At 35.8% G+C, this 126,782-nt stretch overlaps 2 protein-coding genes across 3 annotated transcripts; both read left to right on the top strand.

The window, feature by feature from the left end:
• The first annotated feature begins 15,835 nt into the window (after positions 1-15,835).
• On the top strand, positions 15,836-94,151 carry LOC134665885 (homeotic protein proboscipedia). Its single transcript, XM_063522920.1, has 4 exons — positions 15,836-16,209; positions 27,715-28,372; positions 43,635-43,873; positions 90,608-94,151. The coding sequence occupies exons 2-4, from the start codon at positions 27,817-27,819 to the stop codon at positions 91,034-91,036; spliced, it is 1,224 nt and encodes a 407-aa protein (XP_063378990.1). The 5' UTR covers positions 15,836-16,209; positions 27,715-27,816; the 3' UTR covers positions 91,037-94,151.
• Positions 21,591-117,014, top strand: LOC134666093 (defensin-like). Of its 2 annotated transcripts, XM_063523251.1 has the most exons (3): positions 21,591-21,596; positions 116,320-116,395; positions 116,731-117,014. In XM_063523251.1, exons 2-3 carry the CDS (start codon positions 116,320-116,322, stop codon positions 116,907-116,909), a joined length of 255 nt encoding a protein of 84 aa, XP_063379321.1. In that variant the 5' UTR covers positions 21,591-21,596; the 3' UTR covers positions 116,910-117,014. The 2 variants fall into 2 exon arrangements, with proteins under 2 accessions (XP_063379321.1, XP_063379316.1); XM_063523246.1 differs by lacking the exon at positions 21,591-21,596 and having other exon boundaries at positions 116,283-116,395.
• The last annotated feature ends 9,768 nt before the right edge of the window (positions 117,015-126,782 follow it).

Genomic DNA, 126,782 nt, shown 5'->3' with positions numbered 1-126,782 from the left:
GCTTTGGGCCGTGGACAAATTCGAGCTGTTTTTAATAACATTGCAACCTGAATTTGTGAATTAAAAAAACATTTCGCAAAATAGCGTGTAAAATGTATGCTCCTTCATCATTTTCCAGTGCCTACTAATTTTGGATCATATATGTACCTAAATCTAGAGTCGGAATAAGCTTATAGTGCGACATAAAATAGAAAAAAATTAAATAAAACGGAACTACAAAAATTCCATACTAAATTCTTGCCATGTTTATGCATTTTACGTCAAAAATGTGACAGTTACGTAGTAATTAGCGCCCAGTTAGCGCCCTCAATAATTTTCTACAATTTCTTGTCGGACTATAACTCTGCACAGACTGAGCAGTGACAGAGGGTAAAAGTGTCATCATAAAAGTCAAATTCATGTGAAAATATGGCATTTGTAGAAGAAAATATGACACCTGCCACTATGGAAGGTAGAGGCACGGAAAACAATATCCATGTATCGAAAAGTGTTCATCAAAAAACCTTAAAATAGGTGGCGCCACAATACCTAGAGTTTTTTTTCTCTTTATTTTTAGAGCTTGTCACCGAGGTAAACATGTCGCTTCATAAAAAACCACAAATTAATATATTCTTACAACTAACTTATTCTACATACTAAAGCCTTTCGTACAAGCTGCAATAGCGTCAGAGTTTTGATAAAAAAATTCAAATCATTGACAGCGCACTTCACTCCGTCAATAACGCCTACGTCCTTAGCTACTCTAGCGCTACTCTGGAGAGATATGGAGCTGTTATAAGTGACAGCTGGACACTTATGCAAATATTCTCCCATAAAAGAGTTTTCTCCTTACCTCTACCCTCCATAACTTCCACCTTCGTCACATCAAAAGTTCAAAGCCTGTGCAGAGTTAGTTTAGACGGACTCTAATAGTCTGTGTTGGTTTACTAAAATTTCTTTATTAGCTAATATCCCTGTCATGAAACCCACGAATCACAAGTAATAAAAACAGTCGAAACCAAGGAACATCAAAAATAATAAAGGCTTCATTAACCCTCACTGTTTGAGCTAAAATTTAGACAAAGCGGGTGAGAGGGATAAAAAGGGGTAAAAATGCCCGGCCAATTAATTAGGGACAATTAGCCCTTCCTGCTGCAACAAAAGGTGGAAAAACTCTTGCCATTAATTAAAGGGGCGCTTTGTGCCAAGAGGTGGAGTCTGTTGGAATGATTTATCTTATATTGACTATAAATATGTCCAAGTTTTGATTTTAAAAGAAAGTTTCCTTGATTCACGGAGGAGCACACACATTTTAAAAATATGAATTGATTTGATATTAGTCGCAGGACCTATCACTCCCTTTTATAAATCACTGCGTACGAGGATTTTTTTTAATGATAGACCCTCTCGCACATTTTTTTTGTGGACTTGCTTTGTCTGCGTTGTTTTGTGTCATAATAGTATGTATTGTATTGTAATTATATGTATGTATTGAACCGAACAGTGGGTTTATGTAATTTATTTGAGAAACTTAAATTAAGATTCAAATCTGATTTCGCATGCATCCAATGTTACGATATAAGACATCGACATGCTGCGAAGTTATTTCAGTTATTTGAGCCTTGATGATAGGTATATTAGGTGCTATGCTGAATATTAGATTTTGCTTTTTATTAATATGTTAATCAATCATTTGGCAATGGGGATTGTTTAAAAATAAAGTAGGTTTCTGCGTAGGTAAGTACTAGATAGTTATGTACTAAATTATACCTGATGTAAAATAAATTTATAGAACAGGTATGATAAAATCTGCTGAAATCTGCAATCGATTTAATGTAGATATTTTTAAGACGTTATATGTACTTACTCTCTGAGCAAATCCGTCGCGCTTCTTTATTGGTGCGAGCACGAGACAATATGTCAATATCAAATCAATGACTCCGAATTCTCTGCATCCCTGAGATATTTTATAACGATGACAAAAATAATTCGAAATTTCATCGATAAAACAATACGTTAATATTAACGTCAATTTTAATATACCCATAACAATAAAACCTCATATGTACGTTAATGGACGTAGTCGTAACATAATCGAAAACAGTTAAAGTTGCTAATGCGGTTGGAATAGTTTGGCAATCTAAGAGGGTGCAGTAATGTGCCGATGCCTAATAGCATTTTATTTCATGAAATCAATTAAATATGTGGGATCATTTAGATATTTGTGTGTGTGTAGAAGCTCTCGGTACATTTTTGACTTCGGAAAACGGTCCATATCATTGACACGGCAACGCTGACACTTATCTATCTACAAAATTATACTCATACGTCGCCGGCAGCTTTAAATATTACCATATTCATACAATTTGCTATTATACTAGTTCTACATTTATATAACTTACTTACTGCTGTGGCGCAATGACCCGAAGTGGATTTTGGCCTCCGACACCAAAGACCGCCATGCTACTCTGTGCAAAGCCGTTTCTGTCCAGTCCAATCCTTACATTAATACCGATTAATAAAAATAATAAATAACATTTAGAAATCAAGAGATTAAGGATTAAATATCTACAATCGAGTAATTAAAACCTTTATCGACCAATCAATCAGTAATAAACATGATATTCTTGTTAAATAATCTTCTCATTACTTATTTAGTGTCATTATGCAAAAGGGATTATTATTTATATTTGGAAAAGGGATTATTATTGAAAATAATTTAGTCTGTAGAAATATGTCTAAGTTGCACTGATCAAGGTTATCATTATGTAAATAGACATTAAGTACCTAAGTACATACAATACAAAATTATCGCATGAGATAAATATGGAACCAGTGACGGAACCCTAAAAACGAAAGAAACTTAAAACTGTAAAGTTAAACTTAAGTAGGTAAATTGCTAAAAAAATTGATTTAAAAACCAGGGCTCGTAACCGGTATTTTTTTAAACCCCGAAATAACCCAATATTTTGAATTATTTTGTGCTCTGTATGTAGGACTGAACCATGTATTTAGGTAACAACATCGTATTATAAGATAGTTCCATTAAAAATGAAATAATAAACCAAAGAACGAAAAAGAACACAATAATACCGCTATTTTTGTATGGAGCAAATACCGGTTTCCGACCCCTGTTAAAAACTAATTAATAAGTAGTAAATAAAGTAGGAAAGTAAAATATTTAAATTAATTAAAAATAAAAACCTAATTAATTAAAATAAAACTCAGCTATATGAAGGCTATTTATCTATATAAATATTTATTATAAGCCGCAAATGTAATTATGTCCTTAAGACCTCCCTTTATCTTGAATAGGACAAGGATCGAACTAATTTTTATTGCTTAATGCTACCTGATCTCACATTCCTGAGCTCGAGTTCTGATGATGGGATCCATAAGGAATCGAGGGAACTCCTCAAATATTAAAGGCATACGTATAGATTTTTTTGTATTTTCATCATAAAATCAAGCATTTACATTAAAAACTGTCGCATTTGATGAAGTGGAACTGCTGATGATGACCAGAACAGAACTCTATAATGACGCATGGTACACGTTTGGTGATTACGAATTTCGATTTTGACTTGGACTGGGACCCGGACTCGGACTTATACCCGGATCCGGTTCGGACCCGGATCCGGTTTGGACCCGGACCTGGATTCGGACCCGGATTCGGACTCGGACTCGGAACCGGACTCGGACCCGGACTCGGACCCGGTCTCGGACCCGGACACGGACCCGGACTCGGACCCGGACTCGGACACGGACCCGGACTCGGACCCGGACTCGGACCCGGACTCGGACCCGGACCTTGATCCAGAAAACCACTATGATACCTTAACTAAATAAACAACTATGATTACCTACCATAAAATTAATGTAGGTATAAAGTACGATGATGCCAATCTTACTAGCCCCTCCCGCTTAAACCCCCGTACACCGCACGGCATGCGCCATTAAGTGGGTTAGGTTAGGTTTGAACTGCGATCCTCACAGAACCGAACAAGGATTAGGTTAGGTTAGAACTGCGAGCCTTACAGAAACGAAATGCTACTTGAAAAGTGGGTTTGATTAGGTTCGAACTGCGATCCGCACAGAACCGAACTGCTATCTGAGGAGTTGGTTAGGTTAGAACTACGACCCTCATGGCTCCTCTTCACGATGGGCCAACGCCGGCCACTCCAAGGGACGCATTTATGCGTTAGAGGGAGCAAGTGATATTGCTATCTCATTCTACCGCATGGCTGCGTCCCTTGGAGTGGCCGGCGTTGGCCCATCCTGTAGAGGAGCCATTATACAGAAGCGAAATGCTAGTAGAAAAGTGGGTGGTTTTACCTCCTTTTCTACATAGTGTACCATCTACAGTAATCTTTCATCGGCCCCCATGTAAGTCGGTTTTTTTTTTCTTAAAAATTATATTGTGTATTTATGTTACCAGCAATGTGTATAATGCAGTCATTGTATAGAATACCTACCTAAGGTATACCTGGGGGTAATAAGGCCTACCTAACTTCAAATCGCTTTAAATCATTATTTTCACTAAATACAGGTTTATTTAATTTAGTAATGTAGCTAATTGTAAATTTAGACCATCATTATGTATTTAAGAGTATAATTCTTGTCGGTGGAGTAAATTTCATGTTTGACGGTCCTCTGCCTTCTGTATGACAGCCTGATACGACACGACGTTGATTTTTTCCTTTATTTCCTTTATTTGATTCATGTAAGTACTTACGCTCTCCTTGGTCCTCCCTTCTTTCTCTTTGCTTCAACTTTCCCTTCTATGATGTTTTTGATAAATTCGTCGCGTCGCATCAGGTGCCCAAGCATCTTTTGGCTTTTATTATCCATAGTTCTTAAGTGTTGAATTCATTTATTAAAGTTCAATAGAAAATTCGCAACCATAAGTGTATTTTAGTGAAGGTAACTAATACGTATGTACTTAACCAATAAATGATTTTGTGATTTTTACGTATTTCGCTAAGGTATGTTCATTGTGTTCGAGTGTCATTATGTACCTACTTGTTCCGTGTTTTTATTCGCCTACAACTCATGAAACAGGTAGTACAATTCGGGACTTACTAGAATGACATACTTTGTACAGTTGCAATAAAATTTACTAATCTGTACGATCTTTTTATACCTGAGTAGGTTCTTTAGTTATAGTTTGTCTCTTGAGGTCAATTACTCAGTTAGTTAGCTACCGGAGGGCCTACCGCAATAATCAAAATTTCGCGGTAGGCCCTCAAGTACTTACATAGTTAGGTATTGTATAAAATACCCGATTATATAGATTGCCGGTGACATTGATTATCAATGTTTGGAGAATTAAAAGTATTGTCAAGTAATATAATTATCTATGGAAAATGGATTAATAACTGATAGACACGAATATAGTTTTATTAGAAGTAAATATGCGTGCTTAATGATAAAAGTGACAATAATTTATTGATAGGAATACCTTATTATTGACGATAATAATAACCGTGAGGATTAAACATGTGTATACACGCGTACATATGTATTAAGGAAAATATAGGAATTGTTAAGTAATAAACAAAGATAACCCATTCATCTAAAATATAACTTTGAACAATCTATCCAATTGAGGGGGGATTTAAATCTTCTCGGGGCAGAGGTGTACGGTTGGAGCCGGTAAAGGTTTATTTGACGTTCATAAGCGCATTGTAATATGCCTACTTGAATAAACTATTTTTTATCTTTATCTTTATCTTTATCTATTACCGACGAGTCCGACCTTACCCATATACTTAGGTATGGTAGGAATAATCGACAGACAATTATGAAACTTCCCATGCAAATTATTTTGCTAACAAATCTTTATTCTAAGCGTTTTATAAATTAATTTATGTAGCTCATCTAGTAACACCATTTTTAGGGTTTCGCACCCAAAGGGTAAAAACGGGACCCTATTACTAAGACTCTACTGTCAATCTGTCCGTCTGTCTGTCTATCTGTCTATCACCAGGCTGAATCTCATGAACCGCGATAGCTAGACAGATGATGTATTTCTGTTGCCGCTATAACAACAATAACAATACTAAATAAAAACCGGGCAAGTGCGAGTCGGACTCGCGCACGAAGGGTTCCGTACCATAAAACAAAAAAAAAACGGAAAAAAATGCAAAAAGAAAACGGTCACCCATCCAAGTACTGACCACGCCCGGCGTTGCTTAACTTTGGTAAAAAATCACGTTTGCTATATGGGAGCCCCACTTAAATCTTTATTTTATTCTATTTTTAGTATTTGTTGTTATAGCGGCAACAGAAATACATCATCTGTGAAAATTTCGACTGTCTAGCTATCACGGTTCGTGAGATACAGCCTGGTGACAGACAGACGGACAGACAGACGGACGGACGGACGGACGGACAACGAAGTCTTAGTAATAGGGTCCCGTTTTACCCCTTGGGTACGGAACCCTAAAAAGTACGGAAACCTCGGTGGGTGAGTCCGCCTTGTACTTGTCCGGTTTTTTATAACAGTGGCACTCAAAAACTGACAAAAAATGCCAACATGATGTGCCTCGTAACGACGTGCTTAAGCTAATTTTATTGCCACGGGAAGATTAAGTGAATAGGCCGCTTTACTAGCTAGTTCTTAATAGTTAATAAAAAAGTCAAAAATGTGTTTAGGGGTTCCATGGCCAATATGGCAATGACGAACCATTAAGGCCCATTTACATGGTGCGAGTTTCTCGCACGTTTTGGGGCGAGAAATCGTATGACATTATCGTATGCAATAATCGTCAGGCGATTATCGAATAAAAATGTTTACACTCATGCGAGAAATAAAAACTCGCCTACGATTATGTCATGCGATACTCGAATGGCGATTATCGCCAGGCGAAATAGTTTACACGGGGAGCTGCGTTCTAGGGAGATATTTGCATACGATTTCTCGACTCGTCTAAACTGGTTCTCGTATGACATTTTTTCACGTACGTGCGAGTATCGCACGAATCGGTGCGAACCGATTTTCGTACGAGTTTTACCTGTCAACTTACGTGATTAGTTACTAATCTTTTCACTATACTGTCAATATTCTTAGTAAATATTTCTTGTTTCTCTCATTATTTTGAATTTTAATATATTTTAAGTTGCATTTACGAGTATTTTAATATTGGCTCTTGGCTGAAGTAACGTGACGTTGCTTTTAAGAAAAAATAATTTGCCGGGAAACGACAACATTACTCTGAGGGGTGAATACATAATTACATAATGTAGTTCATACAAAAGAACTTTTACCTACTCCATAGTAGGTTGTCATAAATTTCAAAGAGTCATAATTCGTCAATGTTTTCTATGGAACAAGCAGATTTGTTTTCCGCGATTTCGGGGTTGGCTCCACACTCCACAGTAAAAGCTGTTCAGTATGACCTACATAATTCACCCCCCAGAGTACATTGGTCAAACATCACAAAATACACTAGGTATGAAAAGAAAAATATTGTTGTGCGTTTTGGCTATTAATAAAACATTTTAAATGTCCCAAAAACGCGTAAAATTGGGACACCAACAAATATGAACTCGAAAATCTCGAAATGCGATTCTCGCATTAAAATTTTGTTTACACGGAGACATCCAATCAGCAAAGGCGAGGCGATTATCGCTCCTTCTAGTACCATATCGTATGTTTAGTTTACATGATACTATATTTTTTCTCGTGCTACGATAATCGAGCGTTCGAGGCGAGAAAATCGCACCATGTAAATGGGCCTTTATGCACCAGGAAATTAACTTAAAAACTGAATATGTAGGTATAATAGTGATATTAATACATTTTTAAAAGGTATAAGTATGTTTTGTGAACCAGGGATGGTGCGGATGCAGATTTTTTGACATCTGCGGATGCGGATGCGGATATTTAAAGCCTCACATCCGCGGATGCGGATGCGGATGTCAAGATTTGTTACTTGAAAAACGTCAAATATTACATTTTTAGCATTTTTTATTTAAAAAAAAACTAAACGTTTAGTATTTGAGCGAGAATATAGGTGCGTTTTATTTAATAAACAGTAACTTGGCCGACTTTTCGGGATCTAGGCGATTTCGTTATATATAATGACGAAATTACCTAGTACTTACGCCGCCGGCGCCGCCACTAACACGTTCCTGTTACCGACTTGGTCGACATCCGCATCATGCGGATGCTCCGCATCGATTTTATGCGGATGCGGATGCAGATGCGGATGTTGAAAATAATTCGGCTGTTCCGCGGATGCGAATATCCGCAAAATCCCTGTTGTGAACCATTGTTGAGCACTTGATACAATCATGTGATGAACAAATATAAACGAGAAAGTGGTGTTGTTAAAACCACCACCATATATTGAAAAAATGAAAAAAAAAACTTCTAACTTTCATATCATGTATAGTAGGTACTAGCGACCCGCCCCGGCTTCGCACGGGTTACACGAAACCTTAACAAATTATAGATAAAGATAAGAGATAAAAAATAGTTTATTCAAGTAGGCATAGGCATATATACCTAGTTAAACCTTCCTCAAGAATTACTTTTGATAGGTGAAAACCGCATGAAAATCCGTTTTTGAGTTTATCGCGAACATACATACACACAGATAGATGCGGCGGGGGACTTTATTTTTTAAGGTGTAGCGATTTGATGATGATGAATAATGATAATGACTATCTAAGTACATAAATAATAATAATAAGCGCCGTGAAGATAATGTTTCTTCGGTGATTGCTTCTTTTTAACCGACTTCCAAATCTCAAAGAAGGAGGTTATCAATTCGGTTGTATGTTTTTTTTATTTTTATTTTTTTTATATTTTTTTATGTTTGTTACTCCATATCTCCGTCATTACTAGACCGATTTTGAAAATTCGTTTTTTGATTGAATGTATATGCATACAGATTGGTCCCGTTTTTATCAAAACCCAGTTCTGATGATGGGATCCATGAGGAATCGAGGGAACTCCTCAAATCTTAAAGGCATACATACAGTGATTTTTGGGTTTTTATTAACAAATCAAGCATATACATCCAAAAAAGTGACATTTGATGAAGTGGAACTGCTGATGATGTTCAGAACGGAACTCTTCAACGACGCATAGTTCACGGTTGGCGATTTGTCCTCTACGTTACGTTTGTTAAGCAAGTTAAGTTTTTAAGCCACATTTTTGTCAAGCTCGAGTTCTGATGATGGGATCCATGAGGAATCAAGGGAACTCCTCAAATCTTAAAGGCATGCGTATAGAGATTTTTGCATTTACATCAGAAAATCAAGTATTTTCATTAAAAACTGTTGCATTTGATGAAGTGGAACTGCTGATGATGATCAGAACAGAACTCTTCAACGACGCATAGTTCACATTTGTCGATTTTTCCTTTTCGTTATGTTTGTTAAACAAGTTAAGTTTTTAAGCCACATTTTTGTCAAGCTCGAGTTCTGATGATGGGATCCATAAGGAATCGAGGGAACTCCTTAAATATTAAAGGCATGCGTATAAAGATTTTTGTATTTACATCAGAAAATCAAGCATTTTCATTGAAAACTGTCGCATTTGATGAAGTGGAACTGCTGATGATGATCAGAATAGAACTCTTCAACGACGCATAGTTTACGTTTGGCGATTTTTCCTCTTCGTTGTGTTCGTTAAGCAAGTTAAGTTTTTAAGCCACATTTTTGTCAAGCTCGAGTTCTGATGATGGGATCCATAAGGAATCGAGGGAACTCCTCAAATATTAATGGCATACGTATAGATTTTTTTGTATTTTTATCATAAAAACAAGCATTTACATTAAAAACTGTCGCATTTGATGAAGTGGAACTGCTGATGATGACCAGAACAGAACTCTTCAACGACGCATGGTACACGTTTGGTGATTACGAATTTCGGTTTTGACTTGGACTGGGACCCGGACTCGGGCTCATACCCGGATCCGGTTCGGACCCGGACCCGGACCCGGACCTAGAGTCGGATCCGGATTTGAACCCGTACTCGGATCCGGACTCGGACCCGGACTCGGATCCGGACTCGGACCCGGACTCGGAGCCGGACTCGGACCCGGACTCGGATCCGGACTCGGACCCGGTCTCGGACCCGGACACGGACCCGGACTCGGACCCGGACTCAGACCCGGACTCGGACCCGGACTCGGACCCGGACCTTGACCCGGAAAACCACTATGATACCTTAACTAAATAAACCACTATGATTACCTATCTTAAAATGTAGGTATAAAGTATGATGATGCCAATCTTACTAGCCCTTCCCGCTTAAACCCCCGTACACCGCACCGCATGCGCCATTAAGTGGGTTAGGTTAGGTTTGAACTGCGATCCTCACAGAACCGAACTGCTATCTGAGAAGTGGGTTAGGTTAGGCTAGAACTACGACCCTTATGGCTCCTCTACACGATGGGCCAACGCCGGCCACTCCAAGGGACGCATTTATGCGTTAGAGGGAGCAAGTGATATTGCTATCTCATTCTACCGCATGGCTAACGCATAAATGCGTCCCTTGGAGTGGCCGGCGTTGGCCCATCGTTTAGAGGAGCCATTAGACATTCTCTCAAGTATGGAACTCAAAATTTAGGATTTTTATGTATCCTAATAACAGTGTTATGTATTGTTACAGTTATGTAACACTATTTAGTTTTAAATAATTGTTCCATGAATAACTAGACATAAGATTAATTTGCAATGCCCTACCAGGGTGCCATGTGTTCTAAAAATTTTAATTGTATCAACTTTATTATGTACTATGGTCCGCAATAAAGGATTCTATTCTATTCTATTCAAAAACGGTTATTTGATTAGCGCAACAGCTGATGTATATAACGTTTTGTATCGTAAACTCGCTTCCTCGTTATAATTTCCACATTTCTAGTTTATGATATGCGGTAGGAATACTCAATAATAATAATTATCGCTACTCTCGCTTTTGTTATTATAGTGCCATTCCGTCACCCCCGCTTCCATACATACATACAAACGTTTAACAGCTCTATTAAGTATAACTTATGTTTTATTGCCGTTTTTATTGATCGTTAACTCTCTGTTTGGTAACGTTTCTACGAAACTAAGTTATAACTTAAGGTTTAAGAGTGTTATTGTGGATTATAGTCCGTTTTTATTTGGGTGTATAATAAATATGCTGTTTTCTAAATGTTAAACTATGACCCTATTAAGAGTAACGCCTACGCATACAGAAAATACCGCATGCGATGAATACTCCATAAAACTTACGGCATCTAAGACTTCCAGTCCAGCAATTTAAGTTCGGCTCATTTTTAGGACAGTTGTAACTTTAAAAAAGGCCATTTAACTTTCCTATTTTGTTACAAGTCAAACAATTTTAGGTTAGTTTACACAAATTGAGTGTATAATTTTATGTTTTAGGTTTTCTCTATTGACACCTGATAGATCATCTATGTAACAAAGTGATAACAAGAAACTACTATCAGAATAGGCCTCCTGTTCAGTATAATAGTATAGCGTAGCGACACGCAAACTAAGTAACCGTAGCACTGCGTAGGACGGCGTAGCAGCTACGCCGTAACTGGTAATTATACACTACGGATTCTCATGTATGATTACTTATACATATATGATTACTTACTTATACATATATGTGGGTCTATGATAACTTGATAAGTATAGTGTACCTCTATATGTAATCAAGTATAAAAATATAGAATATACATGTAATTGTTATACCCTCCGATGAAAACCAATTGAAAATTGTTATCTTTAACACATTCAACACCAAGAACCCGACTGTCGGGTACACTGTTCGTAGCGACTACGCGCTACATACGGCGAAACCGTGGCTACGCGCTACGAGCGTAACCCGTAGCACTTAGTGGTAATGAATGTGTTAATGTTGTGGACTTTAGCCCACCTAACGGCCCGATTCGACCATTAAGATACTAATTTGTAATTAGGTTTTTTGAAATATGTTACATTTTTAATTTAAAACAGAAACAGGTAAAAGAAAATGTAATTTCACCAAAGCATATGTCACGCCTGAATTTCAGAGCACAAATGTTGACTCGGGCATGTACTCTTTAACCGAATGGCAGCGTCGCGTAAACGGGACATTAATAAACGTTAGCGTAATCCGGCTTAATTACAGCACAACGATATGTCAAATGGATACATAATCATAACAATGGCGCTACGCACACAATTAGAGGTCGGCCGTGTGGCGCGTTCGACAAATACAGGTGCGGCTCTTTTTCGGCCCGATTAGAACTTCAAGATACGTCAGTTAGTAGTAAAAAAGTACTACTTGAACTGATTAATTTAGTCAAAAGCTAATTCAAAATAAATACACATTATATAAATTAGATTAAAATATAGTAATAATAATGTCAATGATGTAACTATGAGAAAACCTCTCACTTAGCTAATAATCTATTATAATGTAGATTAGGTTAAGTTAGTCCTTAAAAAAATTGTAAATTTTATTTATAATAAACAGTTTAAATTTTAAATTTTTTTTTTTAGTTAATAGATCTGGAAACGATATGGATTAGATATATTATGTCAGTGTCAAATATGACGTATCTTCAAAAAAACGTCACTTTTGACACTGACATATCTAATCTAAATCGTACCTAGACGTAATATTTGACGTATCTTAAAGTTCGAATCGAGCAGTTTGAACTTTGACTCGGGATAATGAATGCGTTCGTGCTCTTGATATCATTTTGTTTCTTTCTAACCGCGAATATTACGAAATAAATGAATTAATATTATGGGAGAATCTCACACGAATCGAGCTAGCCCACAATAAGCTCAATAAATAACGATTGTTGATTGATTGTTAACCTTTTCGACGTCGTGTCAAACACAAAAGCTGTCACTCGGACGCCACGTCACCGAATTGTCAAAACTGAAATTGAACATTATGCATATGCACGCACGCAGGTCTATGTTAGTCTGTGGGCTGTGACCGATTAATCGGTCTTTGGCGTTGAACCTGCGGTGCGGATGTATCGGTCATTGGCGTCCAAAAGGTTAAAAAGAACATTTATTTATCGTTAAATTTGATGTGGCTCCAAAATGTTTGTGACGTTTTATACTTTAAAGTCCTTTTGGGAAATATTTGTCCCAACAGGATATTTGTAAACTAGACATAATATTATGTATATGAACGTTAAATTGACAGATAAATTACCTGTTATATTTTTTTCAAATTCTCGTAAACATCATACATATTTAAATTTTGTCCAAACTTTACCCCGCATGTAGTTTGCAGTATACCAAATGAGAGCAATTTCTTTAGATTTCATTCAATGTATAGAAGAATGTCACAAAAAGCTATAATAAACCTGAAAAGTCTCAGCGTATTCCGCCGAATGCGCTTCATCCATCTTACACTGTGTGTTTGAGTGCAGCGCGGGTGTGTGCGTGCTGTAATAGAGCGATGACGTGATTTCCTGCGCTGAGTTATTGCTACTGTACCGGCGCTAAATGCTGAGCGGCGCTGTGATCTTGTCGTGGCGTCATTTGTTCATTAATATTCCCTCATAGAGTCGGACCAAGAAAAGCCTGCAGCGGATTTGATAGCCCACGTAGTGCAAGTGTTATTTATACGTCATAATTTCATAGAAGTTTGACGTTTAAAATAACACTTGCACTGCTGGGTGCACATGAGTATATTTTTTAAATAGTTAGTAAAATATATAATCAAGCTATGATGAAAATAAAGGAAGGAGAGGAGGGGTCTTACCCAGCAGTAAGACATAAAATTTGCTATTATAAATGTGTCAATTCGTAATTGTCGTCAGTTGAAAATGTATGTAGTACCATCGAATATCTACTAAATGAAAAACCCACATTTTATACCTAATTCGTATTGGCGTGATCATCAAATATTTTATATGTATTGATTGTTCGTAACGTATAACATAACCTGATTCATATTAAATTAGGTATCTGATAAGATTATTTTTATTTGCTAAATTACCCAGCCATTAGCAGATATCTGTTTGTGTCATAATTATCTTTAAAAGGCCTTTAATCAAATTGCTACAAGATAACATATGCATAAATCGTTACTAAAAAAGGAAAAAATGATATTTTTTTTAGTATGGGAAATTAATATCCACATATTACAGAGTTAATTTTATGTATCAGCCGTAAAAGTGCCTGGCGACTTTTCATTCGTAATTTCACCATGCACTTTCGCAGCTCACTGTAATGTATATGAACGTACCTCCTTAGTTTATAATTTATAATTATAGAAACCCACCAAGAATAATTTTACTCAATACGAAGTTTTTAAAATTATAAATATCGAGCGCTGTATGATAAAGAGTATAGAAACCTCCTGCGATTGCGCAAATTTAGATTGCAGGCATTCAGGACCAAATTATGGTATTAAAACGATTTCCAGCTTGCTGGGAATTCATTATTCGAATTTTTTTTATTTGATTGGCCTAATAGGTTAAGATCGCGTTATATACTTAGCCACTTATGTCATTTTTTCATGATACAGCATTAAATGGACTAATAATTAATTTTTTTCAACTGATACCTAGTCAATATTGCTATCATATATGTAGTTTTAATCAATGTTTGATTGGTGTATTAGTAATCACTTTAATGTTATTATCATTATTGTTTTTATCAGTTAATTAATATTTAGGTAAGGTATCAGGCGGACATAAGTTCTTATCTTAATCGCTTTAGCTTTGCGTTAGCTGTGTGTGTATTGTACGAGTAAGCATTTATATACAAATAGACGCAAACAATTGACGCATGACCTCGGTTCGGATTGGATATGTAAGGCAGTTACCTAAATATTAGACTTTAGGGTTTTTAGGGTAATATATGTAGTAACGAGGATCTTAGCTTTGCCATTTTCACTTAGTGCTAGTGAGCTTTTACTGGGTTTTTAACCTTTGGCGTATTTCACCAAATCAATGTAAATACTCATGTGACACTGAGGAACTTTTACGGTGGATCCAACCCCGAAATATATTAATAAATAAATTGGTAAATATATACATTTTCACCAAATAAATCTCTAATGTAGTGTCTATAAGACAGCGAGCTACCTCTAAAATATATTCGCCTCTCGGAGTATGGCTAGGGGGTAAAAATCCCCGCTGTTGTACACAGATTGTGATTTTTGTGTTAATCATCAGCCTCTCATGTTCAAAGACATCGGGACCCTAAATACATAGTACATGAGAAGATCGAAACATCATTCACATGCATCATTGGCATGCATACTAAATAGAAAATTTGTTCTACAGTTTCTACAGTATATGATTAGGTACAGTGTGCTCGTTTCCTTTTATGTATAACATTCTTGTACATAAAAGCTAGTTGTTTAAAATAAAATTCACAAGTCTTTTTTAGGAATATTCATAGCCGCTTCATATGTAGTAAACATTGTCCTAAAAATATCGCTTAAGAATCAAAATCCAAGCGGTTCAAAGCGGTTACCAAAACTTAGTATGACATATTGTAGGTATTGAGGTAGGTATAATAAATACATATCTTATATGCGCATACAGAAACTTGACAGCCTTCTTTGTCATTATTTACTTGCTTGAATTTTTAGTCGCTATTGGCGACATGCTTCGAGCCCGTCAGGGGTCCTTCCTCAGGCTCATAGACAATTTAAAATATGTCTCACGAAAGTTTAATATCGATTATTATTTACTTGCTTAGGTACTTACTTACTTTAAATGCAATCGCTCAGATTGTAATGTTTTTATATTTTAAACCATCTCCCTTGCTGCTGATTCCATTGCGTTGCCATAACATACGCAAACTGTAAAACACTGCATATTAACGAATATATATTTATAAAAACAATGAAAGCTTTGGTAAACAGACGTCACGGCAAAGTCACTCCGCTCATCCCACGAGGGGATGGGGCAGGCAACAACTCATAAAATTAAGCGATTTGGATGTGAGTTAGTCTAACTGCGAGGATCGCCGCGTTAACAGCTCGCTCGTTGTCTCTCTCACACCCACACGCGTCCGTATTCTCGTATACACCCACACAGGCGACTAAACGCTTGGTTCGTTCAGTACCACGGCAGAGTCGGCCCGTTCCGCGCAGACTTGACATCATTAAAGTGACTCTATTGTTCCGTTCCCGCCGAAATGCGTTGACATTACAATTCGGAAGTGCGAACATTCTTTGTTCAAAATTTGTTTTTTCTTTTAATTTGTGCTAGTGTTGTGACTTCGAACATTGGATGTGGATTCACTGTAAGTGGATTATCTAAACTGTAATTATCTAAACTGTAGATTTGTTTATTATGATTTTATAAATTGTGACGTTGTCATATTAATTGGATTTAATAGCAATACAATTAATGCAATAATGTTTTATTGACGTAGTTTTTAAAGAGTTTGGAACTTTCTATGGCTCATTAGATATTCATTAATTCTATTAGAATTTAATATCATGAGTTAAAGATCACTTGACGGATTCGTCTATAAATATTTATTGCTTAAATATAAATTAGGTTTGGTATATACTAATCTGCGCTACGGTTTTGCCCGCAAGATAGGCTTATGTATGTACACAACTATGTATGTGTTAGACTTGATTGAATATTATTGATTGATTGACTTATTGATGCCTAGTTTTATCTTATTGTTTCTTGTGCATCTATCAAATCTACTATATTGAAGAGTAATTTTGATCTATTACTGGGGTAGTCAATCATATGAAATAATATTCATATTGCCATAAAATCAGGTAACTTTAGTCCACAACTTACATCTATGGTTCAAGTTCAAGTTCCAGTAAAATATAATTATATTTCTCAAATTATAATGAGTACCGTAAAACGGGGTGAGTAGGTTTCGCGGGAAGAGTTGGGGTATGAATGAGGAGAGAAGGTTTGAGACGGGGGTGAGAAGGGATTTTAAGGCTTCTGCTACAAAAATAATGTATTCCAATTTAAAATGGCGCTATAGTAATAAGCATAATAAAAAAAATCGATCCAACAATCTTCCAAAATCACCTTTGTATGAAAAACCCTCTCACCCCAAATACGAGGCACTACGGGGTGAGGTGGGTTTTCCTCTTTATCGTCAAAGTTATGAAATGGAACTACCCAATATAAAATACAAACTAAAATACAAAAGTCCGAACCACTTATTATATACACCATTCAGTTTTCACATGTAAAAATAAAATTTTATCGAGGTTTGAAAGTCAAATTTCACCCAACTCACCCCATTTTACGGTATCTAATATAGAAAAAGCATTAGAATCCTTAAGCAACAAAATAAATTTAACGATTAAGTACAAATCAAAAGGCTGGTTTTGTACTATTAGTTATTATGTGGTTTCAATCAACGTTAAAAACTGGACCATAGTTGTATTGTAGGACTATAGTTACCTGATTTTACGGTACGTATTACGGAATTAAAAGTGTAACAAACATACAGATACAGGTACCTATTCTCTATAACATATAGTTGTTTGTATACATGGTTGAACACTTTACAAGTAATTAAAAAGAGGCTATTAAAGTTTCTTGACAGTTTAAATTATTTATTCGCATTCAAATTAAAGATTATTGTGTCTTTTTGCATGTTTTAATCAATTAAGTAAGTGAATTAACAATTGAACATCAAGTACCTACCTATATGTAGATTCAAAAGTAGTTACTCATGTATAAAAGACCCAGCTTTAATTATTTTTATAGGCAGGTACCTAAGGTAGGTATTAGGCTTGCTTAAGTTCAAGTCTTATTATAAGCCTAACAATCCAACTTTTTACAAGCTTCTATTTATCTTACTCCGTTAGTGTGTTAGTGTGGGTCAAATCTTGGAAGCTAAATTTAACCCACTTCCCGATTTCCGATATTCCGATTGAGCTGAAATTTTGCATATAGTATATGTACCTACCTAAATCGGATCACAATGCAATATCATGATGACATGGAGCTTATCTGATGATGGAGACAGGAGGTGGCCATGGGAACTTTGTCTGGCGAAAGAAGAGTACAGTCAGAGATAAAAGTGTGTCCCAAAAATGAAATTTTTGCCAGAATATATAGGAATATGTAAGTGGGTATAGGTACTAATAAGGTGATAAGTTCCCAAAAAAGATAATTTTAATAAGAGATAAGTACCTAACAAATTTGTAAGGCGGTAGGTAATATTTGGTATTAACATGGTAGTGATACTAGTGATGGTAGCAATGATTTACATTTTGCTCATCTTAGTCATCTCGTCGGCGATGGCGGGATAACTTGGACTCCTTCTTGAGAGGCTGGCCAGATATTGCACTAAATAGAGACGAGTGGAGAAAGAGGGGGGAGGCCTTTGCCCAGCAGTGGGACACAGTGGGCTCTGAATAATAATAATAATCATCTTAATACTTGGGCAATACTGAAAGTTCCTATAATGAGCCACTAGCCACTTAATGATGAAGTAATGACGCAGTGAGAGAAGGAAGGTTTATTATTTGAAAATCTAACTCTTAAACAATTTTTTGAGGTATAATTTATTTGAGTGTGATTTGTAATTTAGGAATGCTGGCAGTTTGAAAATTGTATGGGCCCGATTCGGATTTTGAAATAGACATCTATTAGATATCTTTTAGACATCACCAAGATACGATAACGATATGTTTAAGATCTAACCTGTTAAATTTGACATTTGCACGATTCTGGAGGTACTCTTGAACGATTCCCACAGGATATGAATTAGAGATCCAATTCACATCTAATATATATCTTACTCTATCTAACATAAAAGTGACATTGATTGTAGTACTACGTGTCGTCTTTGTGAATATCTTGAAGTTCGAATACGGCAGTTGTCGAGAATTGTTTACGATTTTAACTCGATAAATTTTTCGTCCTACAATTTTATACCTACGACTTTCAAAGTGATGTCAATCCCCAACAGTTAGGTACATATTAGACTTCGAATATTATCTTTTTATGAAGCCCAGGACCTAAATTTTGGATTTCGATCGTTCGATTTTGTCGAAATCGATGAAATGCTAATTTTTGAAATAGGTGTATATAGAAATTGGGAATCTAGTGGTATTGACCACTCGTTTTATATTCTATTAGTAGAATTTAAATGCCTAGTAGTGAGAATATTATTGAACGAAATACAAGAAATCGAGTTCTCGCGCCACTGTTTGTAGTAGCTTTTATAAATTTAGTTGCTTTTATAATTATCATAATTATTGTTACGGTTGATAATCGAGAAGGGTTTTGTAACGACTCTCCAAACTATATACCGATACCGTCCGGCGGAGGGCCCCAGTACTATTATGTATCAGTACCTACATTACTTACAATAATTGGCATTGTCGACGACTGTGGAAGGTTCCTATCGCTTACCTATTGGCCAAATTATGATGATTGATTTTTGTATTTTTCTTAATAATTTAGGTACGTGTGTTATTATTACCTATTGCTTTTAATTCCTACACTAAGACGCATTTTGCAATTATAGTTTGCATTCCGAATCGCCATTTAACAAAGTTGTTTGATAAAATGTAACTTTTGAACGAAATTTACAATTCACATTTGGCTATGTCTCATTTCCAAGCCGTTGTTGGTCATAAATGATTTTAATGGCTTTTTAAATTGTTTTATCAACTAGGTATTTGTTAAAAATTGATTATGATTAGATTACATTGTCTTTAATGAATAAGTTGAGTTTTAATGTAGGTTAATCACATACCACATCATACATTTAGAGTCTGACCAGCGAGTCGTGTCACAAAAAAAACGCGGGAATTTCAATAAAAACCGCACCTGGCAATAAAATTACTATGAAATTAAATGACAGCTTGAAACTGACAGCTTATGTGATAGGAAAAAAGTTGCCATATAAAGAATTTTAAAAAAGAGCTTGTGACACGACTCGCTCAGACCCTAACAGGAAATCCTAAGATATCATCCATATAAACTGATTTGGCTACGCCATCTCGAATACAAACTTACTACCGTATTCGAACTTCAAGATATTCACAAAAGACGACACGTACTAGATCCATTCTAGATACGTTATAGTTTAGATATCAGCTAGTTCTCTTTTGCCGCGCAATTCGGGCAACCAATGTCACTTTTACGTTAGATAGAGTAAGATATCTATTAGATGTGAATTTGATCTCTAAGTCATATCCTGTGGAAATCGTTCAAGAGTATCTCCAGAATCGCGCAAATGTCAAATTTAACAGGTTAAGATCTTAAACATATCGTTATTGTATCTTGGTGATGTCTATAAGATATCTAATAGATGTCTATTTCAAAATCCGAATCGGACCCTTAATCGATAGCGATAGCCACGTACAAAGTCGCGGAAGTCCTGTACGACGTGTGTGGGCCCTTTGATATCAACCGGTCGGGTTTTATTCATCAGTAAACTAATTAAATAGGACCTGAAGCCCTATTGCCACGGAATAGAGTGTCACATACCGCGTTAAAATAATACTGACAGCATGTGGACGGTGGTTATGATTTAATTTAAATGGAGAACGGAAGTGGTCGGCTTGTTCGCAAATCCAATATGGCGGGTAACGTTTGACAAGCCGCGTTTGATGCCCCTTAATTGTTACATTTCCGCACGCTTTTTTGAAGTTGTCTTTGATTTTAATTATTTTTTATGAGGTAACAAAACGTTTATTTGGTCATTTTCTATATACATAATTGTTATATACAGAAAACGTAGGTTCGGGCGTCTCGGTGGAATAACAAGCCAAAGACTAAATACATAAAACTAGATAAATAAATAAATAAAGACTAAATAAATAAATATGACATATTTATTGTTGGCAATAAATATGTCAGTTTTAATTTATCTCTAAATTTTAAATAATTGCTTGAACACTTAATTTGAAATGATCGACACTTAAATGCATTTTTTGCAAGCCAGCTATTTCTTGTTGGCGTCATTAGACGCCCTAAATAATAAACCACGTTTTAATTATTAACGTTAAAGTAAACATTGTCTGATTTTAACACTTCGTCTGCTATGAATCGGCAGCACTTTCCGCAAAATCAAATGGATAGTCAATGATTTTATTTAGAGATTCAACTAATAATCCTTACAGTGCTTGTAACTACGCCTAAGATATTGTCAGAAATGTTGATGTCAATCAGTTTTATAATACATACGAATAAGTAATGACAAAAAACAATTTAATTTAGAGAATAAATACACAGGCTTTACCATATTATTTCCTGTGTAACAATCAATAAAACAATCTAGGATCATTTCAACCGGATCAAAAAATAAGTCAAATTAGCTTCGGTTTAACAGATAAGTTTGTGGCCGACTCACAGAATTCACTCGCTTATTATAGTTACATACATGTAATTTGGACCCGGGTATGTCCTTAAACTACGTCCAGGACCCGGGTATGTTCTTAAACCAGGGCAGCAGCGTCCCTCAAATTCGGTGTACTCGACTGCGATCGCCAACCCGCCTGCCAAGCGTGGCGATTATGGCATTCACCCCCCATAAAAGGGGGAGGCCTATGGTCAGCAGTGGACGTCTTATGGCTGAGATGATGATGATGATGATGACATGTAATTTTATTTAACATTGGATATTTTTTACATGTTGCAGCGAAAGTGTTAGCTATGTAAATGTGCCACATTAAAGTGATTGTCGTAATTGTCTGGACGATCGATTGTCTCGGCGACAGTATGTCTGCCGTGCAAGCGGTACCTAATAGTCATCTTTTTTTAATTACTTCTCTAACGTCGGTGTTATTCAGCTGCCATTGCCCATTACGCTATCTATTATTGAAAACGAAACGGAACTATTTTTCGGCTTCGAAGAATTAGCTGAGGTTACTACCGGGATATATACGCTGAGAAAGAGATAAAAATCATGCCATATTTAAATTACTTCCAAAATCAAGTTATGAATTATCTTATGTAATAATGATAAAGAAGGACAATAAAATTTGGAAAAAGTACTACCTATCGGTCCGAACGAGGTGTTAATTCCCCTAATGATGCACGTATTTTTAAAAAACAAATCCTTGTCCCTAAAGACCTGATTAGATTGCAATTAATATTTCGGATAAGGTGGCAATGACAAAAATGTTTGGTACTACTACAATCGGCAACAGAAATCAGCTTTACAGCGCTTTACGCTCAATCGATCATTTAAGGCCTGTGCACACCGGCTTGTGTGTGCGTGACGTGCACGTGCGCGTGCGCTAAAATGTTGGAGCCGCAAACGCACACGTCACGCAAGCAATGTGCCGTCTCTCATAAGAATCTGTATACTACAACGCCGCACGCGCACGTACACGTCACGCACACGCATCCGGTGTGCACAGGCCTTTAAAATAATTATCTTGTTTACGTTTTGAAGCAATCTTGCTGGTAACTGTACTTCTACAGTTGTATAAGAGAAAGATTACAATTAATTTAAATCGTGATCACGACTGATCAGATTTCCGGATGACCACACTACTTACTTAATCCAATTTAAATAAATAGCACCATTAATTATGAAATAACAATAATAACTAGGTGAGTCCTCTCAGTGGGGAGTCGAAGAAAAATCGACGGTAAAGAAGATCGATTCGACTGTCGATTAACTTTCTACTAATCGATCAATTTATCAATTGAAATAATTACACAATGTTTTGTTTCGTGCTACTATTTGGGTCCTTTATTGAGGTTAATAATATAGCCGGCTTTAGTAATAATTTAAGTTTTTGTTAGGTTTTGAGGTATTTATAATCTTTTTTCTTGTTTTTCGGACATCATTTTGATGAACACAAACATATGACTCAAACAAAGTTTGAAATCTTAATCCTGTCTCTAATAATCAGACATCGTAACTTTTACAGCATTTTTGGTAGGTACAGCGGAGTGGTGTTAACGGAATCGCCGGAATCGGTATAAACAATTTCAACCCTCATGATTAATTAGCATTAATTACGTTAATATTAACCTTAATTTACCATTTCAGTTAGAATTATCTATACCAATTCCGTTAACACGTTACCACTCCACTGCACCAAAAATGCTGTAAAAGTTACGATGTCTGCTAATAATTGTTAAGAACACTTGACATTGTCAAATTATATTAATATCGATAGTGAAAGGCATCTTATAGGCATCTTATAAACTGTCTTTACACACACATACACACACACACACACACACACACACATTTGATTACAATTACTCGAGGCGTCAAACCGTAAAAGCAGAGTTAGTCAACTTTGACATTAATAAAATATTATGATATGATTACATTTAGCTTCCGTGTGCCTATTACAGTATTTGTTCTGGCTATTGCTGGCCATTACAAAGGGTATCGATTTACCGTGAGAACGCCACCACGCGACACTAACTGACGCCTTTCTTTAATATTTCATATCTTGTACTCTGTAAATAACTGAATAGGGATAATTGTCATTAGAATACACTGTTTATAATTTAATTTTAGATTTTAATCATAGAACATATTCTATACCTACTCCTGTTGTTATACATATATGTACGTATAACAACGGGAATAATCAAAGATCGCAAGACAAGTACTTGCATTTATATACGTTGTGTGGACTCGATCAGTGAAGTTGCTCTGTGCTAAGGTCCGAGTCACACCGATAAAACCAGCGACTATTCCGAGGCTCGAATTAGCTGCAGCAATCAGAGGCACTTGAAGTTATATAGTACCTAAGTTGCTTGACTTGCTTGCATGCGTGTGGCCATTTTTCTACTACTCGTAAAATGATTACCTACTGATTAGGTAGGTAGTACTTATAATAGTTATAATGATTCATGTAGGTTCATTTACGAGCAAATTTTCGATTCTATTTTCTATGTCATGTAACCATGTAGCAGTAGCAATATCTAAAATGCGCGTTCCGAAACTGATAGGTACTCGTATTATGGAACCGGGATTGTATTTAGTTTATAAAATTCGAATGAAAGACTTGTCATATTTACCGTTTTTAGCGCACTCCCGCAACACAATTGATGCCACTCTCCGACTAAACTTTTCCATTTCAAAATTACACAAATGCCATACAAAAGTATTAAGGATCAGCGGCTGAAAGTATGAACGTGGGTACAAAATATAAACACAGCCTGCGTCGTTTGATGGTATTACTCGCACATTCGAGGTTATTAATAGAATAAACACTCGTACAGATAAAAGTCCGCAAACCCCTGCCGATCGATATACTTGTCGACGTGTGTAGATGTAATTGTATGCGTATAGATCGACACGTTCGGTGATACAACATGTTTCTGCCATGAGCTTTGTTTCAATTTAGTGTAGTTAGGGTTGGCGCTAAAAAAAGTGCACTTTTTTAGCGAAAGGTTCGATCAAGTTATATTACCCACCACCACCCTACTACTAAACCTACTAAATAGGCTTACTGCATGCTAAAACATTAACCTGGGTTACATTTAATATTTTAGTAGCAATGCTATTGCAATTAGAAGGCATTTACGAATAAAGACATGTAATTTTCATACGCTATCCCATTTAAAGTTAAGTGACTTTATAACCATCAATCGGCAGTCGTTGGCAGTTAAGGCGATATGATTCGACTCATCAACGAATCTGAGGGGGTGAGGTGCGCGGCAAACCGTGAAGCCCCGCCCGCGCGTCCCAACCCGCTCGACGAGCTCGTGAGCGCGCGCTGTGCGCGGCGGCGATAGCAAACGGGTCACAGTATAAGGATCTTATGATGGCAGTATTTTAACCATACCGTGCAAGGGTCACGTTTTTATAGTTTTTATTGTATATGTATGTATTTTTTTCATTACGTGTTTCTGATCATTATATTTAGAATTATTATTTTTACAGAGCCATGTGCACTTATTATTTAGTGATCGGTAACAACGTTTTAATTTAATGGCAGCGTAGTAGAATTCAAGTACCGAAAGGAAATAACCATTTATAAGGTGACGGTCAATTAAGGTAAGGTATTGTTCATATAAAGGTAAGGTATAGGTAGGTAGGTAGGTAGGTAGGTAGGTAGGTAGGTAAGGTAGGTAGGTAGGTAGGTAGGTAGGTAGGTAGGTTGGTAAGGTAGGTAGGTAGGTAGGTAAGGTAGGTAGGTAGGTAGGTAGGTAGATAGGAAGGTAAGGTAGGTAGGTAGGTAGGTAGGTAGGTAAGGTAGGTAGGTAGGTAGGTAGGTAAGGTAAGGTAAGGTATAGGTAGGTAGGTAGGTAGGTAGGTAAGGTAGGTAGGTAGGTAGGTAAGGTAGGTAGGTAGGTAGGTAGGTAGGTAGGTAGGTAGGTAGGTAGGTAGGTAGGTAGGTAGGTAGGTAGGTAGGTAGGTAGGTAGGTAGGTAGGTAGGTAGGTAGGTAGGTAGGTAGGTAGGTAGGTAGGTAAGGTAGGTAAGGTAGGTAGGTAGGTAGGTAGGTAGGTAGGTAGGTAAGGTAGGTAAGGTAGGTAAGGTAGGTAGGTAGGTAGGTAGGTAGATAGGTAGGTAGGTAAGGTAGGTAGGTAGGTAGGTAAAGTATAGGTAGGTAGGTAGGTAGGTAAGGTAGGTAGGTAGGTAGGTAAGGTAGGTAGGTAGGTAGGTAGGTAGGTAGGTAGGTAGGTAGGTAGGTAGGTAAGGTAGGTAGGTAGGTAGGTAGAACCTTAATCAATCGGGGTGAGAGATAAGCATTTTACTCTTAAATACGACAACCTGGTAAGAAAACGCAAACATAATCGAAGAGTTTGTATACTACATTGTAAAACACCGGTTGAGTAGAGAGTAATTTTTTTTATATGACAAATAGTATTCGGTTTTTGAGTATCGAGGCATACCTAAATAAAGAACACTATTCAATAAATTTCAGCAAATCGCTTGAATACATCCCGAAAAACAATACATTAAAGAAAAATTTTATATTTATATAAATTTATGATTATGATGATGAAATTGCACGCTTGACGGGCCTGGCACGTTGCATGCGATCCAAAGCCGGGCGCCTTCGGCACCCTCATACTAAAAGCGTAACACTATACATCCCCATACTGTGTCAATCCAAATAAATAATTTCTGATTTTCAAAGGAGTCAAAGAGCACGAAGGAATATAATCATTTTGCAGATCTGACGTAGGTATATCAGTAAAAGTGAAATACTGTAAATATATCATACTTACATACTCACAATTATATTATCTAGGAATATAATATTATTTACCTACATTGAAATTGGTTGCTGATCTAGTGAAAATACTGAAATATTTTAACTGTTGATGTAGTAAAGCTAGGCGCTTTCAAACACCTCGTAAAGTATTAGATGCTTCTGTTATCAGAAAGTGTGTTTTTATAGCACTTAGTGACTTTTTCTTACGTTTCATATGCTTTGTTTCCCATTGTTTGTAAATGGTAAAATCACGTGACCGCGCGGAACACACTGACACAGGTCCGTCCTCTACAAGCGCTGCCGCGCGACTGAAGAGGGCGTAAGTGCGTTCGCGAGTGATGGCTCTTGCGGATTTAGTAGGTATTGAAACATAGAAATTATTTTAATGATGTTACCGAGACAAAGTGATCCAAAACATCTAGATTATCTTATTACCTATACATTTATGTAAAAAACAAGTCAAAAAAGTTTGTATTGTAGCTCTGGTTTTGATTTATTGTTAAAAAAAGGCGTAACTTTGGAATTTTTTTCTATCGAGCAAAGTTTATCTAATCATGTTTTTGAGATCCAAAACGTATCTGCCAGATCCTTAAGTATAAGATATATTTTTTTCACAATTTTAAAACATTGTTTCTTATATTTCTAATGGATTCAAAAAACTGGTTCGCTTAGCTCCTACGGAAAAACCACGCCTTAATAGCTATCAACAGTCCTCAAGTACCAACCGCATCCAATTTAAAAACCACGATCAATTTAACGAGCCATAACTACAAATATCTCAAATTATAACACATTAACGATAACTGACACTGCCTCATTGCCGCATCGATATCAAAACCTCACATAAACAACGTCAAACCAACTGAGGGCGCAACCCTAATATCTCTTTGCAATAAAAATCAATCAGCATTCACCGATGAGACTCACACCAATTGAAAAAAACCTTTATTCTATAACCAACCGAGTAATTTATGGGGTAAGGTTCAAATTACTTTGTTGATCGTGACTGTGTGAGTAAGTACAGTTAAGTCGACAAGATGAGTTGCTATTGGCACAAGATACAGCACGATTTTATTGTAGCGTTCAGGCGCGATTGTACTTTTCATTGTTTCTTTACCGATTTGAATAAATGCTTTACGTTTAGGGGTGGCGTACGTATTTTTCATTTTAATAATTGATAATTAGGGATTTTGAAGAGTATTTATGTGACGTTTTATATTAAATACTATATTATATAATATTTGTGTTAGATTTAATTTAGTTTTTATTTAATTGTAAGTTATTTTATAAGGTTAGATTTAGATGCGTTAAAATGTTTTTTTTTTGTGTAACAATTTTTTTGACATTAATAAAATTAAATACTTATAATTAGGTACGTTTAAGTACTGGTAGAAAATATTCCACCATGTAATTAATGTAATTTAAAGCAATATCTTTAAATATATTACTTCGCAAAAATGCTGTAGGTTGGAATAAATATATAAAAAACAATATATAGAGCATGTGTTTAGTCAGCTATACAAAAACGATGCCACTTACGAACGATCCGATTAATAGCCAACAAAACTGTTTAGATTACCGCTCTGTTTATTTGTTCACCGCGCAATTAGCGCTTAAGTGTATCTAAATCAATCTCTCAATACCGCATGTGTTGCAGGAAACATCAAACAGCATCAAACGCCGCACAGCCATTAAACCGATCCGATCATAAAAACAAACATGACACACTATTTCCGGACCTGAATAGAAAGGGACATCCATGAGCGAAGACACCGAGAAAGAAAGAGATATGCAAACCGTCGCCTACAACACACCCAACGTTATTGAGCAAGCCGACAGCAGACTCATAGAAGCTCACAATTTCTGCGATGCAGATTATCTAGATAGCGAAAGAATTGAAGTAGATGATGATAAAGAACTAGTTATAGCTGATGAATCTCGGGAAGACCAAATAGATGATAATAATCAGAATATAGATGTAGGAACAGAAGAGAAAGTACAAGATTTCGAGCTATCATGGCATCCGCACGTGTACGGGAAACCGCCAAAAAAGCCTACACCTCATTCGATAGAATATATATTAGGGTTAAATCAGAAGTCAACCGTGAGTCAATTGATGAGCGTGAAGAGGTTCGAGGTGAAGAAACACTTGTACAAGAGTGCGCAGGTTCAGACGGAGCGAGTGATGAGTGTGCACAAGAATAAGCTTCAGGAGCAGCTGCTGCAGAGAGTGAGAACTAGTGAGTGTGAGTTCGTGAAGGAGGAGCCACTGAACCTCTCCGTGCCCAAGAAAGAGTGGGAAGAAGAGAAAAAAGGTGAGTTCACTTCAATGACAGTTTAGCAGGTACTGCGCTACCGTGGTCCTTGGAATGTGTTTAGTATACTTTCTCGTATTTTCACTCTCGTATAAAATCAAATAATTAAATAATTCTTTGAAAATTCGGTAAAAATATTTTATGATGAATTAACAGTAGTAAAATAAATAAATAAATAAAATAAATAAATATTGGGGACATCTTTACACAGATCAACCTAGCCTAGTACCTGCGAAAGTGTCCTTTGTGCCTTTTTTGCTATAATTTTTGCCTAATTATATTTTTGACTTGTTAAGTTCATCTTGAGTTGAATCTTTTGTGGACTTAACTTGTTGTGTTCCTTACACACATATTACATAGGTAATAGGTAAAACTTGAATATTGCAATTAATAATAAGTGATAACACATATCTTCAGATAAGATATTATTAGTAAACAGAAAATTAATTGCATACCTAAATATTAAGTAATAAATCGAAAAGAATTGGTAAGTTACGCACACGAAAAACTAGTGTTCTCTAATTACGTGTAAGTAAATATACAAATTCAAACAGTACTTAAACTAGACTATTAAAAAACACACGGGGGCGTCAAAGCCGCCGTTAGTTACATACCTACTTTCATAGCTGGGTACCGCGAAAGCTAAATTGAATAAATAGAGATCCAATATCCATCGTCGCCTATCGTTTATCTGCGCTGAATTAGCCCCGAGAGCCACTCTAACCACAATTAACCTTTCAAGAAACACTACGCTGTACTTAATCAATCAGTATTAATGCGCCTGATATACCGACATTCTAATTTTATATCATCATCTCCCATGCGTACCCTAAGACCTATTAGACGGGCGTATTCGATAAATCTGTAGTACATTGGACCAAAAGGTTCTGAAGTACTGCATCTATATCGTTACATTTTAATAGAGCTTATACTTTGTTTCCTATTTGCAGTCGAGAAACTGAACTAGCATAGTATTTTGCTCCTTATTACTTGCTAATTGGGCGTTGAAGGTGTTTCTTATGTAGTATATCAGACCGAGCAAGCAATAATTTGAACGTAGAACGTCCAAGCAATAAGCTATTGGTCGATGCAGCTGTGGCGGCCGCGTCAGGGTTGCCAACTTATTTTTAGAAGTAAATTTGTACGGATTAATGGCAGTTGAGATGTTAATATGGGTTTATTGTCGCAATCGAAAATGGAACGTTTATTACCTGTCTTTTTTGTTGTTTTGCCCTGCGTGTTTTATTGGTAGGGTTCAGTGAGGTTCAATTCATCTATGTATGAGCAGGCGTATGATGATCGGGTTAGCTACGTGATACGACATTGTAGATATAGCTCAAACTAGGTATCCTACTCCATTTTCTGCGATCCCGTACAACCTCTTCAACTCTTTATCACGTTATGAATTAGAAATTAATTATGTTCTTAGTTCACTATTTTAAGAAGCATGTCATTAATACCTAATAAGTAGGTACCTAGTTTCAATTAGGGACATTTTTACAAGCTTTTATTTAACTTGCCCTGTTAGCAAGTTAGTGTGGGTCAAATATTGGAAGATAAAATGGACTCACTTCCCAATTTCCGATGGAGCTGAAATTTGGCATACATAGGTAAGTAAATCCGATGACAATGTTATATTATGATGAAATGCAGCAATCTGATGATGGAGACAGGAGGTGGTTATGGGAACTCTGTGATAAAACAACGCAAAATAAGTGTGCTTGGGGTTAGAATTATCTCGATGAGCCAAAAACTTATTGTATGTGAGATGCAAAATTAAGTTGAAGTGCCAGCGGATTTCCAAAACATTGTTCTGATTAAAAAGAACGTAATGTATTCGCACTCAACCGATTTTATAGCCTTTGTTAATTTTTGATGAAGTACTTAATTTAAGTAACTATATGGAATGCTGAGATTAATAGTTTCGTATTTAATACAGTCGCCGGGAGATTGGTTTTAATGGTCGAGACAGTAAATTAAAAAATAAAGTAACCTTGGAGTTCCTTTACTTACACCGTCTTTAATATTTACGGGTTAAAGTAAAAGTAGGTTGGTAAACTTCGTCATAGAGACTTTTACACAAATAATCAGAGTTGCTAATTTTGAAAATAATTTCGCACGAATATGCAAAAGCGGTAGAGAGGCAGATTACGATTTTATACTAGTTTAATCAAATTTAGATTTTTCGATGTTGGCGGTAAGCACTCGCATATTTGAGCGACAGAGAGGCAGAAAACGATTTCCGATTTTTTTTATGTTGGCAGTGGGTAAGCGCTCCATTTCGCCTATATAACTTAATAAAATCGCAAATATAATAAAAAAAAAAATACAATTTGTTCTACCGCCGAAATAATAATTAAGAATGATTTACTTTGTTTTAATTTGCAACATAATTTTGTTATATTTACCACTTAGTACCTACCTATATTAGTAGGGTTAATAGGATATCCTATAGGGTGTCTTTTTTATACAAATCGGCCTAGTCCCACAGTAAGCTCAATAAGTCTTGTGTTGTGGGTACTAGACGACGATATATATAATATACCTACACATATATACAAATACTAATATGCGTAGAAAACATCCATAACTCAGGAACACACATAATGTTTCTGTTGAACACACAAATAAATGCCCTTACCAGGATTCGAACCCGGGACCTCCTGCTTCGTAGGCAGGGTCATTACCGATTAGGCTAGGACTCACGTCCTTATTACCAACATCATCAGCAATGCAGGTTTTTGTGCGCATCGTAGTGTTTCGACCGCGGCCGATCCTCTTAGCTCTTAGCTTCATATCTCTTTGGCAAACGTTCAATTTCATATTGTAACTTGACGAAAACATAATTAGGTACTATATAGGCAGGAATGGATAGCTACGCGTATGCCTATCATTTTCAGAGTCATTAGTAAGTATTTTTTTGCAAAGAACTCTTTTGTACTTCTACCAATTGCTTTAGGTCCGAGTTTTGTTTGTAACTTGAAACACCGTGTTAAACCTGATGTTTTTTTAGCTAAGTCCCTATTAAGTTTTAAGACCCGAGAGTCTTGACATCCATGATAATTTGAAAAGTAAGTTAAATCAAAATCAGATGTAAAGAAAACACAAAATAATTATTAAAAATATGAAATAATAAAATGTTTGTATCATTCTTTTTGATTATAACTCTGAGTCACTGAATGATTATAATATTTATAAATACACAATTATTTGTGTCAACCCTATCTTTGGCCTATCGGGCTGCGTCGCCTGCGTCCGCGTGTCATCTGTCCAATCGTTTCATTTACCGCAATATTTAAACATGCCTTAGTTAAATATATCCTCACTAGAAATATGTATAACTCATAACACATGAAAAAATACAGCATTCTTAAATATCTCAAATGTCAAATTGTGTTGCTTCACTCCGTTGGCGAAAGCCGAAGGGTGGAAGTATCGGTGTCTCGTATTAAAAGCCCATTGGGAATTCTGCTGCATGCATAAGCTGAGCCTTCCATTCTATTTGTTTGTATAGGTACTTTTCATTATACCTATCATAATAAACATAAAGATCACGTATATAATTTCGATGCAGATATTGCCTAAATATCCCAATTATACTATCGGAAAAGATAAAGTAAATAAATATCATAAATACTAGTAATGGTACACAAGGCGCTCGTAGGTACAGCGAGCTGCAAAATTGCATGGACAATTATGTGACCATGCAATTTTGCGGCTGGATGTTACATTTGAGCAAGAAAAAAATTGTATTATTTCCCTATGCCTTTTTTATTTCTACGACTATAGTTCGTTTTTTTAGCATTAGAAATAAATTCTTGATGTGTCTTTTAATTGAAAAACACATTTTAAAAAGAAGTTACGGCAAATATGTAACAATTATGAATCTAATACGATCATTTATATTCTTCTGCTTTCATAAGTAATCGTTATTGATTTTTAAAAAGCGTTTTTCAATTAAAAGACATGTTAAGATCGCTTACCTTCTTGCAAGTTCTTTCTAATGCCAAAAAAACGAACTATACCTAAGTAGGAGTTAGATATTAACTATCGGCGCGATTCGAGAAATGAATTAGAGATTCACTAGATATGAAATACATAGTAAAGATATTTGACGTTCCACGGCAAAAGGTACCATTGCCCCGGCTGAATATTGGAGCGGCGTAAATAATAGCGTAAGCGCCAGCCGCCATAAGGTACCTTTTGCCGTGGAACGTCACATTATCTTGACTATTTCATAACTAGTGAATCTCTAATTCATTTCCCGAATCGCGCCGTATGTTAGCAATGCAAATTATCTATCCATTTGCAAGTTTAGCTAGATTAGAGATGTCAAATATGCCGCCATTTTGTTTTTGTAGGCAGTTAGTGTTGCCAGTCGATAAATACAGGATAATAGCGCTATTACGGCCTGTTCTTGTTGGATGCAAATTGCATAGCTAATGTGCGAGCGGCGATTTATTGCGCAGTTACTGATCTTTGAAGATCCAGACTTTAAAATACATTCATTACGCGTAGTCTACCGATTGAGACCGGGTAGACTGTCGTTTACTGCTGTTTCAGCTGCTAATCTTTGATTTATTTGCAAATAGGCGAGACTCACGCTTTTCATGGCTTAGGAACAAATTTACTGAGGAGCAATTAAGTGAGGAGCTTAAATTAAGAAATCTTGTATTAAACTGCCTGTCTTAAAATATCTATAATCTATAGACTTTGGTATTTGATTTTTTTTACACAATTTTATAGTATTTGAATTATATTATAAATCGGTGAGAAATCAGTCTATTTTGTTTAGATAAAGGTACCTACCTACGGATATAATATTAAGATAAGACAAGACAGTCGCCACACCCAGCCAGCGACATGCCTGCTCCGGACCGGACTAGCCGGCATACCAGGGGGCGAAATTTTGTGGGGAGTTATTATTTTATTTTATTTAGTTATTTATTATACAAGAAGTTACAACTTTTATGTTAAAGACAATGCTCCACAAAACTACAATTTGTTTTACTGTGTGGAGTCTCACTATACCTACTATATCTACTATACTATAGTTAATTAAATTAATATATTATAATAGGTTTACATTCAGAGTTAAAATAGGTACGTATATCATGAATACACTGTAGGGTAACACATCCCCTATAGAGTATTCAGGAGATACCTTTTTAGACTATTTTTAAATGTAATTTTTTTGGGCTCTTGTAACTACTATGTCCAAGTGACACGCTCTGGGATAGAGTAGGAAATATGTAATAGTTATTGATGCGAACTCTTTTTACAAGTAATACAAAATTTCACTCTTCATGCATGGTATCTTCCCGACTTTTCTTTTGTTACTTTAATATAATAGGGCCATTATTACAACGAGGTATTTATCTAAGCACTTGGAGTGCTTCAAAAACACGGAACAATAAAATGGCCAGACAGCAGTTCTCGCTAAACACTAATTATAACCGCGCCCCATAGTCTCCCGGGAGCACCTTTAATCTCGGCCGGGGTTGCCAGGGCAATAAATCCTTGCGTAAGCGCATCTGCGGCTGATGGACTCCTTTGAGCGACTGTTATTCATTTAATTTGACATACTACCACAGATTAAATAATAGTACCTACTAGGTACAGAAGACTCACTCTCTAACAAAACGCGTCTGTTACGATCAGGACAGATATGGCCGCTAGGTGGCGACAGCGCCACGCGCGGCTTATGGCTAGCCACCAAAATTGGTGTGGCACGGTTGTACCTACTTGTAGCTCTCTGTTGCAAAGCGACGAAATCGCGGAGTGAGCCACGCCTGATACTACCTATATAAATAAAATATGAGCTTTTAATTTATTTGAGGATATACGGCGCGATTCGGGAAATGAATTAGAGATTCACTAGATATGAAATAGTAAAGATATGTGACGTTTCACAGAAAAAGGTACCTTATGGCAGCTGGCGCTTACGCTATTATTAACGCCACTTCAATATTCAGCCGGGGCAATGGTACCTTTTGTCGTGGAACGTCACATATCTTTACTATTTCATATCTAGTGGATCTGTAATTCATTTTCCGAATCGAGCCGTAAGCCGTCAGTCGAAAAAGGCGCGAAATTCTAATTTTCTATGCGACGATAACCCTTAACGCCTACATTTTTTAAATTAGCCGCTCTTTTCTACTGACAGAAATGGCCTCACAGAGTATTGTTGATGAACTGGAAAACCTTCCTATAGATCAGGCAAAGGTTTGTATTCATATCTCCATGGAAATTATAATTTCCAGGTCAGTTTGGTGGTTTACTTTCTGTCGGTCTTCTTTCCGGTACCTATTCATTGGACATTCATTGGACATTTTCGTGGTATGCGTTAAAATAAATTTACTTATGTTCTTTATTTTAATTACTTTCAACTTTGATTTGATTTTTACACTTAAAAATGGTTAAGTAGTTATATATCGGAGCAAGCTAACTCTGCACCCACTTTGACGTGATAAAGCGTGAGAATGCTGTAATAAACGTCATATTTGACATAGGTAGTTATAAATGTTCACAGTTTGCTTGATCAGACTAATTCCATTGATTTCCATTTCGTACCCCCAAAATCCAACATTTTTTTGTGAAAATAGGTCAATTATTTAACATTTATTTTATTAACTATTAAATGTAGGTACATATCGATTGAGCGCCTGTAAAATAACTTTGCGCACATTAAACCAGCCTACAATAGTGCTTGTTGTTTAGTCTAAAAACTTTTTACAAAGGGGTGTTCCATTAATTACGTCACACGTTTAGGGGGTGGGAGGGGGTCAAGAATGTGACATATTGTGACATGGGGGAGGGGGGAGACACAAACTTTGTGACGTCACTTTAACTTCATCAGTAACCGAAAATTTATTTAAATTATTTTATTCGCTGTACATTTAAATAACAAGTTTTTAAAACGATAATCGTTTTTATTCGTTTAATTTTCTTTCCTAAGCAGTTTTGGATTATAAAATTACTAATATTTATATCGTCAAAAATATTTTGATAAAATATTAATAATACTTAGGTACTTACTTAATTCGATTTGGCGATTTCGTAGAAAAAATGTGACGTCACACTAGGGGGGAGGGGTTTGCCAAATGTGACCAAGTGTGACAAGGAGGAGGGGAGGGGTCAAAAAACCTAGAAATTCGTGTGACGTAATTAATGGATGACCCCAAAGGCATAAGCATAATTCTAGTCGTTAATATGTTACCTCCCCCCTATTAAAATTTTATAGCTGCAATTATGAGCGATCCAAACTACTAATTCATAGAGCGATTCATATTTGCGAGTAACGCTAGTTAAGAGCGTGATAAATAACGCGCGTGCGCATCGTAAAGTGGCTTTGATGTCGCGGCCGGGGCTGCGGTCGACATTGCTTTATTTCTTATTTTTATTTTATTTTATTATTAAATCATATTCATGTGCAACGGAAGTGCTTTGCCGCTAAGATTTGAATTCAATCTACAGGGAAAATAAGGAAATTTTCATCGATGTAGGAAAGTTCAAACGCTTAATATAATTTTCCATTGTAAAACTTAGTAAAGCAATTTTAAGTAAGTAATTAATATTGTTTTTTATTTTCATATTATAGGTGGTGTTAATTGACAAATATACAACTGATGATTTATTGATCAATGATGATTTGCAATTTTCTTCAGCCGTGATTTCTATCTAAAGCACGCACAAAATTAAATATATGTATGTATATTTTATGCGCGTGGCGTGTTTTATTAGCGCTTTTCTTTATATATTTCTAACTTTAGTAACTTAATATTCATATTTTGAGGTTAATTAAGTTACCTTTACTCGTATCTATTTTAAGCTAAAAATTAAAAGTTACAAGCACTTCTTAATTTCGTAACAAATAGCCCGTAGCCAAACCGCACATTTCGAACCGCAAATAAAACTCGACGCTATTGTGCTAAAGTGTCTAAACAAACAGACCGACGGAAGATGTAAATCTCTATATAGACGACCGACGAGGCCCAGCTGCTGAGGTTTGGCAGGAAGCGAATACCTTGGTGGATAAACATGAGTATGAGACTTCGTGACGGGAAAATTTGTCTGCAGTAGATTTTTTTAAGCTTCTAGCAGCTTTACATATTAAATTTGTGTATTGTAGGTTGTGAATGGAAACTAAGTTAAAACTAAGTTATTAAATACTTGCATCTTTCTTTCATCATGTCATGACACTAAGATTGTTTTGAAATTAAGAAGGGCTTTTAATAATTAAAAAAATTCGGATTGATATAAATCAGAGACGTCGAGATAGTTTTTTCATGAAAGCAGTTTTTTTTCCATATTGCCGTTAGTTTTTTCTGTTATTCTGAATACCACTGAATATACATACCTATTAAATTATAACATAAATACACTCTTAATTCAATTTCCGTATAATTAACAGGGAAATCTTTTAACGCGACTTCACTCGTCATTTTTATAAATAACGTTTTTTGAAGCCTTATTGAGCTTACTGTGTGACCAGGTCAATCTGTGTAAAATTGTCCTATAATATTTATTTATTTTTATTATCAATTAAAATCCGCAGAAAAAGCTGAACCGGATAAATGCTAAGAAAAACTTATCACATTACCAAAGCCGGGGTAAAAAGGAACTGCCGGATCGAACTTTAAGATACGTCAATTAATAGATCTGGAAACGATATGGATTAGATGTGTCAGTGTCAAAAGTAACGTATTTGTTTGAAGAAATGTCACATTTGACACTGACATATCTAATCCATATCGTTTCTAGATCTATTAGTTGATGTATCTTAAAGTTAGAATCGAGCCGGAAGTCTTTAATAAATGGTACCCCTATGAGTCAGATTTGCACGTGCAATTATTATCATCGTCGCAGGTGAATATTTATAGTTTTTGGCCAGCTCCATGGCACTGGTGGGCTCACGTGTAATGTGTTGTAATGGATATCTTGTTGGAGTAGCGTCAGCGGGTTGCGACGGAGTTACAAGCGGAGCGATAGCGGTTGAGAAATACATTGTCAAAAAATGTATATGTTGAAACTTGTAACGATAATAACAACCTTGAAGTAGGTATATGAATTTATATTAATATGAATTAAGGAGAAATGTAATTTTATTTCAGTTAAGTGTGACAGAGTAGATTAGTATACAAAAATATAGGTATGATTATATTAATTTATTTATATTTTTGTGGATTACCAGTTAATCATACCACTCAGTTTGAAATTTATGTAGTTGCGTATCAAGAAAAATAGGTAATAGCTTGGAAATAAGCTGCTGGAAGATACGAATAATCAAGAAATGAGCTTAGTTATTCGATCTACTTCAAACAAATGTTTATTTGTCCAGCTTTGCTTCCCGTTCCGTAGCCCGTCGACTGTCAATGTCTGCATAACGATTAGAATGAACATAAAATTATCCGAAAAACCATGGAAAATAACTTAAATAACTCAATAACATACAGCGTAAAAACACCAATGTTAACATCCCCGTATAGTGCAGCTGTTGAAGTGTTGATATAAAAGTTAGAACAACTATTTTACCGCACCCGGCCGCTTTATTTCGAAGAGTGTTATAATGTATCTCTGTTTCTCAGGAACTAGGAGTTGTATATCATCTGTGGCCGTACTATGTCCTCTACCTGAGGGCCTACCGCGAACCACGTTCGACGTGTTGCCTCCCTCTCACACTTAGGTACGAATTTACAAGTGTGACAGAGAAACAACACGTCGAACGAGTTGGCCACGCGTTGAGCTTTTCTCACGTCCGCGCCCGCGTATGCGCGGTGGACAATTAGACACTTACAGCATTCGCGTTTTGATGACCGCAGCGTTCCCAGAACTATTGGCGCTTCGTCGTTTAGGTACAAGTAATAGAGATAAGTGTTCACTTTATTCTCTCACGTAGGTTAGTAATTAAATACTTGTTAAACTGTTTACCGGGTAGTTTAGATGGTTGCAATGTTATGTTGCTGATGAGGGTCTGTTGAGTACTTGTAGGCTATAATATTTAATAATAGCTTTTCTTATTGTTAGATATTAAAACTAAAGGTTCTTCTCGATTACTGTCAATACTATGAATATTTTGACTATCAATCTTGCACAGGAACGTTCTTTTATATGAGTGAATTGCAAAAAAAAAACTTATTAATTAAGCGCAGTTAAGAAACTATTAGTCTTAACTTAATTGATTCAATTGTGTTACGAAATATAACTATGTACTTATGTAAATTGTATTGTATGTAAGTGTACTTAATTCGTACACATAATAAGTCTATAGCATACGCTAACACAATTTCATGCATCTAATTTAAATAGAAATGGCTTAACTGTGGTAACACAATGGAATCAACTATGTTTAGACTAATTACAGGTGCTTAACTATGTAAATTTATTTTTGGAATTCACTCATATACCTACCTAATTAAGTTGTTATAAACAATGTTTGACGACTCCAACTTGACGCATTTATGTTTGACTCTATTATTGAATGGTGAAGACTGACTCTAGCCATTAAGTTAGCCTTTACTACTCATATTCTGATGGTCAATAAAAATGCATTGATATCTTCTAACGTTTTAATTCCGATGGGTCCAATAAATGATGTTTTATTCGTCACTTAAGCACACCCGGCGCCTATAACTGGGCCTTTTAACGTTCATTAGCTGAACGCTACCAATAATTACCTAAATCAGGATAACCTATAAACAAGCGAACGTCATTACTGGGGCAATTAACCAACTCGCCACTAAATCAAACAGAGACAGCTTGCGAGGGATAGGCGGAGGCGGGAACGGTCCATCAGCTTGATTTGCGGTTTATGGGCCCGATTCGGATTTTTAAATAGACATCTATTAGATATCTTTTAGATATCACCAAGATACGATAAAGATATGTTTAAGATCTAACCTGTCAAATTTGACTTTGCGCGATTCTGGAGATACTCTTCAACGATTTTCACAGGATATGACTTAGATATCTAATTCACATCAAATAGATATATCTTACTCTCTCTAACGTAAAAGTGACATTGGTTGCATATCTAAACTTTAACTTATCTAGAATGGATCTAGTTCGTGTCGTCTCTTGTGAATATCTTGAAGTTCGAATACGGCAGTATGGTTGAAGCAAGCTATTTATTTTATGTGGGCAACAGACTTGTATAGAGATAAAAGTAATGTCATATTAGATAGTTAAAATACATCACTATAGTGGACTTTGTTAATAATAGTATTTACTTCACTTTTCTCTACTATTCCATGGTTTTCATGTTATTTGATTGTCTTTGTTAAGTAAAACCTGTTAAAGCTAGCATTTTTTAATTCTGTTAAATTATATGTCATATTTCCTGTTATTTGCTTACCAACAACGAAAGAGTAACAAGTACCATATTTATCAAAGTTTTGTAAGCCTCGTCATCCTGTAAGTCTAGGTGTATACGAACTTTTAAGATTTAAAAATTGTCAACAGAGTTTTCTTTGCAAGTTTAGTCGCAAGAGCATCATCTCCCCGCTACCGCTCGTTACTCGCGGGTGTATAAATCAAACGGACGGACGGGTCTAATGCCGTATTGTAAATTCATCAAATGTTTACTGCGCCGCCATTCCCGGGGAATAGCCAGCCTGTCCTTTACAGTTTAGCGTTTGTCTTTACTTCGGTATTATTGAGAATCTTAATTAGGATAGTTTAAGTTGTGGAGCAGGTGCGGTAACTTTCAAAAGAGATTGTCGTTAAGCTTTGACGACAATCTCTTTTGACGTTTGACGACACTACAGTGTGGCCACTTTTTAATTTCTAATATTTTTTGCCAGGCTTACACTTATCCGTATTGACCTAACTACACTGTAGTTACTACAGTGTACCACCTAACTGCGCAGACTGCATTCTAACCAGTCCATTGATGCCTATATACATATTACTTCGATGTTTTTTAAAGTATATTTTAGAGAGTTTCTTCACATTGCAATTGCCAATTTGTAAAATAGTAAAAGCAGATATTGAACTTCAATTAAGCTTATGACACTCGGCGCGATTCGGAAAGTGGATTAGAGATTAACTAGATACGATATAGTAAAGATATGTGACGTCCCACGGATAAAGGTACGACCTTATGGCGGTTGGTGCTTACGATTATTAACGCGCCAGCGCCAGCCGCCATAAGGTACCTTTTGTCGTGGAACGTCACATAACTTTACTATTTCATATCTAGTACATCTCTTATTCATTTCCCGAATCGAGCCGATTGTCTCAAATATTTGATCGATTTCTGTTGGTTGTGTTTAATGCAATAATAACCTTTCTATTAACCATATAACAATTCTATGGCAATTAGACGTTTTTAAACCGGCAATTTACCGTTAACATTACTATAGGGCCTCCGTATAATCCCAACAAAACCATTCCTTTGTGAGTTTAGTTGCAATCCAAACACTCCTGAGCCCGAGCGAGCGTGCCGAGCTGCCAAGCACTCGAGCACGCGGCCAAGTATTTTAATTGGCGACAAGCAAACTGAATTAACGACCGGAGACGGCGTGGCTGACTGATGGCCCGATTGGGGGAAGGTATCATTCATTTTTAAATGGCTCCCTGTTCAATGTTACCTATAGACTCGCGATAAAAACTCGCAAAGTCAGATGAGAATTTGCGGAAAGTTACTTTAAAATATCGCCTAGTTTTAAGGTGATAATAAAGGATTTATTGAATCATGGAATTAGGGCCCGGTTCGGATTTTGAAATAGACATCCATTAGATATCTCTTAGACATCACCAAGATACGATAACGATATGTTTAAGATCTAACCTGTCAAATTTGACATTTGCGCGATTCTGGAGATACTCTTTACTGTCGGCGCGATTCGGAAAGTGAATTAGAGATTAACTAGATACGATATAGTAAAGATATGTGATGTTCCACGGATAAAGGTACCTTATGGCGGTTGGCGCTTACGATTATTAACGACGCTCCAATAATATTGCGGCGCTATGCGACGTAAGCGCCAGCCGCCATAAGGTACCTTTTGTCGTGGAACGTCACATAACTTTACTATTTCATATCTAGTGAATCTCTGATTAATTTCCCGAATCGCGGCGCCAAACGCCATAAGGTACCTTTTGCCGTGGAACGTCACATATCTTTACTATTTCATATCTAGTGTACTCTAGTGTAGTTACTATTTCATTTCCCGAATCGAGCCGTTAGAGAGATCCAATTCACATCTAATAGATATCTTACTTTATCTAACGTAAAAGTGACATTGGTTGCCCGAGTTGCGCTGCAAAAGAGAACTAGTCGATATCTAAACTATAACGTATCTAGAATGGATCTAGTACGTGTCGTCTCTTGTGAATATCTTGAAGTTCGAATACGGCAGTTGGCCGCTTTCATTTACTGCATATCTACGTTGGATTTAAGTCTTGAATAAACCGACAGGTATATCGTGAATACAAACTGTGTAGGTACCTAGTATATGTATTTAAAATGAACGATTTACTCCCTTATTCATCAAACTTTACAAACCTCAATTACATAGTTAATCTATGTTTAATCCCATTCTTACAAATACAATGACAAAATGACAAAATTAAAATGACAGATCTAGACAAAAGATTCATAGTTAATTGAGGCTTCTTGAGAGTTTATGAATTATGAATAACGCAATTAGAGAATTACATTTATATACCTAGCGAGTCCTCTATTTACCTAACCTTAGAGCTTTACTACCAACATGTACATTATTAGGAAAAAAAAAGTAATTGATAGCAATAATAAATTAGAAAATTCCAAATGTAGCCCTCTAAATGTTTACCTACTTACTTCTTTAATTCATGTGTACAGGGTGGAAAGATAAGTCGGGCCCTGGAGGGAAACTACCTTAAATCCTTAAGCTGGCTCATTTTACTTAAAGGAAACATTCCTTTATTATTAAAAAAAAACAAAACTGCATTCAAAGATTTTATCTTTTTTTCTTCAATTTCGCTTGTCTAAAAAAATCTTGAGTACTAAATATTAGATTTTATGGATATTTTGTACGACAGACGAGTGTAAGACCAAATGTTTCTTGGAGAAATGTTAACATTAACTGTATCGACTAGTACAATAAAATTGCGAGTTTTTAATTTTTGGAATTTTTAGTCGGTTCGAGTCCCGGGCGAGGCAAGCGAGTTTTAGAAAATCTTTGAATGCAGTTTTCTTTCTTTTTAAAAATAAAGGAATGTCTCCTTTAAGTAAAATGAGCCAGGTTAAGGATTTAAGGTAGTTTCCCTCCAGGGCCCGACTTATCTTTCCACACTGTATAATAATTAACTTATTGGGTTTATTAGAGTTACTCGTGGTTTAGTATAGCTATCACGCCTCACTCGTGTCACCTTCCCGGCAATAATCTGCTCAATATTATATTCGATCTGCGGTGCAAATACACTTGTCATATCTGAATTTAGCTTGGCTTACATAGTATTACCAAGTATACTATAATAATATTCAATGCTTTATCTAATAATGCTAGTTTTATTACGTGTGATCTAAATATAGGTAATATACCGGGTGTGGCCTGTAACATGAGCAAATAATTAAAACATAGATTGTACTCCTCAAACGGTGACACTTTTGTTCTACAACTTTTAAAAATTATGAATTATTTAGAATCCCTATTTTTCATACAAAATAAATATTATCTTTAATGGACGCCATCGCTACGCCATATCATTGTGATTGACGTTGCTTGTCATGCCTTAAACAAAACAAAATTCGCAATACATTGCGTCTTAGAATAAACTTTAAAGTGTATTAAAAATCAAACCACAAGTTATTTTTAAAAGTCGCTGAAGAAAAGTTGTTCAGTATGAGGAGTACAGCCTACAGTTTAATTTTTTGCTTATATTACAGGCCACACCCGGTATATATGTAGTTTGTCACAATGTTACGCCAATAACTTGTGATACTTATACGTATATACATATTTAATCGCGCTTGCGAACGCAAATGTTTATTAGAATTTAATGTGAAGTCAAAATACCACTAAAATAAACCGACTATAGTAGACCCAAACCAAACGGGCGACCGGGGTCATATCTCTCACCCTACCTTGGACCACGCGAGCGTGAATGAGAAGTTTTACGACCCCGGTCGTCAGTTTGGTTTGCGTCTACTATAACAGAGAGACACACATATAAGAGGTTATTAGAATATCTAGAACGTTCAACCTGACTGGCTAAGATACTAATGTACTTAGGGTGATAACAGTGACCGTGTGCTTATACGTAACTCTTTTTTCAGATCCCTCCAAGCTTATCAAGCGTAAAAAATCAACGGAAGATGTCCGTTCCCCCCTGGGAGGAGAGGGCTCGCTCACCAGCGAAGAGGGCGAGGACGGCGGCGCGCGCCGCAAGAAGGCCCGGACCACCTTCACTGGGAGGCAGATCTTTGAGCTGGAGAAGCTGTTCGAGGTCAAGAAGTACCTGTCTTCTGGAGAGAGGGCTGACATGGCGAAGCTGCTTAACGTTACCGAGACTCAGGTAAGTCAGTTATTTTTACCATAGTACCCAACCCGACAAATCAAGACAGATCGTCTTGGCGTCGCGTCGAAGGATAAGGAGAGCCGACCCCACCTAATGTGGGATAAGGCAAAAGAAAAGAAGAAGAGCCAAAAAGATGTTTAGGTATCGCAGAACATCGGTCTCAATTGTTCTTTGCCGTGACTTGTAGCAGTCTTCCGCAGTCTACTTAATATCGATTTAGTTCTTTGATTCAACTTGTAAAAAGATTATCTAATTCGTTTTTAGGGTTCCGTACCCAAAGGGTAAAACGGGACCCTATTGCTAAGACTTCGCTGTCCGTCCGTCCGTCTGTCCGTCTGTCTGTCACCAGGCTGTATCTCACGAACCGTGATAGCTAGACAGTTGAAATTTTCACAGATGATGTATTTCTGTTGCCGCTATAACAACAAATACTAAAAACAGAATAAAATAAAGATTTAGGTGGGGCTCCCATACAGCAAACGTGATTTTTGACCAAAGTTAAGCAACGTCGGGCGTGGTCAGTACTTGGATGGGTGACCGTTTTCTTTTTGCATTTTATTCCGTTTTTTTTTTGCTTTATGGTACGGAACCCTTCGTGCGCGAGTCCGACTCGCACTTGCCCGGTTTTTTAAGTGTACTTACATTACCTACTTTTCTTGATTCTAATGTATAAGTACCTAATGCCAAAATGTGATTAGATAAATGCCACAAAATGTGAAAACACTATAAAACTCTCAAAACGATTGTAGTTCAAAAAATTGCTGTCCAAATATCTACGCTACCTACAATAATTACAGTTTCAACACGTTATATTACACATCGTTAATTCAACGCCTATAAATAAACTAAACTCATTTTCTTAAAATCTACAAAATCTTAAGTATCCTTACATCAACACTTTACTTTCATTAGTCCGCAGCCATATGTCACTTGACAAACCTTTTTCGATCATTAAAATTCTAACCGAGAAAGACGTAAGGATTGTCGGAAACAGACTAAACATTTGACTTTTTCAAATCGTATTACTGATCACTCAGGCACACAATTAGTCAATTTGTCCATAAACTTTAGCCAACTTATTTGTAAATACATCTCAAGCTATAATGGACTCTAATCGAATGCATTTAGAGGGTTGATACTGTCGATAAAAGAAGTGCACTGCCATTGATAGTGTGAAGCCATTGCAGTTGTAAATGTAAACAAATGACAGCTTGCGTCGTTGCGGTTCGGGGAAAATCTACTAAATTAAACGGTTCGAAGTACACGCGCCGTGCGCGGGCGCAAGCGAAGAGAGAACGAAGATCTAAGCTCGGTGTTATGTAAATTCATTCTAATGATTTAAAAATAAAGCAAATTAACGCATTTCTATTTTAATTACAGCGACAATATGAGCTCGCACGATATGAGGATATTTTATTCAGACTTAAATGTAACTTAAGTAATGTAATTGAAACCCAATCTCAGTTAAAGATCCTACACAATAGGTAATTCTTGGTAGTTATATGTATTTGTATTGTTTTATAATTTAACGAAACGAAATGAATTCGATTTTTCGTCAATTGAATTGTCATATTTACAGCTCTTTTAATTATAATTTGTTTTTAATTATGTATTGTATTGTTTTAAATTGCATAACCTTAGGTACTTAACACCTTGGACCACGCCATTAAACGTTTCGAGATAATTATAGTGTCGCGCGAGGGGGGAGTCCCCCGCGACGTGACTAGACACATATGGCGGCACTAATTAAAACTAGCGGCGGCGTAATGAGCGACGCGTGTCGTGACGGCCCCGTGTCGGTGCTGGAAAGTGACGCTTTGACTTTTGAAAGTTAAACGAAATAGGTGCGACAATTTTTTACATAATTGTATACATCAGTTTTTTATTTAGATTTTATTTTATTTCTACTCAGAATCGTATAATGGGAGAACTGTCCCAAAATTTCCATATCTTATCATCATTTAAATTTTATTTAAAATGTTCATGGAAAAGAAATAAACTTGTGACCCTTTTTTGTCAAAAGAGCTTAATATTCTGAGCAAAAATAACATAAAAAAACACTAAATAAAAAAAGTATGGAGTACAATTATAAATAATATGGCCCGCCCAGGTATATGAACTACAAGGACTGAAGCTGTTTTCTGCTAAAAATACTCGAGTCAGTTTCACAGTTAACGCTAATATTAATTTAACTATTTGTGTGAATTTTCAATAAACCTTAGCGGTTCACGCTTTCACTCGCATATCAGCTAAGCTATTCATAGCGAATATCGGCAAACTCTCAAGTCAAATCCCAAATAAACAATAAACGTGTCGTCATCCCCCACGTGTCGGAGACGTCAATTATCCGAGAGGCACGCACAAACAGCACTAACGACTACTGGCAAAAAGCGGGCGGCAAAAAACGGAGTGCGCCCACGTGGTGGTAGCTAGCGCTAATTGATATTGATAATAGGCGTTTAAAGGTTATTGTCGTTTCCAAGTTTTACCGACTACAGCTTGGCAAAAAATAGTAGAAATTAAAAAGTGGCAACACTGTAGTGTCGTCCCTTTCAAACCAATTCATATAAGAAAACGGGATGACACTACAGTATTGCCACTTTTTTGCCAAACTCCTGATTGATATAAGTACTCCTTAAAATACATTACTTTAACTTATAAATAAGGTATGTATCTATGTTTACTTTAAAGATAGAATTCAGGTATTGGTAGTTAGTGAGCCTAGCGAAAAATTATTATGCTATAATGCACTGTAAGTATGTACCTACCTACTCAATTAAATATAGCCTAGAGTCTTCCACAGACAAAAAACGCACGTACCTAGTTGTAAGTAGAATATTACGTGAAGTAAGTATATTTAATGGAACATTAACTTAACTTGTGTCAAGCTTAACCTAACGACTAGCCATAATCGATAGTTGTCAAACATAAAGCTATTCTAGTCACTTTTATTCCCGCTAGATTAGAAAAAAAGCCCCCGACTCCCAAATAGATCTTCCCTGAACCTTTATTTCTCGAATCTGATCATTAACGCTTGTTTTGAACCATCGCTTTACTACCTACCGAGAAATCTTCATTTCTGATATGAAAAGAAACATTTCAAAATATAACATTTACAGAATTCGACCTTATTACGATGGCTTTACTTATATATTCTAACCTCGCCTGAAGTTCGAGTTAATTCAGTTTTGTTTTAGAAATAAATGTTATTCCAATACCCAGTCCTAATTGATCCACTTCTTTGCTTTCAACTATTATAACCCCATCAGCCTCAAACCAAGTGTGATCCTTGTGGTCTACGAGATAAGGTTGAAATTTGATTATTTGTCTAATCAATTGAACCGTCCGGAGGGATTAGACTATACAGGCGGTTTAAAATTGAAATTAATTCAGATTTCCATCATTTGAATAATTCATCTGTCCCAGAGTTGCTGTTAGGTTAGTTGTGTGAGCCGTTTTGTTATATGTATAATCTATATAGCTCTTTATTATTATTATAAGTTATTAATATTCGTACACGATCTCTTACTTATTTACGAGACGTGTTACGTGTTCTATGAAATCCATCATTTCATAAAATTATAAGAAAAACTGCCGCTTATACTTAGGTCCTATTGAAAGTTCATATAATTTTAAAAGCTGTAGTAGATATGTAACATTTTCTTGTAGAATTCCTTATCTTAACTCTTTCTGACCATGCATACATATTTTCTTTACGATAGTATCATGTTAAAAGGTATACGTCCCATTTTTCCTCAGACACTTTTTGTATGAAAATTTAGTATATGTATGGCCGGTTGTGTTTTTTGACGTATATTATGTGTAGATCTAGGACTTTTTTACTTAAGTTATTTGAATATACCTAAGGTTGTCTGAATCTGTGAAATGCGACCTTTTTGTAAATTATGATTATTGACCATATAGCTGCTATTTTATTTTGGAGTGTCGCTGTTGAAAGACTTCCATCTCTATTAAGTATACAGCTTATTTCCAAAACGATGGAAACAACCCCGTTTTATAGTAGGTGCATACAAGGATTTCAATACTTATCAACTACATTTTTTATAATAATTAAGTCACACAGTAAAAAACAATTTTAGGGACCAAAAATATTATTTGGAAATAAGCACAAATATATGTAACTGTTTGTTCTCAGTTCCACACATTATTGAACACGCTGTATTCGTCCATTCTCACCATATGTCATTTGTTAAGTGTGTTTTTGTCTCCCGCGGCCGAGCATTTAAAGGCAAAGAGTATAAAAAAGAAGAACATCATCATCAGTGTCAGTATATCTTAGTTATCTCTAGTAGATAACAAAAATAAAAAAAGTTTCAAATTATTATTATTTTATTAAATATTTCAATTTCGGATAATTATTCAAAATATTAGTAAAGCCACTATGGAACTTTTCAAACGCTGGAGGCCTAAATCATAAACCTAACCCCATTTGATAAGAAGAAATTACTATCTGAATAGGCCTCCCAGTTTTGCAACTTTGTTAACATTTTCATATAAGTATTTCTACTCTTTGGCCCACGCTCGTTTAAGCGTTTTTACACATCTGTGTTTGTGTAGTGCTCCTGACACTTTTTACTCGGAAATTAGGGGACTGTTTATTTGTATCCCAAATTGTTAATTTGGTAATAGAGCTGGAATGGTTCCAAGTTTTTTTTATCTTTAGATAGAGTGTAATCTCAATTATGACTGATGATTTAGTCTTTTGATCCAATAGTGTTATTATAAGTATATCATACTGATGTTTCTTCCGCATAGAAGGGACTAGTTATTTCCCTGTAGCAAAAAATATATTTTGTAGATTATTGTTTTTTTACTTTTAATGTATGAATTTGCTTATTTATCACAAATCAATATAAAATTCAGTTAGGTTAGTTCACCTAAAATATCTAAATAAGAATTAGTTATTCTTGATCAATGCCATACCGACGGCGGCGGCAAACAATACTGAAGCAGCGTCGCTTGCGCAGGATTAAGGCCAAAACCTGCGTAATTGCGTATACACCCTTGAGACTTGAAAGTGAACGGATAAGAATGAGGAAAAAAAATGAATATAATATCGCTACCGCTTAAATTCATGTCTATACTGCTTTGTGCTACGTGGTTAAAAACCGGGCAAGTGCGAGTCGGACTCGCGCACGAAAGGTACCATAATGCAAAAAAAAAAACAAAAATAAAGCAAAAAAAAAAACGGTCACCCATCCAAGTACTGACCACTCCCGACGTTGCTTAACTTTGGTCAAAAATCACGTTTGTTGTATGGGAGCCCAATTTAAATCTTTATTTTATTCTGTTTTTAGTATTTGTTGTTATAGCGGCAACAGAAATACATCATCTGTGAAAATTTCAACTGTCTAGCTATCACGGTTCGTGAGAGACAGCCTGGTGACAGACGGACGGACGGACAGCGAAGTCTTAGTAATAGGGTCCCGTTTTACCCTTTGGGTACGGAACCCTAAAAATGTTGGCTGTTCTTAAAAGTTAAGGTTAGGTCAGATAAGCGATACAAATTTGTTTATGCCAATACCTCGTTTGCTATCTAAAACGAGGCACATACTTATACTTAGGATAAAATAAACAATATTATTTTATGTTTACGAATGTAACTAATTAAAATTAAAAATGTGACTGTTTACGATGTTACTAGCGGAAGCAGTTATAAAGTTGACCCAAAAATTTTTTATTAAGCTATGAGCTTCATCACATATGTTCCTTGAGTAATTCTAAGCATTTCAAGCCTGGGAGCCAATAAGAAATGTGTGTCTACTCGGATTTGTAATGGATTCAAACTTTCAACCCCTTTTTAACCCTGTTAGGGGATGAATTTTACAAAACGCTGAAATTACTTTTCCTGTCTTTTAATAATATCCCCAAATACAAAGATTCAAGTCCCGCGTTCGAAAATTTTTTTGATATCCATACAAACTTTCAACTCCTTTTTCACCACCTTAGGGGATGAATTTTCAAAAACGCTGAAATTAGTTTTCTTGTATTTTAATAATATATCGTTTTACGAAGTTTCAAATTCCTAGCTTAAAATAAAACTTGAACCCCATACAAACTTTCATCCCCTTTTTAACCCCCTTAGGGGTTGAATTTCTCAAAATCGCTTCTTATCTCTTGTACACTTTATAAATGTAATCTAGTGTGCAAATTTCAACTTTCTATCTTTTGTAGTTTCGGCTCCGCGTAGCAAAAATCTCCAACCAAATTTTTCACCTTTTTACGTTTTTCTTGTAAAATTACTATGAAATTGAAAAAACAAATATCAGCAATGAATTCTACGTCTTTGGTTTATACGAAAATGATACCAAACTTGCCCTAGTACCCACCAGGATCAGAGTAGATTTTTTTTAAAGATGACGGATGGCGGCCGTCTTTGTACCCCACCCTCCCCCCCACTTCACGCTAGAAATGCTTAGAATTACTCAAATATCAGATGTGATGAAGCTCATAGCTTAATAAAATTTTTTTGGGTCATGTATGGCAGCGTTACATAACTGACTCCAGTATACTGATCTGTCAGTGCCAAAAGTGATGTTTATGGTTGAAGAAATGTCACTTATGACACTAACAGATCAGTATCATATTGAAAACAGATCAAATAGCTAAACTCGAATAGGCCTGTAATTGATAAAAGTATTTTCGCATGACAGAGTACAAACCTTTATCCCAAGCAGCGGCTCATAAAACGTACCACGAAGCAATTTGTATTTAAATCTACATAAATCAATAACAAGACCCACGTAATAACAACCCTAGATTCACGTGGTAGAATTTATATTCAAATAAAGCCCAGCGACATGGAATCATAAATGACTGAATGAGCACCATCCAAGGTTGCCAGGTTACAGAAATCCACCCGAGAATACCATAGTTACTTTTTGAACCTCGCATCTTATTCCATTATTACATTGCAATAACAGCCCTTCTTCTAAAAACATAACGTTCAAATATGAAGTTCACTCAGAAGGGAGGTTTGTTGTTGAGAAAATAAGCCTACGATATATGAGTATGGTTTTATTACGTTCTGAAATAAACGCTCATTGAAATTTTAACTTTAGGGGCTGGCAATAAGAAGCAGGGTTTAGAAATTGAGAGTTGCAATAAGTTGGTTTTGTTGATATTGCAGAGCGGAATGTAATAGATATGTGTGTTGTTATTGGATGGATCGCTTATTGGAAGAGATTTCTGAGTATAATTTTATAGTACTACGCGATGTGAAGGGTGAATTTTATTAAAAGGTTACTAATTAAGAACTGTAATTTAAGACGCACTGAATTGTGGGGAATAAGGTATGTATGTATTTCAAAACAAAACTAGAGTCGGAACAAGCGAAATGTGAATAATTTCATCATAAATGTTACATGACATTCCCATATTTAGCTTAGACAGAGTCTAGTCTTACATACGCTGGTGTTTTTGTGCTGGTGTCTTATATACGCTGGTATATACTGTAGTTACTTGCGTGTGGGTAGTAAAGGCCCAAAGCAATAAGCAATTTCGGCGGTGAGATTCCTTGGTCATATAAGTAGATAAATAAATCTTAACGTTTATATGTCCCCTATAACCTGTTTATGAACCTATATTTAAACTATAGGTACCTACATTTGGATGTTTTAGAATGCCAGACTCAAGCTGCAATATTTTAAAAATATTAGTTAATTTTCACTATCTGTATCCCTTCCTATTACACGTTCATTAAAAAAAGATCAGCCCACCAGGGCGTGTAAAAATACTCGTCCCTCGGAGCACTCGGTTGGGCCTAATTTAGGGTTATGTTGTTACGCTTTCAAATATTGTGAGTAGGGGTTAATATGTCACGAGTGGGAAAATTATATGTACCTAATCTTAGCTGAGCCTATTTAAGCTGTGATCACAACTTATTCCATCTTTTAGTTGTGTAAATTAAATAATGATATTTTCTTTGAAGGGGTTTCTTTAGGGCTACTTTATCTGAGTAGGTATCTATCAGTACTCGTATCTGCACAATCTTTTATATCGCTATCGACAAAAATGTTAGGGTAGCAGATAGCAGCATTATTGACTTTTTACCTTGAAAAATTTAAGAAAAAATGTTACCTTGGAGGATTTAAGGTTCATATTTTCATTGCTATATCGATAATTAGAAATACATACAAACTTACTTAAAACGCTATGCTGATAGAAATCTAAAATATATGTTATAAGTAAATAGTATCAAAAATAATTTATTTCATAGGAAAGAGACAGTAGAAAAACAAATAAATAACTTATGAACTAAATACATCTATAAATAATACTAAATTAAAACTAACAACCCTAAATATATCTAAAATAAAATAAGGAATATAAAAACTACTCAAAGAGGCCTCCCCGCGCTACCCCCGGCGCAAAGGTGCCCATCACACTCGCTGCGTTACCGCGTTGAATTGCGATGGACAGCCTTTGCACCAGGAAAAACCCGGAGCGCGGGTCAAGGCCCCTTTCTTGCATGCGGCGACCTACTTCCCTAAGGAAGGTTTTTGCTTCAGCACACCAACACCCGGACGTCTCTACGGCTACTGGTACAAATAGTATTAATTTTGCGGGGTAGTCCCACATCTTTCATTGTCGTTGCCAACGCGCGCGCTCGGGGCACGCACGCACATCAAATGCGCCCCATCATTAAAATCATTAGTCGACCCGCTATATCTATTCAATTATTCAGTTTTATTCAACGCAATATGGATAAAATTACTTCAGCTTGTCGTATGTGGACCAATGCGTTATTGCGTTATCCGAATAATACCTAATTCTATTTCGGTCAGTAGTCGAACATCATAAAAATTAAAAATCATATAGGGCACTTAAATGAAAAATTTTGTTATGTATACTCTTATAGGGAGTATACATAGGTAGATTGAAGATGCAAGATACGAAAAGGACTGTCGAATTAAAATCTAGATCTTTAATTTTAAGCTCTATAAAAACCAACAATTTAAAAAAAAATCTGAAAAGGTTGACTTCCATTGACAAAATGCGAGCTAACGAGCCGGAAGCGGGGCTATTAACCAAACATATTAATTTGAATTATCTTCCGCCGGCGGGCGGCTCTGAAAGAACGACGCTCGAAATGGCGGCGAGCTTTCATTTTCAGTGAGGGTTCTGTAGTCTGTAGTTTTAATAAAAAATCGTTCAAACATTAAACTAGTTGTTTTAGTATTGAATAGGTACCATAATTTGTATCGTTATGAGTTAAAAAGAATAACTTGAATGCCTCTAGCCAGTAGCGCCTTATAGGTCACATGGACTCTACTGATATAAAAATGCAATTAAATGTTATTGTTACGAGTATGAAATATTTTAGGTACCTACCTACTAACTTTTTTTAGCACACGTCATCGTCATCACCAATCACGAAAAAAAGCATTTATCATTCCGAATATTTAATTATATAATTATGCTGGGATTTCTTACAGATTAATTAATAGATAATTACGAGTATTCTCTTTGAAGAAGCGCTGGTGGCCTAGCGGTGAGAGCGTGCGACTTGCAATCTGGAGGTCGCGGGTTCAAACCCCGGCTCGTACAATGAGTTTTTCGGAACTTAAGTACGAAATATCATTTGATATTTACCAGTCGCTTTTCGGTGAAGGAAAACATCGTGAGGAAACCGGACTAATCCCAATAAGGCCTAGTTTACCCTCTGGGTTGGAAGGTCAGATGGCAGTCGCTTTCGTAAAAATTTGTGCCTACGTTAAATCATGGGATTAGTTGTCAAGCGGACCCCAGGCTCTCATGAGCTGTGGCGAAATGCCGGGATGACGCGAGGAAGAAGAAGAAGAAGAATTACGAGTATTCTCTTTATTTATTTTTCGTCTAAAGGTGGGTTGTTGTTTTTTATGACGAGTGTAAAAATAGACTCGCCAAAAAGCTAACCTAAGTACTCTATTATCTGCTTCCACTTTCACTAGGTCCCGAGTCCAGACTCTATTAGCAAACCACGGATTACTAACAAAATGGAACCCTGAAACCGCGGCTTAGCGTTTTGTCCGAGCGACTCATAAATTAGTTTTGATTTAGCTGTATTATTCCAGCGCTGTGTTTATTGTTCCAATGCTTCATTCCTCTTCTTTCCTTGCACAAGGGAAAATAGAGCTTTTGAGTTTTGGGGCTTGAGCTGTTTTAAACACTATTACCAAGTCCGATAGCTGTAAGTTAAAAGCAACCCTCATCGCTATTAAGGTAGTTTTCTTAATACAGTGCCACCCGTTGTATAACTCTCGCATTCTTGTATCGTTCTTTAATTTGTTTTATCAAAACTCACTTTGTTGGTTTATATTTAAGGTATAGTTTTTAACTTTTTTGAAGTATACTTAAGAGGTTGGATTATTTGTAGTGCCTACTAAAGAATTCCACATATATTAAGAGAGTTTAATTTTATTACTTATAAAATGTTTTTCTACGCCTATTTGAACTATTTGGAGAGATAAATGGGAAGTTAGAGATAAAAGAGGTATAATTATAACATTAGTATTAGTGTTTTGTGTTTTTGGGCTTTTTTGTCTGCCGGTGGGCCGGTAGTCGGCTTGTAGTTATTAGATGTTGAGAACATTAATTAGAAGCCATTTTAAAGTATAAATAAGTTAATAAATTATTATGTTGTCGAGATCTAAAGAACTTCCATCTAGATAATGGAGTTGTTTCATTTATTTCTCACAACAATGGCGTTTACAGGACATTCATTAAACTATAAATAATTTAGCAGTACATACATGGACCCCACTAGGGTAACGTGTCAAAAAATAATAATATAATACTTATTCATAACTACGCTATACGGTAATAAAAATTTATAGCACACTAATCTGTTTTGCAAGTACCTACCTACAGGTAAACAAGAAAAAAATCCCCCATTTGTCACCATTCCATTTGGTTATTAATTCAAAGTAAAGCTGGTGCGTTTCAAGGCGTCTCGCAAATCATCGCGCCGCTCAGGCGTGTCTTATCACATTAAGCGATCCCTCTGCTGACATTTAAAAATGCTATTAAAAACCGGGCTCGGCCACAGTGTACATTATAGCAGTAAATTGACGCTCAATTTTATAATTAAGAATGGAGAAGTAAGTTACTCCAGGTCGTCTTGTAACGGAATTAGATTTAGGCGACCGATAGCTTCTGAAAATAAATTTCACAATATTTTTAATCAAAAGCTAAAACACGTCACAAAAAAAATACACGGATAAGAATATTTTACAGGCTCAAGATAAATCAATTAAAAATATTTTATCTTCCGCAAAGAATCGCGAGAATAAATACATTTTTATATTTTTCATAGAACTTAAACAATTATGTACCTGCATATTAAGCCTACATTTGTGATCGATCCATTTAAAATAACCATTAAATGCGTATATTAATATACCTACCTACCTTAACACTAGACTAGTCTTGCTGATCTTATCTGGTGAGCCTTTCACTCTTTTCAGCTGTTTTCTACTGCAACTTATCTGCTTTGTGAGCTCTCAATCGCTTACCCGGCGTTTATATCGTTTCCAATATAACTCACTGTCATTGTCGTCGAACGGAGTCGACAAAGCGGAATGATACCTAAATTTAAACGATTGCAATTTCTACATTTAATAATATTATTTTTTTACTTAAACGAGTTTTGCGATGACTTTAAAGCTGTGGTCGTTTATAATGTTCCTATTATCAATGTTTATTAATATTTATTATCTACTAGCGACCCGCCCCAGGTTCGCACGTGTTACACAAAACCTTAACAAATTATACACCTGGTTCTTTCTCAAGAATCACTCTATTGATGGGTGTATGCTTAGTCTTAGTTTTAACATGTAAATTTTCTCATGTAAGTGAATCTTGTAATTCTTTATGAGAAATAAAGTTCTTTAAACCTAAACCTAAAACCGCGTGAAAATCCGTTCAGTAATTTTTGAGTTTATCGCGAACATACGCACATACAGACAGACGCGGCGGAGACTTCACTTCATAAAATGTAGTGATAACTAGGTACCTATGTTATCATAATTGGACAATGAAGTTATAGTAACCTCGAATTTTAATTCACAAATAATTAAGTAAATATAAAACATTAAATTAGCTTACAAATAATAATACAAACTATCTCTAAACTAAATAAACTTAAAATAAAAAGCCTATAAATAAAAAACGTCCCCCAAGTCACTGCCGATGGGCAGTGTGCCCAGAAAGCTGGCCGCATTGCCACGTTGTATGGCAATACTTATGCGTTGAGCAAAATACTGGCCAGCCCTCTGGTCTCCTGCGGCATCTATAAGGCGCTCCGCTAAGGCCCTGTATATACGGCGCGCGCTTGGCCCCCAAGGCCCCAGCGTTTCGACCCCAAACGCCTCAAAAATATAACTACTGTATATAGTACCTAGTACCTACCTACTTTATAAGTTTTTGACTTCTGAAATATATAAATTTACTTCCAACAATTTTAAAGCATTTTGATTTAACAATTATAATACGGCCCTTACGCGTTTTTAACCTCCGTTTTTAAGGTGCACTTCGACATTTCCCCTCTTGTCCCGGCGTTTGCCCCGCAGCGCGGCCCTGCACTAGGGGACATTCACAGACGATCAAATAAAATCACCATCGCTTCGCTTCTGCAAATATATATCTGCGAGCGCTTTACTTGTTTGTTATGCTTATTGCATGGACATAAAGTTTAGTATGTAATGGCAATCATTTGTTATAATGTTAACGTCTGTGGTAAGAGCACTTAAGTTGAGTAGTGACGGGAAATGTCGGCAAGAGCAAATTCACTGATTTAATGCTTGAATCAAAATGTTAAGGACAGCAAATGTCTTAGAATTTTGTAAAATACAACCAACCGATTTTTTCGAAAAATATATATAAATGTGACTCAGATGTTTTACCGTAGAAATAAGAAGTATTTGAGCATTGAAAACAAACGAAACTTCTTGTTCACGTAGGACTTTCCTCAAACGGTTTCTCTTGTCTCCAATAAAATGAAAGTCCCTTGTCTTTAAAACATCACCCACCAATTTATTAATAAAAATAACTCTAATGAGCCGATATACAAAAACCAAATGTTATCGACATCGCCCGCCCCTACATTAAAACCCTTCACTTCGAAATCTCATAAACCATATTCAGTGAGACAAAACATGCCTCTTTCGTGTGTCAGAAAAAGATGGCAGCAAAACAGGATGATGGACGCTTTTACGGACGGAATGGGTTAAATCGGTCCTTAATAAGCGGCCGTAAAGCAAGAATAAACCTGTCACTTTGAGAGGTTATTGTTTATGGCACTGTTTATGCTGAATGCTAAGCGATGGTTTAAGCTAGCTTCACATTCCTCGGGGAATCATAACAAAAACGTGGTTGTTTCATTAATTTCATTATGACTTTGCTTTAATGGCTCCTCTATACGATGGGCCAACGCCGGCCACTCCAAGGGACGCGGCCATGCGGTAGAATGAGATAGCAATATCACTTGCTCCCTCTAACGCATAAATGCGTACCTTGGAGTAGCCGGCGTTGGCCCATCGTGTAGAGGAGCCATAAAACCATGAGACTGGCTGAAAATGAATACGTAGACATATAGATGGTCAAGCAAATTTTGTCAGTAGAAAAAAGCGGCAAATTTAAAAAATGTAGGCGCGTAGGGTTATCGTCCCATAGAAAATTTGAATTTCGCGCCTTTTTCTACTGACAAGATTTGCTTGACCAAGTATAGATTTTAATTCAAGTTGTAAGGTTAAGCGTTAAGCCTAACTTGGATTTCTTTCCTCTTACTGGTATTTTAAACCGACGATGACAGCTTAATTAATTTATTACTGTACATCTTTGTTATTTTTATGTATAGACAATAGAAATATCATATCATTAACAAACTTATTTCTTATTGTTGTTTTAGTATATCAGCTCAAAGAAATATCTAATAATCACTGATGTCAAATGTTGAAAATATCAAAAACAGTTTCAATAAACATATTTCTGACATCTTTTACGCAAATTCCAACTTCCCTCAATAGACTGATTAACTGTCTAACAAGGTTAATAATTTACTCTGATGCTCTAACAAATAAAGCCATACAATTATTCAAAATATCTTTCAGCCTCCGCAATCAAACAATTATCAGACCTTTACGACTTGGCAATAAGAATTAAAATCGAAAAGCAAATTAGCTATAACAGCTCAATTAATTTCGAATCCGTCTGCGAGTTTCTTTATCTCTTTCACCATCTATCGAATCCTTGCGATTGAGAGGGATGGAAGATGGCCTCGTAAGCTTAATGAGGTATCCGGGCATCCTCTTTGTGTTTTGATGGGGATAAAAAATGTTTTATTCCCTCGAATGTTGAAAGGCATCCGTAAGGTAGCCGGATCGAGTATAAACTTTCAAACATGATATTTTTTTAGTGTGGCCTTTTAATATTCTAGATTAAGACAAAGCTAACTCTGCATAGAATTTCCAGCGTCAAAGTGTGAGATTTATATACAAATTATGAAGTTAATGGTAATCTCACACTGTCAATTTCCAGACAGTTAAATTCGGTGCAGGGTTAGACTAAGACGGACTCTTTAATGTTTGGTTTGAATAATTTTACTGTCTCTAACTGGTTTCACTAAACTCTAATTAAGGATTAACTGAACTTATCAGATTATCACTGCTAAAACATTTATAATATCTGCTTTTCAACAGTTTTCGTTTAAAGTGAATTATTTTGAAAGGTTTTTCCTGGCCTAGGATGAAACCCAGTAAATTCTCATCTAAACCACCTACTTCTTCGTCTTAGACCCACTTGCACCATCCCACTAACCCGGGGTTAAGCGGTTAAACCGTTAACCCAGTGTCAAATTGTACTGGTAACCATGATAACTCTAGGTTTAACCGGTTAACCCAGGGTTAGTGGAATGGTGCAAATGGGCCTTAGCCATTTAAGTAATTTAAACCAGTCGCTTTTACTTATCTTAGTTCCCGTTTAATATTATATTAACGATCGCAAAGCTACAAACCTTCCCCAAATAAAGCAAAGACAGCGTATTTGATAAAATACCTTACGCCAATACTTTACCATAATACTTAGATCTCTGTACGACGTGTGGCTGCTAACATTTCAAGGGTACGCTTAAATTGGTCGTGTATTTCAGCAACAGTTTATACGATAGCGGCCCATTTCGCGCCAATTATACTCTTGTGTCAAATACACCCGGTAGTAATTTTAAGAAAAATATAAAATCAACTTTGATCTTAAACAGATAAGGTTCAAAGTATTTTGGCAATTTATGGGATAAAATGGAAATGATGTACACTTGTACAGCGACGATGACGACATGTCGATGGAAAATGGATTTTAAGTGAAATGTGGAAGGTTCATATTATTTCAGAGACGAGATCAAAGTGTAGTTCATGTCGTTTGTATGACGTACGCCGCAATAATACGACGATGTACGAAAATGGATATTAAGGGGAAGACAGAGTTGGGTATATAAATAGAGTAATTAACTATAAACAAATATCTACCAGTTTCAACAGAACAGAATATTAAATCAGTAGATATGACATTAATATTCTCTAAAAGGACCAGATTTTTGCATGTGGATAAGAGTCTGCATCATACCTAAATAATTGGTTTACCCGGCAGCAAAGGGGGGCAGCAGCGTCCCTCAAATTCGGTGTACTCGACTGCGATCGCCTGCCAAGCGTGGCGATTATGGCATTCACCCCCCATCATGCAGAGCACAATAAAACCACGGCCCCGAGGTTCCGGCGACCCCCGGTGCTCTGGCTATGGTAAGGTCGCGGGAGGACGCTGGATACGGGTCGCTTCCAACCGGTACGAATGGAGGTTCAAGGGGAAGGCCTATGTTCAGCAGTGGACGTCTTATGGCTGAGATGATGATGATGATAAAATTAACATCAAGATAAGTGACTACGTTAAAGAATATCTTCCCCTTAACCACGTACTAGGCCGTCAAACATTTATCGCCACGTTATGGGCTGAGCAATTTCCTCGCAAATCGTCCGCGACATTCCGGCCGTTATTGCACCGCAGTAAGGTCCACATTGCCCACTCAAGTTTGCTGCACTTTGAAGCCGGTTCGGATGACGATTCACGGGGGTATTTTCGGTTGTGAATCAGTGACAGATCTTATTGATCTCGAGAGGTTATAGCACTCATAGCGATAATGCAGGGTTGAGAGGAATTAGCGCTTGAAAGCTTCTGGTTTGATTATGATTATAATTGCATGCAATATTGGATTCAACATTCTGTACACATTATGATTAATCGGGGTCGGAATCTAGAATTTAGACAGAGTAAGCAGTTTTTAAGACCGAATGATAATCGAACCAAAAACTAATTTAATAATTTGAATGGTTTCATACTCAGTTTTATGAGAAATTTAAAGGAATGACATACATATCAGTGGCGGCGTGTCCATAAAAGCAGATTCCCACCGGCTTGCCTGTTTTTGGACGTTTGAGCAGAGTTGTAAAGGAAATATGATGTAAGCCAAATTAGCCCCGGCTTGCCTATGAATATTTTTGACGCGCCGCCACTGGTACATATAAGAAAGGTTTAAAACCAATTTAAAACTATAACCATATACTAAAATTCACATTTTATATATTTATTAATAAAACATAATATTTTACATGTCAATTCGACTGTGATGTAATCGAATGTAACTCACATCTGGGCCTGCGTCACCTCAGGTCAACCACAATGAGACGGGTTAATCAGTCGACCTGTAGCATAGTGTGTTTAAAGTATCAGTGCGCGAACTTGAGTGCGAGATTTCAATTAATAATAAGAAAAAAAAGTTGCAATTTCCTCAGGCTAGTAAAAAAAGTACAAAAGAATATTACTAATACAGGGGTTAATAAGGTCATTCAATGGCCTTGTGAATATGAAGAACGAATAAGGTCATATTATTTAAAATAATTAGTTCGCTAGCTTTGTTGATTCATGAAAAAAAAAGTATCTATGATGTAATTGATGTACCTAACTTAGTTCAGTCAGTCAATAGTTTTTAATTATTACATCATTTTTTTAGATTTCCTCGTCATATGAATAAAAAGTCGAACCTACACATTAAAACGCGGAAGTATAACTGTATTGATTTATGCCCGTATCTCTGGCCTACTGCGTTAATTGCGCGCTTACGACGCCGCGATTGATCTGCATGGGCGTCCGGTGCGCAGGAGTCGATGTGTGTCTGTCTGTCATAACGATTAACGGACTCATTCATATCTATAACAATCTATTATAATCAATATAAATATTACAAGAAAAATAAGATTGCGAAAAATCTTGTGCTATCTTTCAATAGGGTATTTTCCTACTAGTCAAATCAGTTACTTTTTTAGAACTGTCAAAACGATGTGCTAATATGGAATTTGTATGAAACCTGAAACATTACATCGTGACGTCACGGTCAACTCACCTACTTTATATATTTCTATCCGATTTATTAAATAGAACTTGTGTTTTTAAATAACTGCTAACTATGTTATTTTTCTAATAATTATCTGGTGCTATTATTTCATGCATGGTGTAAAATAATTTATTTTAAATACAGGATAATACCCTATTCCGGGTTACCTATAATAAAATTAAATAACATTTTAATCGAGCTGCTATAACATAGAAAGGCACCTTAGCTTTGCACTTAGTCAAGAATGTACAGTTTATTACTGCTTTTAATCGATGTATAATAATAAAAATGTATAGTTCAGAGGAAAAATAATGTTTTGATGTCACTGGAAGAATTAGAGGAAAGAAATAGTTTGTGTTGACAAAATGTTATAGATAGGATTGTTAAACCTATGTTTAACCGGAGTTTATTGTAAACCAAGCTAATGATATATTGACTCTAAATAAAATTCTCTATAACTCATTAATAAGCGTTATGTTTTAAATACAAAAACGCGGACCATCTAAGACGAATGACATTAATCTCGAATTCCACAATCTTCAAACAGAACAGAAGCGACTAATGCGGTCATCGAACGAAACGTCGAGAAGAATCGAAAGAAAGAGGAAGTTAACGCATAGGTACTATTCACTTTTGAATATATAGGTATACATATTATTTTAATGCCAAAAAAACGAAGCATAATACTCTATCCTACTCGTACCTACACATTATACTCAAGATACTACCTAAGTACGGTTAAGAAATTTAATTTCAGTACCATTTCGTACCTTGTCATTATAATGTACGATTATACTTAGTAACCTAATTAATCTTATAATATTTTGCCATTAAATAGAGTACTATATATTACTTTAATGATTTTACCTATGTAGTTAATTTCTGACTCTACAACATGTTATTTATTTATGCACAAAATTATCTGGTTTCATCACACAAATACACATCAATAGTAAATACGTTAAGTTTATTTTTTAAGAACAGAAATCTCCAACGCGTCACATTTCATCTCCTAATCTCATCGGTTTTCGAGAACCAGCGATATTGATGGCGACACCACTAATATATCTGTTTGGTGGAATCCAGGGTTGTCATTACAACCACTTCACGAGCACAGGCGATCCAAATTCTCCGGCAAAACTAGGGTGGTCTTACACACAATGTGATCTGATCTAATGTTAAACTGGTTTTCCCGAGAACTCGATTTTCTTGCACTCGCGTAACCAATGAGAATACCATAGCCTGTCGTCATGTCGTGTATTAGTTCCATCGGATTCAGTTCGCGGAATACTAAATTAGTTTTTATTTGACGTGTTGTAGAAAAATGTTTAACATAGTTGGAGATTAGAAAGGATTTCTGGAGGAGGTGCATTATGTAATTTATGTAAAACTGTCACATGTTGGCTAGCGACTAATGAATTTGACGTCGCATATGCTATTATATACTCGTAGTATGTGTCAATTGCAAAAAAAATAAAAACTTTTTACAAAAAAAAAGAAAACCGACTTCAAAAAGGATGAAATAAAATATTATCCTTTTTAAGTCCATGCGTTACCAACTGATATGTTTGAAGTCGGTGCCAAGCCAACTTTTGAAGCATACCATGATTTTGGTGCGATTCGATAAGGATGTACGTTGGATTGCTGTACACGACGACAATGAACGTACTTTCTGTAGGTACAGTCGATGTTAAATATATGTTTACACTTTTCGTCTTATTACAAAGGTGCAAAAGTGTAAACATATCTTTGACGTCGACTGTACCTAAGAACACACCTCAGAACACACGATCAAACCTTCTTGGCACAGTCAGTACCATGTTTGTCGGCACGCAAGCGTGGGATTGGGACTGAAGTTATTTTCCGACCCTTATTCAGAGGACTACATTCCAAAATATAAACCAATTCAAGGAATTTACGTTCTTGCCAAATTTCACCTCAAGCGGTTCAGTTGTTTAGCCATGAAAAGGCGACAAAGAGGCAGACAGAATTACTTACACATTTATAATAGTTATTAGTACAGTTCTAATGGGATTTATAGTCGTAAAGCTGATTATTTTTGACGGGTATTGTTACTACTTGGCTTGGCACCGACTTCAAACATATCAGTTGGTAACGCATGGACTTAAAAAGGATAATATTTTATTTCATCCTTTTTGAAGTCGGTTTTCTTTTTTTTTGTAAAAAGTTTTTATTTTTCCATTTTTAGTTTTAACGCATTGTTAAGAGCGCGACGCATGAATGAAAAACAACATCATGATTAACACTAAATTCGTGTATCTACTTTAATAAATATGTAATCAGGAATTTTCACGAGTCCGTCTGGGAAATTATAATTCCTGTCACTATACTAAATCCATCCTCCGCCCCGCCACTGACCCAATCCCTCAACCCCCCCGATCACTCAACCTCACAGCGTATCAACCCCTGATCCATGTACCCCTCGGCCCTGAACCAGTACCCGTTCAACCACCATTACCCCTTAACTCCTAACCCTAACCCCCGATCAGTAGCCTTACCAGCTTACCAAGAGTTTGACATTGATTTATTCGCTAGCGTGTGTGTAACTTACTTTCTTTGCATCTCGCTCGTACTTGAATATTAGTGCGAGCGAGATGCATAAAAAGTAAGTTACGAAGACGTTAGCGTCGCTAATCTTAGCGAATATGTCAATGTCAAACTCGTGGTAAGGCTACACTTGCACTACATCAAATTTGCGGTGTTCGGAAGCAAATGCTCGAGTTACTTTAGAAAATACCGAAATCACTTTACACGTGCCTTTAAAAACTGAGGAGTTCCCTCAATTCCTCATGGATTCCATCATCAGACCAGAACCAAAAATAATACGGAAACACCTTGGAGGCAACTCCTTCCAAACAAAAAAAGAATTACTCAAATCGGATCACAGGTGCCGGAGTAATCGCTGAACATACTACATTAAAAAAATCATCATCATTATCATCAATACAATCATCATCATCAGGTCTACTTCATCAAAGTGGTGGTTTCCGGGAGAAAATGCTCGAGTTGCTTAAGAAAACACCCAAATCACCATGCTTGTGCCTTTAAAAATTGAGGAGTTCCCTCAATTCCTCATGGATCCCATCATCAGAACAGAACCAAATTAAAATGGGACCAACTCGGAGGTAGCTCCTTTCAAACAAAAAAAGAATTACTTAAATCGGACTACGGATGTCGGAGTAATCGGTGAACGTACATAGAAAAAAAAAAGCCACAACCGAATACAGAACCTCCTCCTTCTATGAAATGGAAGTCGGTTAAAAATACGTAATTAAGCGCAGTTAAGAAGCTGTGGTTAGTCTTAAAAGATTCATTTGTGTTACGAAAATTAACTATGTAAATTGTATTTATTGTACTTAATTCGTACATATTTAAGCCAATAGCATATGTTAAAATACTTTCATGTATCTAACTTAAATAGAAATGGCTTAACTTTCGTAACACAATGGAATCAATTAATTTTAGACTAATTACAGGTGCTTAAAACTATGGAAATTTTTTAGCAATTCACTCGTATAATAAATAGTACTTAGTAACGCACAATATAGTTAAAGAGACGTAAGGCTCAGTCAAATGTCCACCTTACAGAAAATCACAGTTTTCAGTGCTGCCTTATTCTGCGGTGGTGGTGGGCCACACGCTTGTTGGAACGATTAAGAAAACTAGAATTAAGGAAACAATTGGCGTGTAATAAAATAAGCAATTTGCTCAAACAGCGCTTAAACAGTGTCAGGTATCAATTTACAACAACACAAGATATGTAAGGTATGCAGTAAATACCTGCATGTCATGCGACACCTAAATAAAGAATGTTATTACGTAAAATCAAGGTGTTTACGTCATAAGGGCCCATTAGTAACACAATGCTTATCAGACCTATGTCTAAGTCTCTTGATCTTGGCTAAGTTGTTAAATGTAAATTAATTTAAAATGATTGTTCCTATAAGTAATTGCAATGCCAACCTTTAACTCGCAGTAATTGTGGCTGTACCACAGAATAAATAATAGTACTAGGTACTCTCTAACAAAACGCGTCTGTTACGATCAGCACAGATATGGCCACTAGGTGGCGACAGCGCCACGCGCGGCTTATGGCTTTCCCCAAAATTGGGGTGGAACGGATGTACTTTTAGCTACCTGTAGCAAAGCGACGAAATCGCGGAGTGAGCCACGCCTGGCTGTACCACAAGTTGACACTTGACGTTGACTGCGTAAACTGGATCACCGTCCATCTCGCTGGCACTGATGTATTGGTGTGATAGAGAGGGAATGCTATCGAGTTCATGCAGACACTATACTTGATTCGCCCCGTATTCGCGCTACAAATCAGAATATGTGGCTAAGCCCATCCCCGGCGGTTCTTGCCCTTCGCTGATGGAGTGATGATAACGCACGTCGATGTCGACTTCGACGGCTGCCCGTCCCTAATATGTGACGTTAATTGAGGCTTAGGGCTATCACATTTATAATTATAATTAATACAATTACTTGTATTAATAAACGGATAAATCTAGACATACCTAGGTACGCCTAAAAAGGAAATCTGGGGGTACTGATTTATTTATATTGGGTCCAGAGGATTTTTCGCCTGATCGATGTAGACTGCTGCAGCATTAATTATTTAGGACATAACTTTGTTTATTAAGTACTTTCAATGACTATCATTCTTTACGAAAAAAAATTTGGTTTTCATTTGTCCAAAGCACCTACTTGCTTCTTAATTAAAAATTTTATTAACTTGGTAGTTGATTTTTTTTAGGGTTCCGTACCCAAAGGGTAAAAACGGAACCCTATTACTAGGACTCCACTGTCCGTCTGTCTGTCTGTCTGTCACCAGGCTGTTTCTCATGAACCGTGATAGCTAAGTAGACAGTTGTAGTTTTCACAGATGACGTATTTCTGTTGCCGCTATAACAACAAATAGGTACTAAAAAGTACGGAACCCTCGGTGGGAGAGTCCGACTCGCACTTTTCCGGTTTATTACACTTTTTATTACCTAATTACTAACGATTGGATTAAAAACATATAGGCCAAGCAATAAGAAGTTATAGAGGGAAATGCTAGGAACACAATTTTTGACTACGTAACTTTGTTTGGACTAGTTAGGAGGTGAACATATCAAAAGTCCCCGGCCGTAGCCCCGGTGCTGGGGGGTAGAGGGGGGAAAGAAGGTCTCATTTTTCGGTTTTTCACTTATATCTTGGAAATTTTGCATCTTAGCGACATGACTACTAAGACAAACCAAAAGCTGATAAAATTTGTTACAAGTTTTATTCAGTCAAGTTTTTCGATATCTTGAATAGTTTTTGAGATATCCGCTCTTGAAAGTTTATTTAGGGCTTTCAATTTTATCTTGATATCTACATTAGTGACGCTGCTAGACCGTGTTTGGTATCATTTTCGTATAAATCGGGGGTGCTGAATTCAGTTTTGGTATCACATTGACACCATTCCTAAGAAAAAACATATAAACTTTAAACAAATACCTTTTTTTTAAATTCCTCTTCACGCTTAAACCGCTCAACCGATTTAATTGAAATTTGGTATACAGATATTTCGAGTCTCAAGACAGGACATAAGATACTTTTTATCTCAATAATCATCCTTTAAAGTTGTGAAATGGAGTATGGGGGGAATTCAACTTCGTCGACGAAACTGAATTCCTGAGGTTAATACTGCTCAAGGTAAGGTTTGAAGTCATGTTTGGTATCACTTTCATCTAAATCATAGATGTATTCCGTCCTAAATTTCATCTAAACCGGTTCAGCGGTTATTGACTCCCCATACAAACTTCCACCCCACTTTTCACACCCTCAAAAGATGCTTTTGGTTATAAAAACTATCCTATGTCGTGTGTCGAGATTTAAACTATTTCTATACCAAATTTCAACGAAATTGGTTCAGCGGTTTAAGCGTGAAGAGGGATTTAAAAAAATATTTATTTTTAAATTTTGGTTTTACTTCGGAATGGTGTCAATGTGATACCATAAATGAATTCAGCACCCCCGATTTACACGAAAATGATACCAAACATGGCCTAACAGCTTCACTGACGTAGATATCAAGCAGTGGCGTAACTAGGGGGGGGTTGGAGGGGGCATGTGCCCCGGGCGCCATCCAACGGGGGGGCGCCAAAATGCACAAGACCTTTCGTTAGGAGGGAGGGGGGGCGCAAATTCGGTGCCTGCCCCGGGCGCCATATCCTCTAGCTACGCCTCTGATATCAAGATAAAATTAAAATCCCTAAATAAACTTTCAAGAGCGGGTATCTCAAAAACTATTCATGATATCGAAAAACTTGACAGGATAAAACTTGTAACTAATTTTATCAGCTTTCGGTTTGTCTTAGTAGTCATGTCGCTAAGACGCAAAGTTTCCAAGATATCAATGAAAAACCGAAAAATTCGACCTTCTTACCCCCCTCTACCCCCCAGCAGCGGGGCTACAGCCGGGGACTTTTGATATGTTCACCTTCTAACTAGTCCAAACAAAGTTACAGAGTCAAAAATTGTGTTCCTAGCATTTCCATCTACAACGTTTTTTGAGCATTCATTTCTTGACCTAATAATGCATGTAACAGTTTTTATTTCTACGGGGCCGGGTTTTGAATTTCGACCGCTCGATTTCGTGTATTTCGTTCAATAATATCTCCACTACTAGGCATTTAAATTCTACTAACAGAATTGAAAACCAGTGGTCAATACCATTAGATTCCGAAGTTCTATCGCTCGTATTAAAAAAAATAGCATTTTCTGTTTTCCATCGATTTACGAGTGCCGAAGTCGAGCGATCGGAATTAAAAAATCAGCCCCCTGAATGATACATATGAGGCCATATCACGTTATGTTTGACGCGTTTCTCAAACGTTTTCCATACCGCTGATAGATAGGCCCGAGCAGCAATCCCGGCTAATCCGGCTTGTCCCTAATTAACCCTTTGCGGCACAATAGACAGCTCCATTACAGGCCCGTCGCCCGTTCCCGTCCCGTCCCTCCAGGAATGTCGCGCGTGAGGAATATTAGGGGCTCGAATAACATATACAGCTCAGCCTGTTCACTACGATAAAACTGATTTGCAAGACCGAAGTGATTTCATAAGTGTTCCGTGAACAAAGTTTTGTACGGAACACTAAAAAAACTTTGTAGACTTAAGATTTATAATTTTACCAGACTTGATAATTTCGCCATGTAGTTTTGCGGATGTTGATGGTATGTACTGATTTGTTTCTGATGGTAAGTGAAGTTTTCAGTTCTCCAAAGGATGTACTGTTTTGGCATATAACTAAATACTCGTAAATATATTATGTATCTAAGTATCATAATCACGTAAAGTACTAATTTAAATTTTTAATTAAATTTTGTGTTCATGAGTAAATTTTGTGCTGTAATTAAATGTGCTGTTCTCACTGGCGCTCAGGACAGGGTTGTACATTGCATGCGAGGGTTTGTTTCATTTCACATAGCTTTGATGCATACCAAATTAATTATTTTACAGTTAGCAGCCCTAGGCGCATGACAAAAAAATCAATCACATTGCCGTATTAATACAGGCTGTTTTCGCTTGAATCAGGATTTGATTGGTGTGCATATTATTCTTGTGATTTCGGGCATTTTAGAATGTGTTATGATAGTCATGGCACAGGATGATTATATTTGATTTCTTTATTGATTTTTCAAGTCATGCATGGCACTCGGAGGCTTGTGTAGTCAGCCTTGATATTAGGAAACATTATACGACTTTACGTTCACATACTTACGTAATTACTTAGGTTCTTAATATCTGGAAGACCGAGCTTTGGTCGAAAAACATATGAAAACTCAAAAATGCGCATATTCCCAGAGAAGATCGATCCCCATAGAGCAAATTTCATCGAAATTGTTAGAGCCGTTTCCGAGATCCCCAAAATAGAGTTTTATATATAAACAAGAATTGCTCGTTTAAATTAAAGTATTAGATAGATAAGTACCTACAAGTCGATTAGGTTTTGTATGGACAGACAGAACGCCAGTTCACGCTCCGTCGTAACATTGTTGTATTTTCTACCTGTTTCAGCCATATGTTGTTGGCCGCCGGTGCTGACTCAGGCACGTTGCTCATGTCGACCAACGTGCTTATTGAGAGACGCAATGTTTAAAATTGCGTGTGCTGTTGTTACGTTCGACAGATGACGTTCCCATTACCTGTTTTGGTAATAATATTGTCTTCCGCATGAAGCTATATACTTAACACTTTTAAAAATAATAAATCAAAGTATGCCATAAAAAATGTGTCACTTTATTCATATATATGGTACAAAAACAAGTCAAAAAACAATAAATAAAAATAACTTAAAATTAAACTAAAATACAAACTATAAAAAAATTAAAAAATTAATAAAAAATTAAACATCGTCTTACCTATTTTATGACACTAATTTTAAATAGATTAAAAATATGAAAACCACTCGTGACACTACACACTAAGTGATCTGTTGAACATTCCTTCATGCGCTAGCTGAGAACAGTGACTACCCTAACAATAAAAAAAAAACCGGGCAAGTGCGAGTCGGACTCGCGCACGAAGGGTTCCGTACCATAATGCAAAAAAAAAAAACGAAAAAAAAAAGCAAAAAAAAAACGGTCACCCATCCAAGTACTGACCACTCCCGACGTTGCTTAATTGTATGGGAGCGTTTGTTGTATGGGAGCCCCATTTAAATCTTTATTTTATTCTGTTTTTAGTATTTGTTGTTATAGCGGTAACAGAAATAATAATCTGTGAAAATTTCAACTGTCTAGCTGTCACGGTTCGTGAGATACATGCAGCCTGGTGACAGACAGACGGACAGCGAAGTCTTAGTAATAGGGTCCCGTTTTACCCTTTGGGTACGGAACCCTAACAACTAGCCCAACCTTGTACTACATACATGTCATGGAGGAGCTTCATTCTGGCCTTCTTAGGGCCACTTGTACCAGTTGTACCCAGAACTAGCCACTAACTCGGGAGTTAACCGTTAACACAAGGTCAACTTGTACTGGTAACTCCGGGTTTAACCGGTTAGCCTCGATTCAGTCGCTAACCCTGGCCGGGGCAAATGGCCCTTATGCAGTTCCAAATAAAAAACTTTTAATTCATTGAAAATGTGGAATTTGTAGACGATAACAGGTACTCCCAATTCTTTACAAGCCCGATTGTCATCACATCATTGTAAAATTAGGAGTTGCTATTTGAAAAATCTAACAGTAGGTACGAAACAATTTTAGAAAAGATTTAGAAGTTATTGTTGTTATAGTTGGCTAGGTTACATACATAATACATACATATATGTATGTATATGTGTAGCCAGTTGCTCTTCGATGCAGTTTAATTAGTGCAAGGGACTATTTTTATACAGTTTCAAAACCATGCAAAAGCTATTTACATGAAATTCATTTTATTGATCTGACTCTCGGAATTCTCGGATCTTTATTGCACACATTCTTTTTATGCGTACGCGTTTTAGGCAATACATAATTATATTGATTTGGACGTGGTTTTACGAAACCTATTAATCGCGGATATCACATTTATTTTCTAAATGGTGTAAGTTGTTCGCAGAAATCGCGAAGCGTCTGGTTGACGTAACTGGTGACCGAAGAGCTGGCGGCTACCTCGCACAACGTATCAGTATTGCGATACAGCGGGGAAATGCCGCCAGCATCCTTGGTACAATGCCTCAGGGGCCTATTTTAGATTTAAGCTAGTTATTAATTTCGTTTAGTTGTACCACTGTATATATATTGTTTGTAAATAAATGATTCTCTCCAATGGTGTAATATAGTGTAATTACTACACTTTATAAAATAAACTGTAGGTATAAAGTCCCGCCGCGTCTGTCGTTTGTGTGTTTGTTTTGTATGTTTGCGATAAACTCAAAAACTACAGAACGGATTTTCATGCGGTTTAAATCTATCAATAGAGTGATTTTTGAAGAAGGCTTAGGTATATAATTTGTTAAAGTTTTGTGTAACCCGTGTGAATCCGGGACGGGTTGCTATAGAGATCCATAATCGGCTGATAGTTACAAGCAGTGTTGCCAGATGGTCACAAAAGTCACATTTTTCGTGAATTTTGGCCTTCTAGTGTGACATGTGCGTGACTTTCGATCATGAGGCAATTTTTGTGACTTTAAGCTAGTCGAATTTTGGACAAGTTTAATTCTGCAATTCGTATTATTTAGGAACGCAGTTAATGCACCCAAGTTGACACTTGCACTGGCACTTTGACGTTACATCCACCATCACGTTTATTATAATAGTCGTGGCAAAATGAGACTTGTTACCTTGACATGGCGGTGTTATTTAGTTTGATAGTATACCTAGTAGTTATCTATACGCCTCTGGCGGCCTCTGATTCGATCGGGCAGTTCAATCAGATTGGCGAAAATTTGACTAATCTGAATACGCCTTAAATCGGAGATTGACGCCAATTTTATTTCTGATCAAATCAGTCGATTTGTTCATCCCGTCTGGATACCGCTTAAAGGCTCTCGTGATTGTTCAAAAACTGATAAGTTTTTTTTTTTTTATTATTATGAATGGGCTTACTCGTGGCCACAGACTAGCCGAGGCGTAGACGTGGCCTACGATGGAGCGAGCTCGCCCAGAAGGTGCCTGTTCACTCTTGATTTGAAGGTTGCCGGGTTATAAGAACACGGAAATATAGACGCCGGCAAGGAATTCCATTCCTTGGCAGTGCGCATAAGGAAAGTAGAAGCAAAGCGCTTCGTGCGAATTGGTGGAATATCTACCAAGTAAGGATGGAAACCGGCCGTGCGTCTAAAAGTCCGATGGTAGAATGGGGACGGTGGAATAAGCTCGTGTAGCTCTTGGGCACACTCCCCGAAGTGCAACCTGTAGAATACCGACAGGCTGGCGACTTTCCGCCGATGGGCCAAAGACTGAAGCTTAGCCGTTAGCTTCTTGTCGCCAATCATCCTCCTGGCTCTGCGCTCCACTGAGTCCAAAGCGGCGAGTTGGTATTTAGCTGAGCCATCCCACAGGTGGCTGCAATACTCCATACACGACCGGACTTGAGCTTTGTAAAGTGTTAGAAGCTGTCCAGGTGTGAAGTATCGCTTCACCTTATTTAGGACGCCCAGCTTTCTGGCCGCAGTTTGTGCTTTAGACTCAATGAAGCTGCCGAAGCTGAGGACTGAACTCAGCTCCATGCCGAGGAGTTCCATTTTATCCACATGTGAGGCAAAGTAATGAAGTGCAAATTTTGCTGGTAGAATTGATTATTTTCAGGAACAAAAATATCAATAGATTTATGGTGATATTAGATATTAGTACCCCTAAATTGAAAAAATGTCCCAAAACGAAAATACTGGCGTCACAAATTGGTATTCTTGCGCCCGTACTCCGTTTTATCGGTAATATCGGTCATAATCGGCGATTTAATTCGGCGAGCCAAATTGGCGTTTGCGTCCGCACGTCCTGATTCGATCGGGCAATTTAATCAGATTGGCGAAAAATTTACTAGTCTGGATACGCCTTAAAATTCATGAAATCGATCACAAATAGCATTAAGTATGAAAATGTGTGTTTCAAAAAGAAAAACCGGGCAAGTGCGAGTCGGACTCGCGCACGAAGGGTTCCGAACCATAATGCAAAAAAAAATACAAAAAAAAACGGTCACCCATCCAAGTACTGACCACTCCCGACGTTGCTTAACTTTGGTCAAAAATCACGTTTGTTGTATGGGAGCCCCATTTAAGTCTTTATTTTATTCTGTTTTTAGTATTTGTTGTTATAGCGGCAACAGAAATACATCATCTGTGAAAATTTCAACTGTCTAGCTATCAGGGTTCGTGAGATACAGCCTGGTGACAGACAGACGGACGGACGGACGGACGGACGGACAGCGAAGTCTTAGTAATAGGGTCCCGTTTTACCCTTTGGGTACGGAACCCTAAAAATCATATAAAGTTAGTAGATTTTTTGTAAAATATATTATTTTCTGAATCTGAAAATCGATTTAAAGTTGGTCAAGCAGATCTTGTCAGTAGAAAAAGGCGTCAAATTTGAAAAATGTAGGTACAAAGGGATATCGTCTCATAGAAAATTTGAATTTCGCGGCTTTTTGTACTGACAAGATTTGCTTGACCAGCTATAAGAATAAGAATAAGAATAAGATTTATTTCAAATAACCTTGTTGACAATATTTATATATCCTGTGGCCCCACACTAGGCTACGCCTGTGATGTGGCAGCCGGGTTTTAAATTTGTAAGGTTAAGAAGAAACTAATCTAATAAACTAATAATTAAGGAAATTTTGAAATTCAAAGAAAGAAAAAAGGAATGAAAATGATGGTGCGTGTGTATGTGTGTGTGTATACCTACCCATACAATACAATAATATAAAAATGTGACTTAAGCAGCAAAAACGTGACTTTTAGGGAAACGAAACGTAACTTAGGACTCCAGAGCCCTGGCAACACTGGTTACAAGTGCAAGTACGCCGTATACGTAAACGTGGGTAGTGTGTTTGTAACAGTCAAACCGCAGCCTCGTGATTGAACCGCGGTGTACCGTATTAAACGCACTGTGTTTAGCTATTTTACATGTTAGATATTGTAATACAGTAGTGATGAATATCAGGAAAAAAAATAAGTTATGTTTATAAGTAGATAAGAAAAAAATACTGAGGCATCCGAATCTGGAATCGAACCAGCTTCTTTAGCTTTTGTGGAACCTCATACTACGTGATGACTGCTTCGTGTAATGTCATACATTTTAGTATTTTTATACCTAAGTATAGTGGTGTTTTTATTTTACTTTACTGCGCTACTTTGAGTTTAAACAATTATGTATGTGCACTAGGTACTTATTATAAGACATTCGAAAACGTTTACACATTATTGCATATTTAGAGAGCCTATACCTTAATAATAAAATTAAATAGGTATGTTGTTATAGATAGGGGAGGTTATGTCTTTAATTTTTCTGATTTTGCAGCTCAAATAACAACCTATTATAGCACATGACATACATGGTAGTTATTTGCTCGACCAATCGGATTATTACAGGTATTGAAAAGGCAAGACAACACAGGAGTTAGTTCTCAAAACCACTAATTTCCATATTGGTAGTTTTAGAAAATGAACCTTGTTAATTCTCTCTTAAAGCCGCATGTGACAGTAGAGTAGTGGAAGAAATAAGCCCATTTCAATAACACTGCTCATTGCAGTGGTCACGCGCGGGACAACTTCAAAGAGACCGCCCGCTTTTATGTGCCGCCGCGGTACTTGTTGGTAATATTTAGACCAATACCGGAGCACCGATAAGCATTCTTTACGACGGTATAGGTCAATTTGTTGATACGTTGCCTGTGGATAAAATTACGCCAAATTGTTTAAAGTGAAAACCCGCCAGGACACGCCCCACAATGGCAGCGAAAGTTGCAATTTTTCAGGTGTAGGTAAATAATTTTCATTGTTTTTTCATAATTTATACATTTATTACTAAATACCTACAATATAATTGGCAATATAACTAGATTTAGCAAAACATTTTTAGGTTTAATTAAAATTGTAGAGTAGGTAATTTTCCCTTTTAGTGATAAGATTGTAGAAACCGATTATCAATAATGTGCTGCCCAAGAAACATGTAGCAGTGTAAACATGCAGCACCATAATGTGCGGCGAAATTGCTAAAAAATCGGCAATTGATGTATGTAAAACGTTTTGATTATTTTAAATTAAAATTCTTTAGCCACGATAAAAAAAATCTGCTACTTACCATTTTGGGTGGTAGGTAATTGAATAAGGTACTACATATTTGAGGCGGCATACAAATATTTATAAGTACCTAGGTACCTACTGCCTACTACCTCTCGAAATTTAAACTAGTACGAGTACCTAGTAACTTAATAACGTTATATATACCTACCTATACATAAGTACCTATGTATATCCAGCAACCTCACGATGATAGGAATGTTTAGTAGCTAGAACTACAGTGCGCACTGTTTGCGGTCGCCAGTACTGCGCTACCCATAACTGAGGTCTGGAGACAAATATAGTAACACAACCTGTGCGGTTACGGTTAGGGCAGTAGGGGATAGCCTAGGGCTGATTGCTGAGATAGATAAATGCTTATAGTTATACTACATTGTTCCATAAGCTCGAGATTTGACTGGACACATCACATCCGCCGGATGTAACAGGATCGATAGGCCAAATTTATCGCGAATGGATCGAGTAGCAGGCCTATTCGGATTTCGAGATAATCACAAGATCTAGAGACGATTTAGAGATCAACTGGATCTACAGTAGATATCGACTAGATGTGACTTGGATATCTAAGTCATAACTTGTCGAAATCGTTCAATAGGACCTCCAGAATCGCGGAAACGTCCAATTTGACATAATCTATCTTACAAATATCTTTAAATTATCCATATCGTAACTTGTTGAAGTCTAGTAGAAATCTAATTCATTTTCCGAATCGAGCCGTAAGTTATTGTTTGTCGAGTCGAGGTTGCATCGGCCAAGTACAAGTAGGTAAGTATGCTAAATAAGTATGATAAATGTAGGTAAAGGTACCTATGAATAAAATGTCAAAGTGACGTTAAAACTAGTGGCTCTGTGAGCTGTAGACCTCGCCTCGCGATCTCGCGATAAGCTTAAAAAATTATAATAATAACAGGACCAGTTTTCATTTGTAAATTTCTCCGGTAGAAACCACAGCGATAACTTATATGATACTAGAAAATAAAGAATATTTATTTAGCGGAGAGTTTGTAATCTAATCTTATTAAAAATCTGTTTCTAAGTAGGTACCATCCATAATGATCACTATTGTTCAAGTCAAGTAAGTCTATGATTAATTTTCGTTGTTGATACGTAAAAAAAACATGAGAAAAGAAAACTAGAACATTTCGAAACTGATGTAACCTAAACATAAATATTCTATCTAGGTTCCTACGTAGGTTGTATGACATGTATGTGTGCATCTAATGCATGCGCCGCACGTGGCTCTGAAACCTGCGCGCGAGCAGACCACCGGCGCAGTGCATTTGCATAAAAATGCACCGACACGCGCCTTAATTGATCCTACACCGCCTTACGCTTAATTGGTCCCACCCGCGCCTCATATAAGGCGACGTGCTTCGAGAACTTAAAGGGTTTATCACTACAAACATTTAATGATTTAAACCTTGTAGGAAATATATCTACTTAGAATTGATGGGCATCAACGCTTTACGCTTAGGTACGTCTTAGGCCTGCCTGGACGTGTTGTTTGAAAAATCGAGATTCCGAAGTGACCTGTAGTATATGTTACGGCTTTCATACTTAAATGTGTATTTATAAGTGCAGGTACCTAAGTATAATATGTCTATTAGATATTTAATTGTTGATAAATAGTATCACTTTCTTTGGACATATTACGCGTCGGGATGATACATCTGTGGAACGACTTGTAGTGCAGGGAAAAGTCGAAGGCACAAGGCGCGGTAGGTCACCAATGCGTTGGTCAGACCTAGTCAAAAGTGCATTCAATGAACCACTCCATGAATGTACAAGAAGGGCTACAGTACGGGAAGAATGGCGACGGATTGTGAAGCTTGCCACCAGCCCTGATATGACGACCACGATCACTCTGACAAGAGTGTGACGACGAAGAAGAAGAAGTAGTATTGAGATTCGTAGCTCTACATAGCAGACCCAGCTCTACGAAGTAGATCCCCGGATCCGATTGAATAGACGCATGGAGCAGTAGATAGGCAGAGGCACCGACGTACTCGTGACAAAGCTAGTAAAATTCTACTTAACAATTACATTTTACAAACTCGATATGTTTAGAACTAGAGTTAGAAATGAACAAACAACTTGAACTAAGTGTAAAACTGACAAAACATCAGAAATACGCAACCATTGTTAAAGTATTGCTAAACTACTACTTTCATTTTTGTTTTATTTTACGAGCACGTACTGTCGTACTACCTACTAATAAAATGAGATACGCCATTCTCATGTTGTCTGAATTTTGCTATAAGGAATGTAAACATTTTTCATTGAGTCCCTTCTACAGAACACATCCATCCATCCAGAAACCATGCAGCATACCTACATAACCTATATTAGTCACCTCAGTAAAATCATGGACAAGGCTGGTTGGAGTAATCATCACCAACATTAAAGGTTAAAACAAAATTGCGTGATTCCATCCTTACGATAACGATCACTATCTTATCTGTAAAAGGTGCGCGCGCGTCGGTCGTGTCGCCGCTTTAGTCCGCCTTAATTAGTTGCTATTAAATTAAAAGTTATTTAATAGGTGGGTAGGTACATTTACACTTACTTAATGCGAAAAACTTGTTTTAAATGGTCTTGGGAGTTTTGTGTTATAGGTACCTACCTACAACTACATACTATCGTAGTGCACGGGGTTCGATTTTCATTTGAAGTTTAAATATTAACTAATATACTCGTAAGTAGGTAATTGTAATTAAGTACCATTTTTAATAAAATAGTTTAAATCGTGTAGAAAATGATCCTGGGAGGGAATATACATACTTAGTGATATTATTTTACTTATTATACTTCAAGCAATGAAAATAACACTATCAGTTCATTAATCACAGTGTTAAGTAATGGGTGACCCAAATAGCACTGTCAATAATTATAACAGTGAAGCTGACAGCTGACAGCTCGTTTGTTTCAAATGAAACCGGTCTTATTTTCCAGTCTCATGCTCCACCCCTTGAAGCGTTGCCAAATACTTGTAAAAACGAGCCGACCAATACGAGCGCATGAATTCAACGGCCTAGATTAGGCTAGCCAATGACAGCGAGGCAGAACTGCGCGTGGGCACGTTTTCGTTTTAAAATTCATTGATTATACTAATTGCTGTTTTGTTTGGCACCCATTCGCTGAACGAACTAGTTCGATGAAAAATGTGGTCGTTTGTTATGTTACAGTTTTCTTTTGACGAAAAGAAAAACGAAATAGCTAATAAGAATGTCGTAATGGCGAGATGATTAGGTAGATGAGACTAATGAAGTTACGGGTTTATGTGGTTTTCATTATTATTTTATGCACCATTTGATGCAAGTTTATTATTAAAATGTGAGTAAAGATAGCAAGAATTTTTAATACTATAAAGTCCACTTGTTGATGTAAATGAGGTCAAGTGATGTATTTTTATATGCCTACTGAGCAATATACAATATTTTTGCAAAATATGATGATGAAAAGAAAGTCGTCATTGTCCTACTGTGGATCAGCACATTTCACTATGCCCATGCTTAACTAATGTACATTTTTTGCAAATCCCGGGCCTTTTATGGCATTGCTCAAAATCAATTGAATCATCCAGCGATTTAGCTACCTCCAAATACCTAACTATAGCTGAATGATTTTAGTTACGTTTGTAAGTATTTCCTTTTGCATAATGATATCGAAAAATGTAGACGAAAATGTAGAATGGAAGTGCAAAGTTCTACGCGAACAAAGTCGCGAGAAATAACTAGTGAATGTTAAATGCAAATTTAGTTGTTGATACAAAATATGAGGTCGAGCAATTTATGCTTAATTGACGTAAGGCAAAATTGCAAATAAAACAAAACGTATTTCCATGCTACGGATCTACGGATTTAGTCCAGATTGCTTAGCCCATTTTAATCTATAGTTCGTTTTTTTTAGCATTAGAAATAAGGTAAACAATCTTGATGTGTCTTTTAATTGAAAAACACATTTTAAAAATAAGTTATGGCAAATACGTAACAATTATGAACCTAATACGATCATTTATATTCTTCTGCTTTCATATGTAATAGTTTTTGATTTTTAAAAAGCGTTTTTCAATTAAAAGACATGTCAAGATCGCTTACCTTCTTGCAAGTTCTTTCTAATGCTAAAAAACGAACTATAGGACACATTTTATAGAGTCGAGTATCCGAAGGTAGCCAACAGGACACAGGACAGGATAGACTTCCGCTCTGGGTCTGACCTGGATATCACCATACCAAATCTTATCTTAACCAGTTCAGCGGTTTAAGAGAGGAAGTATAGGTAGCTACTGACAAAAGGTAATTTTTTCATACAATTTCCATTTCGGGAGAAAACGGTTGCCACTAACTAAATCTTAACATATCACTTTGATTTTGATATCGATCGCTTCAGCATAATATATTCTAGTTAGTTTGGTTTGGTCTCTACCAAGATAAAAGGTGACAGTCCATTTCCAACGACAGCTGCATTACTGTTCATTTTACTATGGAAATTGACAATGACAGCGACGCGTTCAGTACCGGTAGTGCAGCTGCGGTTAGAAATGGAATGTTACCATAACAATTGCATTATTTTCAAGTATGATTAATTGATTACTGCATTTACTGTAAGCACGTTACGCAAAGTCGCAAAATATACTCAATAAAGTCCCAGTAAAAGTTACTAGTTTAATTTAAGGTAACACAATATTCTATGTTTGGTGTAGGTACTCTACCTACCTATTCGGTGGCAGTAACATAATGACTGGATAGTGACTGCTGAATTACCTAATAGCCACATAAACGCAGGTAAAAATATGGACACAAAAATGTCCAGCGAGTTCTCACGCCGAAAGTACAATTTAATATTTACATTTGTACTTGTACTTAAGTAGTTACTTAATTTTACGAGCTGACTAATACCTCTAGATATACTACGGTGTAAATATAAAAAGATAACCTATAAGTGTACCTAAACACTCGTGCAAGCAATATGCGAGTGTGAGCTGGCAACATCAAAGTCCCCGGAGGCAGGTAACACTCGAGAAATGCAGTTCCGATATGAAAGCGCAGGTCTCAATGCACTAGACAACTTGACTGCCCTAAGATATATATCTGCCTGGATGTGCCACAAAATGTGCTATAAATATAACTTAGTTGACTCTCTACTTTAATATGCTTTTAAATAAATAAGGTAGGAGCATTATACCTATTACCTACTTCAACGATCTAAGACCTAATGTTTAATACGAGTAACATATTTGGTCAAATGTGTTTTAGAAAAAGGTCACTTTTGTGGACAACTCAATAAAAGTTAACATCTTCGGTAAATATATAAATGTATCACGTTTTTTTTATTTCAGTTTCAACTTACCGAAAAAATTTCCCATCTGTAAGGGTGCAGCGTAAAAATTTGCTTTTGATTCTCTTAACTTTGCGACTCTACAGGAAAAACGCTAACGATACAACACAATAAACTGTATTACTCACGTAGCTATGTATAGGTCATGCTGAACTAAACCTTATTTATTTTGTCAGTCCCAATCAAAAATTTGTTTTTTCCAATCAAGAGTTGAATGGCCAAACGGTTTTCTATGGTTTTTTCACTGGGCAAATTTAATCATGGTATATTTATTAGAATACACATATAAAAAATAAAAATAAGTTAAAATCCTTGCCCAGGGCTCCTCCATTCTAGTTACATCTTGCTGCAATCCCATCGCAATATCTGCAGAGTTTTTGGCCACGGCGTCAAGTGCTGGCAGCCGCCCAGCTGCGTCATCCATTAGTGCATCTTAGCGAGATCAGAATTGTTATTATTTACACTTCGCACTTACGAATTGTAATGCTAAAGTACAGGCTCGATGTTAACACCCAAATTCTATAAATAATGTACATACAGTCTGCTGCAATGACAACCGAATCCCTTGCCTACTAACTTCGGTAACTAACTAGTTGGCGGTAACTAGTAGGTAAGTATGTGTAGATAGTTTTTTATTGGTAGATTTTTGATGGTTAGACTGAAAAGTTTACACATACGAGTACGTATATGTTTAACTTTACTGTATGGATATGATGATCGTTCTTGTTTTATCACGCTCACCCTTGGTGTTAAAAAGTGACAGTTTTATCACGTGGATAAAGATGGATAAAGCCATCCATAATACGCCGGCTGATCTAAGATTTATGCTATCATCACATTTCGATCAGTCACGTCATATAGACAATGCTTCTAAAACAAGGGAAATGAAACGTGCAATTTAACTAGTGGAAATATTTAATAATCACGCTGAATGATTTTCACACGCGTTTTTGTAATTTAATCACGTTGTCGAGCATTACCTTTGCTAAACGTACTTACAGCCGTATTCGAACAATGAGATACGTCAAATACTAGACATTGAAACGATATGGATCGGATATATCAGTGTCAAACAAGTGTCAAAATTGACGTTTCTTCAAACAAAAAGGTTACTTTTGGCACTTGTTTGAATACATATCGTTTCAATATCTAGTATTTGACGTATCTCATTGTTCGAATACAGCTGTTAGATACCTTTCTGTTTCAAATGTCTGTGTGGACACTTAGATTATTAGACGTTCAATCGGACTCGTCCAATCCGTGTTCGTGACTATACCCTCCGTTTCGATAGGTATTTTCAATTGCTGATTGGCAGATTGACAAAGGACAATCGAGGCACGTTCGACACGCAATATCGTATGTGTCTTTGTTGGACATAAAGTAAAAGAAAATAGATAGGTAATTTGAATTTTCGATGCCTGGCCTATTACGTATATGTAAAATTAGATGATGATCAGAACATTTATTTTATCAAATACGTAACTTGATACTTAAATTTGAATCTAATACGAGTAGGTAACTAAGACATAACAACCGCAGTATAATGACTCTAAAATATTCGTAGGTAAGCGATTTTTACGTCGTTGTAGGTAGGTATAGTTATTTTATTTCATTCTGGTCTTATACAAATTAATGACCATAAAGAGCGCAAATGAAAATACATACGGCTCAATTCGAACTTTAAGATACGTCAGTTAATAGATCTAGAAAAGATATGGATTAGATATGTCAGTGTCAAAAGTGACGTTTTTGTTTAAAGAAATGTCACCTTTGACACTGACATATCTAATCCATATCTTTTCTAGATCTATTAACTGACGTATCTTAAAGTTCGAATTGGGCCGATAGTATCCGTATCTTTTTGTACCGACCATAGCATCTACCTACACTAAATAGCGCAATAGTTTAGGTACATTATCATCACATTGCGCTGAGCGCTAGCTGCGGTTAGAATATTAATTAGTCGTATGATTAATTAGTCTAATTATGGAGAAAACAGAATGGTCGTATGATTAGCGGCATACCTGCTCTATTATCATCGAATTAATGGTTTATAAAAAATATTTAATAGAATTAGGATAGCATATATTTACCTACATAAACAAACAAAGCAATGTACATATTAAATGAGCACAGATTTGCCTTTGGATGTGTAATTGTTGAACTTCCCACCACTGGCAAGTATCACTTAGAAAAAGAAACCTAATATGTAATAGTTAAAAGATAAAACTGAGCATTTAATACTTATTCCACTGAGTGTTCCTGCAATTCGTCCCTTGAGGCCACTAAGCTAGACTAAAATCTCCCGGTGAGACGCGAAGTGTAAAACTTTCAGCCAGTTCACTAGTTCAGAACCGATACTGTACTTATTTCATAGTGATGTAGGTATGCGGCAATTTCACGAAACATCAACTTTTTTAACTTTGGAAATAATGTTACCTAATCTTTTGAGGTGTAGTGAAGCTTTATTAAAAATTATAACCATTTTATATTTTCATTACATTACTTGCTTTTGATTAGCCGTAATTTGCCCCATCCTATTTTGCTATTAAGAATCTTTACTTTTTCGTGACAAGATCTGCCGAAGGTTATTAGATTTTGCTTAATTTACACCCTTACGATTCCACAACTCTAAACACGAACTAATTATCCTTTGATCACTCACGTACTTGTGCGGCTTACCACTTAATTAACTGAATGTATTTATATTGTGATACATTTAGGTATATTATGAGGAATGTGTGTCAAGGTATTAAATTAGAGCAAACTAGTATGAAAGTGAGCTATGATTGCTTGAACTAATGTAATAAAATGCATTACCTATCTATACCTAATATAAAAGTGTCGTCATAAAGGCAATAGGTTTTTGGCTAAGTAGGTATGTTCTTGTTTAAAGAGGGTTAATACACGAATTTCTTCCTAGTCCCTAGTTTCTTAGTAGGTACCTATGTAACTGCAAGTGAACCCTTGTCAAATTTAAATGTGTTTTCCCTAGTTAACAATAGGTACAGTTAGTTTTAATAGAGAACTATTATAGTACTCTAAATTAGATATCTGTTATTTATTTACGGTGACATCCATGACGGCTACAGGAACCCTTTCACTTAAGGTATATAGTAATTAATAATGTTAAAATAAATAGTAGACACGTATATATCATTTGATAGCTTCTGAGATTCTAAATTCAGTATTATATCGATATCATTCCACCCCTACGCATCTCAGCCAGCGGATATCGAGGCCGATGACTAAGCCTGTTAATCTACAATTACTCATCCCCCCACCCTCAATCATTCCCCCACTTAATCAATGACGGCTTCTTTGCCCTCAACACTGTCTTCGATTACGTTCCCGATCAGGTCTGCTATTGTTTCAATGTTATTGGGAAAATTACAATATTCACTGAATAGGTATATCCATACTAATATTATAAAGGCGAAAGCATGTCTGTCTGTTTGTCTGTCTGGTACCTTGAACCCATTATGTTGAAAATTGGTATAGAGATAGTTTCGAGTTCTGGGGAAGGACATAGGATAGTTTTATGTCGGAAATCATTCCTGAAGTGAGTGTAAAGGGGGGTGGAAATTGCCTAATGATTGAAGTAAGCAATTATCATTATCCAGGCGCTATACCTACTTTAGCTGCTATCAGTAATTCCACGCAGACGAAGTCGTGGGCAAAAGCTAGTAGTTATATACTTGTATTAATATAATATCCACTTAAATTAAGGCACATGTTATGATTATTGCGCCACAAGCAGGATGATTGCCGTAATTATATTTATATGCGTGTATTATTGAATCGTTTAGCACTTTCAAACATTATTTACAGAGTCAAGGAAAAAAGGTAATATCCAATTACATATAGCAAGTCCTTTTATTGCATAAATTACGCCTAGATCATGTATAATATCTTATATGTCGCAATGTTCTAATGTAATTAATGTAGCCAACCAATTATTACCGCGGAAATGGGTTTATCTAGCGGACTTGTGACAATGTCACGTTAGGGTAACTATTTACAACACATCGGCGTAACACAACGTGATATAACTGTTATTACTAATCGATTAAGAAATGTGTTATCAGTTAATAAGAAACGTTTGAAGCTATTGTAAATAACTAATGAAATGATCCAATATAGAAACTTTCTAAATTTTCGTTGTAAAATGAAAACAGGCCAGACCTTCTTTTGTTAATAACTAATTACACACAAATCATAGAGTTATACCGTAAAATGTCTGCAGCGATTTTGATAGTCCACGCAGTGCAAGTGTCATTTTAAACGTCGAACTTCTATGAAATCTCGTATAAATAACACTTACGCTGCGTGGGCTATCAAATCCGCTGCAGACTTTTATTGGTGGGACTATAGTGATTTCAATATTGAAATCATTATTTCTGAATGAAGTTTAAAGCCTGAATATACCCTCATTTTTAGATTATATTAGGGACCTACTAGATACTGCTGATTTTCATTTGTAACATTTTCTGATATAAAACCTTTTTTATTTCCCGTAATAGTAATAATAATTTATAAATTTGTCTCCTTAGAGACTAATTAAAAAGAAAGAATTATATATATGTATTTAAATCTAATAGCTTTTTTTTTTGATATTCGACTTTTCCTTAGGTATATCCTTTTTATGTCCTCTCTCTCTCTGTTTAGTTTTTTATTATTGGGATCCCTTTGGCAGGGTATAGGTCTCCTCCAATTTCTTCCACTTGTCTCTGTTACATTACATTTTCTGATATTATACGCAAAACACTAATGAAATAAAGCAAGTTGTAAATAAACAAACGTTTAATAAACGAGTTCTCATCAAATTTAATTGAAAATGCGGTTGCACAATGCTATTTCATTGAAATTGATCGGTAATATGTATTATTATGTGCTGGCCCGCACAGTTAAACTTCACTATGTACAATACAATACAAATATGTATTGTTTATTGCACACCGCAACACAAAAAATTATCGGTATTAACAATATTTGTTGATAATTTCTTTATTATTATTTGCAATAATGTTTTAGTGAATCAATGTAACCAATCTTGTATTTTTTAGTTTACCTATATTAGGTCACCTAATACTTAAACGAGGGGAGGCCTTAGCTCAGCAGTGGGACACCAAAGTAGGCTAAAAGAAAGGTAATACTTATTTCAATATTATAAATATATGTAAAATTTGAGTAAATAAAAAAAATATAAATATTATAAAACCGAAAAAAAGAAGTGTATTGTAAAGTTATTTATTAAATCATTTCCCATACGTTTCTCGTAAACATACATTACATGTACCTAGTTCTAAGATAATGGCCATAAGTACATACTAAGTAGTAATTACGCTGATCTGTAAGCACAAGTCATGCGCTCGTGTGTCACTATGCAATCCCATAAAGGCTATTAGAGCCAACGGAACACACAACCAAACTAATTAGCCAAACTCATCAGTCAACCGTTATTAAAGCGATATCAACCAGCACAATTAGGGCTTTGACATGTAACACAGCATTGTGCCCCAGCGGTCCTTCTCTGACATGGCCAGATTGGCATGTTGCATTCCCCTCGCACGCCCTGCTAATGTGCAATCAATAATAATTATGTGCATGTTTGCAAGTGGATTGCGTTGTGGTCAATTCCGGTGTGGGCCGGCGAGTTTAGAGCAGGATATAGTTTCAATGTATTTTAAAGGATTAGTTGAATTTACGGGTTCATAACGTAAGTGGGTCAAACAGAAAACTGTTACGTCTTTCCTGTAGACATACAAAAGAGTTAAGGGGTACAAAGGTTAATTTTCTTATTTAACCCTTATCCACGTGAAAAGGTCCTCCTAAAGAACTATGATAAAATCATTACTTACATGCCCACAAGCTGTTAACTATTGCCCACAGGAGAAAAAACAAGTGTGTTCGCGCAAACTGTATATTTTTCTCTCCTGTGGGCAATATATAGCAAAGTTCAAAAACTCAGTATTTCTGCATACAAATACATACAATACAAGTAAATACCTATTACACACAAATATGGCAGGTATGCTAAGCAATGGTTTTGCTTAATACCAAAGACTCATTACTGTTCCATTAAATCAGTCTTCACTTTTTTCAATAGAAATTAATTTAAGATTGGATGTAGGTATAGCTCTTTTTATAAAGTATATAGTCATTAATAATATTAATATTAATTTACCTAACCTGAAAACAATTGATATCTTTAAATTCTTGTCAAGGTTAAGTAACAATCAAGGCTATATACCGGGTGTGGCCTGTAACCAAGGACCGGAAAACCCCTCTTTACGCTTAATCCTATCAATTCGGTAACCCAATCGTTTCGGTTACCTTATCATTCGGTAACCCTATCATACGGTTACCTGATTGTAATGGTAAGCTTATTGAAACGGTAACCCTAACATTGTTAAGGGTTTTTAACAGGTTTTCATTCAGTTATGGTAACCTTTATTATCCGTTGCTTATTGGTTTGCTACATTTTTAATACATTATTGTCGAGGCTCGGAAGTAGCTACCTGCGGGCTGAGGATTCGTTTTAAACGGACGACCTATAATTTTATTATTACAGAACCGGAAGTATTTATTTTATATATTATTTATGTTATTTATTTTATTTATTTTATTTATTTTATTTATTTTATTTATTTTATTTATTTTATTTATTTTATTTATTTTATTTATTTTATTTATTTTATTTATTTTATTTATTTTATTTATTTTATTTATTTTATTTATTTTATTTATTTTATTTATTTTATTTATTTTATTTATTTTATTTATTTTATTTATTTTATTTATTTTATTTATTTTATTTATTTTATTTATTTTATTTATTTTATTTATTTTATTTATTTTATTTATTTTATTTATTTTATTTATTTTATTTATTTTATTTATTTTATTTATTTTATTTATTTTATTTATTTTATTTATTTTATTTATTTTATTTATTTTATTTATTTTATTTATTTTATTTATTTTATTTATTTTATTTATTTTATTTATTTTATTTATTTTATTTATTTTATTTATTTTATTTGTTTTATTTGTTTTATTTGTTTTATTTGTTTTATTTGTTTTATTTGTTTTATTTGTTTTATTTGTTTTATTTGTTTTATTTGTTTTATTTGTTTTATTTGTTTTATTTGTTTTATTTGTTTTATTTGTTTTATTTGTTTTATTTGTTTTATTTGTTTTATTTGTTTTATTTGTTTTATTTGTTTTATTTATTTTATTTATTTTATTTATTTTATTTATTTTATTTATTTTATTTATTTTACATATCTTATTTATTTTTTTACTTTTTTTTATTTTATTACTTTATATATTTTATTTATTTATTAACATTATTTATTTCTTTCACTTTATTTATTTTAATTATTTTATTTATAATATAATAAGATTTAAAATAAGAACACACCACACGGGTAGGTATAAAGATAAGCAAAGGAACGGCAAAAAAACTTGTTTGTGCTGGCTTCATAGATCGCCCATGCCAACCTCGGTTATTCAATAACAAGTTGAATTTAAGTGGGCGTAAAGATTGCAATCGTTTGAACTAGTCAAAAACCTTATAATGAGGTAACTGAATAGACTGGGTTTTTATTTCGGTTACCGGTAACAGAGGTTAACCGTATCTGATACGGTTACCGAATCAAAGTGTTACCTTATCATACGGTTACCGTTATGGTAGGGGTTTTTACAACCGCTTCTAAAATAACCCTATGAAAAACCCCGGTTAAGGTAACCGGTTCCTGTCCCTGCCTGTAACACGAGCAGATAATTAAAACATAGATTGTACTCCTCAAACGGTGACACTTTTGATCAACAACTTTTTAAAATTATGAAGTATTTAGATTTAGACTCCCTATTTTTCATACAAAATAAATATTATTTTCAATGGACGCCATCGCTATGCCATATCATTGTGATTGACGTTGCTTGTCTCGCCTTAAACATAACAAAATTCGCAATACATTGCGTCTTAGAATAAACTTTAAAGTGTATTAAAAATCAAACCACAAGTTATTTTTAAAAGTCGCTGAACAAATGTTGGTCAGTATGAGGAGTACAGCCTACATTTTAATTTTTTGCTTATATTACAGGCCACACCCCGTATAGGTAATCTGTAATATGTCTGTTGAAGCTCTATGTCAATTGACGCAAGCAGCCAAAATGGTTCCCAGGAGAACCAATACACGTCTAATCGCGAGCGACAATGCTCCGCTGAGTGTCGCAATATGCAACGTAATATCTATACATATATTATTCATTATTTAGGTTCTTATGCGACATACTTTTATTAGGTACGACATACTGCCGTATTCGAACTTCAAGATATTCACAAGAGACGACACGTACTGACGTACTAGATCCATTCTAGATACGTTATTATAGTTTAGATATCAATTAGTTCTCTTTTGCAGCGCAATTCGGGTAACCAATGTCACTTTTACGTTAGATAGAGTAAGATATCTATTAGATGTGAATTGGATCTCTAAGTCATATCCCGTGGAAATCGTTCAAGAGAATCTCCAGGATCGCGCAAATGTCAAATTTGACAGATTAGATCTTAAACATATCGTTATCGTATCTTGGTGATGTCTAAAAGATATCTAATAGATATTTCAAAATCCGAATCGGGCCCATAATCATTGTAAATATTTCGTTAACTTTCCGTGTATACATTCTGTAACTATTATACCTACTGCACTCCACTCCACCCCACTTAACTAATAATGTACCTAAACTAATATATTTGCAGATATGTATATTAGTCATAAATAAACCGCTGTAGCCACTGTAAAATTTATATTAAGGTAACTCTTATAAGTATATTACAATATATATCAATAGGTGGCAATTAAATTAATTTTTCCTAAACAATAACTGTACCTGTGTTTCTCGTGTTTTTATTTCTATGTACAATAAAGTATATACATACATACATACAATAATTAGACGAGATATTGTATCGTCGTGAGACGTCGTGCATATAACTTAATTGACTGCGCCCTCTGAAATTATAATCCATGGTGAATTGCCGTCACAATTATGAATTAACATTATCTTATTAATTAAGCGTAAATTTTTTTATATATAGATTGTGAGATGATAGCAGTCATATGAATAACTAACCGCTAATCTGACTTGACGTAGTAGGTAGACGCAGACGGCAGATTCGCGCTGGATTGCTATTCTGATTGCGAGTTGATAATCTTGTAACATACGCTACCTAAGAAGGTACAGGCCGCGTAGCCAACATGTGACTCCACTCCGTAGCGATCGAAATGCTACTGTCACTGTCGCACTAATAAGGAAGAGTGATAGAGAGACACATAGCGATTCGATGGCGAAGCGATAGCGATGGTCACCTTGGCTAGGCCGGCAGTACTCTATCATCTGATTGATAGAGTCGAAAAGTGGTAGACCACTTTCTTGGCTGACCGTACCTAGCCTAATATATGCGCTTAATATTACTGTGTCTATTGATGGAGTCTAGAGCCTTAGATCACGATTCTTATTGACCGAGCGTTAGGAAGGTTAAGCGTTAGGTCTACTTTTCAGCTTGGGTTAAAATGCTTTCGTATGTCCGGATATTCTCCTCTCCATATTGATAGCTTGATCGAAACCATTAACCTTATTTCCACAACCTCGATATCGATAAGTTGAGCAGCATCTTCACCGTTCTTGTTAATTATCAAGGAAGCATCGATATCGATAGCTCGATCGGTGGCGGTCCATGCCTGCGTCCCCGGGGCGCGGATCGATCACGTCGTAATTAACTGTTTGTTAACGCGTATGTATGCGTGATATCACTACTCTCTAAACAGTGGATACATTTTCGGGTATTGCTTTCGAACGCTTCCGATCGCTTTGCGACGAGTATGCCAATTTCCAGCTCATTCAATTCTCAGTTTAGTTACATATAATTAATGTGGAAATAAATAATTAAGAGATACCGGACACTTCTGACTAAAACTCAAAACAATAAAGCCAATAAATTTATTTTGTACTCCCTCATATTCGATTGATGTTGTAGTTTTTCCACTCTAGAGAGTGCGACTAAGCGATATATACACTTAGATACTTAAATACGCATCGTAAGCTTAAAAAGAATCGTTAAATTGTCATTCGTTTGATCTGATATACTCTTTTTTTCAATTCCAGGTAAAAATATGGTTCCAGAACAGAAGAACGAAATGGAAGAAAAAAGACAATATCACGAACGCAGAAGTAGCAGAATTCAAACAGCAGAACAAGCCCGAAGATAAAAAAGAAGACTCAAAAGAACTAAAAGAAGACCCTTTAGCTATAGACATGTCCAAAAAGAACTGCAATAAGATACTCACGGAAAAATTAAGGGGTACTAAGCCAGTCACCCAAAGTGTTGTGCCAAAACCGAGGAAAGTTGAAAAAGGTGTAATATTAGAAAGCATTTGTGATGCTAATGACATAGAAAGTAGGATATCTATCACTAAGATTACCAATAAGTTGTCAAGTACGGATATTTCCGAGATAGGAAAGGTCTCAGTTAAGAGTTTTAACCCTGAAGAAGTAAAAGAAATTAAATTTGATAGTAGAGACGTAGAAATGTGAAATTTTAAATACAGTCGAATCATTTTCGAATTTCGAGGTGCTAATCTTTAAGAATCGCATTGGAAAAAATACTGTCAAAATAATCGCTATGGCATCTCATTTTAAACTTTTATACTTTCGTTGGAGTGCTCACAATAGTTTTAAGTTTAATAGTGGGTGTTGCTACTTTGGTCAAGTCCTTAGATTATATTAATTGCTATGGAAGGAGGAAGGTTTGAATTTGAACCTATCATAGGTATATACTGATATTTACCGCCGGAAAATTACAAAAATGGCGAATTCTATCCACATAAAAATTGTTCGGAAACTTCTCTTATTTTTGTATTGGCGATGTATTCTATTTTCAAAATGAAACTTGCTTTTATAACTTGTTATTACTATTCCGGAAATTTCTGAGAACTTTTCAACTTTTAGGAAACTTTCCGCAACCTGAACATCTGTGAACGTGCGTTTTCGGAATACCTATGATTTAGGAAAAAAATACAAAACAGCTGCGGACTGAAAACGTATCATTTCGTTACATTATCAGTTTTTTACTTTACCCTTACTACAGTTATGTTAAGGTGGAGAAAAACATGAGAAGATATTAAACTGAGAAATTAATCGGGCATCTTGTAATTTTTACTTAGCGAGTGTGTTTTTTGGACTTTTAGAGCATTTTAAAAATAAATGAAAACCAGAATAATGCCATGAAGCTAAGCTGTTTCTTCAAGCACACATATTTGCAATATGATAAAGGTATTGTTTACTAATACGATACGTTAGAAAGAATTAAGTAAGTAAAATCTACCGTTGGGCTCATGCAATTATAATTATTAATTTTAAATAAATATCGATAATATCCTTTATTACTTTTAGAATTGGCGACTTTGGAGGATAATAACAATTACCTATTGGTGGTATTTTCATTGTGCTCAGTGCTGTACTAAAAATTAATAATTAGGTACTTACCAATATGTATGATTTTTTGCCGTATTCAAAACAATTATATGTACAGGAATCACTACACCGAACAAACTTAATGTAAGCTTGTGGCTTTTAAAACACAAACTAGCTGTAAACATAGCAAGAACTTCTTTTAAGGAAAATTCGCTTAAAATGATTTATTTAATCAAATGTGGAGTGGCTTATCTGCGTCCGCAACCGGGATTATTTACATATATATTATTTTCATAATTAACTATAAGAGGGCGTACCTAGATATATACCTGGGAAGACCGACTGCTGGCCGCCCGGTAGGTCGCCCCAGATACCGCTGGGGAGACAGTGTGGAAGCGGATCTGCGTCAGCTTCAAGCCGATAATTAGCAGGAAACGACGCAGGATCGGGAAAAGTGGTGTGCTCTCGTCTCAGAGGCCAAGACCCTCTTTGGATCGCTGAACCATATTAGTTAGTTATAATTAACTATGTTCATCAAAAACTGAGAAATTTTAATACATTTTAGTTAAATGCGATACTTAACTACTACACCACACAATACATATTTGATTTTAATTGTTGTTTTATTTCCAAAACTATCGTATAAATATGTAGATATGTTTACGGTTTATATGCGTTTACTACCTACTTAAATTAACAATATACCAACTGTATTGAATTTTTATTTTGCTTGACAACAACAGTAACGAGGCATAATTAAACCACCGCCTCGACAAACTAGCGCTCAAAACATATCCCACAAACGTACCTATTTACTTACCGTTGTCAAATTTAAGCTTCTCAATTCTCAAGTCTAAATGTATTGCAAAACGATACATCGTGGTAAGTTGGTAACTGACTACGCTTATGCAAGAAAATCCTGTGAATTGTTTAGGTACCAGACGCGATAATCTGCCATTTTTTTCCTGTAATTTAATTCGTACTGAAATTACCGGTAAGTGAATTCAATTGAAAATTATAAAGTTATTGCGTGTTATAAGTTAAGACCAAAGAATACAATTTTAAAGGATTGATTTTTAGGCATTAGGAGTTAAATCCTGACTATATAAAAATATTATGAGAGACAAATCTCCCACGTATGTAACTACAGTCAGACCAGGATAATTTGGCAGCGATTTGATAGCCCAGAAGTCTAAACGTCAAACTTCTATGAAATTATGACGTTTACTTAACACTTGCACCGTCTGGACTATCAAAATTGCTGCCAACTTAGCTTAGTCTGACTCTATCGACTTTTTTGCTCCATTCAAGCATATTTGTGGGTTGGAATATGGGCTAAATCAGTTTATCTGTAATAATGTTATGAGATTGTTTTTCATTTTGATAATAACTCATTATATATTTATTATATACTTGTACCTAATACTTTCAATACTGACCTTATTTTTTTAAATCAATCAATTACGTTATTATCAAACGTAGCTTAAAAAATTAAATAATTTAACCCTTTATCTAAGGCTGATAGTTTTGAAAAGATGACATTTGAATGTTTGAATGTCATACTACTAATTGAAAATAGAAGATAACTTTGAAGTGCCGTATGTGGGAAATATATCTCCCTTAGCCTGGTAAAGGGTTAAAGGTTATTGTAGAAATTAATTTAATAATGAAAATTCGGAGCCAATATATGTATGTATTATTTTTGTGCAATAATCGACTTTATAAACGTAGTGTAAGGTTTCATTTTCTTTGTATAAGTACAGCCTAATGTTATTGTTTTACCTTATTGCAAGAAACATTTAATTATTACCTCTAAATACATATTAGTCTAGAAAGTGTACATATCTCAATTTTAATTACATAATTACTTATGTTAAACAATAAGTAAGGCTTTACTTTAAAAACAATGTGGAAACTGTCATATAATTATTGAATATCTTAAGAAAATAGAAATGCTCATTTTTCTTTAAAACCACTTAATGTAGCGTACCTTAAAAGAGGCATAATAATATGTATGTATAAATTACAAACATTGAATTTCGTTTGCTTTGTCGACCGCTCGCTTCTTGTCCTTCTACAATTACGATGTAAGACCAAAACAGTGTAAATTGATTATTTATGTATTATGAGAATGGAAACAAAGATATGATTTTAGGAGTTTTGGAAGCGAATGTCCTCTATGCGGTAGCTGTAGCTAATAGTGAAGTCGCGAAGAAATAAATAGTTTTGGATAATTTCACTTCGTTTCTAAATAAAACTATTTCACCTTCCTTTTCCCAATCCTGTGACGTCAGAAACAGTGATGTCGACAATTTTCGCACCTGTCACCGTGGTGAAATAGGGGCCAGGGGGCCGATTTTTCAAATTCGACCACTCGATTTCGTGTACATATTTGTAAATAATATCTCCACTACTATTAAGCATTTAAATTCTACTAATAGAATTGAAATCGAGTTGTCAATACCGATAGATTACAAATTTCGATCGTTCGTATTTAAAAAATTAGCATTTCTCTGTTTTCCACCGATTTTCGAGTGACGAAATCGAGCGATGGAAATTAAAAAATCGGCCCCCTGGCGTCAGGGGTGCGAAACTCCTGACTTCGGCCAAACTCGGCTCCGCTCGGCTCAGCATTGCTCCGAGCAATTATTAGGGTTGGCACCACTTGACTTCCTTTGGCGTGCACGACCACAGATAAGATAATCACTTGAATTTTGACAACCCTAAATAGCCGAAAGGGATAGTGCCATAAATTAGAAAGGGATAGTATGATTCGACCCTGAACCGCTGTCAAACTTCGGTTTTGTAGGAAGTTTCCTTTCTGTACGGTAGTACTATTATTTATTCTGTGCTGGCGTATACGGTAGACGCTGATGCCAGCTGACATAATGGCAGTCAGCGTTAAAGGGTCTACCGTGACACGAAAATCGAAATTTTGTTATCTGGCTGGGATATCGCTCAATTAAAGACAACAAGTCTTGTCAAAACCATACCCTACTAAGGCCCAGCCATACAAATGAAAAATCCAGAATTCGTCACTGAAGTTTGAACCTTTAGTGCAAAGAATAGAGTTGATTCTGGTTTTGTTTGAAAATTGAACGAAACAAAAGAAATGCGACTCTGTTCCTATTGAATATAATTTAAATTTCATCGAACTGAATAAGTACTATAGGTAGGACCTTGGGCCTTAGGAGGATACCGCAGGCTAGGCGAAAGCACGAAAGAAAACCTTTGCTAAATAACGTTGGTCTCGTACAGTCACCTGCAATAATATGTTATTCTTCGAAGGCCACAAAAATATGTGACTCGCTCATAAGGCTCTACTTACTAATATCGTGTCAGATATTTTTGCGGCCTTCGTTGTGTAACATATTATTGCAGACTTTATCACTAGGTGTAACAGCTCCACGAAGGCAAGGTAAAACAAACACAACACGGGAATTATATCAGTTAGCTGTCATTCGCGTGTCTTACTCGCATTAATACGTACAGCGACATCTAGCGAAACACCCTTATACCATTTATCATAATATTCACCACGCTGACGACTATCCGAACCACCCTTACAGAGTAGCAACCTTGCGTATAACGCCATCTATTGCTTACTGGCTGCACTAGCTGTAACGGTAGTTTTCTACCCCATAAATTCACTACTCGAGTAGACTACTCAGTTCAATATGCGTTCGAAAGAGGGAGTTACTAGACTTTTTATATGAAGTTACTGATAGCAATAAAATATGGCTACAAATATAATGACCACCAAAAAATACTTTGGTACCCTAAATAAAAAAATCATGCTTACCAAAAAAAATTACTGAACACCAAAAAAATAAGGCCTAAAATTACAAAAGTACCACCGTTTTAATTACGAGTGCACTTCAAATTGTATTCGAATACCAAATATATTGAATGATTACCAAAAATCATTAATGATCACCAAATCTTGAAGACCAAATTAATGCGATATTTTCACCTAAATAAACACTATGATTACCAAAAAATGTATACATATTACCAAATAAAGTAAAATGCTGCCAAAATTATTAGCCCCTCCCGCTCAACCCTCCGTACCCCGCACCATATATATACCTATCTAACCTAACCTACTTTTCTAGGAGCATACTGAAATGCTACTAGAAAAGTAGGTTAGGTTTGTACTGCTATCAGTTAAGTGGGCTAGGTTAGCACTGCGACCCTTACAGAAATGAATTGCTACTATAAAAGTGGGTTAGGTTAGGTTTAAACTGCGACCCTTACAGAAAAGAAATGCTACTAGAAAAGTGGGTTAGGTTAGGTTTGAACTGCGACCCTTACAGAAACGAAATGCTACTAGAAAAGTGGGTTAGGTTAGGTTTGAACTGTGACCCTTACAGAAACGAAATGCTACTAGAAAAGTGGGTTAGGTTAGGTTTGAACTGCGACCCATACAGAAACGAAATGCTACTAGAAAAGTGGGTTAGGTTAGGTTTGAACTGCGACCCTTACATAAAAAAGATTCTACTAGAAAAGTGGGTTAGGTTAGGTTTGATCTGTGACCCATACAGAAACAATTGTGGTTACAATTTTGGTGGTCATTTACTATATTCGGGTTTACAATGATTATTTTGGAGTCATTTGCTTTAATAGGATATCAAGATTTAAAAATTTGGTTATAATTTTACATTAAAATGGAGTTCTAATTTTGGTGGTCATTTACTATTTTTGGGTTTACAATGATTATTTTGGTGTCATTTTATTTAATAGGATATCACGATGTGAAAATTTGGTTATCAATTGACATTAACCCTTAATCAAATATCGGGAAATTATTTCCCACTTCATTCTAATTTACGAAATATTTTTTATCGTTTTAATGGCAGCACTCAGCGATGCCAACAATGCAGAGATAAAATCTTAGTAACATTTTGAATTTGAAAAATGGCAACACTTTTCTAATGGCCGCTATTTGTGACCATACGTCAAAGTCAATGTCAGCTGTCGTGATTTTTTTGCAATAACAACAGTTTTTTTTAGTGTTCTGAGGTTAAGTGCGAAAAAAAATCTGATAAGTGCATACACTGAATACTATCATAAACTAGACTTATTTTCCCTGAGTTTTGCTTGAAAAGAATTATGACAATGATATGATTTAGCCTAGATTTTAAGGTTTAAGTAAGTGGGAAATTATTTCCCATTGTTTGTTCCTGAACTTACGATTTACAAAAAATTGGTAGGTTTTTATCAAGTGGGAAATTATTTCCCAGTGTTTGTTCTCCACCTAAATTTTAATTTGTTTCCATATATAAAAATAAATACCCGTTTGTCCGTTACACAATAAAAATCTGTGCCTGTTTTTGTTTTCCCTTTCTTTTATTTATTTCTTTGATTTTTGATGATAACGTTAAAAAATCATATTTGAATTTCAAGCAAAGCCGGGGGCAGCTACTAACTAGTAAAAAGTTCGTAACCGTATCGGACAATGGGAAACTATTTCCCACTTCATTAAAATTTTGCTATTCCGTAACGGATAACGGGAACTTATTTCCCACCGCAAAACCCCCCCTTTCCCCCCACTAAATTTTTTTAAATATATTTTTTCGTAATCTTCGCACCCAAATTACCTAAAAACCATTCTTAGTTTTCAAAAATCTCATAAAAAGTGTTCCGTTTGATTAAGGGTTAAAATGGGGTTTGAAATTTGGTAATCATTTACAATTTTTGGGTTAATAATGATTAGTTTGGTGTCATTTCCTTTAATAGGATAGTAAAATGTAATAAAATTGGTAATCATTTCACATTAAAATGGTGTTATAATTTTGGTGATCATTCATTATTTTAGGGTGGTAAAGTACATTTTTTTGGTATTAAATTTTATTAAATCTGGTGATCAGTTAAATAGCAGCCATAAAATATTGATGTAAGATCCTCGTAGGAGTTAAAAAGTTTTGAGTTACGATACTTATGATAGTAGCCCAAACAGTCAAGGTGACATGAAACACTTTGAAAGTGTAGGTATAAAAAGTAAAAAAATCTGTCTGCAAACGATAGGTAGAAAGTCTAGACCATGTTTAAGATGTTCCCGATGTTCAAATTCTATTTGGAATAAATTTCTTATTGTTATAGTGCTAATAGAAATGTATGTGCATAACTATAGTAGACCCAAACCAAACGGACGACTAGGATCTTATCTCTATCTCTCTCATCCCACCTTCAACCATGCGAGCGTGAATGAGAAGTTTTACGACCCCGGTCGTCCGTTTGGTTTGATTCTACTATAATAATACATATACCTACTTTATATAACGCACTGAATAAGATGTAAGTAGGTAGAGTTGGACCAAGAAAAGTCTGCAGCGGTTTTGATAGCCCATCACGTAGTGCAGCAAGTGTTATTTAGGCTGCTAGGGCTATCAAAATCGCTGCAGACTTTTCTTGGTCTAACTCTATACCTACTCTCTGATTGATATGCATAACTAAGTATCTCTGGTCGGATATCATTAAAATTAACTTGAACCACCTTGACCCATTATCAATTTATTTTTGATTTTCATTGAAATCGAAATTCTAAGAATTAAATTAAACATTCAAATAAACACAATCAGATACATCTTCATCAACCTTGAACTGTCGTCATTAGGTGCAAAACATCTGTAACTTTCATCATTACAATGATTAATTGACTGGATAATCCAACGACGCTGTAAACAATTTTCATTAAGCATCACCCTACTTTACCTATTATTTTTAATATTTATTTAAACTTTATTGCACACATAAAATGAGTAGGTCCTTTCACATGGGGGGAGAATCGCGACCTCCCCCCACATTGTTAGTATCTAAGTGCTCAATAAGTTCAGACAGTACTTTGGGTGTGACCGGGGCAGTCTAACAACTTCTACGCGAATGAAGTAAAGTCAGACCAAGTTATTAAGCTGGCAGCATTTTTGATAGCCTATAGTTCGTTTTTTTAGCATTTACAAAATGGCGGACTTAACTCGGCTTGGCGGGTTATTAGGATTGGTAAGTGTACTGTATTGAGCATAAATAATCATTCTCAAAAAGATGACGAAATGTCGGTCAAGATTCTTATCAATGATAACTTATCATACACAGACAAGAAAAGCAAGAAAGTTAAGTCATGTAAATAGTGAATTTACAATTGCAAGTAGATGGAAAGACAATATCTTAGCTAACTCCATATGATCAAATAAAGAAAATTTATTAAATATAAATGAAATTCCTGTTAACTCACATTTATAGACGGGTGTCTAACGCGATTTTTATTCAATTACCTTGATTTACCGACGTTTCGACTCAGGTTTCACTGGTCGTGGTCGCGGCTGACTGATCCTGTTGTCTTCGGTCCACCTTGCTTTTCAGTGTTATAAACTTATTGCTTTGACAGCCCTGCCTGCGAAGCCGATGGTCCTGGGTTCGAATCCCGTTAAGGGCATTTATTTGTATGATGATACAGATATTTGTTCCTGAGTCATGGGTGTTTTCTATGTATTTAAGTAGGTATATGTGGCAGTAGGACTCCATATAAATCGAACCACTTGTCGTAGAATTTGGTAGAATCTCGTGGATTTCGTTTAGCTGTTTATCCGTTTATTCTTCCCATCAATTTCTTACATAAATGAGCTAAATAATTCGGCATCAAGCGAGGATTAGCTTCGTTATTAAGAACGAGACAAGTATAACTTCAATAGCGATGTTAAACCGAGTGTGAGGAGGATGGAGCGATAAGACGGTTCAATTTGTCCTGCAGTTTAAGGGAAAAACAAACACCTTGACAGGGTGTCCATGAAAGCGGAGAATAGGGATAACATTGCACTCGAAATATTTAAGACCATTGAAAAATAAATAAATAAATAAATAAATATTGGGGACATCTTACACAGATCAACCTAGCCCCAAACTAAGCAAAGCTTGTACTATGGGTGCTAGTCGACGATATATACACCGTGAAATTTTAGTGGTTGTTTTCCCGCAACGAAATGATTCTGCTATCGATATACAGTCGATGTGTAATCTTTTTTTTTAATAATGTTAAGAAATGCCAGATTTATAAATGTGTCGAACGAAACTCGAAAGTGACCTAACACCAGTAGTAGCACTGCAGTAGTACCTACCTAATTCTTTTGAGTGAACGAAACAAAATAACCTAAAAAGTAGTTCCATTTATTTTTCCTTCACACATTTTACGTGCAGTTAGTTTGCAGATCCTTAAAAGTAAACATAACAAGTTAAGATCAAGCTTTTAATGATCAAAAACTTAAACAAACACTTAAACTTCCCGATACCGCAATAATTGTTTGAACTGCAATCCGCCACGTTCAATACACAATCACCTCTGCCCTGTGCATGTGCTGGCGTTTGAACTGCCCGTGGTTAAGCAGCCGCTGTGTTGCGGCGACAATTGTTCGTCCGTGTGGAACTTGGGGGTTTAAAATCCCCCGAAGACGCAGCGACTGTAAATGGTCCGGTTCCGCGTAAAGTCGCCGGGCGGCGTGGGAGTCGTAGTTAGCCCTAGCGTACAGCTGCACCATCGCGACGTACTCTAAATTAGAATATTCGTAATATCGATCCATTTTACTAGAAATAGCAGTGATGACATTGACAGGATCTGTTATCACATTACTCATGACATTAGTTTAATAAGCAAAGAGGATGTAATTATTCGATTTACCAAAGTTGACACAACGTAGGTAATGGCAATCATCAAACTAATAAAAAGGTTTTATTTCAACTGTTAATCGTGAAGGAACAGTCTAAGTAAATTTGAATTTCAGTTTCAGTACAGATATTTCAGTTGTCAAACAGTAAAGCACTCTAGCCTGTTACACAGTTTAAAAAAGTAACATGTGCTTGTTTATTTGTTTATCTGTTTGACATAATCGGGAACTGTCGTCGACTTGCAGTTTTAGTGCGTTACTATTGTTTTTCGCTTGTTCGAGTTTAGGTTTTTTTATTGTAATTTTTTTTATTGGAAAACAGTTTATTTAAAAGTTTGTCTATCATAATTCGAAAGTACTACCGATAGCAAATCGCCCTGCCGCGGGAAAACAACCACTAAAATTTCACGGTGTATACTTATACAGGGTGATTCAGGAGACGTGAGCAGGACTAACACTGCGCATTTTGTAAATTATAAGCAACTCTTTCCTATCAGTATTAGTGAGGTTAACGTTAATTTTGTAGTCGTGTTGAAAAAAAAAGTTATTAATTTATTTACGACATGGATGGTCACCCTAACATTAGAATACTAAACTACCGATATTCTGTGTCAAATTGAATGTCATCACTGTCATCACGGTCTGGTTACTTTTGAAAACTCGTATCTCACTCAGGTTTGACATTTTATTTTCTTCGTAAAAGAGGTTTTATGTTTATTAATTAGATCTTGTATGGTGACCATGATTGTAGAGAATTAAATTTGACCTCACCAAAAAGTTGAAAAATAGGAAAAAGTGTGGTTGTTTCACATAAATACGACGGTGATCGATCAATTACCAGTTACTGAGTGTGCAGGATTAGTCTTGCTCACGTTTCATGAATCACCCTGTATAGATACATACATACTTATATACATAGAAAACACCCATGACTCAGGAACAAATATTAGTGTTCATCACACAAATAAATGCCCTTACTGGGATTCGAACCCAGGACCATCGGCTTAGCAGGCAGGGTCACTACCCACTAGGCCAGACCGGTCGTCAAAAAACAAACAAAAAAAAAATTTAAATTATTTTAAAGCATAGAAATATATGATAACACGAACACGCCGATTCCTATATATTACAGACCTAAGTATAACATGCACTCAAATACCATTAGCACAAAACAGATAGGTACAGAAATCAACCTACATACAAAGCGCGCTCGAGCAACGCACACATAGACACTGCTCACGGACACGATATCTCGGACCAGTTGGGACCAGTGCGAGCGCGAGTGCCATCCGCTTGAGACACGCGTCTGTGAACTTTTTTGTGCAATAATGGAGAAACAAAACAAAAAGTTATTATAACTGTACAGTGGACGGTTGTTTAAATTCAACATTAAACGGTGAATTGTCGTTTTTTAAGCTACCAGTGGTTTCAGAGAGAATGTGTATGCGAATTTATTACATTGTACATGAGAATGCGAATTTATTACACTTAAAAATAAAATAATCGTGTATTTCGCCAATCTCGGAATCATCGCAAGATATTTTCTGTGGCAAATTTGTAATATAAAAATGACATTAAAATTAAAATACCTATTTGAGTTATTAATGTTATTATTAATTTATATTTCCATTCTTCCCGTTTCATCCTCAACAATAAATCAAACAACTAAATACGAGATACGATACGATAGATACGAGTGCCACTACCATGATAGTTTTTTGTGCATAAGTCATAGTTCGCAACAATCGCAACCCTAGAGCGACCGCCGAGCGTAGGTATGAAAAGTAAAGTACATACATGTGATTGACTTCTGTACTTATCTATTTTGTGCCATTAGTGTGTTTTTAACCTTTTGGCCGCCGGACCTAGTCCGCAAAGACGCTCACTCACACGCCAGAGCAAATTTTAAGTAAACAACTAATAAAAAGTTTAGGGATTGCAAATAGTGATATCGATATTTACAATATTTAATAAAAATCTTTTTAATTTAGCTTTGTTCTTATCCTGTTTTAATTTCATTCCAAATTGCCAAAATTAAACATATGTTTTACACCCGAAAATGTTTAAAATATAGGGATTTAACATAAAAAACAACCACTAAACAATGTCGATTCAAGACGTGATATCGCCGCACTAGGCTGTACGAGAAGTCTTTTATACAAGACAACGGCGCCCATGGACTGCCCGCAGTGCAGACCGACAAGGACTGTTTCCGCGCGGATCAATTAATAATAGTCTCTAGGTCAACGGCGTAAGCGCTTGTCGGTACGTAAACTTTATTGGCGTAACGTTAAAGCTGCGCATCATGTGTCGATAAAGTCAATATACCGGAACTGTTTTAGTGAAAATTACACGTGGGTTGAATTTTTTATGAGTGAAGATATTATTCCGGAATTAGAATCTATCATTATAATTTCAGTTTGGTTTACATTAATCTATAGGTAAACTCTTATCAAAAAAACGTTCAACGACTTGTTATAAAAAAATTACACATTAACTTCAATGTTATAACAATAAAAGTAAAGTCTGATAAACAGGTATGTCCCTGTACCACACTTGTGCGAAGCGGTCGCTGCGGTGTATCCCTTCCCACTAAGCTATAAAATAACATCAATTATTTTTTTTATTTATCTCTTCTGCAATTAAATAGTCCACAATCTACAATGGCAAATTTACTTGTCTGACTCTACTTTATAGAGCTAAAGAAGCTACCTGAACTTTAAATATAGTTATGCCTATCTGACTCTCGTTCTACGTATTCTAGTAAGTAGTTACCTACTATTCGTTGAAAAAAATTGGCGATTAACAAGTGTTCAAATACTTAGATAAAAACATATTTCTGACTTTATATTTACTTTAAAAATTCCCATATCGAGTTAACATTCCCATCCCTAGCTGTCTTTTATACAAGACAACGGCGACGAGGAACATGAAAAATGTTGAAAATTGGAGCAATTTTTTTAAATGCCTTATTATAAAAGAAGGGATTTATATAGCGGCTTAAAAAGCAAATAAATGAAAAAACAAAGACTTTAAATATGAACACGAGTGTAAATGAAATTGCAATTGTTATTATTTTCACATTAACTCAGTGGTTGAATTTGTGTCTTGTATACAAGACGACGGCGCCAGCGTATCGTTCTATCGTTGTCTTCTATACCGGACAACGGCGGTCAAAGGGTTAATTCGGTAACATGGGAAAATCAAACAGTTAAACAGTTTCAGTCATCATATTTAACCGTTTAAAATACAAAATTATGAGTTACAAGAAATGTTCTTTTTTTTTTTTTTTTTTTATTATGCATGGGTTTACTCATGGCCACAGACTAGCCGAGGCGTAGACGTGGCCTACGATGGAGCGAGCTCGCCCAGAAGGTGCCTGTTCACTCTTGATTTGAAGGTTGCCGGGTTATAAGAGCACGGAAATATAGACGCCGGCAAGGAATTCCATTCCTTGGCAGTGCGCATAAGGAAAGTAGAAGCAAAGCGCTTAGTGCGAATTGGCGGAATATCTACCAAGTAAGGATGGAAACCGGCCGTGCGTCTAAAAGTCCGATGGTAGAATGGGGACGGTGGAATGAGCTCGTGTAGCTCTTGGGCACACTCCCCGAAGTGCAACCTGTAGAATACCGACAGGCTGCATGGCGACTTTCAGTTCAAGCCTCGTCAGCACCTTAAAGTCCTAAAAAATCCTGCTTAAAAAAATTACAAAAAGGTGACCTTTAAGGTAGGTAATTTATTTCCTTATAATATCTTATTGTGCCCCATAAAGGGTTAAGTATGAACATTTTATGTTTTTGCTGTTTGTCGTAGCGGAAAGTGAAACTTCCATAGAAAGGGGCACGCTGAGCACCAAGTAATTCAGACAAAGCCAATATGCAGCAAATTTATCCAAAAACTGGTTGGACTACCTGTGGATACATACAAAAAGTCGCCATCAGATATATCGGAGCAGCCAAGGTGATCACAAATATCTAGACATGCCTCTTTTGTCAAGCAAGGTGTTAGAGTGCCTGTTCAGATTTTTTTGAGTGCCTCGGCCACTCCCGCATATATCTGATGGGGATCTAACTATACAATTAGCATACGTAAATGATGTCCTATTCAAAATAGAAGTTTCACAGAGACAGTTGGACACCTTCGTTCTATTGGAGCGATCGCTGCGATTACCGCCGTCCCGGATTAGCTTCAATTTTAAATTGTTGATTACTTTCCCGCCCCCACCCCGCGCCACCTCGAACCGAGAATCTTCGCAAATGACATGCTGTTAAATTTTTTAAAAATTGGTTTGAGGAAGTTTTTAGGATGGTTAGCAAAAAATGGGAAGTATCAAATATTGTTCAGATATCAGTATGATATCAAATAGTGTCATGTTCAGTATGAATAAACCATTAATATAATGCTTGGATAACGTTAAAGGAAAATATTTTGCAAACACTTTATTTTTATTAAAAGCAACAGAAACCAGACAAATATCAGTAGGTAACATACTTTATCAGTTCTTACAAGTTCCGTGTGATTTAAGAAAGAGTATATTTTTTATAAACCTGCTGGTAAATTAATAAAATATTTTTTTTTTTTTTTTTTTTATTAAATATCTCTGAAATGCAGAGGTATGATTTATTTTTTCAAAATAAAAATGTCTATACCAAGTGGGAGACATTGTTTTGCCATCAGTACCTCATTTATCCAGTTTATGCGAAGACATTAGGAAGGAATATGACGCTCTCGAAAAGATACCAATTTAAATGTTATATCGCGCCTTCAAATTGAGGAAAACTCCACCTGTATTCAAACCGTGATCAAAAAAAAAACCTTGCTTAATGTTGAAAAATTTAGTAAAATACCGATTTTATGACAAATGATTACCTATCATGACCTAATAATACATTTACCTAATAATAATATTTCTATAAATAATACATTTACAAGTTTTTAAACGGGTAAAAGTACCTAATGGTTGTTCAATTGATAAGTTATTACACTTATGGTAAATGCCCCTATAATGGAAGTGGCAAATCTTGTAAAATAAGTACTTACCTATTTAACTTAATCATTACAATGTTAGAAACTCTGACACGTTAAAGGGCTCAAAATAGGAGTTGTGCGAGTTCATACATTGTCTATATATATATTCTATAAACTAGGATATATTAGAATATTATATTTATGTAATTATTTTACAAGCCTTGCTTATGTAAATAGTGAAAATCTAAAATAAAGATTATACACAAATATGTTTATTAAACCAACTTTATTGTATCCATTAACTAATTATAATAAAAAGCAAGTCGGCCCTTAACGATAACAAGTGTAAGAAAACTTGAAGGGCTAATTTGGGGAATAAACACAAGGGACAGAAATCACGCGCCCACACCTTCATCAAGCGACCCTCACCGATTAGTGGCCGGTGCGCCGGTGGAAGGGGTAGCGCCGTATACATTACTTACGGGGTTTGATTTCACTAGTCACTATTCTCTGTATCTTTAGGTTTTTAAATAAAAGTAAACAAAATCTACCCTCAAATGGCTCCTTAAACCAGTTGAGCGTAGATGAAAACATTACATGGTCAAATAATGTAGGTTAAAGTTAGGTCGTTCAGTGACTGATCCAGGCGGGTTCGTATTTGGTTGGTTAACATATGAATATTATAACTATCTGAAAATGTACAAATTATTTGTTTAGTTTTATTTAAATACCTATAGTCCGTTTTTTTAGCATAAGAAAGAACTTCGCAGAAGTTCGCTTGTGGTTCTAAATCTGGCACTTTTAGCGGTAACAATTTGAAGTAAATTATATGTATTGACCATGCTACATTAGATAATTCAATAATTATTAACAATTAAAGAGCCTGATAAAAACTGCACGCTTGCTTCTGCGGAATTCTTTCTAATGCTAAAAAAACGAACTATAAAGATATACTATAGAGCTCTAAAATAAAAATAAAATAAAAATCGGTTAAGATTTTAATACCCTCTGATGTGCATCTCGATATTCTCGAAGCTCGCACAATCTTGTCATTAGGCATCTCTCTCGCACTTGCTGGTCCACTTGAGATGCTCTGCGAGTCGTATCACAACAATATCAAAACTAACAAATAAGTGCTACTCCTAGTCAATTCACTAAATCATGGCGTGTATTGATCGAATAGACTACTGATTCTACTGAAAGTAAGAACCCTGAGGGCACTGCAGTAGGGCACTGCGAAAAAAGAAAATCGAAATTTATTTATTTTTCACGCCACTGTTCGGAAATGTGGCAATAGATGGTCTAAAACCAAGCTGGAAAGTAGGCAATAGCTGTAGCACCTGAAGCACCACTACTACAATGTTTCATTGTTGTCATCATCTGTCATTGGTGACAGTCCGCTACAGCAATGAGTATCATTTAAAACATAAAAATCAATAAAAGGTCTTTTTTTGCGCAACTTTTTCCTTCAAAAATAAAATTAGGTTATTTATAGCACCAATTTCTTGTTTAAAAAAAAAAGAAATATCAAAACCATTCACTTCATTTTTTTTAACAATTATCCATTCAGTTCACGCTTAAGGCGTTTTTTACTTTTGTAGCTGTTTGTGGTTGTATTAGCAAAAACGCTTCTAATTTTAGAGTCGGTTTGAAGCAAATAACAGAAAAACGCCTCTTAAAAGTGGTAAAAAAAGTAAAAAAAGGCGGGATCTGAAAATACCTACTGAATTGGATAGTGTAAATTATGTTTGACTAAAAAATATAAGAAACGCGTATCTACGCTCGCTATAAAAATGAGTTCTTCTAGTGAAGAAAATGATATTCTTACGCCTACCGAAATTCAAGAGACAGTACAGGCAGTGGCTAGTAATTTGCTACCAGAGAAATCGCGGGCTAGTACTTATAGTTATGCAAATGTTTTCTTATTTCCTCGCAGTAGTCGTGAAAAGCACTATGTAATGCCTCGGCCGGAAACGCTAAAGATGGACTCGTATTATTCGAGGGCCTCCACTAACGTGTCGGCCCTCGAACTCACTCGTCCATCTTTTAGCGATTTTCCGTCCTCTCCTACAATGTACTATACCTCTCTATCGCTCGAATATGCAAGATATATTTTAATTTTGGTATTTCGTTGTAGGGTAGGCCCTCTGCGCTAGTGTAAACCAGAAGAAGTGCCAGCACTCGCAATTCCACCCAACGAGCTAGCGAAAATTAGGCAATAAATGAAGATTAAAAAAAAATCTGCTTTTTTCTTTTACGAATGTGGAGTCGGAATGTTTCCAAAATTCCAAAACTTCCACATGGAATAGTAATTTTCATATCTTTTTATGAAGATAGAAATTTTTCATTTACCTACCAAAGAAGTTTAATTTCTTCTAAAATTTTCCAAAAATTCCCGAGAATATTTCCAACTTTTTGAATATTATTTTCCATAACATGGACATTTTGTAGGTGATCGTAAGCCAGCAATGTACGGCACGTCGACTGTTGTCCCCGGCGCGGCGGCGGTAAATCTCCGCTAGGCTCGGCTAATGGCGGGTCAGGTACCACAATAATACGCCGCCAGCACTGACTCCTGCCTTATTATCAAACATATACTTATCAATTAGGTAAATATTTATTTATATACGAATAAGGAAATTTATATACAAATAAATACTTTATGAACAGTTTATTTCATAGGAAAAAGACAGTAGAAAGACAAATAAATAACTTATGAACTAAATACATCTATAGATAATACTAAATTAAAACTAACAACCCTAAATATATCTAAAATAAAACAAAGAATACAAAAACTACTCAAAGAGACCTCCCCGCGCTACCCCCGGCGCAAAGGTGCCCGTCACACTCGCTGCGTTACCGCGTTGAATTGCGATGGACAGCCTTTGCAATAGGAAAAACCCGGAGCGCGGGTCAAGGCCCCTTTCTTACCGCGTTGAATTCAATTGGGTTCGAATATATAATAAATTAGATTAATAAACGAAGATAATTCAATCGTAAAACATAACTTTATCGGGTCTATCGTGAATTCATTTTGTTACGTACCTTTATTTCCACCGTATTGATACAGGTTACACTGGTCGTGGTCGCGGAAAACGGATGTCCAAGCAAAATGGCAAAACAGAGATTTGTGTAAAACCGACGAAAAGTCTATGAAAGTTAGGGTTAGGTACGCATCACAAATTCAAACCACCCACCACACAACACATATCCGTAAATAGATCCTTTGGCCTAAAAAAAGGTAATTATATTGTAATATGTGTTCAAAACGCGAAAGTGTGTTATATGACATTAATACGAACAGCTATACCGGGTGTGGCCTGTAACATGAGCAAAAAATTAAACTGTAGACTGTACCCCTCATACTGACCAGCATTTGTTCAGCGACTTTTAAAAATAACTTGTGGTTTGATTTTTAATAAACTTTAAAGTTTATTCTAAGACGCAATGTATTGCGAATTTTGTTATGATTAAGGCGTGACAAGCAACGTCAATCACAATGATATGGCGTGGCGATGGCGTCCATTGAACATAATATTTATTTTGTATGAAAAATAGGGAGTCTAAATACTTCATTTTTTTTTTATTGTTGAACAAAAGCGTCACCGTTCGAGGAGTACAATCTATGTTTTAATTATTTGCTCGTGTTACAGGCCACACGCGGTATAGCGGAACAAAAACAGAGAGACGAACCAGATCATCATAACATTCTATTTTAGCAAATCATTATTTCTGTTAAACATTATTTATCGCTGCTTAGGCAATTTTTAAAGCTTCCCCAATCATAAGGTAACGACTATAAAATCAATGATTCTTCACATAAATACTGCCGCAATAGAAAAGTGAATTAAAAGTCAATGGTAGCGATACAATCTTACTGCCTATTGTTGGCGAAACGCGGCAGCCTCCCGGATCACTAAAGTCAACAAGGACAATTAGTGAATGGCACATCTGCTCGCATTGTGCCCCGACAAATTGTCGTTAATGTGCCCGAAACATCTGACTGCTCAAGGTGCGCGGCGCGCGCGTTTGTGCTTATCATCTTTGCGCTATAATCAGATATTGCTAATTTTATTCTATTATAGTTTTTATATTTCATATTTAAGAACCCGAAAAGTTGACACGAACTTACCTATAAGTTTTAAGATTTTTCCGTAGGTACCGTACTTATAAATGTCAACTTTTTGGGTTCTTAAATATTTAGTTGGACGTGAAAAAGTATTAGACCTAGCCATTTGATATCAAGGACTAGATGCATTAAGAAGTGTAAGAGTTCTACTAATAGGTATAGCTTGGCGCAAAAATGTGCACAACAATTTGTTGTTTATTTTGTTGTCAATATGATACGATGTTTACTTTACCTAGGTACCTAATATTTACCGACCGCCTGACTTGCTAGTATATGTATACCTAATATATTACCTACTTATAACATTTACAACCATTGTTATTGTAATACCTTGAAGGAACTGCTAGAGCTTAGTGACATATTTTTTAATAAAAATAACAATTGAAACAATATAGCCGAGTCTGTTGCTTTTATTCCATTCTCCTATCACGTACTAATCCGCTTAAATGTAACCGATCTGTGCTTTTCACACCATTTGCTCCTAAACATACCAAATTACACACATTTATTGACACATTCAGCCGACTTAGACCTTATAGACTATTATATAACGTTCATATTCGTTCACTGTAGCATTTGTGTAATTTGGTGGAAATAAAATATATCAACAAATAATGCGATTTGTGTCGAAAATCGCTGGATTGACGTTTTTGTGTGTTTGATTGACAGCTCGGTTGTGTGCGCTTCGGCATTCCATTTGGACTGTTTCGGACATGTGGATGATCTGACAACGTGTTTGTTATAATGAGTGGCGGATTTATAATGGAAATCTGTTGTAGGTCGTATTGGCTTTTTTGTACACAATATCCTTATTTGTACTGGCAAATGTTGTCAGAATATATCAGTGAATGTATTCGAGGGTAGTACAAAAAATATTGTGTGGCCATGTGTTGCTATGATCCACAGGTTTAAGTATTCAGTGCCTATCTCTACCTAATGATACATACATACTTGTATTCCATTACAAAATAATACTGAATGCCGAACAATATGTTTATAATTAAACACATAATCATATACAAAAATAAGTAATGTATAAATAACAGTGTTTAAAACTGAATAGATCCAAACTCAGCTGTTATTGCAACACTTCAATAAACAGCCTAAGCAAAAGTCACCATCTACAATTTAACCAACTAAGCGTTTAAATTATACTCCGGAGTATTTGTTCCGTTTGTATAATATATTATTATAATATTATAAGAGCCGTCGCACGCGCAGCTATAAAGACGACAACCGCACCAGCAACATATTATATGTATGTGTGTATGATAATACAGGATAATATATTAGCGGGTGATCTGCTTATCACGGTAATATATGGGGGATTAGGGCAATAAAAAGTTATTAAATAAATATATTTGTTTACTTGCTAAGTGGACGCGGCTAGGTAAGGTTGACATGCGTATTACGCACGAATGTTTAATAGTAACTTATAGTTTTGGTAACATGTTACTTTAATGCATAGTACCTACTATGATATATTATGTAAGTTAGTATGATTTAGAGTTTAGAAACAAAGTACCTGATCACTATTTTTACACGACTGCCGAAAAAAGGAGTGTATTGTTTTTGTCAGTTTGGGTGAGTACTTATACATACTATATAACACTTTAAACTCTCGCGTTTTGTACACATATTCAATTACACAAACGGGTCTACCGCGATATAATTTCATTGTTTTTACCTTTAATTCCGACGTTTCAGCTGAGTTGCATCAGCTGTGGTCACGGAAAGACTGACGTCCCAACAAATGTCAACGGAGATATTAATAAAACAACACTAAACTACCCGAAATTAGTTTATAAAAATGTTCGGGGTAGACAAAGAAATTGCAGCTACCCGTTAAAGTTTAATGTTTATTGTCCACGGCACGACACACAACACTCACAGTATCCGTACACTGGTCCGAAGATATATCTGCTGGTTTCAACATTTGAATCACTGGTCCCCAAGTAGACGATAATTTGTAACCGTCCTCTCGATTGAAATTTTTAGGGTGTTTTTTGATTTCAATCGCCTCTCTCACGATCCGCGGATAATAGTGTCGCTCGTTGGAGAGGACTTTGGGTTTATGTAGCTCAATCCAGTGATTGCTGACAACAGGAACGAATCACTGGATTGAGCTACATAAACCCAAAGTCCTCTCCAACGAGCGACACTATTATCCGCGGATCGTGAGAGAGGCGATTGAAATCAAAAAACACCCTAAAAATTTCAATCGAGAGGACGGTTACAAATTATCGTCTACTTGGGGACCAGTGATTCAAATGTTGAAACCAGCAGATATATCTTCGGACCAGTGTACGGATACTGTGAGTGTTGTGTGTCGTGCCGTGGACAATAAACATTAAACTTTAACGGGTAGCTGCAATTTCTTTGTCTACCCCGAACATTTTTATAAACTAATTTCGGGTAGTTTAGTGTTGTTTTATTAATATCTCCGTTGACATTTGTTGGGACGTCAGTCTTTCCGTGACCACAGCTGATGCAACTCAGCTGAAACGTCGGAATTAAAGGTAAAAACAATGAAATTATATCGCGGTAGACCCGTTTGTGTAATTGAATATGTATACATACTATAAATATACAAATATATAAAAATATCTTCGTTTCCAAGTATCAGTCATATCATCACTAACAATAAATAATTAAACATTGGAATATAAATCACACATTATGACGAAACAACCAAACATTTTATGGTTAAATTGCGGCTACTGAGTTTTCTTATGCCTTCAAAAATGTCTATCTTTTGCCAACCCCATATAGACGCTCAAAGATTACGTGCAATGACACAGGCAAGGCGATCCAGAGGACTTACGCCGGTGGCAAATGGACTGGCCCCATAATATGAAGCCCAGCTACAAAGTAGACTAGAAAATAATCTTATCCCACTTACTTTCAATCTTTTGTGAATGTCAGCGTAATATTTCAAGCTATACGTTAAGTTTTATAAAAAGATATAAGTACGTTTCACCTTGCAATATGAATTTATCTACTTACTTAATGTTAGCTGGGTAACGGAATGCACTTAACAGCAATGAAAAGGGGCCACTTTCTACGAACATTTCCAAATATATTAAGAATAGACCAAAAGAAAATTGTCCTTACATGTATAGATTAGCCAAAGACTTCCTGTAATTTTATTTAACTCGTGTAATGAAATATACCGCGAAATTCAATAAACCTTCTAACAGCCTGTAGTTTATAAGTAGCAATAATAATTAAAGGCGGCCGCTAACGAACGGCCCAAAACGAACAAATCGCTGAGAAACGGGCTGCATTGTGGGCTACCGGTCTTAACTCTTGCGCGGGAGCGATTTCTGCTAACGGCGCAGGGTTCCGTACCTATAACTGTTGCAAAAATGATTCACAACAGTCACAACTATGTATGTATATACAGTGTCGTTCATAATAAGATAATATCCTCCGAAGCAATTCAAGTCAATAAACTAAACGTTTCTCTATATGGTAGTCTAGGTATAATTTGTATTTCCATTAATTCATTTTTTTTACTTTCGAGATTTTCCCACTAATTATATTATTAAAATGGGACCGAATCGACAGCCCCTTAAATGTCTTCTACTCGTATATTTATTGACTATTATTAAACCACAGAAGGTCATTTTCAATTAACTTCATTTATCACTTAACTTAGAAGGGGTCATCCATTAATTACGTCACACGAATTTCTAGGTTTTTTGACCCCTCCCCCCCTCCTTGTCACACTTGGTCACATTTGGCAAACCCCTCCCCCCTAGTGTGACGCCACATTTTTTCTACGAAATCGCCAAATCGAATTAAGTAAGTACCTAAGTATTATAAATATTTTATCAAAATATTTTTGACGATATAAATATTAGCAATTTTATAACCCAAAACTGCTTAGGAAAGAAAATTAAACGAATAAAAACGATTATCGTTTAAAAACTTGTTATTTAAATGTATAGCGAATAAAATAATTTAAATAAACTTTTGGTTACTGATGAAGTTAAAGTGACGTCACAAAGTTTGTGTCTCCCCCCTCCCCCATGTCACAATATGTCACATTTTCTTGACCCCCTCCCTCCCCCTAAACGTGTGATGTAATTAATGGATGACCCCGAACATAGTTGTTTAAAAAACAATATGTTCACATTTCAGTTTTTTCAATTATGTTTTACTTACTTGCCTTCTACTCAAAACTACTTATGATCACATTTCAGCGGAAATAAATAATACAGTGGTAAAAGAATAATCATTTTTGTGGTTTTCTACAATAACCTTTTATTATGTACATCCATGGTTTTCTATTAAATGTTTATTTAAATTTTCATGCATAGGAATTTTACATCTTAAAAAAGAAACAAGGGTACAAGGGAAGGGGGGTTTAAAAATAAATAAGGGTTTTCTATTTACCCTTATAACCCTAAACATAACTAAAAGCCATGGTCCTTTGTCCGAAGTATTAAACACGATGGAGAGTTTATCGACACCACGAACCTTACATTGGCCAGGTAATTCTGAACCTCACTTTCTATAGAACTCCTCATAAAGAGGGACTCTAGCACTATGGTCTTATAAAGTATTTGGAAGTAACGATTTGAAAGGTATAAATTCATTGATGCTAAGCCGTTGTGGTGAACGGCGCCATATTAAAATGTAAAAAAGAAAATGAATGTGTTTAAAACTCGGATCGGGTTGTGGTAGTCAGTTGCATCTGTGTAAATTGACTTATTCTATGTCTCTATTACAATCGTCAACGTAAAATTACTTCCAGCAGTCAAAGTATAAGTATGGTTTATCTATCGCTATTTATATGCAAAAAATAAGCGCATAAACTACGATTATCGAGCTACCATGTCGTGCCATGTCGGACGTAGCATTAAGTAGTTATTGTTGTTTGCGTCACTAGGTTTTCACTGGTGAATTTGACTCCGACCACGACAAAACTTCCCCTGTATAGGTTCTGCTATGTCTATGTTAATACTTTATGCCAGGAACTATATTTAATCCAAATCTGTATTAAATAGGTGTAGGTACTAGGTAGTGTAGGTCTCTATGTAGCATGAAATCAGCAGCCAATTATAATCGCATTCGCATTTTGAATTAATATTGATTAAATCGTCTGTTGAAACTGAGGGCGAGGGTGCCCTTAGATTGACAGGTTGTCATCACACGGGTGTTGTGATAGGACAGAGTCATCACATATCACATGACGGATGTAACAAATGTGCCCACTAATTGCCCGACAGTTTTTCTACTTCCCCTGTGCTCATTAATTTATTGCATCGGTGTTAATCGCTTTTAACTTCGCTACCTATTGTTGAAATTAACATTTCCCTCCTCCTTGTGTCGTATTCCTCATCGCTGAGGGTCGTGGCCTCCACGAATTATTTTGTGGACTAGCTCCATCCACTTGTTGCGATCTTCAGCAGTGTGCACTGCATCGTGGTTTTTGAGGTTTAGTGCCTTTTGACAACATTTTGAATTAATATTTATTAAATCATCTTTGATTTTGACTAAATTAGCTTTGATTCTAATTATACTATTGCAGATCCTAAAGTATCACTATTTATACATTGGCATATAATGATGTTAGGTTTACACGTTTTATTTTAGTCTGATTGCTCAATGTACATTAAGACAGAACACTATTTTTTATGAATATTAAACCTAACATTAACGAATCATATTAGTTAACAAGCATTTTTATAGACCGTATATAATTACCTATACAAGAAATAGAGTATTGAGGTAATACGGTTCTTCCCAGAAACGATCAGATACCTAACTCTCTATACCTGTACAGATCGCTATCGGCACTCCAAACACTCCTGCGAACCGATTGAGGAAAACGCGCTAGAAAAATGGTTGATATGAATCGTTCCAATACAACATCAGATATTAAATTAATATGCATGAATGTCCGAATGGGTGTTTATTTGTACCTACATTTGCCTCATATAAAATAAAGCATAGGATACTTTTACTATCACCTAGTTTTAACCTAACAGAAATCAATTTTAATCAAAGTGAAAAATGACTAAAAAGGTACAAAAACGTAATACCCGGTGGAATTGTATTTCGAGCCCAAGATGCTTACTGGAAAAATAATAATTGGATGCTTTGATCCAGAATCCAGAATATTCATTAAATACCATAGTATATAATACATAATTATCATTATGTCGTTGGAAACTTATTTAATAGGTACCTGCTTAAAATACTTACGAGTATTTAATAAAGCTGGTTCCATAAATCCCATAAGATTTTTATACAAATCCTGGCCTTATGGGATATGCTTTGAACATCAAATTGAGAATAATAATTATGTTACTTTCATAAAAGTGATTTAATTAATAGTTATATCTAATTGCAGATTTCTTTATCAGTAATAAATATTCGCTGTATAAACAGTGAAACTAAATGAACCCTTGAAAAAAAGCGACACTCGAAATATTGCGTCATTATTGTTTGAATGATCGTCAAGCTTTAATTAATAGAAGTGATAAAGACACATTGTGGAGTATCTTTATCAAATCAAACTAAGAGTGAAAACAACACCCTTGAGATTATGAATCCTTTATAATGAACGTGTTTTCATTACATCGGAACAGTTACAAGACCAGTGTTTTCTTAGCCTCTTTGTTCATCGTATCAAAGAGATGCAGGGTATCAACATTTTTGTGGTTTTGGTGATAGTGGCTCTCTTTGGGCTAGTCTTTGCGGCACCTGCTGAAGGTAAACTACTAAATTATTCATTTTATCTACGCATGTACGCTCATACATTTTCTTTTACATAATTTTAGGTAGTCATTCAAATACTACAGATGTAGGAAGGATATTTTTGTAAACATGTACCTCCAATCCAAGTACTTAGTCTAAAACTTACACCACCATATGTCGATTCTCTTAACTTTATTGTTCACAGTTTTTTAAAATATTAATGGAATTATTTACCGTAATCAGTTCCATGAAGGGTTGTCAGGTTGGGTTGTTTTGATCTCTGTATCAAATACCTGATTTTCATAACTAACTATAACTACTACACAGCATAAATGATTGCTTTTTTGCAGAGCTATCTGGTGTCGAGCAGCTCCCAGCGATGCTGGTGCGGTCTGGGCCGGCGCAGCTGGCGCTGGGCTCGCCGCAGCCGCGCCAGTGCACCAACGCCGCCTGCGCCAACCTGTGCCGCGCGCTCGGCTGGACCAATGGCTTCTGTCTCGACACCGAGTGGTGCCTCTGCTACAACTAACCTATAACGCTGTCGCACGAGCGCTCATTAATATTAACTAATACCAATCAGCTAAGCCAACCGTATAGTGCGTCAAATCGCGGAATCAGAAATATCAAATAAACTTTCTAAGCGCACTTGCACCATTCCACTAACCCGAGGTTAATCGGTTAAACCTGGAGTTACCAAGGTTACCAGTACATTTTGACACCGGGTTAACGGTTTAACCACTAAACCCTGGGTAGTGGGATGGTGCAAGTGGGCCTAAGCTAACCTATGTACCTAAATGGATTGTAATGGAAAATGCATTAAAATCTTTATTAAATTGCGATTTTAAAATTAGAATGTTTTCTAAATGGAGTTTTTGTTTATTATTTATATAATATGTAATGTTATATAGCTGCAAATATAATATAATAAGTAGGTAATACCTATAACTCGACACGTATGCTTTGACTAAGGGATTTTAATTTCAAGTTTTTTTAAATTAAAAATCCATTCGCACAATACGATTCGAAATAACGCCTGCCATTTTAAGTAATCCTCTACACGCACAAAAGCAGGCACAATACTAAATTTTAAGTCGATTTTCTGTATCAGTTACAACGTCAAAAGAAATTAATCCAATAACTTTGCACACCTCGGGACAGTTAAACTTGCAAACATAAGGAACTTGACAAAATAGCTTATACCTTAAAGCAACCATACCAAATTGAACTTTATCACAAAACCCTGATAGATTAATATTGCGAAATACACATTGGCAAATCTAACATACTATTTGAAGATACACGGCAATAAAAACCAATAGAAATAAAGTCAATTGCAATGCTCTATGGCCTATTTCCTCCTATTCCAAAGCACAAAGCATTGGACCGGAAATATGCGTTTACCTGAATCTAAAAGGTTTTTTGTGAATGGATGAATTGAATGAAAGAGTCCATTCACGACTAGTTTAAATGTCGCGTAAACGTTTTTTGCGTATTTTTGGGGTGTTTAGGGTAGTTGATATTTATTGCAAGTTATGGTAAAAATTGCTATTTTAAACATAAAACTAATAAATTGGAAAACCAAAAGTATAATTTGCTAATTTTTATTTATAATAGTTTGAATTATTGGCATGTAGATAAGTAACTGCATGTAAAATATGCAAGTAGGTAAGTATAACGGGTTAGCGCTGATTAGTTACGCGGATTAGCCAAATAATATTTTGACTTTAATTGACCTTATTTCGATATACGACCTTGAAGATCGCTCACGCGATTGGCGTATGTGAAATCAAGCGAAAGTCGTGGGTGAGATGCGCGCCAATGACCAAGATGACCGTCAAAGTCGTATCAAAACCAATTCAAAACCATATTGTTAAATAAAATAGAATTGAACTCATAACTGAGAACTTATAAACTTGTACCTAGAATTTCTTGACGTAGTTTTTATTCAAATATCAAGGTTAAAGTTTTTTATTTTTATCTTAATGACCATAGCAATCCGAGCATTACTGACCAGTAGTATGTCTAAATGATAAAACTGGTGGATAATTACCTTCACTACGGTTTTGATATCTTCGTCTTTAGTAATATCTGCTCCGTTGATGAGAGGTTTATTGCCGTATTTCGCACTGTTTTGCGACTTCTTTTAGTTTTTCTTCGTTTTTATTGACCAGCTGCCGTATTCGAACTTCAAGATATTAACAAGAGACGACACGTTCTAGATCCATTCTAGACACGTTATAGTTTAGATATCAACTAGTTCTCTTTTGCAGCGCAATTCGGGCAACTAATGTCACTTTTACGTTAGAAAGAGTAAGATATCTATAAGATGTGAATTAGATCTCTAAGTCATATCCTGTGGAAATCGTTCAAGAGTATCTCCAGAATCGCGCAAATTTCAAATTTAACAGGTTAGATCTTAAACATATCGTTATCGTATCTTGGTGATGTCTAAAAGATGTCTATTTCATAATACGAATCGGGCCCCAGGTGCCAAGGTAGCACCTTCCCCGGCCAGTGCTTTAACTGTGGTAGCTCTTATTCTGGAGCCAGCACCATTCACGATTGACACTTTTCCGGTGAAACTCAGTGCCTTTGTTTTTAACATTGTAATGAGATCCTATTTATAATGAAGAATATTTTGGAGCTGCTATTAACTGATAGCTTGGTCTATCGTTTGCAAATGTTTGCTTTGTTTTAATGATTTAGATTTAGTTACAGTGATAGATATTCATATTTATATATGTCGGGAATTGTGGGCGTATCATACTATCAGCAGCACATCAGAACCTTCAATCGTGGATGACGAGGGCCTTCAATGAAATACGTTGTTCAACTCGCAATCTTTACTGCACAAGACTCTTTACAAATCACAGCACGCGATACGTTTCTTATCTTAAGCAAACCAGTGGCTTTGACCCAGGAGCCGCCACAGACGTCAACTTCTCCCGTTCGTTCTCATCGTGCTTCCTCTGAAGGTTGATTGACAGCATAACTTCAATTGTTCTCGACTTCAAAATATTTTAACAGCGCACTCTATGACGTCTTGGCGGGACTGCGTGGAACGCCACTCAGGTGTACGTAACACCCTAGTTTGCTCTATTTGTCAAGGTTTGCGTGATAAAATGCCCCTTCAAGGCGACAGATAGCACATTTCAGCCATTCTCCGACATATAGATATATTTAAATTTATATGATATAATAGTTTATATAGATAGTTTACACTGAAGGTACCACAGAATCATGCATAAATAAATAAACAATACTTATTAATAACTGGGCACCTTGTACCTTGTATCTTTATATGAAATAAATTATACTATTTTTTATCTATTACAAAATCACTTTAGGTCGAAAATTTCAATGATGGATATATTGACTATGATTTAATTCATGACTGTCCCATTATCACAAACATAAGTCGATCCAGTAACGCTCCTCGCCCTATCACTGGCCAGGAACAAAATTAAGTCTGCAATCTCTTCAGGCTCCGCAATCTTCTTCAAAGCAGTGGCATTTTTCCATTCCTCCATTACTTCGTTTGGGTTAGTCATACCTGCATTTTGCAGTATGTTAGTCTTGGTACCTCCAGGATTCACGGCATTCACTCTTACTCCGTGCTGGGCGAGGTCCAAAGCCACGCAGCGTGTGAAGTGACTAACACCAGCTTTAGAAATCGAATAATCCAGGTATATTCCCCCACTAATGACACGATCGGCGATACTCGAAGTATTGACGATGTTTCCCTTACTCTTAATAAGGAAAGGGGCAGCAAGGTGCGTCAAATGGACAATGGAGCGCAGATTCGTGTTCATAACGAGGTCGAAACGTTCCATAAAATTTTCTTTAAAAATGCATGAATCCTTGGCAGTTCCTGCATTATTGATCAGAATGTCCAACTGACCAAAGTAATTGATGGTTTCTTTCACAATCGTTTTGACATCTTCGTCTTTTGTGATATCTGCTGTGATTATGAGGGGTTTGTTGCCGGGTTGTTCGCACTGCTTTGCGACTTCTTTTAGTTTTTCTTCGTCCATATCGACCAGGACCACCTTGGCGCCTTCTCTAGCCAGAGCTTTGACTGTAGCAGCTCCTATCCCAGAGGCAGCTCCAGTCACGATAGCCACTTTGCCTTTGAAAGTCATTGCGTTATTAGGCATTTACCGCTTGACAGATTCTTACTGCAATTTTTTTATCATAATTAGTTTTTTTATAGTTTATTCTTATCTCATGTTTTTATTTCGGAGATAGCATAATTATAGTGCAGAGAAGATAATACTACGATAAGATACAATTAGCAAATAATTGCAATGGTCTGATCTTTTTAGGCCTGTCAATGAAAATTTTTTCAAGGATAAATTCCCAGTAAGTTGAATATCATCTTATTCAAAACACATTAAAAGTTAACTCCGGTAACTAACTGATAAAGTAAATCAATTAACTAAGTTTTTAAAATCACATTTAACTTGACACGTTCTTAACCATCCCCTATCATCAACTAATATCATTAGTCGTCCCATTTGTGTAACACTAAAAAAAATTCTCGCCAGACAGCGTGGCACCGATCACAATGCGCCTGCGACTTTACGTCACTTTAGTTTACTCTATACTAGAAAAATAAATCATCTAGATTTGCTATTTTCCACCTTACTACTAACATATTTACGGATCATAATTGAAATCCTGTTAAATACTTTCAAACATGTTCCGACTTTTTTTCTTCAGCGTCAACTTCCATTTCGCTGTTCAAGTATGAACTCTGTTATGCCAAAAATAGAGTTGAATCTCGTTTAGAAGAAAGAAAGTAACTTAGTAAAGTGTCAGCGGGCCCATTAGCCTGTCAAAGTCGGAATGTCATTCAGGGTGTAATGGATCGCTATAGGAAGGAAGTTGCAGGTAGGAATAACACTATGAATGAGGGGAGGGTCTGCGGGTTTATATTATAGTACGGGGAAGCGGTAGGGTTTTGTAACAATTAAAGTGACTGCGTTTTTATCACCTACTCTTTTAAAACTCACGTGTCTAATAATACCTATACAGCTTCGAGCTTAATAGGTAAAGGTCTTGAAATATAGAGATAATTATGTGACTTAATCACATGAGTAATTAACGGAATCAGACGTACAGGTAAAAATAATAGGGAAAGGCAAGAAGTCTACGTACCGTCCGACCAACATACGATTGCTGAACCTGTGTACCTAATGAAATTATTTTTCTAGAAAATATTTTCTTTTAATCCTTGTGCCTATTTGTAACATTTGTCCTACCCAAAGTTCAAACTAAAAAATACGAGTAGGCAGGAAGATAATGCGAGTATAATGGTAAAAAAATATAATGGCGAATATTTGAGTTTTGATATCATAACTTGTTGCAATAAGCTATAACTTGATACCTCCAAAAATCTTCACTAACTTCCAGAAATAATTTATTAGGTAGGTAAATTACATTCTGCTTTGTCACCTACTGTCATGGCTGGTATTACGCGTAGGTAGGAAAGAGAAACTAGATGCGTGAGAAGTCAGTCTTACGCTAATGATGCCTACGTCTTTTCATTAGTTATGGTGGACGTAGGGATGGGGTAAATCTGACTCTGTAATGTATCGATATAAAACGCTATTATTTTTTAGGTGTAGTAAACAGCGGTTGCTTACAGAGATCATCGCTTAAACCCTTTTTACTTATATTATATTTAATATAGTTTAGTAACATCAGATCAGAAATGACAAAATCATAAAAACTGTAGTTGCAAAAACTGCATTTAAACATTGCACACAAATGCAAACTTAAAAACTCATTACCTGAATGTTAGCCAGATATTATGATTAGAAACACACAAACATACACATATATATCGATAAATAAAATACCACATTCCGTACCTACGAATAATCCGTCAGTGCTGTATTGATACAAAACCTAAACACAACCTTTGGCTACCGGTTTATACTCTATAGCCACACTTTTATTACAAGGATTATACACCTGCCGATCATTTTGAGCCCTATGATATTAGCCAGAGAGTCGAGTATCGGTTACTTGGTAATCAGTTATGGATTTTTTTCTATAGAGTTATTAAAGTAGAATTTATAATACTTTTGTGAAGTCGATTAATTTAGTGCGGAGGTGACCGGATGCGGGCCGATGAGGTGTGAACTTGAATTGGGCTTTATTGTATTACTAATCTATGTGGTTATTAATTATGGGATGTGCGGCACATAAAGGTATGTGGAGTTAATGATAGGTACATGCTTGGCAGCGGTTGTTAACAACGCAACGCTAAAGGTTTTTTTTTTTTCATATTAGGTACGTTACCATCTTTTGAAGTTTTTTACTTAGGGCATACTGAAAATTCCTGGACTGGCCACTTAGAAAAAATAAGTCTTCTAAAAAATAGAAAAAATAAGAATCCAGAAACTTTCAGTATGGCCCACGTATCAGTAAGTAATCAGAAGATCAATAAAGCCTCAATCATACAAATAGCAATAAAATTGTTTTAGAACGTTAGAAAATTTCAGTTATAAAAAGCTTTATTTAATAAAATAAGTGTATAATTATGACCTATTTTTGTTTTAGTTGACTTGTAATTCTGTACCGTATAATTCTGCCGCCTTAAGAAAAAAAACCATAAGTGACAATTTTTGCGAAATTGAGTTATTGATACCCTCGAAATCAGGAAGAAAAATGTGATTTTTCTATCTAGCAGTTATTTCTTTATCTGTAACAGGTCACGATTTAGACAAGCATAACTACACACCATTTTGGTAAAGTTACTGCCTTTTTGAGAAAGAAAAAGCATAAGTATATATTCATAGACAGAAAAGTACTAAATTGACGACTTGTGTTTTTTTCCTTTGTCTTGAATTTGAGCCAAACAATTATTTCACAAGAAGAAAAACCATAATATTGGTTTTCTACAAAATTTCTATGTAAAAAACCCATAAGTTGACAGAAGTGTTCATTCTTGTTAGTATAAAATAATTATTAGTCATAACTCTGGAAATCTGAAAAAACATAAGTTGCACGTTATGTTTTTTCTATCTCGTATGACTCTTCCTTATGCTTTTTCTGATTATTATCGGTTGCAAAAAAAGTAAACTTGTGCTTTATTTATTAAACGTTGTGGTCAGTTATGCTTTATCAGGCTAGTAGGTAGTCCCCCTCCGGTCCCCCTATAAGGACAGATTTTGGCCGGTTCACTCCTGATTACTTTCCTTCGGAAGAGGTTGCGCGTACGACGCACGTATTAATTACTCCTGTGACTACTTCAAAAAATATTAGAAGTGTTAATGTGTATACGTGATTGTAATAAGTGTCAAAAATTATTTGTAAGTATACTTATATCCATGTTACGTTACTCATCTCGTCGCGTATTCCAGATTTTGCCTATATTTTTGAATAACTTTAGGTATATTTGTCACGGTCATTCTAGTAGGTAGTTAAGGCTTGGCGCGCGTATTCAAATGTATACATATGCGTATCTGGAATTAACATTATCTCTTTATTTATATTGGTGTTAAGTAACTTGTCTATTGAGATTAAAACATATTATAACCCTAACCACGAATTTAAGGTACAATGGCTTAAAATAACGTGGCTTATAGTTTCGGTCCTATGTGTGATCACTCCGGCACCACCGAGCTTTATGTATGTTGCAAAATAACACTTACAGTTTTACATTGGCACATAGCTTAATTTTAGTATGGGATACACCGCCCAATGTCATACTTGTTCATGAAACAGGCATTTCCCAACTATTTATATTTCATTATGTTTGTTTCATGAGTATCGCTTTGTTGTTATTTTTATGATTGCAAGTTTTGTTATAATGAAATAAAATTGATAATTTTCTGAGTGTTTGAGCTGTATCTAACATTCTAATTCTAACCATATTTTATTCTAGAACGCAAAGGCTGTTTGTGCTTGCTTCTTGGCTGTGGGTGCGTTTTTTTTGTTTTGGTTATCAGATTACTAATGGTAACTCATTCCATTTCTAACCGTAGCTGCACTACCGGTACTGAACGCGTCGCTGTCATTGTCAATTTCCATAGTAAAATAAACAGTATTGCAGCTGCCGTTGGAAATGGACTATCACCTTAACGATGCGGCAGTCGTCCAGGAGCAGACGGTTGCTTCTTATGGCCAGATGTGACATTCAAGAAAGTAATGTCTAGCCACAAACATCAGCATCATCTCAATAAATTAAGGACTAGTACTTAGTACAATCTACTTGTACCTCATTTCAATTTTGTATTACATCATGTTCATGACATTTTAAAGATCCCTAATAGCATTTTTACTTAGGTAGTGCAAGCTAATTGTGCATTTTATTAGTTTTATATTGTATTATAAATGAAATATCTAATTTTTTTTCTTGAAATAAATAATTATGAAGCATTTATCGTATTTTTAAGAACTCCTTTAACGAGATAAATCATAATTTGATAACGTTAACTAAGCAAAAAAAACATAAAGTACCCAATTGTGCTTTTTCAGCTTCGAGATCGGTCAGTAACATAAGCACAACTGTGTACTTGTGTTTTTATTTCTTAGACATCGTAGTGCAAAACTAACACAAAAACCATAAGTACACACGTATGTCATTTAATGTTAGTAAAGATATTTTTATTTTATTTATATCACGAGGCAGTAACTATTTTTTCTAAATAACTTATTTAAATAAATAGATATCGAATAATTTACAACGCATAAAAATTCTACACAATTACTTTGTTCATAAACAAAAGTTTCAACTTTGTACTTTGAATTTAACCTATTTGAACAGGAGTGCAAAGTTTTTTGGCTTTCTCTCGAAACTTACTTTTTGTCAGTTATGGTTTTTTTTCTTAAGGCGGCAGAATTGTATGTATACCAAGTAGGTACATACCTATTAATTGCGATTAAGATAGACTCTATCCCTCATACTTTTCAACGGATGAGAGAAGCGTTATTACACTTTTTGCCAATATAACTGTCACATCCCCACACTTAAGAAAAACTGTCGAAATAGTAAAATAGAAACAATAACAACCTGTCCCTGACAGGTCTATGGTATCGTTTCCTCTTAAAATACCCAGGCCTTGTTTGCACTCAAAATATCCTGTTGTCATGCGATACTTTAAAACGTTCTTCACCTCAAATACAATGCATTATTTTTATACCCACGCTGCATGTCTTTATAAATACATCCAGCTCATGACTATTTTTAATATTTGACTAGTGACTAAAGTTAGACCAAGAAAAGTCTGCAGCGATTTTGATAGCCCACGCAGTGCATGTGTCATAATTAAGGTTAAGTGGTGGTTGTGTTAAGGTTAGCTGGAAGAGATCCCTTTTAGGGATAAGTTCGCCTTTGTACATAACATTTTTATTTTTGTTTTGTTTTTGTCCATTTTATGTAAACCTGTTTATGTGCAATAAAGTGACATACATACATACATACATACATACATACATACATACAATTTCATATGACATATTTCATAAAAGTTGGTTTACTCGTAACTCTAACTAAAGATTGTGTTGACATTTGGCAATACATATTTATTTCTAAAACATTACATTTCTTACGTTACACAATCTAGAAAGGAACATGTAGATTTACATTTTCCTATCATGATTGAGTAAGCTTCTTGAAGAGTAGGTACCTGATTTGATTTAGTCTTCCAAAATCAAAATTAATTGAATAGCATTTTAACTATCAGCATTAAAATACTTTATGAACACGATCGCGGTCCAAGTAACGTTATTTTAATTAGCATTGTCACTCGCGTCACGCATCAAGATCTTATCAATCTCACTGAGATTTAGAACGTTTCAATCAACCGAAACCCCGACAATAACTATTCAACAGAAACAGACTCAAAAATCCATTAAACCTACGCCATAAATAAATAAGACGTAAATAAATAAATACACGTATAAATCCGTAGTTATTTATGTCATTGCGGCGATGAAGATTTTTAATGACGGACGGACGGATTGCTGGTAATAAAATGAGGTATGCCCGTGGGTTTTTATGAATCAGCGTTTCGAGTAAACGTCAAATATTTGGACCCAGTTGATAGATTGGTCCGTTGTGCTCTAGAGGAAATTGGGTTATGGGACGTAATCCTTAAACCTTGATATTTAAAGCGTAATTGTGATATTTAGCGTCTAATGCCCTTTCAGGTCGTCATCAAATGGTCAACGGTAGTCAAAGTGTTTTTATTTTTATTTTTGTTATCAAAAATGGTATTCTAAGGGAGAGAAGAGGGACGAGGGATTACGAGAGAACAGAATGGAACTAAAACTTCACATACCTCACCTTAATATAACACTCCCGATGTTCAAGAAACCCATATACAGCGAGTTGCATAAGTGCATGAACTCATTTATTTAAATATAATTGCTTACATGTGTACATACA

The sequence above is a fragment of the Cydia fagiglandana genome, chromosome 1 (genome assembly GCF_963556715.1).
Source record: "Cydia fagiglandana chromosome 1, ilCydFagi1.1, whole genome shotgun sequence".
Classification (NCBI taxonomy): Eukaryota; Metazoa; Arthropoda; class Insecta; order Lepidoptera; family Tortricidae; genus Cydia; species Cydia fagiglandana.
The sequence above is the reverse complement of the archived record's forward strand: the minus strand, read 5'-3'. Positions and strand labels throughout refer to the sequence as shown.

Excerpts from the sequence above, each read along its gene's own strand:
- LOC134665885 (XM_063522920.1), top strand. The coding sequence starts at position 27,817 with ATGAGCGAAGACACCGAGAAAGAAAGAGATATGCAAACCGTCGCCTAC. Across the intron at positions 28,373-43,634 it reads GTGGGAAGAAGAGAAAAAAG|ATCCCTCCAAGCTTATCAAG; the intron begins GTGAGTTCACTT and ends CTCTTTTTTCAG. Across the intron at positions 43,874-90,607 it reads TTAACGTTACCGAGACTCAG|GTAAAAATATGGTTCCAGAA; the intron begins GTAAGTCAGTTA and ends TTTCAATTCCAG.
- LOC134666093 (XM_063523251.1), top strand. The coding sequence starts at position 116,320 with ATGCAGGGTATCAACATTTTTGTGGTTTTGGTGATAGTGGCTCTCTTT. Across the intron at positions 116,396-116,730 it reads CTTTGCGGCACCTGCTGAAG|AGCTATCTGGTGTCGAGCAG; the intron begins GTAAACTACTAA and ends GCTTTTTTGCAG.